Source organism: Xenopus laevis, chromosome 5L (genome assembly GCF_017654675.1).
Source record: "Xenopus laevis strain J_2021 chromosome 5L, Xenopus_laevis_v10.1, whole genome shotgun sequence".
Lineage (NCBI taxonomy): Eukaryota > Metazoa > Chordata > Amphibia > Anura > Pipidae > Xenopus > Xenopus laevis.
The window spans coordinates 104,057,200-104,201,378 of NC_054379.1; the positions used below are offsets into that span (position 1 = coordinate 104,057,200).

At 39.3% G+C, this 144,179-nt stretch overlaps 1 protein-coding gene across 5 annotated transcripts; it reads left to right on the forward strand.

Moving 5' to 3' along the window:
* The first annotated feature begins 15,663 nt into the window (after nucleotides 1–15,663).
* tdrp.L (testis development related protein L homeolog) lies at nucleotides 15,664–85,398 on the forward strand. Of its 5 annotated transcripts, none has more exons than XM_041562283.1 (6): nucleotides 15,664–15,838; nucleotides 31,528–31,631; nucleotides 53,093–53,152; nucleotides 62,979–63,029; nucleotides 80,723–80,817; nucleotides 82,824–83,454. In XM_041562283.1, the coding sequence occupies exons 2-6, from the start codon at nucleotides 31,554–31,556 to the stop codon at nucleotides 83,167–83,169; spliced, it is 630 nt and encodes a 209-aa protein (XP_041418217.1). In that variant the 5' UTR covers nucleotides 15,664–15,838; nucleotides 31,528–31,553; the 3' UTR covers nucleotides 83,170–83,454.
* Nucleotides 85,399–144,179: the final 58,781 nt, after the last annotated feature.

A 144,179-nucleotide genomic window follows, 5' to 3' on the forward strand; every position in this document is an offset into this window, starting at 1 on the left:
AACTGTCCTATTCCGACCTAACAACGGACACTATGGGGTAGATTTATCAAAATGTGAAAAACTCACCCACTTTCAATTCATTCCTATGGGATTTGTAGAAGCTTATTTATAAGGGGTGGACGTTAGAGTTCAACATTTGATAAATACGCTTCTAAAAATCCCATAGGAATGAACAACAAGTTTTTCAGTGGTGATTTCCCACTTTGATAAATAGGCTCATATGTGAGCTGCTTAAAGGATGGTTTGGTAACAGTGGCAATTTAAAGATTTTGAATGAAATGGGGTTGGAACCCAAAGAAGAGTTGAGTTTCAGTACATCAATACCTATAAATATTCATTAAACTTCATCTTGAAATTTTAAAATGATTTGTTTTCTTTTACTGCATTATCAAGTAACCAGATACTTCTATTTGATACAGGGCCTGTAAGGAAAGCAAATACTACTGAATCAATAATATTGTACTTATTATAGTATGAAAAAAAGATCATATTTATTTGGACCTATATAATTCATGGTTTGTTTTTTCCTTTGCTCCAATGGAAGACTATATATATATATATATACAGTAATGTATACAAATGTCTACTGCTAGTGGTAAAATGTTTTCGGTAAAGAATTAACATTTTTAAGTGCAATATATACAACTATTTAAACCGCTAACATTCTATCAATAAGAGCAGAAAAAAGCCATGTTTATCTATGTATTGTATATATTAATAGCTAAAAAAACAATAAAATGATGTTTCTAAGACTTGCATGTTCATTCTGTCCAACTATGAGATGGATGTCGGTGCCTTCTGAGTCGGCTTGGCAAAAAGCAACAAGAATAGCAAATAGGTGCAGCAGATGTATCAGGGGTGTCCTGACCTACGTGTAATTGTATCCCCAAGCTTTGGGTCCATAAAAAGATTCTGGCTAAACTACTTCAAAAACATGACATTCCACTAACTGCCACAGCAGCCACAAAATAAAGCTGAATGATCCCAGTCTTGTGTTGTTCAGCATAAAGTTGCCACTGATAAAGTTGTTCTTTAATGCATTTACATAAAGAAACATTTCAGGCATGTAACATTTTTGCTGAAGCAAGACTTTCCCATACTTTTCAATTCATACCAATATTTACAAGTAATTCTTTTTCTAATTGGCCTCAGCGAAGTAAAACCAGAGAAACCAATTAGATAATGGATTAATTAATATTCACTGTTAGACATAAAAAACCTTTTGGTAACAAGCCTTGATCTTTGAAATCTGCCTTGAAACCTATGGGAGGAAAGAAAATTCCATGAAGCTACCAGACTGGAATAGAGTTGCAGACTGCATTGGATTGTATTGGGGAATGGAAAGAGTAGTTTGAAGAGCTGGGAACTGGTGCAGGGACAGGGAACATACTGGACAGACAAATCTGGCTTGTGAAGGCTGAGTCAGGTAAATGAGCAGGGAGCTGGAACTAATGGGTTTAAATGAACCACACTGGGTCAGGTGCATGGATGAACAGACCTACAGATGGGAAACATATATTGGTGTGTATGGTAACCATAGTGGAATTTTCATCCTGGGGGGGGGGAAGGGTGTGGCTGTAAGTGGCAAAGGTTTTAATGAAATCAACTTCATTGTTAAGGCTCATGGCATACATGGAGATAATGCCAATTCCCTAACTTCTGCCCCATGTTCAGTGTGCAGTGAGAGGCACATCATCCACATGTGAGTCTGATTTTACCTGTCCCAGAGTCAAGGTTCCTGCTCTCCTCCTAATAAAAGGCCATGTCATTAGTCTGGCAACATCTATTATGAATCCACCCATGCTGGCACTAGGGATGCACTGAATCAACTATTTTGGATTCGGCAGAACCCCCGAACCCTTCGTGAAAGATTCAGCCGGATACCAAACCAAATCTGAGCCCTAATTTGCATATGCAAATGAGGGAGGGGGAGGAAAAAAGAAAGGAGTATGCTCAGTGCATGGCTAAAAAAATGTACTTCCTTGTTTTGTGACAAAAAAATCACATGATTTTAAGGATTCAGATTGGGCCAGGCACGAGGATTCGGCCAAATCTGAATCCTGCGGAAAAAGGACAAATCCTGGCCGAATACCGGACCGAATCCTGGATTCAGTACATCCTTAGCTGACATGATTCCTTATTACCCCTTCCTAAAACTTTCCTACCACTATAGTTTTCAGGAACATATGATCCCTGATCCCCACATTTCTACTGGCTAATTATAAGGGCTTATAATAATAAATAGCATTTAATGATGGATTGTCGGGTTTATAAGTACCACAAGCTGCTTTCTCATTTTTATAAAACTATAACAAGGCATCTTCATGGCTTAGGGCTTGATAATGTGTTTTGTTTGGATAACAAAGCTGCTTCATAAATGTGCTTAATCAAAATGCTAATACTAAAGAAGCCTCAAATGTAGCATAAGTGGAGGTTTTAACTGTCCCATATATTGAAGTATATCATCCCTTATCATCCCTTCCTAAAACTTTCCTACCACTGATGCCAAACTAACTATAGTTTTCAAGAACACATGATCCCTGCTTTGTTCTGAATCTGGTACCTATGAACCCCTAGTTTCTAATATGCTTCAATAAGGAAGCAATTATGCTCTTACACAACAATGGTATAAACAGTCCTAATGTGTGTAAAGCTCCAATCACCATACAGATTGTTCTGATAAATATTAAGTGCCACTAAAGCAATTATGCACCCCCAATGTCTCTACTGTTGGTATATTAGTGAAAATGTTTCCCCACTCAAGCCATGTATCAAAAGTTTCAAACAAAATAAAGTTTCTTAAGATTTATTTTACATTAAGCAAGATTTCATGGTGGTGCATCACACAAACTCAGTATCTCAGAGCCGATAGTAGGTGTATTCTAGAAGCCAATCAGTAAGGCATATCCCAAGGTACAACCAATGATGAAATCTTTTAGACATTAAAAAGGATATTCCATGGACACTTTGTGAGATACTGTGTTTTACCTAGAGTGATCTTCATTGTTCCAGGTATGAAGGTATATTGCACCTTACACCAGCCATTGATACCTTGGGGCATTCCTAACTAATTGGAGACAAGTTGCTAACAGTTATTTGATGGAATGTTTCCTGGTGTAATTGTACCTTTAAATTGTTAGATTAATCTTCTATTCCACCACTCAGTTTTTTAAACAAGTACATTTTGATACATTGAGCTGTTTATAACTGAGTGTTAACATATGTCTGATTCGGGAAATGTAGCGACTTCTGCCTATTCAAGTTATTGCACAGACCGAAAATGTTTGACTGCGGTTCCTGCCCCTGCTAAAGAACAGTCTATAATCATATGTGTGTCAAATGCATTCCACTGAGTGACCAGAGCCCTGCTGTGTGAGGAAAGGGGTTTGTTGGAGGAACTAAACAGACCAAATGGATTTAACAGTTCCACATTAATAAGTCCTGTTTCCAGACACTTTACATCTAGGGAAAAACAATGTATAAGGACAATTTGCATTAAAGAAAAGAAAATTTGCATCCAGACATTTTGTTCTATTTTTATTTTATTATTTACTTATGCCCCTGGTTCAAGTGCAAAAGCACTAAGGGGTCGAAATTGCACCCTTTAGTTCTCATTCAGTCATCATTTGCATCCGGGGCATCTGCTTGTACTTTAACCATTTGGTGTTAGGTGCAGAACACAGTACTGTTGGGCAATCCAGGGGGACCCCCGCACCAGTCGTCTAGTCCAGCTCCTACAAATGGCATCCCTCCCCTTATAACTCTTACCTTGCTTCCCTCTTACAGCCGTGATTGGGGGCAAGGGGGCAGCGTGTCCACAGTTCCCAGTGGGGGGAGCAGGCCTGGGTTGACATGGGGCTGTGGGGCCCAAGAGGTACAGGGACCACCGACATTTTTCTCGGTGTCTCGTCGACCTCAACCTACCCTGTAGATAGGGGACAAGTAGGGGAAGGAGAGGAAACACCGTTGTGCCTCACCTGCCCCCACCCCCACATGAATAAAGCACAAAAACCTGAATCCAGGGTGCAGGGCAAGTAAAACACAGGAAAAGTGTTTTTGCATTTTGAACCCTGTGCTGCACTTCCTAGGCGACCATTTGTAACCTGCTACCCCAGTTTATATCCTTATATTTCACAATAGGAGATGCACTAAACCTTATACAGGCATGGGACCAGTTATCCAGAATGCTCAGGACCTGGGGGTTTCCGGATAGCGGAACTTTCCGTAATTTGGGTCTTCATGCCTTAAGTCTACTAGAAATTAATTTAAACATTAAATAAACCCAATAGACTGGTTTTCCCTCCAATAAGGATTAATTATATCTTAGTTGGGATCAAGTACAAGCTACTGTTTTCTTATTACAGAGAAAAAGGAAATCATTTTTAAAAATTTGGATTATCTGAATAAAATGGTGTCTATGGGAGACTGCAATAAATCACATAGCAAGGCCGAGCCTGCTTGCATTATCCTGTGTGCCGGTGAAATTTTTTGTACGTCTATGGGAGACAGCCATTCCATAATTCGGAGATTTCTGGATATCGGGTTTCCGGATAAGGGATCCTATACCTGTATATTAAATATAAGAATGACGGATTCATAGGTTAGCCAGGTGTCAGACTAACTACAGCCCACATTAACTTTCTGCTAGGTCTCTGAGTGTCTCTGTAGCACAACTGTGTTCCTTGAACACAAGGCTGAATGGGAATCGTTAAAACATTTGAATTGCATAATCATGCAAAAAATCCTCTGCATTTCCACATGATTACCCATAGTGATTCCAGGTCTGCCCATTGAGGCATTTTTTGAGCACTTTTCTGCCCATGGAAAGCACAATTTTCCGTGAAAATGCGCCCTGCCTGCTACAGGCCTTCTGCATATTCTTACATGTGTGATAGAAGGAGACAGAAGCTTCTTTGCACCTTATATTATCAATCGTGGACTAGAAAAAGAAAGAGCAATGGAGAGCTGCATGATTCAGACTCTATCACCAAAATTCACTAAAGGACGAAGCGCCTAACGCTAGCGTGAATTCGCCAGCGTGGCGCAATTTCGTTAATTCGCCGATTCACTAACGGACACTGGCGTAAATTCGCAAGTGTTACTTCGCACCCTTACGCCTGGCGAATTTGTGCAACGGACGTAACTACGCAAATTCACTGACGTGCGCATTTTTCTGAACGCTACCTTTTACGCCAGACTTCCTTCGCCACCTCAGACCAGGCAAAGTGCAATAGAGTAGATAGGGATTGCTTCCAAAAAAAGCTGGCGTTTTTTCTTTTTTTATGGGTGATAGGCTGAAAAAGATCGAAAATGTATTCCCTCCTTCCCCCCTACATTTCCTAACTCATGGCACCTTAACTATACAGTGGGCACATGTGTAGGGCAAAATAAAAATTTTATTTGCTGTTTTGAAGGTTTCCCAGGCTTGTGTAGTGATGCTTCATATACCTCCATTGTAACTTCAATTTGGCGCCATATGCAAATTAAGCATCGCTAGCGTAACTTCGTTGTGCTTGGCGAATTAACGCTAGCGCAACTTCGCAACCTTACACTTCCCCTGAGCGCAACTTCGGATTTTAGTGAATGTGCGTATCGCTGGCGAAATTACGCCTGGCGAAGAGCGGTGAAGCGGACGCTGGCGAATTAGCGCAGGTTAGTGAATTTGGGCCTATGTCCGAAGCACCTTTTATTCAACTTCTTAGTAATTAAACAGTCATTCTGCGTCCTGTTTACCGTTCACATGCCCAAACTAGGAACCTGGACAATGGGTTTGCTTGTTTTGTTTTTACAGCAGCTTGTCACAATCTTCTATGTGGCCTCTCTCATCTTGCAAAACAGCCATCCCTCATACTAGATGGGACATGTGTCATAGAAGACTAAACATAGCCATCAACCTAAGTCTTCTTAATATCCAAACACCAGCTAGGAGCGGAAATTCTTGAAATGCACAGAGTAGGAAATCTATGTGGTATAACGCGTGATATTAATGAGCTCATTGTTAGTATATGGGAAATAAGGAAAAACTGGTTCAATTTATGTCATGTGAAAAACATTATCTGAAATAGCTGCATTTAAAACAAATATGAATTCCATTGATTAAACACGGCTATGTAAAATGTTAAGCAATGAAAGTGCTCTATATTCTATCTGTAGGTTTGGAAAAAAAACATTCATGAGAGATGATTCCCATTATCTGATTTGAAATGCTTCTATTCCTCTAGAATTCTGATTTGAAATAAAAAGTGGAATTATTCAGCTGTTTTCCCTTTCTGCATTCACTGAGTTTTTTGCTTCTGCAAGGAATCTTTGTGAATACTGATTAAATAAGATCAGCTACAATGGCTTCTCTATGGAACTGCAAACAGTTATATGTGGGTACATGGGATGTGAGCAATTATAGGACCTATTTATGAACATTTCGGCACAAGCACAGGGGAGCTAAAAGTGGTAAAACTACTGCACTAAGAGTCCCATCACTTGGGTCTAGCCTTTCCAGCACCCAAATGAATATCTGGCACTAATTACTGAGCACTGTACTGTTCGGTATTTTGCTCCCCTGGTGCTCCTGATATGTGTATTCTTAATGGCAGGCAAGCTGTGGGTACAACAGAAGATACCCTGGACCCACCTATATTCGACCAATATAGGATGCAGAACTGAATACAGAGAAAGGTGCCACTCTTTCTTCTTCATTCTGTAATTCCAAAGACTTGCGGGGCTAAGTGAAAATTTAATTGGTGCAAGGTACAAAAAAAGAGAGAGAGAGAGAGAGAGAGAGAGAGAATGGGGGCATACATGGGGAGAGAAATAGAGAGGGAGGAAATAGGGGCAAATGGGAAGAGAAAGAGGGAGGAAACAGGGGCACACAGAGGAAGAGAGAGAGGCAGGAGCATATAGGGACAAACATGGGGAGAGAGAGATAGAGAGGGAAGAAATAGGGGCACACTGGAAGAGAGAGAGGGAGGAAATAGGGGCACACAGAAAGAGAGAGCAGGGGGGATATAGGGGCACACGAGGAGAGAGAGGGAGGAAATAGGGGTCCACAGGTCAAGAGAGGGGTAGGAAGTAGGGGTCTAATTGAATGGACATTCTTCTTGGTTAAATGTCTCTTTACCCCTTTGTAAAATAATTAAGAGACATTGATTATAAGATTTCTATTAGGGTTGTGCATATAGAGACACTGAGGTTTAGAGATGTTTTACTCGGGCAGTTCTCCAGTAATTTAGATGCCTAAGTGGGTCTTGACCTAAACCTGGAAATTATTTCCCCTTTCCTTGTTTTGATAGGAATTTGCAAAAAGGTTTATATCAAAAAAGATATATGTCCCAAGGCCTCTTAGAGTAGAAACAAAAATAATTTATTGATATTCACATCTAAAAAGTATTCAGTACATACCACCCCACATATCCCACCTTACGCGTTTCACACCCTCCGGCGCTTAGTCATAGGCGTGTGATAGGAATTTGATCAGTTAAGAAATGCCCAGTAGGTGGCAGTATTGTTGGATATAAAAGAATAGAGCACATGTGTTCAGGGTCTATCCTGAGACCTCATCTAATTCAGAGGTAAATACAAGCCCAGGGGTTCCAATCTGTATTGAACTTTAGCTTAGGCTAGTTATTGAAAGTTAGTTAAAGGGGACCAGTCACACAAAAAAACATACCGTATTCAAAATCCTATTTTATCACATTAGTCAAGTAAAATGAACTTTATTTTCACTATATAAACTATTTGAATTGTGTTTACTTCAGTCTGGGAGTTCATAATTATAGCAAGCAGGCAGGAGCAATTTTGTGGACATTGTTATTAAGACAAGCCTTGCATCATCTTCGAATCTTGTTTGTGCACCAAAATGGGGGACCCGATGTCCATCCCCATGCCCTGGCAACACAGTGTGGAGAGCAGTGACATCTAGGAAGTGCTGAATGGAAAGTGAAAGTAATTGTCCCAAGGCATAGAGGAGGGGAAGACAATATTCGATTGACAGCTGAGATTTTTAGCTTACAACAGCTATGAACGCTTTAATGAAAAATAGAAACTGGATTTCATGTTTAATTTGAAAAGGATTTTTATTATACAGCTTTTTGTGTCTGGGTAAAGTCAGAGTCACTATAGGAGTGAAACGAAGGCTTAGGGAAGTCAGTGAGCAACCCTAATAAAGGGGTTTGGATCCCATGGTGTGTAAGGGATTTTCAGTGGGTTTGAGTTGAGGATCAGGTAGGGTGCCAAAATACATGACCCCAGACTGAGCATCACAAAGAACACTGCACTACTCCCAGGGAGGAATTTATACACAGGAGTGAGGTAACCTATGTTCATTTGTGTATCTTGCCTCTGGAAAGGATTGTCATAACTGAATTTAAACTGCCTCAAATAAGCGTCTGCCAATTTCATTTATTTAATTGTTCACTGCTAATAAACCAGTTATTTGCTGCAAAAAACCTGGGATTTGGATCTTTACCTAAAAAGAGAAACATACAATTTACCGGGAGTTGCTGGGAGTGCTTGGGTACAAGTGGGTCAGTGGTATAAGTTAAGCAGCCTAGTCCTGTTCAAACACTATAATCCACACTTTTAAAAGTACACCCGACCCAACGGTGGGCTACATGTGGATCATTATGGCAGACAATGTGGCCATATCTAAGCGGAAGGCAGTATTATGTAGTAGTGTATATTGCATTCTGTCACTGGAGGTGTAGCCAAAGTGCAGAGATAACTTATGCACAGCAATACAGACCAAACCTTCAGCATTCCCAGTGACAAGCAAGTTAACACGAGCTGTGCAGATGGATCCCAGGTACTGCTTTATAGTCAGGCCCAGACTGGCAATCTGTGGGTTCTGGCAAATGCCAGAGGGGCTGCTGTAAGATGCCATAGAAAGTGACTATTAAGTGGGCTGATGGGGGCTGTTTGGGCCTCTGTGTACTAGGAATGCCGGGGCCTATTTTGAATCCCAGTCTAGTCCTGTGCATGGTGATCTACCAATCATGTTCAGCAACCTTCTTGCAGTGGTAGCTAGCAATTTTGGCTATGACATACCAGATTTACCAGTCTATTCAATTATAAACACTTGTGCCATGATCTTAAAGCATTTCTTTTCTGATGGAACATTGTGGAACTCCCAGATCACAATTGTGTTATAATGTGTTCTTTTATATAGAAACTGCTAAAACCATATGGGACTAAGTGTGCAAAACACATGGTGAAATGTGTGTAAAACATTTGTTTTTTTGAATTTTGCATCTTGCTTCGTGGTGAGAGCCCACACTTCACAATGGAGTGCAGCAACCTATGCCTCCATGATGAATACATCAGTGCCAGTATTCAGCAGCACTGTATTCATGAGGGACGAGCTTGAGGAAGTGTGTAGAATTCCTCTTTCCTGCCCCCTAACTTGAATGTCAATCAGTCACACAAGTGAAAGAGGAAAAGGCTTTGCTCAAATCCCTTGGTATAACCACTTTGGCAAAAAAAATTGTTAAATGGCCCATATTTGTTTTGTGCTATTTGCAATGCAACATGTAACAATGATTATGACTTAGGTTGTTTGGCTTTGTGCCTATTTCTTGTACTTTATGTCTTGCTCCAATTTCTTTAATTCTGTTACTAACCGGTTTGATAGTAACATCTAATCAGTTGCAGACATATGTGAAGTTAGGCAGGTGTTACTCCAAGAATATAAGTCAGGGGCAGAACATAGGCTGATCTGTTCTTTTGTACTTTATTTGATCGGCATGGTTAGTGGCAGGTCGGGAGATGGGGAAGTCCGATCGTACGTAAGTACGTACGTACATACGTACCATAAGAAATAAGGGATTTTAAAAACTTGACTAACTTTGATCACAATTTTTTTCCGATAACCAAGATATAGCTATAAGCATCATAGATAAGTTCATTTATTTAGGCCCTGTACAAAATTCAAGAGTACTTGACACCAAAGCACCAGAGCATGCCCCTGTCTCTTTAAAAACCTTTCTGCCTACCAATACAATGCTTTCTAGAACATCCTTTGACTCCTTCCTCTCTGTCCCTGAAGGTGAAGTGTGAAAGCTGCTCTCCTCCTTCTCAGCCACCACTTGCTCTCTTGATCCCATTCCATCACACTTCCTAAACATCTGTCATGCACTGTTGTTCCTGGTCTAACACACATATTGAACTCTTCCCTCTCAACTGGTATATTTCTATCCAAAATGCTCTTGTCACACCTATACTTAAAGGAATTCTGTTACAGGATATCATTTTTTTTTTTTTAAAACATAGCAGTTAATAGTGCTGCTCCAGCAGAATTCTGCACTGAAATCCATTTTTTTAAAAAAGCAAACAAATGTTTTCAAATGTTTTGAAATCTGACATGGGGCTAGACATGTTGTTAGTTTTCCAGGTGCCCAAAGTCATGTGACTTGTGCTCTGATAAACTTCAGTCACTATTTACTGCTGCACTGCAAGTTGAAGTGATGCATACACACCAATACTAGAACTAAAAAAAGCACTTGTTGGCTCAGGAATAAACTTTTATATGGTAAAGTGAATTATTTGTAATGCAAACAGTATAATTTAGAAATAAAATAGACACCATAACAATCATGACAGAATACCCTTAAGAAGCCTTTCCCTGATAACTACAGGCATATGTCACTATTGCCCTTCCCCTCCAAGCTCCTAGAACTAATTGTCTCCAACTGTTTGCTGAACTTACTACATACCAACCATCTTCTTGACCCCTTTCAGTCGGTTTTCTGCACTGGTCACTCCTTTAAAACATCTCTAAATACTTGGTATCAACAGTTCTACTGTATTATGAATGTCATTCTATATTTTTATGTGCACTTTCACTTTAACAGTTTCTGACAATACCTCTTCACCTGTTGATCTCTCTGTTGGGGTGCCTGTCTTAGGGCCTGTTCTGTTCTCTCTTTTAATTCTCTCTCCTGGTGACATCATCACATCCTCTGGCTTCTCCTATCACATTTATACAGATGACACAAAGACCTTCCTTTCCTGCCCTCATCTCCACCCTGACATTCAGGTAAAAATCAAGCCATGTCTTACTGCTGTAGAGTCTTGAATGGCTGCTCACCACCTTAAACTTAAAGAGATACTGACGCCAGAAAATAACCTTTTTTATATCTATCATAACATTGTCTTTGAATGCTAGTTATAATTTTGCTATAAAAGTATTTGCCTGATGCTTTTACATTACCTTTCTTATCCTCATGTTCCTCTATGAGGGGGCTGCTATATTTGTGCAGCAGTAGTCTATTAGCATTAGAAACTCTGACAGATTGAGACAGGACAGTCAGGTTTAGGAACTTCAAGTAACAATTACTTACAAAAGCATAAATATCGGTGAATGATCAACATGACATATAGGTAACTTTAAATATAGATTACATTTTTAGTGTCAGTATCACTTTGACATGTCCAGGACCAAAATACTTATATTCCCACCTAAGCCGGCCCCTCCCTCTATTTAACATTACAGTTGACCCATTACATCCAGTTTCCCAAGGCAGATGTCTGGGTGTCACCTTAGAGCCATCCCTCAGTTTCTCAACCCACCTTACATTCCACACCAGAACATACCACTTCTTTCTAAGAAACAATGTCCCTTCATCTGTCCCTCCACTGCAAAACACTGGTCCGGGCCCTCTTACTCTCCTGGATAGATTACTGCAATATATTACTAGCTGGTCCCCCAGAAACATGTCTCCACTCACTACATTCAACCCTCATGGCTGCTGCCCACATCTAAATCTCTCCCCACCACTTCACTACTGAAATTGTTCCAACTGTGTATTGAAACACCTAAGCACTTAAGCATATATTTATATACTTATATTGTATAACTAATAATTAAATATACCCCTGTTCATGTTTATGCCATGTTAGGCACTACATACATTGGCGGTGTTATACTGTATGTATATAAATAAATAAATACATACATACATACATTGTACCCTGCCCTGCACATAGTAAATCAGCCCTCATGACACACACACAAGTGGTGTACAAAAGATATTTATAAACATAACTTAGCTTACTTGTTCCCATGTATTAGTACCCAAGAGAAAATATGTATGAAGAAAATATATGTGTACGGATGATCTTTCCTTTAAGAACATAAACCTTTACTTTTAGAGAACTGATGCTTAACTCTTTTTGTCCAGGACCAAGATAAAATCTAAAAATCAGCACCATAAGCCATGATTTTTTTTTTAAATAAAAGACACAAAAAAGAGGTCCATCTTGAATTTAACTTGGAATATATTAGAGACAGAGGTGAGTCAATTTGTAACTGGTGTTTTATTCTGTTTTTTTAATGAATTTTTTTGCAGCTCTCCAGTTTGCAATTTAGACTTAGGGGCAGATGTATCAATTTTCGAATTAAAATACTTCGAATTTCAAAGATATTTTTGTGTACTTCTGCCTTCGAATAGGCCAAATTCAACTTTGACTTTGATTCGAATTGAAAATACTTTGAATATTCGACAATTCGAAAATCTAAGTACTGTCTCTTTAAAAGACTTTGATTCGAATTGAAAATACTTTGAATATTCGACCAGTCGAAAATCAAAGTACTGTCTCTTTAAAAAACTTCGACTTCGGCACTTCGCCACCTTAAACCTGCAGAATTGCTATGTTAGGGGACCTCCTAGAACCACTAGCCAACATTTTTGAAAATCGTTCGATTGATCTATTAAATCGTTAGAATCAACAATTGACCGAACTATTTTAATTCGATCGAAAACAGCTAAATTTAAACAAAAAAAAAACTTTGACTACCGAATCGAAGATTCGAACGATTTAATCAATCGATCAAACAATTTTCAAAAAAAAAACTTTGACTTCTAAAAAAGAATTCTGGATAACAGGTCCCATACCTGTACTAAAATGATATAAGCACAGGAGTCTGAAATACATTTTTACTCTGTTAATAAAAAGGGTTAATCAGTGCAGCATTAAAGGGGTCCTTCACCTTTACATTAACTTTAATATGGTGCAGACAGGGATTTTCTGAGAAACTTTGCAGTTGGGTTTTTTCATTTTTTTTTGCAGTTTGTGTTATTTAGATTTTAATTCAGCAGCTCTCCAGTTTGCAATTTCAGCAAACTGGTTGCTAGTGGATTTTTGAAATCCAAACAGATTTTTTTATATTCAATTTTGAAATCTGACATTGGGCTAGACATATTGTCAGTTTCCCAGCTGCCCCCAGTCACTTTAGGATGGAACTACTTTCTGGCAGGTTGTTATCGCTCTTACTTAATGTAACTGAATCAGTCTCAGTGGGACTTGAGTGCTGTTCTTAGATTTACCAAGGAACTGTTATCTGGTTACCTTCCCATTGTTCTTTGGTTAGGCTGCTGGGGGGAAGGGAGGGGGTGATATCACTCCAACTTGCAGTAAAGCAGTAAAGAGTGACTGAAGTTTATCAGAGCACAAATCACATGACTGGGGGAAGCTGGGAAACTGACAATATGTCTAGCCCCATGTCAGATTTCAAAATTGAATATAAAGAAATCTCTTTGCTCTTTTGAAAAATGAATTCAGTGCAGAATTCTGCTAGAGCAGCACTTTTAACTGATGCGTTTTGAAAAAAACATGTTTTCCCATGACAGTATTTCTTTACTTTAGTACTGAAAGGATATAAGCACAGCAGTACATTATACTTAGAGATACATTATTTACTGTATTAATAACAAGGGTTAAACATTGCAGAATTAATGTTACACTATGGGGGGTGTGCAAGGCCTCTCTGTCAGTCACTTAAACAACCTAAAGCAATAAGTGATTGGTGCTACACTGTATAAGGGACAGACTACTTGGAATTGACCATTTACAGGCAGAATCATGGCAAAATATACATCTGGATAGTATTTTAAACCTCTTTATTTCACAAATAATAACATTCATAAAGAAAAAAGCCAGTTTTTGGGTACATCAGGACAAAATTTTGGTGTAAAAACTGGGAAAACATTACTTAAAATCAGGGAAATGCACTATTGTAATGTAACTAGTGCTTTATTCAGTTTTTTATGATTTTCTCTGCAGCTCTCAATTTCACAATTTCAGTTTAGTGTCCTACTTAACTCTAGTAGAAAAGCAATGGTCTGAATTAGTAAGAGGGTGTATGAATAAGTAGATAAGTAAAACGAAATGATAATGGTAAACATCAAGCATTTTGTAGTCCTTAGTGCTGCCCACTTGCAGCCTCTTGCCATAGTAAATGAGTCTTATTTTCTTCTCCGTGGTGTATTTAAATTGCCAGCAAAATTACAGTTAACATAGTTGTATCTTATGGGATACTGCAATGGGCCGTTTTGCTTATTGTTGGTAAAACTGCTACAATGTAAATAAAATTACAATGAGGGAGTTTTAACTACTTAACTGTCATTGTTTTTCTTATATCCGGTATTTCAGTTGCCTGTCAAAAATGAAGAATTGTTCATTTAAATTAGACACAATGGATCTGGTTAGAGGGATAAAAGATTGCAAACATGTATAGCAATCATAAAGTGAAAATAATACTGTCTTGGCTTCAGTCTGCAATGTTAAAACAATACCAGGGTGTTTTCTCAAATGTTACTAGAAGTTATAAAATGCTTGCTGGCATTGTTTTCCTTTATAGCTGTTATTTCAATTGCTTGGCTGAGGATTCTGGGAGTTTTAGTTTGCAAGTGGAAGACCAGAAATCATTGAAACATATGTGCCGTTTCCCAGGGTAGAGCAGACTACAGTTAAGTGTTCTGTTTTTCATGTCAAGCCATGATTTTGTTTTAAATGTAAGACACAAAAAAGAGGTCCATCTTGAATTTAACTCTGAATATATTAGAGAGTTAAGCCAATTTGTAACGAATGCTTTATTCTGTTTTTTTAAGATTTTTTCTGCAGCTCTCCAGTTCGCAATTTCAATTTAGTGTCCCACTTACTCTAGCTACTAGGCAGTGGTCTAAATTAGTAAGAGAGTGTCTGAAGAGATAGATAAGTAATACAAAAAGCATATAAGTAACATAAAGCATTTTGTAGCATTAGTGCTCCCCACTTGCACTTACCATAGTAAATGAGCCCTATGTTCTTCTCCTTGGTATATTTAAATTGACAAACAAAATTACAGTTTACAAAATTGTATTTTATGGATTACTGCAATGGACCGTTTTGCTTATTGTTAGTAAAACAGCTACAGTTTAAAAAAAAAAAATACAATGAGTTTTAACTATTTAACTGGAATAGTTTTCTCTTTTAGCCGGTATTTCAGTTGCCTGGCTGAGGATTCTGGGCGTTTTAGTTTACAAGAGGAAGACCAGAAGCCAGGCTTTCTATAGTGTTTACAAAGTCATTAAAACATCTGTGCCGTTTCCCAGGGTAGAGCAGACTATATTCAGTGTTCTGTTTGTCTTTGTAAGTGGGTTGAGAGGAAGTGCTTATCAGATTGTATGTAACCTCCTTTCTAGGACTTATATTAGGGCTGCTCGGTGGAACAGGCCTCTGCAGATCCTCACTTGCAAAGAACTGTAAAGCATGATATTGCAGTCTGCCTTGTAGCTGAAGGAGGAGCTGAGCTGTAGCACATCTGATACAGCCAATTGTCTCCATACATACAGTACAGTGCTTTTCATGGTATGAATTAATTATTATCACTATTGCGGTCTATCTCTGAAACATGCCGCCCTCCTGAATCTGGGGAAGGGGGTGGAATACTGTGGGAACCAGCATGTGTTTCCTTCCTTGTACTGTACATGCCTGAGACTGGAAGGGCTGCACCGAGGATTTTGCATTCTTATCTAGGATAAAGGTGCAGTATTTGCTAGGAAGAAAAAAAGGCTGCATCTGAATTAAAGTAAGTCATTATTCTTCATTTTTGCAAGGTTTATTGTTCTGCTGTGGATGCTGAAAATCCCTGCCATTTAACTTCAAAAGCTTAATTCAAATTATCCTCTTCCTATGTTGCTATATTAATATTCTTGTATAACCTTCTTAATGACTAAAAACTCAAGTACAATGCAAATGTCACAAAAGCCATAATGATCTTCCACTTCCTTCACAAGAAACCAACTTCTCTATCCTTGTTAATCAACTCCCATATGTATAAGTATTCAGTGGACATCAGGCTGTAGCAGAAAAGGGAGACATGCCCTCTCCAGGTAGGCCATTAAAAAGGTTCCATCCCACAAGGCACCTGTACCCCTACTGACTGCTATATAGAAACTGCAGCACTAACATACTCCTGAACAACCAATAGACACAGTGAAACTGCTATAACCAACCATGTGATTCTCTATCAATGTTATAGAAAATATGGCAAATTTGTCAAAGGGTAATAAGGTGAGTCTCTGAAAAGGATTTCTTTGAGAAGCCATTTGTTGATTATTTTGCACACTCCCTTTGTAAATTTCCATTAAACAAACCAGACAAGCAACCCAGTCAGCAGACAGTATTCAAGTATAGCCTGCGGGCTTTTAAAACAATAAACCTGCGCACACCTGGACTTCAGATGCTTCTTAATGCCTTGTGCAGGCAATGCTGGCTGGTCAAGGCTTCTCAACAGATATGTGAAGAACATGTGAAAATGAGATTATATATACTGCACATTGTACTGCGTGCATAAAAGGGGGATTATCCTATTACTTATTGTTGCAGTGAGGCTTGACATTTCAGAGGGGCTAAGTCACCCTTTGTTATTTGAGTGATATGAATTTAGGGATTTCTTAGTCATCAAATGAGTTCCATTTTAGCATGAGGTGATTGCCCACACACTAATGTACTAACATAAAGACTATACTCTATAAACTACTTAGGGTGCCAAACATGTTAAGGCCCCCATACATGGGCCGATAAAAGCTGCCGACAAACAGAGGCGGGGGCCCCGATCGATATCTGGCCGAAAGTCAGGCAGATGTCGATCAGGCAGGGTAAAAAAATCCCGCTGGATTGTGGCCGCATCTGTTCATGGATGCGGTCCTGCGATCCGACCTCTATATTACCTGCATTCTGATATCAGCCCAATATGGCCGAATGTGGGCATATTGGGGAGAGATCCGCTCATTTGGCGACATCACCAAATGAGCGGATCTCCCTGTGTATGGCCAACTAACACTAATTCTCCCCAAAAAAAAATAATTTTGTCTTTTAATAAATGAAAACTGTAATAAGGATGAGCCCTCATATTTGTGCTTTTTAAGGAAAAAATTAAATTTTGCATAATGACTGTGAGAAACTTTTGCAAGGATGTACTGTAGTACTGTACTAATTACCTGTATATTGTGACCAGGTTGGGATACAGCAGGATGAAATGTAACACTAAATTAAGAGAACTGACCCATTTGACTTCTGGCAAGCAAATATGTGAAGGTTATGTCTTGCTAATAGATACATTAAAGGAGTTACTTATGCCCTTGCCCCAAGCACTAAGAGGTACAGAGTTGCTCATTATCAAAAAACTTGCGACCAAATGCACACACATGAACATATTTTTGCACTTTGAACTCTGCCCTGTACTTTGTAAATTAGCCCTTTAGTCATGTTATTGCATGCATTACTACACAGGAATTCCACTGGCTCATTCCTTTATATGGTCATGAAACCATTTGGGGACCTCTTTCATTATACTATCAATGTTGATCTAAAAACATTTATCATTGACCATAGCCTTCTAGGGGATTCAGCAACCAATACCATTCATTCTTGGTCAATAATAAATATTGAGTCTGATCAACACTTTTCATAGTGTTTGAACTGTATAATAAGCTTGACTGGCAAGTAGGATTTGTATTATCCTGTAAAATTCCTGTAATTAACTTTTATAAAACAGCCCCTTCAATATTTGATAATTTTCTAGGTGACCCTGTCCTTGTAGTTATAATTTATGGGGGAAAAGCATTCATTAAAATTAAAATCAACTGCACAATCACTATGTAAACAGCATATCACATAAAATTCTAACCAAGAATGGTACAGGTATGGGACCTGTTATCCAGAATGCTGGGGACCTGGGTGTCAAGCTTACCAGTATAATCCAGTCGTAGAAGGAGCTTGAGCCGTAGATAGTGAACCCACAAGCGCCTCACACAACCGCTACCCACCTGGAGTGGAACAGGGAGCAGGGTTGTGGAGAGTAGACAATGAGATGATAGCAAAGGTACAAGAGGATTAGGCAGAGTCGTGGTCAGGAGGTCCGAGGTCAAAAGGCAGGCAGCAAGGTTCGTAAACGGAGAGACAGGCCGAAGGGTCGAGACAGGCAGCAGAAATCGTAATCCGGGAACAGGCGAAGGTCAACAACAGGAAATCACAAGAGAAGAGATGCTAGGGTTTCAGTTAGATAACCTAATAACCAGGCAATGCATCTCAATCAGAACCAGGTTTAAATAATGTAAATTTGGCGCCAACTGGCGTCATTCCGCCGGCGTCGCCGTGCTGACGTCACATCCGTCTCAGGCGCTCTCGTCCGCGTCTTTGCGTCGGCGACCGTCGCCGGCGCCTCCGCGCCCGCGACCTTCGCCAGCGTCATGTGCCGATGCGCACTAACGCGCCCGCGCCGGCAAGAACGCAGACCCGAATCCTCACATTGCCCCCCATCAAGGAGCGGCCTCAGGACGCGACCACCAGAAGGTTTACCAGGATAGGTTCCATGGAATTTTTCCAACAAATCAGAAGCGTGAATGTTAGACACTGGTTCCCACAAATTCTCTTCCGGACCAAAGCCTTTCCACTTAACTAGGTACTGAAGACGTTTACCTCTCAACCTGGAATCCAAGATCTCTTCAACCTCGAATTCTTCCTGACCATCCACCACGACAGGAAGCGGAGGAGGAGCCGTACGTCCAGGAAATCAAAACGTTGAGGCCGGTTTCAAAAGTGCTGTATGAAACACTGGATGAATGTGCCAGGATGCTGGAAGTTTAAGCTGGAACGCCACAGCATTGATTTGACGAATGATGGGAAAAGGGCCCAAGAAACGTTGACCCAACTTCCTACTGGGACAGGAAAGCTTGAGGTTAACAGTTGACAGCCACACCAGGTCACCCACCTTGAATTTTGGATCCCCTCTTCGTCCTCGATCAGCATATGCTTTGAAACCTTGTTGAGCCCACTTCATGTTCTCTTGAAGTTTCTGAAAATTATTAGATAAGAAAGTTAATCGGTCCTTAACTGCAGGAACCAAAATATCAGAAACAATGGCAGAGGGAAAGGTGACTGGATGAAGACCATAGTTTGCGAAGAAAGGGGACTGTCGGATGGAGGAATGATGAGCATTGTTGTAAGCGAACTCCGCAAGAGGAAGCAGATTAACCCAGTCATCTTGGAGGTACGAGGAATAACATCTTAAATACTGCTCCAGGGTCTGGTTGGTTCCCTCGGTCTGGCCATTGGATTGGGGATGAAAAGCGGAAGACAGGGACACCGAAATCTTGAGTGCTCCACACAAAGATTTCCAAAACTGCGATGTGAACTGTGGACCTCGATCGGACACCACCTCATCTGGAAGACCAAGGCCAATAGGTCTAGAATGAGAGTCCTTGGATCTGGTGCAAACCTCACATGATGAGACAAACTGAAAACAGTCTTTAGCCATCCCAGGCCACCAAAACAATCTCTTGGCCAGAATGATAGTCTTTTTGACACCTGGATGACCCGCCAGCTTGGAGTCATGAATGTTCTTAAGGACCTCTAGACGCATTTGTTCAGGAACAAAAATCTTGCCTAGATGAAGAAGAAACCCATCCTTGGGAACAAGTGACGATTCAGAAACATTTAAAGATGCATCTTTAATTCCATCTACCAAAGTAGACTGCAACAAGAGGAAATTATCAGAGCTTAAAATCGTCTCAGGAACCAGAGGAACCTCATCTTCAGGAGAGAACATTCGAGATAAGGCATCTGCCTTAACATTCTTTGACCCAGGTCGATAAGTAAGATGAAAATTAAATCGCATGAAGAACAAAGCCCACCTTGCTTGTCTAGGTCTCAACCTTTTAGCAGAGCGTAGATACTCCAGATTTCTATGATCTGTAAAGATAAGAATCGGATGTTTAGATCCTTCAAGATGATACCTCCACTCTTCCAGCGCCAGCTTAATAGCAAGTAATTCACGGTCAGCTACATCATAGTTACACTCGCTTTTGGCCAATTTACGGGAAAAAAAAGCAACAGGATGAAGATCGTCTTGAACCCCAGTTCTCTGTGACAGGACAGCACCCACTGCGAGTTCCGAGGCATCAACTTCCAAGGTGAAAGGAAGAGAAACATCTGGATGGTGAAGAATTGGACCAGAAGTGAAAAGTTTCTTCAGTTTCTCAAAAGCCCCTGAGCCTGAGATGACCAACAAAACTTTTGATTACTACGAGTCAGCTCAGTGATTGGAAGAATGACTTGAGAAAAGTTCTTAATAAATTTCCTGTAAAAATTTGCAAAACCGATGAAACGTTGGACAGCTTTTTTAGATGATGGAATCGGCCAATCAAGAATTGCAGAAATCTTCCTGGAGTCCATCTGAATTCCCTAAGGAGAAATGAAGAAACCCAAAAAATCTACAGAAGTTTGTTCAAACACACATTTTTCGATCTTGGCATAAAGCTGATGAGTGCGTAGGCGAGTCAGGACCTTCTTCAAATGTAACCTGTGCTCTTCCAAAGAATTAGAAAAAATGAGAATGTCATCTAAATAAATAATGACGAAAATATCAAGAAAGTCCCTGAAGACATCATTAACGAAGTGCTGAAATGTTGCAGGGGCGTTACAAAGACCAAAGGGCATGACCAAATATTCAAAATGTCCGTAACGAGTGCGAAAGGCCGTCTTCCATTCATCCCCTTCCCTTATTCTGACTAGGTTATATGCACCCCGAAGATCCAATTTGGAAAGAATTTTAGCCTCAGCCAGGCGTTGGAAAAGTTCTGGAATGAGAGGAAGTGGGTACCGATTCTTGACTGTAATTTTGTTCAGATCCCGGTAGTCAATACACGGCCTTAAAGAATGATCCTTCTTTTCAACGAAGAAAATTCCAGCTCCTGCCGGAGAAGACTGCCTAATGAATCCTTTAGCCAAATTTTCATCCAAATAAGAACGAAGCTCCGAAAGTTCAGACTCAGATAATGGATACACTCGTCCAAAAGGAATTTGAGCCCCTGGAAGAAGGTTAATAGGACAATCATAAATACGATGAGGAGGTAACCTGTCGGCCCCTTTTTTATTGAAGACGTCCAAAAATTCCCAATATGCCTGAGGAAGAAGATTTTGGGTCTCGGAGACAGGAGATAAGGAGCACACACCATTAGAAGGGAGGATGCATTGGGAACGACAAAAGTTAGAAAGAAAAGTTACTTCACCAGTAGCCCAGTTGATAGACGGATTGTGTTTCTGCAACCACGGTAATCCCAGGATGATAGGGAACAAAGGAGAAGAAACCACATCGAAATTCATGAATTCAGCATGCCCTTTATTTAACAAAACGAAAAGTGAGATAGTCTCTTGCACCACAGGGCCAGAAGTAATCAGAGAACCATCTGCCACACGAAGGGCTATAGAGTTCTTCTTAGACTGGAGCGGGATCTGGAATTGTAATGCCACTCTATTGTCCAAGAAACAACCGCTTGCCCCAGAGTCAAGGATTGCTTGGAGTTCGACCCTCTTGTCTCCCCACTGTAAGGACAAAGAGATAGTCAGGAGAGGCACAGGAACATGACACCCAGAAAAGTGTTTTTCAAAAATCCTCTTACCCGTTGGACGGGTCGGGCAACCACGAAGCAGATGACCAGCTTGTCCGCAATAGAGGCAGAGGTTAAGTCTGCGACGTCTAATGCGCTCCTCAGGTGTTAATGCAGACCTGATAGCACCAATCTGCATGGGCTCTGGAGCCACGTTGAAGGTGGACGAAGAAGCAACCGGAGAACTTATGGAGGGCATTCGGACAGGAGGAGGAGCGGACGGTAACAACCAAGTCTGAGGAAGAAGACCTGCTTTCTCAGCCTTTTCTTCTTCCCGGCGTTCCCTGAGCCTTCGATCTAGTCGTATGGAGATGAGGATGAGATCTTCCAAGCTATCAGGGATGCCCGTACGAGCTAACTCATTCTTTAGCTCAGAAGAAAGTCCAAAACGGAACTGATTTTTTAAAGCAGCTGGGTTCCACTCCGTATCATCCGCCCATTGCCGGAATTCCAGCGTATAATCTTCCGCAGGACGGTCCCCTTGCTTCAGAGCGCACAGGGCAGCCTCAGCAGTGGTGGCTCTGTGAGGATCGTCGAAGATAACCGCCATTGCGTCAAAAAAGGAATCCACCGTGGTTAGTACAGGACTTTGGCGATCCATGAGGCGGAACGCCCAGGTCTGTGGTTCGCCCGTGAGAAAAGAAATGATGACCCCAACCCGGATTTGCTCAGTGGGATACGTGTGGGGTTTAAGAGAAAATAATAGCTTACAATTGCTCCTGAAGTTCCGGAACACCTTCCGATCCCCAGCGAACTTTTCCGGAAAGGCAACTTTAGGTTCGGAGATTTCCGAGGTGATCACCTGAACCTCCGTAGGAGCTGGAGGAGGAGCAGCCGTGGAAGGAAGGACAGCTGGCGGATGAGCTCTGATATGCTCCTGCAACTGTGAATAGCCACTTTGCAACTTCCGAACTGCTTGCGTAAGGGAGGACAGCTGCTGGGTCAAAACGGCAAATGGAGACGCTCCCTCAGCTGGATCCATCTGGCCCGGTTATACTTTCAAACTTACCAGTATAATCCAGTCGTAGAAGGAGCTTGAGCCGTAGATAGTGAACCCACAAGCGCCTCACACAACCGCTACCCACCTGGAGTGGAACAGGGAGCAGGGTTGTGGAGAGTAGCCAATGAGACGATAGCAAAGGTACAAGAGGATTAGGCAGAGTCGTGGTCAGGAGGTCCGAGGTCAAAAGGCAGGCAGCAAGGTTCGTAAACGGAGAGACAGGCCGAAGGGTCGAGACAGGCAGCAGAAATCGTAATCCGGGAACAGGCGAAGGTCAACAACAAGAAATCACAAGAGAAGAGATGCTAGGGTTTCAGTTAGATAACCTAATAACCAGGCAATGCATCTCAATCAGAACCAGGTTTAAATAATGTCAATTTGGCGCCAACTGGCGTCATTCCGCCGGCGTCGCCGTGCTGATGTCACGTCCGTCTCAGGCGCTCGCGTCCGTGTCTTTGCGTCGGCGACCGTCGCCAATAATGGAAGCCAGTGTTGGCCACTCCCTTTTTTAAACCACACCCATGTTATCACAAGAAATAGAAACAGCAAAAAAGTGTTTTAAAGTAATTCAAATATAATGTACTGTTGCCCTACTCTTTTAAAAGTTATGTGTTTGCTTCAGAAACTCATCTATAGTTTATATAAACAAGTTGCTGTGTAGCATGGGGGCAGCCATTCAAGCTGAAAGGGGAGAAAGGCACAGGCTACTTTGCAGATGACAGACTCTGTAATGTAATACAATGGTATCCTCCAGAGTTCATCTGTTATCTGCTGTGTAACCTGTGCCTTGAATGGCTGCCCCCATGGCTACACAGCAGCTTGTTTTTATAAACTGTAGTAGTCTTTCTGAAGCAGATACATAACTTTTAGCAGAGTAGGGGAACAGTACATTATATTTGAATTACATTAAAACACTTAAATTTGTTGGTGTTACTGTTCCTTTAAGACAATAACATTTATGGAGGTAACACACAAAAAAACAAAATGGCTGGTGCTCACTGCAGGAATATCACTCATCGTTACTCATATGTGAAAAAGTTTATGTCATATTAAAGAAGTTGTTCACCTTTAAGTTAAAATTTAGTATGATGAGGGCCACCATTAGAAATTACAGGGCCCCATACAAAAAAAAAAAAAAGAAAACATTGCGCCAGGGCCCCCCATTAAAATATGGAACTGTTGCTTCAGCTACTCTAGAGTTATAGTCAGTTAATGTGTCTGTAATGTTAAAAGAATGTCTGGCACCTCTTACTTGGGTGTGGATATCTTTTATAATTATTTTTATGATCTGCATGGATAGGGTCTAGAGCCAGCCTGTAGCCAATCACAGCATAAAAGCCATCAAAATTTGTTGCATGATGGTTTGTTATGTTATCCAAGTGAGAAACTATTAAATTGGACATTGGACATTGGAGCTCATCCATAAACACTAGGCAAATTTGCCCATGGACATAGCAACCAATCAGTAATTGGCTTTTTTCAGCTAATGAACACCATTGAGTCATTTATAAAAAACATAATCTGTTTAAGGGTCCTGAAAGATTTAACAACTGCAGGAAGTCTCTTCTCCTGCGGGTGATAAGGCACCTGAAAATACCTGCTCCATTGGATCCACTGCATGCAAAACTTTACACGCACGATAATGCTTTTTTCTGCAACTTTACACAAGTAGAGATTCCAATGGATGCGGGCGAGCAGGTATTTAAGGTGCTTTGTACAATAGCCCATGGGAGAGGAGATTTTCTCCATGAGTTTTTACTAAACAGATTATGCTAATTGGAGTAAGATTCTAGGGTATATAACCAGAAATATACCTGAATTGAGAAAGCCCATCAGATGACTAGCAAAAGATATTCAAGAAAAAAGAAAAATACAGCAAGTCCAGTTGATTTGACTTATTATTATAGCTATAAGCGGGCTACACTTCCCAGATAATTCCCAAGCTATGTCTATGACCCGGGGGCACTGCATCCTTTCTCCAGGATTTGCGACTAAATAAATTCACACATTTTAGGAGACAACTGTTAGAAGTTGTACCTTTACACTAAAAAAAACATGCGGTACAGGATATGGAAGAGACAGTACACAGTTTTACTGTCCCACAAACATCCTTTGTTTTGGTTCTTTCCCTTATTTAAATCCCAGCATTCACATATACACAAGCTTTCTAGCTTCCAACAGCTAAAATCTGGAAATTATTGTGTTTACTGACCTCTTCCTTATCCACAGCCTTTAAAACATTTACATCAGTCAAACACTTTGTGACCACATCATTCTCTTTTAGTAGGAAGTGGAGGCAGACTGTGGATCAATTGAATCTCAAGGCTTCCATTGTCCTGCAATCCTGTTCATGACAAGTTTTCTTAAGCAAACTGCCAATTGGTTATTTTAGGCTACAAGTTTTAAACACACACTGTTTCCTGAGAGCTATAGGCAATAAGCGTAGAGATTTATTCAGCTCGCTGTGCCTCTCTCCTCCCAGAGAAGGGAAGTTATCCTGTGCTTTAGATAAAACAGATGGGGCTGGGAGATAAAAGCCAGGAAGGAAATTAGGAATTGATTCTTTTGTCTGTTGGTACTGTATACTTTACGCATGAAAGGAGGTACAATTGCAACAAAGACAGTAGGGCAGACTTTTGGTTTCAGGCCATGATACATTTTTGAACAAAATTTGTTTATTTGTGTGTGTGTGTGTATAGACCCCTTAGTCACAATAATTCAGAGGGAGTGTATTTTACTCACAGTGTGGTACAATTATCACTATACACCTGGAATTACTATAGCTTCACGCCACAGTGGGTTATGAACATATGACAAATACTTCAAGCAAATAGTACAGTATTAATATACATTTATAGATTATATCTGGCTGACCAGCAATTGCAAATGGACATGGACAGTCCTATCTTCTGTAAGCAAAGTTATCATTCTATTTGACCTCTGAATGGCTTTTGACCTCTGTTTATCATCATTATTGATTTATATAGAACCAACAAGTGCTTTCAATTAACATACTGTATAAGAAACAAGGTTCACAGAATAAAAATAGGATCAGAGGGCCCTGTTCACAAGGGCTTACAATAAAGGGGTTAGGTGTTATCTTCATTCAGTGCCAGACTGGCAATCTGTGAATTCTGGCAAATGCCAGAGCGGCTGCAGTATGATGCCATAGCCAGTAACTACACCATGTAGGAACTGTTTTGTGCTACTCCTTTATTTTAATGAATAGTTTTACCTCAGGTACCAGCTACAGGTATTTCTAAGAACTGTTTTATTGATCTTTGCATTTCCTGTTTGCATGGACTGTTTTAGCTTTTTCATAAATGAGTTGCTTGTGTAAACTGTCTTATGCTACACAAGTTATTTTGCATGCATGTACTGTCCTAACGGGGGTGAGTGCTCTATTAGCCCAACAGATGCCCTTTAAATTTAAGGAACATTATACAACCATGATTAGCACATTTCTGCTACCCTGTGAGAGAGATCCCTTGTTCAAAACAATTGATTTTGTATTTCCAAGCTGCATGTTTTGGGCTTCTCTACCAGCCCAAAGTAACCACAGTATCCATTCGTGTGACGTCACTTCCTCAAACTGGGGAGCAGTTAGTTCTGGTGCCTAGGGTGGCACTGGATCTAAATACAACACTGATCATAAACCTTGTTTAAAATTTAATCTTCTCAACAATAGAGTAATCAGGGTCAGTAAATTCAGTCAAGCTCTCATTGAACAGATGTTTCCAAGCTGTAAATCACTGTGGCCTCAATCCCACTGTACTTCTGCAAAATACTGTATATGTACATGCATAGGTTATTTAATCTGCACTGTGTATTTTGTTGTCCCTCCATATAACAGTCTCACTTTTTCTGGCCCACAACTTATCTTTTTCTCGAATATCTTTGTAACAAGGGGGCAGACTTGTCCTGCTCTCTGTTCATAGTGGCCTCCTTGTCATGCTCCTCAGATAGATACAGACTGTCCTAGTCTTTGTCATTACAGACTTTACTAGTCTATATCATTATTTTGTGCATAATCTGTAACCATCAAAAACAATGGCTCCCACACGGATCAGTGCTGCTGTTATATACACATTACACACAAAATGGCAGGTTGGTCAATACGTATGAGAATTCTGAGTGTGTGTATTGTGATGCAGGTTCCTTCTTAATTGCCCTCAGATTTTTAGTGTTAGCACTAATAGCAGTTACTATTCATGAACTGGTCCTCATCATTTCTCCTATTATCCCAGACATTTCAAGCAGACTGTTTAGACAAGGGGTCTTCCACTGAAGGCTGTTGCTGGACTAGTAGTATTGCTTTCGGATGCTGCAAGTGCTAGTTCATAAACAGCAATAGTTTAGAAGGCATCTCATTTCCTGAAAAAGTTATTTATTAAAAGTTTGATTTTGTACATAATTCACACAATATTGCATTGATAAAATAGGGAAAAAAAATTACCTCCCATTTTAGGTGATAATGTGTGTATTTTTTGTTTTTTATAAATTACCTGATTCTTTCTTTTCTTAATTTTAAAGTTGATTTATTGTTATTTAATGTGATTTGGCCGCTGTAATTGACTAATACTGTTCTAACACATAATAGTTTCTTCTAGTGAGCAGGTTTACATAGCTGGAGATGGACTTGAAAGGGTTAGCGAAAACTCAGGTAAATCCTCCATCTCAAGCCTGTTGAGGTCATGCATAAGTCAATGAGAGATGTCCCTATCTCAATTTGAAGATACTGTGGTTTGCGCTGGTTTGATAATAAAAAAATCAGGGTTTTCCGGCAATAACCCAAAAAAATCAAATGATTCCGCAGAAAAGTCCAAAAAATTCATACGATTTCGCTTTTCTCTCAATTTTATCGAGTTTTTCCCCGATCTGATTTATTATTATTTTAATGATAAATAAGGCAAAATCATGTATGGCAGTTTGGTCAAGCTTTCTTTATTAAGAAAATGAGAAAGAAATCGGATTTTAGTAAATAACCCCCTTTAGGTTAAAGATTACTACTAAGTAGGACTGATTTAGTATACGTCTTTGAAATGCAAGATGGTTATTTGCTGCCTTGATTAATAGTTACCATTAAGAAAAAGGGGAATATTTATGAAGGGTCGAATTTCAAATTGAAAAAAATTCAAAATTCGAATTCAAAAAGACCAACCGAAATGGTTGGTTATTTTTTTTGGCCGAATAGGTCCATTTCGTTCAAATTTGAATCGTATTAATCTAAGGAATAGCACATTCGATGGTATTCGATTCAAAGTTTTTCCCAAAAAACACTTTGATTTTTCAAAGTCCACCAATTGACTCCAAATAGGTTCTAGGAGGTCCCCCATAGGCTAAAACAGCAATTAGGCAGGTTTTAGATGGTCGAATTTTTAAAGAGACAATACATGATAAATTTTGATATTCAACTTTTTTTAAATTTTGATTCAAATTTGGACTATTCCCTAGTAAAAGTACACAAAAATAGCTTGAAATCCGAATTGTTTTGCAGATTTTCAATTCGACCCTTGATAAATCTTTTAAGACCTGTTTGTAGGTGGCATATACACTGTGCGCTGGAACAAACTAAAAAATTAACAATCTTTGTTCTGCTGACAGGCTTTCAGAACTTATATTTAAATACATTCAAAGGTAAATTCCTATGGCAAAGAAATAATTGTTCAAAATGCGCATATTTTTACTGTTAAAGGTCCAGTTCACCTTAAACGAAACATAATGAGCCAGACTCAATTCAGTGAGAAAAGGGTTTATCATATAAAAAGTCATGGATGAGATTCAATTTGAGATGCAATTCAATTCAGAAAAACTTCTCACAGTTAATCATGTGAAAACTCTAATGAAGTGTATGGGAAAAACTGGAACCGTGAATTAAATCTCATCCATGACTTTTCATGTGATAAACCATGAGCTAACTTTTTCTCTGAAATGAAACTGGCCCATTGTGTGAAAAACAAGAATGTGCCAGTGAATTACACTATTTTAAATATAGAAGGAAAGTTTTGAGAAAAGTAGTGTTTCGGGCCAATTTATTGAAAATTGCTGTAAAAACCCCTCTAGTCTCACCCATCTTTTCTTCTTGCTGCCTCCTTTCCCAGGCTGTGCAGGGCATGTGGCAGCACACACCACAATGACAGATAGGAACCAATCAGCAGCTAGGATGACCTGATAGGTAACTGAAACCTGTCTTTGCTTGTCTGAATGCAGGGTTGCGATTGGCTACTTCCCTCCTACTATGATTTTGGCAGGGACTGTTAGGACACACCCACCTCTCATTTGAACAGCGACTGTAGATGCGGAGCTCCAATTAAGGCACCATTTTTAAAGATATTTCTTTTTAGCTGAAAGTACACAGAGCTTAAGGTTGCCACCTCCCCCTTTAAAACCAAGCCCATATGGAATTCACAGCCTTTCTAATTAACAATTCATTTAGGGTCAGGGCACACACTCAGATTCGGGGAGATTAGTCGCCCGGCGACAAATCTCCTCTTCTTCAGGGTGACTAATCTCCCCACAATTTATCGCCGGGCGACTAAACTCCCTGAATCTGAGTGTGTGCCCTGACCCAAAGTGAGCCATAGACGCAAAGATCCGATCATATGAATCCTTAATTCGTATGATTTTCGGCCATGCATGGAGAGTCCCGACATTTTTCGTCCCTTGGAGATCGGTCATTTGGACGATCGGCCAGGTTAAAAGATTTCTGTCGGCTGACGATAATATCTCTGCATGTATTGCCGATCTGACGATATAGCGGTGAGCTTCCCAGTAGAATTTGTCGGGCTTACTTTCACATGATTGCTGTGACGGGCAGGACATCGGCTGGTTTGTTTTCTTTGCTGCTCTATTTTATCTGAATGGTTAGTGGCAGGTCAGGAAAGGGCACCAATCATTTGCCCGTTATTGCAGGTAATCTGCACGTCTATGGCCACCTTTAGAAGCATGATGCATGGCTGCATGTAAATGAGTTCAGTCTGCTGCATGTATCTAAATAAATTGCTAATTAGCCATGCAGGTTGTGGATTCCATGTGTGTTTGGTTTTAATGGGGTGATGTGGCAACCCTAACCCAGCTCCATATTCATTATCGCCTACAATATTAGGCGGGTTTCACTTATCCTATAGGTCTCCTTCAAGATAAACTTTTAGTATAACGAAGACAGTAATATTCTAAGATAGAAGCTCTCCAATTTGGGAGCTTCAAGTGTTGTCAACACAACAGGTTTTGGGGGATCAGTGACCCTCATCCATATACAATTTTAAAGGCAAATAATTCTAAAACTAAAAAGAGCAATTAAAAGGTTGCTAAAAGGCCATTCTGGTAACGTACAAAAAACTAACATAAAGGTGAACTCTCTCTTTAACGACTTTTAATAAATTTCCCCCTAAAAGATCATTTTAGGGAGAATATCCCCTGATCCTTTTGTTATTTTTTTTGTAAAGTGAATCTAATGCTCCATAGCCAAATGATTGTTGAGGCTTACAGGCCACATTTACCCCATTTTATGAGGCCTAAACCCACTGAGCTCTGCTGATAATCTATTGCCCCATGTGTGTAACGGTGGCCATACACGGAGAGCTCCGCTCGTTTGGCGGTCTCAAAACGAGCGGATCTCTCTCCGATATGCCCACCTTGAGGTGGGCAATATCGGGCTGATCCGATTGTGGGCCCTAGGGCTGAACGATCGGATCCTAAGGAACGGGCGGTCGGATCGCGGCCGCATCAACCGAACAGATGTGGCCGCGATCCGGCGGGATTTTTAGTCCCATCCGATCCAGATCTCGATTGGGGAAGCCCGTTGGGAGCCCCCATACACGGGCCAATAAGCTGCCGAGTCGGTCTGTCTGCAGCTTTTATCGGCCCGTGTATGGCTACCTTAAGAGTGAGCAGGTGACAACACATCATGGTGGCGCTTGCCTCCTTCAAGTAATCCCACAGTAACCAAGCTGGAATGCCTGTGACGCATATTAGTTGTTTGGACGCACATACAAAAGAGCCAAATCACTAATCGCACTCAGTTGTTAGCTATGTGACTGTCCCACATACTACACACATGCAGGACTGGATGCTCTAGTTCTACTCTGTGTATAGCATAGGGGCTTCTCTTCGCTTCACAACACCCACATTATCACGATCTATCTTATCTCCTGCTGCCTCCCGTCGCAAGGATCCCAAAAATTCCCAATAAGCAAGTAAACTAAAGCAGCTCCCACACTTCTCTCTCGTCGCCTTCAGCCCCGCCCCTTGCTCTTCTCACGGCCTCATTCCCAATTGATGCACGCGCGACGTCATTCTCTGAACAGCCAATCGCTGCTCTTCGCTTGCACGCTCAATTTATTGCTTCCATTCTGTTCTCTGTTCACCGCGTAATCCCCCGACTGTTATTAATGTGAGGCCCTTAACCCTCACGGGGATGGGATTTGTAGTTCACAACAGCCTGAGCACGTAGTGTGGGGACTGGGGACTTATTTCTTTCCCAAGGCTTCTCTAGTCATTCCTCATTTAACATCCCATTACCTGTTTCTCTCCTGTTTTTCTTTGCAGCTCTGTCCCTCCCTCCCCTGTATTTTCACCTCCCCTTAGATCCCCCCATCTCCCTCCTTTGCCTGGAGCTCCCCCTCCTCCTCCTCCTCTCGTTGCTCCCTCCCCACAATGATCAGTTGTAGCAGGAGTTGAGTAGGAGCTGGGAGATCTCTTGTATCCAGGATGGAGTCACTGAGCAGTCTCTTGTGCCTGTGTGATAAAGTTTAACTACAAGCAGAAAGCAGTCATTTGTGTCCCTGCAGCTCTAATTCCATTAATCAGCCTCTCATCATCTCACAGGGAGTGGGACTTGTGCCTCTGCTGAAATGTGGAAACTGAACAAGAGCAAAGTTCTTATAGAAGATTCACCTGATGAAGAAATTCAGGCTCAGCAAGATGCCCAGGTAAGTGAGCCTTCTATGGATTTTACTATGTACTTTACTATGTACTATACCCTGTAGCAACAGCGTTAAATGGCACAGCTCATTAAAATTACGTTATTACATTATATGTGGTTGATTTTACTTTATATGATTTCAAAATGAGAAAATAAGGCATAAGAGAGAAAAAAATAATTTTTTTTTAATGAAATTGGATTTTAACAAGTTTGTAATTGCTTGGGTTAGTGCCCTTAGCAACCGCATAGCAATGTGTAACCCAGGGCAAAATAAAGAGAGAAATAAAAGAAAAAAAAAAACAACATAGACTAAATACAAAGTTGTTTTGTTTTCATCTCTAATTGTGGATAAACGTATTTGTCGTCATGGCCTGATTGCTGAACTGTAACTCTCGCTATCTGTCGATGCTTGAGGGCAGTTGTGGAGGTCACTCTAGATCAGGGGTCCCCAACCTTTTTTACGTGTGAGCCACATTCAAATGTAAAAAGAGTTGGGGAGCAACACAAGCATAAAAAAGTCCCTTGGGGTGCAAAATAAGGGCTGTGATTGGCTATTTGGTAGCCCCTATGTGGACTGGTAGCCTACAGGAGTCTCTACTTTGCACTATACTCCGTTTTTATGCAATTAAAACTTGCTTCCAAGCCTGGAATTCAAAAATAAGCACCTGCTTTAAGGACCCTGAGAGCAACATCCAAGGGGTTGGAGAGCAACATGTTGCTCGCGAGCTACTGGTTGGGGACCACTGCTCTAGATCAAATTTTAAATTGCAGGACAGGACAACCCGATGCCAAATAAGTGTAAGTGGTATCCAAAAAATATAATCACCCAGAAACCTGTCTACTGAGCCCATTTTCCTTTTGAAACTGATTAAGCTGCTCACTATGTAAGATGTGAAGATTTCACTCAGCCTTTTACACGTGTGTCATTTTGATGCCTGAGGTGCAGCGATATGATTTGTGGTTTTCATGTGTCACTTATCTGTTTCTGGCAGCTAAAGTGTTATCTACTATGCAGTCTTGATGCACACATGGGAACTATTCCACTTGGCTCTGTTGTTTTGCTACAGTTTACTTTGCAGAATAAATAAACCTACTTTTTCTTTTCTTTGTTTTTTTTTCTTTACTTCAATTCCTGCTGTAAAAACCCTTTAAATCCAGATAAAAGGCACTTTGTATTTAATCAGATCACAAGCTTCATCCTTAGGATTATTCTGTCTGGATGTTAAATAACTAGGTGACAGGTTAAGAATCCAGTATTCTCCCCCACTCCGCAATGGTGCAGACTATAGTCATAGGCAAGTGCTATTATTAATGAACCTGACATGGAACAGCAAATCATCGCGTTTTCCTCAACTGTTTGTTTCGAGACCAATGTTTGGGAACAGTGACACTTTGTGTTTCCAAGGATAGTGGGTACTGCAAGTAAGCATAACAAATGACAACTGAGCTAGTACCCGTAATTGATAGCTATTAGCTGTATCAGGATTAAAGTTTGTTAACTTTGTATGTATGTACGTGTTAAATTTTTTTATAAAGTGCTATTAGTATACGCAGGGTGCGATTTTACATTTTCAAAAAGTATATGCAGGGAAGACAACTTTATGATAAGCTATAAAAAATCAATATACAGTGATTATGTGGTAAAATGCACTTTGGGAAGGATACCATGACTCGTAGGGCTTCCAATCTAAGTGGGTGCATAACAAACCGGCACCAAAAGGAGGGCAATCACAAATGATTGGGAGCTGGCATTTAAGTTCCTGGACTGGGCAGTTAGTGTTCTAGTGCTCCAGAAGGTAGAATCTGAATTTGTTTTTGAGGGGTTCAGAAAGTTCCTTACGCATAAATTCAGGTGTAGAATTCCAGAGGTAAGAGACGGCAAGACAGAAAGATGAGAAATAGCAGTGGGTGTTCGTGGTGTGAAATGTTGCTGACTTTGAGAGGAGATGGCCAGAGGCTATGGGGAGTCAAAAAAAATTAGTGAGGAGCAGAGGCGTGAAGGGCTTTGAATGCTACCAGAAGGATTTTGTATGCTATCCTTTGCTTAACGGGCAGCCATGATAGGGATTTTACCCGTGGAGAGAGCAGCAGGATTCTACAGCAGAGTTTAAAGGACCAGTAACATCAAAAATATTTTTAAAAAATTTGTTAGTATAGAACAAAATAAAAACACCAAGACAAATTAAACTTTGAAATAGCAAAGCCTTTATTAAGAAATAACTTACAGAAAGCTCCGCTTCCAGTCCTCTACAGAAAGGGCGATGACGATCCATTGTGCGGCGCTCGATTTCTTCTTAGCTTCAAGATGTCCAACAGCAGGAGTAGCGCCGGCAGCAAAGAAGGAGGTAGCGAATCTACAAAGTGACTGTGGCCTGTACAGTCGCAAGAGGCTCCCACAAACACTACACATGCCTTTCGTGCGCCTACAACGCTAACGGGAGCTGCACCGGTTCGGCTTCAGCTCCCCCCCCAGTAGTAACTTCAGGCAGTGCCGGCAGAGTCTTTCCGTGTAGCGGCCCGGGGTACTCAATCAGATAACCGGGGTCGGCAGCTCGGGGGATTATATCTGTGGCAACGTTGCCATTCTTGGGCAGGGGGAACACAATCACAGGGGCATTGTCCTGGGCAGGGCAGCCCGCACAAGGGGACAAGCCTGAACTACTGGGCTGAACTACTTACTAGCGCTACCCAGGGGCACCCGAACACTGCAGCAGCCCCCCCTCTAGAAAGGAAGGAGCTCCCCGTCCCCTCTCTGAAGGATGTCAAGTGGAGCTCGGCCTCCTTCCCTCTGGACCTGCTGGTGAACTCCTATCGACACTTATGCCACTGAGAGTGATACACAAGATCTGGACAGAGGCTTGCCCGGATGGACAGCGGTAAGTTACTGGGGTCGCAGCACTCTTCTGGACAGAGGCCATTGCAAAAGGTACAGAGGTCAGGAGGGCACTGGCAGTGAGTGAGGGCATAGCAGGAATGGCAGTGAGGGCAAAGGAAGATTGGCATTGATTATCTGTTACACTGTGTGTGAGAAGTAACTGGGGGGGGGGGGGGAGCTGAGGCCGAACCGGTGCAACTCCAGTTAGCGTTGTAGGCGCACGAAAGGCATGTGTAGTGTTTGTGGGAGCTTCTTGCGACTGTATAGGCCACAGGCACATTGTAGATTCGCTACCTCCACCTCTGCAGTGGGCGCTATTCCTGCTGTTGGACATCTTGAAGCTAAGAAGAAATCAAGCGCCGCACAATGGATCATTGTCTGCCTTTCGCCTTTTCTGTAGAGGACAGGAAGCAGAGTTTCTGTAAGTTATTTCTTAATAAAGGCTTTGCTATTTCAAAGTTTCATTTGTCTTGGTGTTTTTATTTCATTCTATACTAACACATTTTTTAAATTTTTTTTTGATGTTACTGGTCCTTTAAAACTGGTTTCAGGGGGAGAGGTGGGAGTCTGGGAGACCAGTTAGTAAGAGGTTGTAGTAGTCTAAAATGGAAAGGATAAGGGCATGGCAGCAAGTGTTGTCAGTGGCATTAATATTGTTAGAGAAGGATATGTTTTGTCAGTGCATGTACACTGCTGTCCAGATAACAGCCTGTCCAATATCTCATTTTTAAACCAATGGAATTAATATGTAGTCAGTGCTCCCTTTGCTGCTGTGCATCTAGGGGGAACCTTTCAAGTCCATTTGGGTTGGTCAGGGCTCTGTGCCAGGCCAGTCAAATTCTTACTCTCTAATCTCTGCAAACATATTCTGTATAGATTTACTGTATGAAACACTCACTAGTCAGTGAGTGTTTCAACCAAAGACGTGATCTTTCTGTAGTACATTCTTCGGCTTTCAGTGGTCAGTTCAGGAAGGCACTGCACTAAAAATATAATTGTCTACCTTGCAAGGACCAAACACGAAGTGAAGTAGCTTTTTTTGCCCTGTTTAACTCATGATATAACAAAACCTGTAGATTTTTTTGGTGATTTAAATAATAGGCAAAAAAATTGTTAATTTAAACACTGATTAATTGAATAATAGTTAAAAATGTAAGGAGTCACCTGTGTGACCTGTATAAATCACACAATTTTCAGCTTTGTACTTTTATATGTTATTTTCTAACAGTAAGAGTGCTCATTATGTCATGTTGAAACATTTATTATGATTAGTATGTTATCATTAGTGCATGCTGAGATCAGTGTGTTAAAGCCCTGACATTTTCCCAACCTGAGCATGGAGATGATCTTGGAAAGCCTACCCAGTTTACCAGCTGGTATCAGCTTTCCTTGGTTGCAGCAGCTGTTGCATCACAACACTCTGACCTGCTTTCTTCTCACAAGGCTTTTAGCTTAATGAAATATATAAACTGCACCCTTGGCTTTATTATTATATTTTTGGTCCGTGCAACCTATATTCTCTGAATGTATACACCATAAGTAAATAGCATCAGTATTAAAGGGAAATAGATGACCAATGCTTTGTTTCTAAAATCTTTTTAGTTTATTTTAAGTTTACCTGATAATTTAGTGCCCTTTAGGTTAATGCATATCATAGTAATCTGAATGCCTCCAAAAACCATACAGAAAGTTAATATATAGCCACACAGCTAAAGATGCTCATAAATATTGTGCCTGCAAGGCAAAATTCCAGTGTCCAACTTCTTAATTCTGATGGCCAAATAGGTTCACCTACAATGCCTTTAACCATGTAATTACTGCAAGTTGGAGCCTGCACATGGTCAGGACTATTAATGAACTCCCTGCATTGATTGTCGTGTTGTTCTGCTTTGTGAAAATAAAATAGGGTTTGTTTCTGTAATCTGGATCACCCTACCTTAATTTTACACGGAGGGTGGGTTAGGTGGGTTAGCCCTCCCAAACTTTCAGATGTACTATCTAGCATCCTACCTTCAATGGTGTTTCACACAAGATCCATATAATCCCAACACGTAACTCCAGGCCCTAATACTATCCTCTCTTGAAAGACTCTCTAATTTCCCATACAGGCACCTGCGAGACACAGCACCCCTACCAACCACACTCACTACCCCCCATAAGGCATGGACAACTTTCCTAAAAATGCTAGGCCACCCCTCTCCAATATTGTCCCCCCACCTGCCACTCTGGGGGAATTCATACCTTTATCACTTTACAGACGTCATATTCTGGCACAAGATCAAATACTTAGGGGACCTGATAGAAGGAGATACCTTTACAACATACCCTCCACTGCAACAAAAATGTCACCCGCCAAACCTGACCTTCTATAAATTCCTCCAAATGAGACATGCTTTTCAGGCACAATTTTCCACACTATCACCCCAATTGGTCTCACCTTCAATAGAGGTTACACTATGCAATCCCTCCTCGGCCAAACTAGTGTCTTGTGTATCTCAGAACCTGATACTCCAGGGTCCCAAACCATTTAGCATATCAATGGTGGGATACAAAGATCCCTGAACTGACACAGGATGAATGGGAGGAGGATAAAGAATATGCCTACTCCAGCTTAATAAGATCGCCTACTACCTGTCTCCTTGGGGTCCTAGCCGAAGTAATTCCAAGAACACGTGCGAGGCAACGTTACAGTATACTATTATTCTATGCAAAAAAAAAAATAGACACCCACGGGATGGGAGCACATTCCCCTTCCATCAAGGCCTGGCTGAATATGGTAAATGCCACGATTCCAGAAAAAGGAACGCAGGGGAGCGCATCTACAACCGCTCATCAGTAAGAGCCCTTACAGTGATCCTCAACCAGTGGCATATCAAAAATATGCAGGCTGACAGCAGCGGAGCTTACGCTCCATGTGCCCTTGGCCTTAACACTATGGGGCACATTTACTAAGCTCGAGTGAAGAATTCGAAGTAAAAAAAACTTCAAATTTCGAAGTTTTTTTTTTGTGTACTTCGACCATTGAATAGGCTACCTCCAATCGAACGATTCAAACTAAAAATCGTTCGGCTATTCGACCATTCGATAGTCAAAGTACTGTCTCTTTAAAAAAAAGCTTTGACTACATATTTCGCCACTTAAAACCTACCGAGCTCCAATGTTAGCCTATGGGGACCTTCCCCATTGTAAGCTTTTTCTGATTGAAGAAAAATCGTTCGATCAATGGATTAAAATCCTTAGATAACCCTAGATATTCGACCCTTAGTAAATGTGCCCCTATGCAATTGAGCAAGATTTTGCACAAGGTGTAAAGGAAACCTTTCACATGGCATACTGTGAGCCTGCATATAGCTGAGATAACATAGTTTAGGCAAGCATATAAAGCTCATGTTTTCTGTACAAATGCAAATAGTAACTAAGAATAGCTCTGAGTGCTTACTAAGCTATGGAATTTTGCTCTGTAAGAGAATAATCATAACCACACATTTACATGTTGGAGTCAATATAGCCCTATACAGGCTTGGTTGCTAGTTTAGTTTGCAATACAGTAAGTCACCGCAAAGAATATCTCCCTGAGTTGGCAAAGCACAACTACTCAACTACTACTTTTCATTATAATTCCTTACTGGTCTCCTTTTATGACAGTCAAGCACTATAGCAGCTACTGGTTGTATGTTTTAACGCCAGCATGCGAGGAAGGAATGTACTATTTGTACACCATAAGATATGCCAACATGCTTTATTAAAAAACACAAAACAAATAAACAAAATATTACATATGGCAAACATATACACCAGAGCATTTTGGTATTGGTAAAGATATCTTTATGTTAAAGCATTGGCATTTATATACACAATACCTCTGCCATATATAGGAGTGCACTGAAAATCTGTGTTAGGAGCTAAAAAAAAAAACACTACAGTGCTCTCCCTTGCAGTTAAACCTCTGCAAAAAGCAATTTAAGGAAGCCGTATAAGTCCATGCAAAAGTCATATTTGACTTTCGTGTATGATGGGATCACATAATGGGTTGAAAAATGTCACCTGCGGGGCTCATACACGTTGAGATGTTTTGAGCATTTCATTTTAGCCAGCTTTATGATCTGTAAAAACAGAAAGAGTGTAACACAAGACCCACTTTACAGTGCAAGGGCAAACCCCAGCACAATCTAAGAGGAAAAGGCAAATGTTCCAGACCGTGCGGAAGGCATGTGTTCCAGACAGCATGGAAGTGATGAAAACATGTCTTAAATGCCCTTGTTGGTCAGTGTGATCTTAGATAACATGTGCTTTTGAGCAGGATCTGCTTCCTACGTGGTGACAACAAGATGTGTCCGTGTCACTCTTCTGCATACCTGGAGGACTCATTTCAAGCAGACAACAATGCTCTAATCTATACATGTGTTTCTAGGGTCATTGTTAGACAGGAAATCTTTTGGTGATAAGTGATAATAAAGGTCCCATATTGATAGGTTAGTATTCCCTTAGGCCAGGGCCAGAAGATGGCAGATCTCAGCCTGTGTTTCTCCACAGGCCAAGAATCCGCTGTTCTTTCACTTCTGGTCTGCCTGCACACGAAAGCATTCTCTGCCTCCGGAGAATCCACATTGCTAAACATTGTCTAGCAGATCTGCTCCGTGCCCCTGCTCCATTCATCTAAGCTGCCTCTGCTTTCATGTGGTCACACACAGTGAAGTGGAGGTTAGCCCGAAAATGCCTCCTTTTGCATACACGCAGGTGGATCTAATTCAAATCAATTGAGATGGGGCATAGAGTTTTTCAGCAGTATTCGGACCCAATAAAAGTGTGTGAGTGAACCGATTCTGAACTCTTAAAAAACAACTTACTTTAGGTCACTCCGTTAAGGAAATTGCAACATTTTTTCCGCACATTACACCTGCAGTCCCCCCCTTGTGCTAATTTGCATATGCAAATCGGGATTCTGATTTGGTTCAGAATTCAGGAAAATCCTTTGTCTTTGATTTGCTATTCAGCCATATCCCAAAAAATGTTTCATAAAGATGGTAGAATGCTTCCTTGGCTTAATTGAGCTGTTTATTGAACAGCTCTCAGGAAGGAAGCATCTCTCAACATGAAAATCCATATCCTCGTTGCTTTGTAAACCTGTGAAGTATAAGAAAGCCTGTCCTCTAATAAGGATGATGTAAATCATAAGCAGGATAATATTGGAGTAAGTCAGATTATCACAGCTACTTCTACTTATTCTGAGACAGGCTTATGTTATATAGAAACACAGGTGAAGAGAAGCTCCCTTCTGCACTGACTGGTGCAGAGTCTGCTTGTGTATCGGTGTAAAAATGCGAAACTATGCATTTTATCATCCATATCCCCTCCACGTGTCTGCACATAGGCCGACACCATCCCTGTCAGTGCAGAGACATGGCAGAGTGAAGGGGAGCACAATAGCTTCTCTCCATCTTTTGTAAGCCAAGGCTGCAAGACTAGTGATAAGTAGGGTGACCAAAACCTGCTGGTTGAACGAGTGCTAACCTTTCACCTTTGTGTCTGATCCCATCCATACATGAGTCATCAGAGGGGAGTCAGGTTGGGTGTGGGTCATAAAGCAGCAGAGGAATTCAGGATGTGTTGGCTGTCATTTGGGAAGTAGTGATTTAGGATCGGGTTTAGGTTGGAAATTGTGTGACCTACTCATCACTAAAAGTCACAGAGTCCCAGGTCTGGACTGGAAGTCAAAATAGGCCCTGGAATTTTAGTAACACAGAGGCCCAATCAGCTCCCCACCAGCCCATTAAATAGTGACTTTCTGTGGCATCTTATGGCAGCCCCTCTGGCATTTGCCAGAACTCACAGATGGCCAGTCCGGGCCTGCAGAGTCCTATCAGCTTCCCACTGTAATATATGGAAAAACTGCCACTGAGAAATGGTCAATCTGTCAGCAGCATGTCTGCTTTGCCCTCTGTGTTTTTCATATATCTCTATGGGAAGATGGGACCAGGAAAATCAAGGCCTTTGGCTGCACTCTAAATATAGTCAAGTCATCATGTGTGTCCTTACCCTTCATGTAAGTAAAAAGATTATTTTTGCTCCCCAATTGCTTTGAACTTATCATGTTGAACTTTAATTGCCTTATGTTTTGCTTAATCCTTATAGAACAGAAACGTATGCTTTGAGTTTACTTTATTTTGGGACATTGTAATAATTATGTGCAAATTGAAACACTACTTGCAATGTAAAACTCAAAGTCAGGGGTTAATTCATTAAGGGGGTTGTTCACCTTAATATTTTTTTGTTCAGTTGTTTTCAGTTTGTTCACCAGAAATAAAAACTGTGCTTTCCATGTTTTTTTTTACATTTTTTTATGGTTTTCCAAAATTGAAGTTCAAAGTTTAATGCTCCTATCCTAATGTGTTACTGCCTCCTTTCATGCAACGCTTGTGCAGGCTTACAATACTAGTGACAATTTGACTGGTCAGAGTTGGCAAGTGGTTGTTTTACTGCCCTGGCTATTAAACAATGAGAGAGCTCTTCTGGTGAAATTAGCATGACTGAAAAGTGATTTGTCCATTTTGTGTAATATTTGACACCGGTAGTAAAAGAGCTCATTAAAGAGGCCTCCCTTTAAAAAAAAAGTTTTTCATCTCACTGATCTAGGTTTGCTCAAAAAGGGCAGTTCAGGGGTGAATTCCCTATACAGGAGACCTCTCCAAACAGAAGTCTACTGCATTGGGTGCCCTCCTTTCCACAGTTGCTGGTTGTTGCACTGGACTCTAGAGATATGGTGTATCTAGTCCTGGGGTATGTCTTCTGTTGTGGACTGGGAACCCCCTTCTCCCACCTTCTCCCTTTTATGGTGAATTACCCATTCAATGTTAATTTCAGAAAGTGTACATTCTGCACAAAGGGGTACTATATATTCCCCCCCTAAACATGAGTTAATATAGGGTTTGTGTTGATCATACTTTTTTGCCTACTGTTTAATTGCAAAAAATCACATGCTCAGGGAAAAAGGAAATTCAAGCTACGAAGGTTGGACACGTTTACACAAGCTATTTACGCAAGTTCAGTAAACAAAGGGCAATTTTGAGATCAATAACCATGTTTTTTTCCCAGAATTCCATTGTTATTGTGGTGTCAAGGGGGCGATGTGCCTGAATTAATGCAACAGCATGCAAACTTCATCACAGATTGTATGCAATTGTGTGGAATTCTGCCTGGCGTCATTTCCGGTGGCATGTTGGGACTACTTCACCCTATTCTGTAGGTCAGGAGGTGGGAGTCGCTCCACTGTTCCCCTGTGTCAATAGACGTAGCAGTGCTCAATTCAAAATAAAAGGCAGAATTGACAGCGCTGAGCGCTAAATTCGAAATAATTTGAATTATGAATAATGGACTCCACCCATGGTTCTCACCATCTAAGGAGATTTTGAAAGAATGAATTTAAGTTTGTGCTGCTGACCTTCAGCTGCCCTTAAGACAAACATTTACAAAGAAAATCTACCCAACTTATTTGGTTTATTTGCTGCTTTTGGAAAATAAGAGGGTATGTATTCCGTATTCATAGTTTTAAAATGTCACAGTTCAAGAGATCATGTAGTTCATATAAACTTCCTTGCTATTTACCAAGCAAGTGGCTTAGTTACATACAGCATTTTAGGACAATTCAGAATGTATTGTTCCTAATGAAGGAACTATTGAAAGGTTAAAAGTGTTCACAATGTTCTTCATTTATTTACTGGATGATTGCAAATGATTGAAAATTATAAGGAAAATATAGCTTGGAAGCAGGTGTTGCTTATTGGTATGTATGCATGTGTGCATTCAAAACATTTGCTCTATAAATGCTGTTCCATTTTGAATAACTAGACATCCCTAATTACTGCAGAAGCAAGATATAGAACAATAGAATTCATTAATTAAACGTATTGGGGAGTTTTTGCGTATATATATATATATATATATATATATATATATATATATATATATATATATATATATATATATATATATATATATATATATATATGGGTCACTTATCCCTAAAATTATCTCTTATAATCTTTGTAACATATATAGTCAATATGACCTCAGTATCCATATGGAAAACAGACAAATGTAAACAGGCTTGAGGGGACTTACTCATGAAAAGAACATTTTTAGATTGCAGAATTATAAATGCCCATTTTCTACATTGTGACAGACCAGCAGCAATCTTTCTGTCACCCAGTAGAGGTATAGGATCCGTTATCCAGAAAGCTCCAAATTATGCGAAGGCCATATCCCATAGACTCAATCTTAATCAAATAATTCACATTTGTCTAAATTATTCCCTTTCTCTCTGTAATAATAAAAGAGTACATGTACTTGATTCTAATGTAGATATACTTAATCCTTATTTGCGGCAAAACAATCCTATTGGATTTATTTATTGTTTAGCTGTTTTTTTAGTAGCCTTAAAGCATGGGGATCCAAATTAAGGGAAGATACCTTATCCGGAAAAAAACCCAGGTCCCAAACATTCTGGATAACAGGTCCCATATCTGTATAGAGAGCCTTATCTGATGCATATGAAAATGTTTAGGAATATCCATGTTAACATTGGGCTTGGAAGCTTGCAGTGGATGGAGAATGTGTACCACCCAAATGTGTATTTTGCTGCATTGCTACAACTGGTGTGTTTGCTTCAGAAACTCTACTATAGTTTATGTAAACAAGCTGCCATGGGGGCAACCATTCAAAGCTTATAAGGGAGAAAAGGCACGGGATGCACAGTAGATGACAGATAAGCTCTTTGCCACACAATTGGATTCTTCAGAACGTATCTGTTATCTGCTGTGTATCCTGTGCTTGAATGGCTGCCCCCATGACTACAATGTAATTATCCTACCGCACACCTGTAGTTCACCAATCCTGCAAGCTGGTGGTGCGTTCCTTCCGTTGACCCGGCCGGGTCCCTTAGCAACCAATGTGTAAAAGAAACGGATCCGCACACACCGATTAGTGCAGTTGGGGATTATCCCCTTTTATTCAGCCACCAAACATCAACGTTTCGGGGGGGAAACACCCACCCTTCATCAGGATCCTGATGAAGGGTGGGTGTTTCCCCCCCGAAACGTTGATGTTTGGTGGCTGAATAAAAGGGGATAATCCCCAACTGCACTAATCGGTGTGTGTGCGGATCCGTTTCTTTTACACATTGGTTGCCCCCATGACTACACAGCAGCTTCTTTATATAAACTATAGTTGTTTTTCTAAGCAAACATTCCAGTTTTGCCAGTGCAGGGGAACAGTAGATTATATTGTTTCATTTAAAAACATACATTTTTTGGTTTTACTGTTCCTTTATAATGTCACATGACATTGCCTAACAGAGCTTACATTTATATCCAGGGTTGTCTGAATTATCTCATTTTTAATGTGTATAATCTCTGATGTTCCTCCAGTTATTTATTCTTTCTTTATTTGCAAATGTAAATGTACACAAGTCTATCTTACTTAAAGAATGCCTCCTTTATTTCGCTATAGGGTTATAAGATTGTATGCCGCTTGTGTTGTGGGTGTACATTTTCTTTTCAATAAATAGACCACCGCTGTTGCAAACCTTCTTCTGTTGCTCCTGTGAAGGGCAAATAATAGAGATCAAGGAAATTATGTCTTTAAGGCAAATTTAATGTTTGTTTACTTTAGGTGTTATGTTACTAATCCCTTATGAGCTGACATCACCCTTAATGTTACACTAACTCCCTTAATTCATTATTTACCTAGAGGGTATAGCTGAGTAATTTTACTATTGACACATAAAGTTGGATAAAATGGGGGGGGACGTTTATTATTGTAATTTTTATTCTCAAGGCAGAGATACAGGTTAAGTTCATCATTACTGATGGAAGAGCTTTGGTTGCCTGATAGAAGGTTCCAGTGAGTTCCAGAACTTAATGCCATGTCATGTGAGGAGATTTGTTCCCATCAGAGACAGATATTTAGGGCTGCATGATACAGTTGCCTTTATCTGTTCATTTAACAATAGAGATGCACCGAATCCACAATTTGGGATTCAACCTAATCCATTACAAAAGATTTGGTCGAATACTGAACCAAATTCCAATCCTAATTTGCATATTCAAATTAAGAATATTAAGGGAAAAAGTGGAAAACGATTGTTAAGAAAAAGTTACATGATTTCCCTTCACACCCCTAATTTGCACATGCAAATTAAGATTCCGATTTGGTTCGACCAGGAATGAGGATTCGGCCTAATTCTGCTGAAAAAGGCAGAATCCTGGAATCCCTATTCAGAGAGGGTTAAACGTGTGCCATTTTCTTTGCTTCTAATTTCACACAGCAGTGTAGTTGCGAGTGATTCATTCACGTGGATCTCTAAACTGGTCTGATCCAGTTTGTTGATTTAAGTGACATGATTGGATAATCCAGGAGGGGGTGGGTGGTCGAGCCCCTCTTTGATCATATTACCAGTCATCTGAAAACAGCATGTTTTTTGCCTAAAGCACCTAAATGCAATGTGATTGGATCAAACGACTGTCACACAAAATGGTAGGTTAGAGGCCTCACACTCTGAGAGCACCTTCAAGTTTAAAACAGCCAAATTGTCTGATCCTCCCACCTTCAGGTATGGCCAATATTAGGTAGTCACTTATAGGTGCTGGTATGTTGGTTAGTTCACACATTTATTTCTTCCTCTCTTCTATGCTTGAAACCTAGTTTGTAAGTTGGACTTACTTTCACATCATAAATCTTTTAGTAAATAGTAACTGTTATTCTGCACACAGAGATTTAATTATCATATTTATCCATTATTGTGAGAGGTTAGCTACCATATAGCTTTTCTGCCCATTTAAAATATTCCATAAAACAGTACCCTATTGTTTGGAACAGCAGAATCCTTGCTTGAATTGTAATAACTTAAAAATGATCTCTCAGGGGTGGAACTACACAAAATAGGAGGAAGAAGTCCCATCCCTTTCCTTTTTGACTGTTATCTACTATTATGTAACATGGGTTCTGGATTTTTAGCAATGCTTTCAGACAAAGCAAGTTTTTCAAAATGTTTTCTACTAGGAAACCAACAGCAAGGTGCTAATATTTATGCTTTGTCATGGTCATACTTTCCTTTTCTTGTCCAAAAAAGGGAATATAATTTCACCTTTGGGGATGCATTATGGGGTTATAGATGATGATGATGCATATGGAAGTAAACTATTTATTTATTTTTAAGTGATGACATCAACCCTAATTACTTACAGTAGACCAGGAAGATCACCAATTATCTTCCTTTTCACACTGTAAGCTTTACCCAGGGAAACATTAACTGCAAGATGCTGTGCTAAGATTTATTTACAGGGCTGTGTTGTTATTGTCATGTTTGCCTTTCCTTACCCAAAGGGGATCTCATTTTACTTTAATAGTATCTCTAAAGTTAGTAATACCCACAATAGTATCTCTAAAAAGTTAGTAATACCCACATGAACTTAGAATCTACTAACAGGTAAGGTTCTAAATTGAAAAAAGTTTATTGGTCATAAAAAGTTTCCAAAGTTTCCTGATTCCTGTTGAAAGCAGGCCATATATATCATATAGGTAGGTGTCCCTCGGGTGCCTAAACGCTAAATAAAATTTGTGTTTGCAAAAAATTTTAACTTTAGAAATGCTGACTCCTAAGGGCAGATTTATCAAGGGTGGAATTGAAAAATGTAATTTTTAAATTCGAATTTGAAGCTAACTTTAGTGTACTTCGATAAGGGAATAGTCCAAACTCGATTTGAATTTGAAAAAAAATTGTACTGTCTCTTTAAAAATTCGACTATTCGCCATCTAAAACCTGCCAAACTGCTGTCTTAGTGGGGGACTTCCTAGAACCTGTTTGGAGTCATTTGGTGGACTTTGAAAAACTAAGTTTCTTTTTGAAAATACTTTGAATCGAATTCGATCAAATACGATCTGATACAGCCTATTCACTCGAAGTTAAATTCGATTTTTTTTTTAATGGATTTTGGTTGGTCTTTTTTTATTCAAATTTAGAGCTTAAAAAAACTCCCATCACCTGGAAATTTGACCCTTGATAAATCTGCCCTCTAGAGTTAACCCTAGAGTGCCAAAAGCCTGGTATTAGCAGTCTGTAAATGCTAAAATCTCAGAAAACCATTAAAATTAGGAAATGTATGTAAATTTCAAAAGTGCTATGTACATCTATTCATTTTTTTGGGGTTTAGATCCCCTTTAAGCACAGTTTACCTGCCTCAGCATGTGCCACTCACTGGCAGAGAGTGCCCTTTGTTTTGGATGACTCCATCCCATCAGCCAGTAAATGCAGTGAACCAGGCAATCAGTGAGGTTATGTTTTCACATAACAATTCACTTGCTGTCTGTAAATATTGCACACTTACAGGAAGAATAATGAAAGTTAAAATATGACTGGTTGCCTTGGGTTACTAGAACTAATTTTCTCACTGCAAATTAGCATGTGCTTCTTCATTCTCTCCACATTGATCAAGTGTGTGTGTGTGTGTGAACATAGATGTATAATATTTATATAGATATCTGTAGCTATGGAACACTTGACACTTAGGGGCAGATTTACATAGGGTCGAATATCGAGGGTTAATTAACCCTCGATATTCGACTGCCAAAGGTAAATCCTTCGAACATCGAAGTCGAAGGATTTACCGCAATTAGTTCGATTGAACGAAAAATCGTTTAAAAAACGATTAAAATCCTTAGAATCGAACGATTCAAAGGATTTTAATCCATCAATCGAACGATTTTTCTACGACCAAAAAAAGCTTAGAAAGCCTATGGGGACCTTCCCCATAGGCTAACATTGAGGTTCGGTAGGTTTTAGGTGGAGAAGTAGGGGGTCGGAGTTTTTATTAAAGAGACAGTACTTAGACTATCGAATGGTCGAATAGTCGAGTGATTTTTAGTTCGATTCGAAGTAGCCAAATTATCATTCGAAATTCTACGTTTTTTTTATTCTATTCCTTCACTCGACTAAGTAAATGTGCCCCGTAGAGGCACATTTATCAAGGATTGAATTTCAAATTCATGTGTGTTTTTTTAAACTCCCTGAATTTGAAATTCCACTTGGCGAAATTTATTAATAAAATCAAATTATTAAAACTCATTTATCCGACCCAAAAACGCGAATAGAATTTGATTAGAATAAGATCAAACTGGATTCGAGATTTTTCTCCGAAAAAAGACTTGAATGTCAGGAAGGCTGCAAACATCTTCAAATTGATCCCTGGACCTCTCCCATTGACCTAAACAGTAATTCGGCAGGTTTTAGGTGGCGAATAGTCAAATTTAAATTCTTAAAAGAGAACCCTAACTTAAAAAAACCCTATCCTACATAGACCCCTCTTCCTCCCCCCAGCCTAAGTGTTACCCTGGGCAAATGCCTCTTAACGCTTTACTTACCCCTCGGTCCAGATTCAGGCATCTTGAGTTCACGGGCAAAATCTTCAGCCGCCTTCGGAATGAGACTGGCATGTCGGCGCATGCTCAGTTGGAGCAATTTTCTGTTGTGAGACAACTGCGCATGCACTGAAGTTCACGAAAATTGCCGAAGCACTGGTCTCCCAAAAATAATAAATAATAGAAAGTAATTGAAAAAAGTCGGGGCAACAATCTGAAAACAACTGAACTGAAAAAAGTGTTTGGAAGGTGAACAATCCTTTTAAGCCGTATGTAAAATGGTAAAAATTACCTGTTTGGTTTAATTTATTGACTAGAATATAATCTTTGTATTTCCCCTGTGAAAATACAGGTTTAGAGAAATTTAAGGACTGCAGGATTACCATGAATTCTGGCATTCTATAAGGTGCAGTAAGGTCTGGATTAACTAATGAGCTATTGACAGTAAATATCACTCTGGCAACATGTGGATCCCCACACATCAGCCCATTCAGGTAGCTTCCAACTGTGGGTCACCCAGGGCCCCAACAAGTTTTGCATCCCAAATAATAGGTTAATTTATTCTACAGTACTGCTACCCTGCACTGAAAAGTATTGTTATATGTTTGCATTAGAACTAGTTCCTCTGCAGCATTTTGTGACAGCCATTTAAGTTCCAATAGGGCTGTAGGGCCCATATTTGCATAACAGATAAGATGTTACGGATGTAGTGGTATGGGTACTTATGGAGATAAGCAGAGCTCAGATGTAATTCATGACGTGAAAACACTACTCAAAAAAATAGGATTGCACCAGAAAGAAATCTTTTATTTTCAGGTGCTGGATGAACAGATCGGGCTGTAACTTGTCTACGACCAACCAGCAGGTAACATTTCCCAGTTACTGGTTTGAAAACATACATCTGATTGGTTGCACTAGGCTTAAGATGGCCATAGACGCAACGATCCGATTGTACGAATTGTGGATTCGTACAATTTTCGGACCCTGTGTAGACCGTCCCGGCATTTTTTGGTGTGGCGGAGATCGGTCGTTTGGTCGATCGGACAGGTTAGAAAATTTCTGTCGCCTGCCGATATCTCTGCGTGTATTGCCGATCGTACGATTTTCAGAGGGAGACTGTCACTAGCTTTATCACACATAACTATCGTACGATTGCTGTCAGGGGCAGAACATCGGCTGATCTGTTCTTTTACTACTTTATTTGATCGGAATGGTAAAACTTTGTTCTGAATGATTATTGGAGGGTCGGGAGATGGGAAAATCCGATTGTACGTTGATTTGTACGATCGGATCTTTGCGTCTATGGCCAGCTTTAGGCAAATTTGAACATTTTAATAATGTAGCCCTCATGACCTTTAAAGGATAAGGAAAGTGTAAATGATTGGAAGGTGGCAATATGTTAGGCACCACCAAGTGATTGCAATAGCTAACCTTAGCTCCAGGGTGGTGCCCTCTTTGCTCAATGTCAAGCCAGTGCCATGCAACCATGTTTCCAAAATGTTCCTATGCCTTGAGTGATCCTGGACTGTACACATGCACTGTATAATAGAAACTGATGACTGTACTGGAAATACTTATGTGCAGACTCAAGGAACCACTGGGACATTTCAGAACATAGCAGTGATTTAACTTTATATGTAATTTTAAATGTAAGTAAAATGGGCCAAGGCCATACGTTCTATGTTTATGGAGTTCTGTTGATCTTGAAGTGCACTTTACACTTAATTGGTTAATGGAAGGTCTGACATCAGTGGAGCTGAGGAAGCAAAACAAAGCTCCAACCTCTAGGGTGTTTATTAGTATAAACAATATTTCCATCAAAGTGCTATAGCGTGTAGAAAAAAGGAAAAGCATCTTCAGTTCAGAGGCTATGTACACATGATGTGCATTCAGTAGAAGTATGAAGAATAACTAAATGCGTTCCCTTGGGGACACCTTCACTATTATTGATGTAACCCATAACGTGCCAGGGTCCTTTCACAGAGCAAAGTGTTACTTGGATCCATAGAATGTATGGGTGAATACTGCTTTGTATCTGAGTGACACTGTCAGTTCCACAGCTACTTGCACTACTTTTAGGGGTTATTTTTCAAAGGTAAAGTATTTTTTCCTAAAATTGTGAGTTTTTCAAGAGTAGTTTTAGTAAAAATTCTTTGGGTTAAAAAAAAAATAATTTATCAAGATCTATTATGCCCTAAGAAAAAAGCTCAAAGTACTCGATTTTCTGGGTTTTTTCGGTGGTTAGCGCCAGAAAACTCAATTAATTCGAGCTATTGGAGTTTTTTGGGGTTTTTTGCCGATAACTCCCATCAATTTTGAGTATTCAAGTTCCCCCCCTCCCCCCACCGGTTTGCATTCAATCGAGCTTTAACATTGGAGTTTTTTTATTTGAGGTAGAAAAAAAACTCACAAGCCTCACAAACTCACCCTTTGATAAATGAACTCCCTTCATTTTAATGTTATTTGCTAATGTAATTGCTGTTGAAAGCAGTAGATATACTGACCTGAGTTTCTCTTGACCGATTGCACAGTTCTGCTGTGTTGCAAAATTCTCCTGAATTATTTTTTCTATTGCAGAAATATATGTTCTGTTAAAGTGGTCGGTCGGTCACCTTCCAAACACCTTTTTAAATTCAGTTGTTTTCAGACTATTCACCAAAATACAGACTTTTTTTCAATTACTTTTCCATTTTTTTTTTTTTACCATATTCACGAAATTGAAGTTTAATGTTCCTGTCTCTGGTGTTCAGTCTGGCAGCTCAGTGATCCAGGTGCAGACTCTGAACTGTTACAATTTGCTACATTAGTTGATACATTGCTCAGCAGCAACTGTGGAATATTAGCAACTATTGTATCAATTCTAACAGCTGCCTGTAATGAAATTCTGGGATTCGGCTCAGCAGGGGCAAAGATAAAAAAATGTATCGCAACTAAATGTATCAATTTAGAACAGTTTACAGAGTTGGTGACCCCCCCGGAGCCACTTCAATATTAGAAAAACATTTACAAATAGAAAATCGAAATGGAAAAAGTCTTTATTTCTAAGATACTATCTGAAAACAACTGAACTGAAAAAAAGTGTTGAAAGGTGAACAACCCCTTTAACATCTGTAAATATGCATACATTTTGAGTGTCGTTTGGCAGCAAAATATATGCACCTGGATAAATCATTTATTGCTGTTAAAGAGAAATGAAGCGCTTCCCTATTCATCCAGTAAGACACGTCGTCTGCTCACTTGCTTTGATCTGCCCTTCCTACAGACCGCTTTTGCAGAGAGGAAATGCTTTGACTTGCTGAAGGTGTAGTGGAAGCAGCCGAGACATGTTAGTTCCTGCAGTGTTAGGCTGGGTCCATTTAAACTTCATTTTAATCAGTGTGTATACAGTATTTAGCTACTGTCTTCACTGGTGCTTTCCCCAAAGGGCGGGCTGTCCTTTTTTTTTTCTCTTTCTTTTTGGAATCTCAAGAAAGTGTGTTAATTAATTTGCAGTAGATCCGATTTAACGTACCCTTAGATACAATGGTGCAGTCCTGTTTAGACCTGTCATTTGCTTTCTTTTCAGCGTATCTGTTAAATCATCTTACTTTGTTGTTCAGAGTGAACAGAGTTTTAGATGGAACAGTCTTTGACTGCTATACAGAATTCAGGGTTAACTAGCCCTCGTTCAAGGGCCACAAGTGCAAGACTCATTGGCATTGGTGATGCCTAAACCACTGAGGTGACATCTATTTGTTTTCATTGAGGAATCCATTGCTCTGGGTTGTTACCTACTTGTAAAAGCCACTAGAAAATCAATGAACATAAGAATGTGCTTCTGGCTCTGTAACCACACAGCAAGTGTTATCTGACTTTCGAACAGTTCTAGAGACTACTAAGCTGTTTAGTGGTTCTAAGATGTTTCATTTTACAGCACTTATGCCAAGTGAGACTTTTACAGACCTAAATTCATGCTATGACCTACAAATCACCCAGTTATGGTTTCCAGGTGGTTGGCGTCTCTGCAATACTGATCAGCAGACTTCTGGCAAGGAATGGTTGACCCTAAATATACACTGATGTGCAACTGAAAATTACTTATGTCACAGCTAAATGCTAAACACTAACAGAAAAATTGTAAAATTGTCAGTAACCTTGTTTCATATTAATTTAGGGGGGGGGACTATGCTGTACAGGTATAGGACATGTTATGCAGAATGCTGTTGACCTGGGGTTTTCTGGATAACGGATGTTGCCGTAATTTGGATCTTTTGTGCCGTTAAGTCTACTAGAAAATCATGTAAACCTTAAGTGAAACCAACAGGATGATTTTGCTTCCAATTAGGATTAATTATATCTTAGTTGGGATCTTGTACTAGGTACTGTTTTATTATCACTAAGAAAAAAGTTAATCATTTTTTAAAAATTTCTATTATATGGATAAAAAGGGAGATGGCCGTTCTGTAATTCAGAGCTTTCTGGATAATGAGTTAAAAAAAAATATATTTAATTTTTTTTATCTTGCCATGCAGTGTCCACCGAAAATAATTAATGGCGTTTATTCTAAAATCTATTTTTTTGAGGGCCATTGTGCTTTCCTCCTCAGCTCATGTTCTTAGAAGTCTTATTAATCTTTCTTCATGCCCAGTAAGCCAGCAACATTTCTAAAACATTTAGCATTCCTTTGGTGTTAACCATGCCTGATCAGCTATGCACTATTGCAGTAAGCTGCTGTAGGTATGGACAAAAATGTTTTTTTGTAATTATCCTTTCACTGAAATATGTGTTTGCAGCTAGAGCCTGAACAATAATGTTCCATGATGGATCAGTAGTTTGTTTGTAGTACTCTGCAAGCCTAATTGGAAAAAAATAAATTGTAAACTTTAGCTCATTAACTAGAAGGCTTGTTTTTTTGTCTGTGGCTTATTCCAGTTGTTCACCGCTGGACACAAAAGGGACCAAGTTTCACAGCTGTAATAAGGATCGGTTGTGAACTTCACAGGCACTTCTGCCCATTGTTTTAAGTACTCTGCCTATGGGCCACTCCATTGTAGTGAAGTTTGGCTATTTGTGTATGTAGTACATGGCTGTCTGTGGTTGTGATATCAGTAATCTGGAAAAATAACTTTGTCAAACAGTGTTTGGCAATGTATGATTTGATAACTGTTTTGTCTAACTCAGTTGTTCATTTTCTTCCCTCCCAGATCAAAGACCAACTGCTTCAAGAAGAAGTGCAGTCCCCAGTGTCTCAGCTTGCTACAAAGGTATGTTTGTTGCCCCTTTTTGTTCTGTGGCATGGTTATAGTACTTCCTGTGTGCTAAATGATCATTTCTAAGCAACGGCTCTCAGATTCAATTGCAGTTACAAAAAGAGCAGCTGTTTGCTTTACAGACTAAGCAGATAAGGAGACGATTATGTTACTGTGTATAGCTTTATTGATTAATTTTGTGTTTTTCAGTCTTTAAATAGCGCTGACATGTTTACCCGAAGATTATTCATCACCACACCATTCCCTACCTCAGTGGAGCTTATAATATTCGGTTCTTATCACATTTACTCACTAGGGCCAAACATAGGTAACTGTTACACATGTACCTGGAATTCTGTGGAAAAGGGACATTCTCGGTGTCTAAAAAAAATACACACAAGGCATTGCATTTAATACCTTCGTAAGCCTTTAGTATTGAGAGTAGACAAAGTAGAAATACATTACCATCATCTTTGTGAGATCAGATCTCTGGTTGCTATCTATTATTTAGTTTGGAAGGTACTGTGAGGTAAAGCCTTCTCAGTATACACAAGGAGGCCTTGTCTCGGCAGGATTGGTTACCTGAAAGTAATTGAATCTCTCTGCACCTTTTTTACCCTGTAGTGTTATCAAAAGCTTTTTTTTTTTAATTTTCTTTCTCCTTTAACTCTTGCATCGCTTTCAATATGCTATTTTGGCCCGAACATTTGTGCCATAATTTAGCTTGGATTTTAAGTACAATCCTCTAAGATTTGACATGAAAATGCTGTATTTTTATTAATTTACTGTTCCCTCTGTATGCTAAGCTTAGGGTCATGGCACACACTGTTACTTGCCCTATATCAATTCCTATTCAGATGAATGAAAGTGCACATCCATTGCTAGTGCATAAAAACATGCACAGGTTAAAAACCAAATACAACACTTAGGGGGTTATTTATCAAAGGTTGAACTTTACAGTTTTCTCAAATGAACTTTGAGTACAAACTCAAATTGAAAAAACGTGAATCAGCGAGTTCAAGGTTAACAACCCAAAAACTCAAATTGATTGAGTTTTTGCCGAAAAAAAGCTTGAATTGCTCAAATTGATCAAGTTTTAGGGCAAACCTCTACAAAAAAATCTCGTAACATCCTCACGACAGCTATTAACATCTTCAAATGGTTCAAGGGACCTTAGCCAAGTTTTAGCAGGAGTATAAACGCGAATCAGCGAGTTCGAGGTTAACAACCCAAAAACTCAAATTGATTGAATTTTTGCCGAAAAAAAGCTTGAATTGCTCAAATTGATCAAGTTTTAGGGCAAACCTCTACAAAAAAAAACTCATAACATCATTACGAAAGCTATTAACATCTTCAAATGGTTCAAGGGACCTCAGCCAAGTTTTCAGGAGTATTTTCAGATTCAAGCTATTTCCAGGGTCGGGTATAATAAATGTCAAAAAAAATTTGACTCCAAAATAACCTTGAAAAGTTTTCTTGGAAAAACACAACTCGAACCTAATAAATCTGCCTCTAAATATTTAACAAATTGGCAAACGGTGTAAGGCAAGTAGTGTCACAGGCACAATTAGCACATAAGGGTGCCAGTACAGGCTAACCTACTATGAGATTAAACTGACTATCCACAGCTGTAGTAAAAATGTGCTTTGTAAGGAAACAAAGGTACTCCCATCTCTGGGGGATGCTTATTTCTAAAGTTCTCCCTTGGTTAAGCCAAACAAGCATTCTGCCATGTTTTGTTTGTTTGTTTGTTTGGTCACAGCATTCAGGATGTCTGGGCAGAACTATGCACAGTGATGCTATTTAAGGAACATATAAGGAAAACTATTCATTTTAGGAACAGTTCAGTCAACTGGGTCAGCCAAAAATGTAATGTATAAAGGCTGGAGTGACTGTATGTCTACTGCCTGGTAGCCACAGTAACCAGTCAGCGTTAACCAAGAGAGCTGAAAAGCAGAAATAGTGTTCTGACTTACATGTTATACATCAAATCACTCCAGCCTTTGTACATTACATTTTTGGCTAACTAACTATATTAGAAACATTTTTTATTTTGCACAGCCTATCCATTTACACAGTTTTTATTTTTACACTGAACAATTCCGTTAAAGTCACTGACTAACTTAGAGTTTCAGAAATGTAAAGCTATTATTTCTCTAACTCTAAGTTAGTCATCTATTGTGTTAGATATCCAGTCACTCCAGCCTTTACATTTTTGGCCGACTAACTATATTACAAACATTTTTTTATTTTGCACAGCCTTTAATGCTCAACCAGCAATCCTAATAAGTGACCTATTAATGCAGGCTATAATTGTAACAGGAGTTAAAAAATACACAACTCTGTCCATCCATTGACTGATATAACCTAACTTCTGTGTTCCCAGGGTTTGTGTATGAGCACTGAGAAGTGTATGAGACAAACGTTGCCCTGAGGGGTTTTGTAATAAAAGCCACTACGTTTCCCCAAGAACATAGCAACCAATCCGCAGGTAGCATTTACTGGTCATCTGTTTAAAAGGAAACATCTTATTGGTTGCTATGGGTTACTGTTCCTGAGCAAACTTAGTGCCCTTTATTACATAACCCCCTCAGTATTTAAAATGGCAGTTTTTCTATTTAGGATTATCCGATGGTACTACTAGAAAAGTATATATATATTTTTATGAAAATGATTTATTTAGACGAAGAAGTGTTCTACATATGGGCTGCTTGATGCAGTGCATTTATATAGAGACCTGCAATGTTCAGGGATAGGATTTTCCTTTTATTAAAAAAATCTACTTGTGAATTGGGCTTATGTCTCCAGACTTCTTGAATTTAAACTCAATTTTAAAGTCTAAAAACCTACCTGCAACTTGAGCGATATGAGCCTTTGTGTGCCTTTCCTGCCATTGCTCTGAGCTGAACATTCCATGCACACCAAGGGTTAAACTACACAAATGATTTTGCAGGATGGTGTTGGATTGACAGAACAGATGCTACAAGTCAGATGTAGTCACATGGGTCAAACTATAATGGAACTGATGGAAAAATCTGATGTGTGAGCTACATGGAATATTTGCCATCCGACGCAACACGCCTGTCGGATGCGAACGCTGCATGTTGTGTCTTCTTCTGACAAGAGCGAGAAACTGACTTTTTTCCCCCTCATTGGAATACATTGACATCTGACTTTATCTGATCCGATGGGGATCAGATTTGTAGGATCCAACAAAATCTCATGCTGCTGCGTGGCAAGATCAGATAAAGTCTGACCCACAGCGTACACACACAAAAAAATTAGATCTTGTTGATCTTTATACATGCACACACATAAGCACAGGTTTTCTTTACTTTTTTTTCCTTCAATAATGAAAACAATTCCCAAAGGGAGCCTTATTGTTTTGGTCAGATACACAAGCCAGCCCCTTGTTACTGTAGCAAACAGAAAAGACTCCGTCTGATCAGGGCTACAGACACTGTATTTATAACCTAAGATAAAGAGCACTCATTACCAATGTTCTGAAATATTAAAGTTAAAAGCCATATATGCACGGGATATACCTACAATTTCTTTTTCTTCCTGTAATTTGTAGGCATTGATGTTTTAGAGCAAAACGTGGGTGGTTTTGTTTTGTCTATCTAACAAATTCTAAAATAGAATCTAAGAATGGTCATTGATCTGGTCAGACTCAGAGCACACACAGTCATTCCAAACACTTAATGTTATACTAATGCATTTTTTTTTCTAAAATCACAAGTTTGGTTCAAACATTGACTCAGCGGCGGAACAGAGCATGTGTAAATGTGAGTGACAATTTTTTCTGTTTAAACAGAAGGTTTAGCCAATATGGGATCCGAGAGCCTATATTCATTCCCCAGATGAAGTCCTATTACTTGTCCTTGGATGGGCCAGAGCCTGGAGGATAACCGGCATTACAAAATCAGTAATTTAGGGAGTCATAGGTATGTTTGAATCTGTTGGGAAACTTTTTTTGCCTGACATTTTGTGAGGTTTAGATATTTGCCCATGCAAATGATATCTTGATTCCCCTTATCTATGCTGAATGTGTTTGTATGGGTTCTACTAGCAACTGGATTTTCTACTTTTCACCAGCTATTGATCTAGTGGGAATATCTAACCCTGTATTGATGCAGACTAAAGGAACACTATCCCCCTTTTGTTCAACATGAACTCAATGAATAGGGCTTGTGCCGAGAATACTTTCTATGGTTTTTGCTATTTCTTGAACTAAGCCTTGAAATCCAGGAAACCGAGGCTACATCATGTTTGGTTCTTTGTTTAGCTCAAGAAATCACAAAAATCCTAGCTTTTCCTTGATTAAAACAATAAGTATGTTCAATACAAACCCTATTCGTTGCACTCTTGTTGAACAATGGGGTGTAGTACCCCTTTAAGCAGACTTTACTGAAGTATCCATGGAAAGAATTTTAGCTGTGTATCCCTAATGTCTCCTGCGTGAGTGGAAGTTTATGCATGCGTACGTTTGTGTATACTGTGCATGTCAAGCACCCAGCAGTCCATGCCCTTTTAACTACTGCTACTCACAACATCTTGTATCTTATTGTCCTTGGTGTGAGGGCATGTCCCTGACACTACTTAGCTGCATGTTAGTAAAACTCCTTTGATTCCAGCCGATGTCAGTACAAACTTTATGCAATCTTGTTTCATGGATGGTAAAGGGTGCCAGTAATAACATGAAAAATATAGTTTTCTGGTTCTCTGAAGTATCAAAGATTTCTTTCTAATTCTCATATTGTCATCTTTATTGTGTTCATTAAAGGAGAATTAAACCCTAACGTTAAAAAAAAACCCTACCCTACATAGGCCCCCCCAGCCTAAGCGTTACCCCGAGCAAATGCCCCTAACGTTTTACTTACCCCTCACGGGTTCACAGGTGCCATCTTCAGCTGCTTCAATAATCTTCGTAAAGAGACCAGTCCTTTGACAATTTTCGTGAGTTTTGGCTCATGTGCGGTTGCCATGAAGCAGATTGCTCCAACTGCACATGCGCCGCCACGCCGGTCTCATTCTGAAGATTTGTGAAGAGAAGAAGATGGCGCCCGTGAACTCTGATACCTGAATCTGCACCGAGGGGTAAGTAAAACCTTATTGGCATTTGCCCTGGATAACACTGGGGGGGAGGGGGGGGGTCTATGTAGAACGTTCGGGTTGAATTCTCCTTTAAGCTTCAGGTTGTTTTTAAAGTCAATGTCTGGGACATGGACACCTCAGACTTCCGGTAAACTGATAGCACAAACTGTAGTTATACCCAGAGAGAGAAACTAGATAGGCTATGAGGGGTTACCAGATGTCTGGTCATGCCACAATATAGTAACAACAAAGGTGTTTCCTGGCAACCTCCTTTCACAGCTCTGTCTAGGGATGTCAAAAAGGTGTCATCCATCAGGACTCCATTGAAGCCTGTCTTCATCAAAATAATTGAATTAACCCTGTAAATGCAAGGATGCTAAGCAGAGGAGGTAGAAAAAGCTCTTGGCACTTAGGGGCATATTTGCTAAAGGGCAAACGTGTTAATTGTTCACCAAAACGAAAATTTGACATAGCATCGCCAAGGAGTTTACTACAAGTTTTGGCAAATTCAGTTAGCACTGGTGATCATTCTCTGGTCATCAGCAAACATTCTTTTCACCAGGTGACATTTTTTCAAGAGCAGAACTGTGAGCCATGTACTTTATACTATTACTGACCAGGCATCGCACCCTCAAACTTTTACTGCACCCTTAAAGGAGAACCAAACCCTTAATTATAAAAACCCCTACCTTACATAGACCCCCCCCCTTGCTCCCCCCCAGCCTAGCTGTTACCTTTGGTAAATGCCATATTGGCGCATGCACAGTTGGAGCAGTCTTTGGGGTTTTGACCATTGAGCATGTGCGAAATTGATGAAAATTGCTGAAGCACCGGAAGAAGACGCAAAGATTCTGGAATGCTGGAAGATGGCACCCGTGAGCTCCGCTGAATCTGCAAAGAGAGGTTACTAAAGAGTTAGGGGCATTTACCGAAGGTAACAACTAGGCTGGGGGCGCAGGGAGGGGGGTCTATGTAGGGTTGGGGGGTAGGGGTTTTTATAATTAAGGGTTTGGTTCTCCTTTAAAGGTGGCTGAATGAATGTGACCTGCCTGCATGGTTCTCAGATGCAACTTGCTCTCTATTTTGTGGTCCCACCAATAGATAATGCATTTCCTTGATTTTACATTTTCCTGGAATTTACACCATTGTCTCATAGCTCCTGTCTCAGCTGTATAGCTGCACGGGGGAGGAGGGACTCCCAAAGGCAGCAGAAAGTTCACCAATTCATTGTGGCCAGATTAGCTCCCAGCTGTTCACTCAAGGTTAAATTAGTGCAGTCCAATCAGCACATAGTAATTTATCACACCGCAGGCTGCTTGTGTGGGAGAATGATTTATTAAAGAGAGTCATGTTGACCCCTTTAAAGGTCCAAACCCTCCGTAAAAGAAGCATTGTCATGTGTATGGAAAGGTGATGTATGTTCTCCCCAGCGGCTTGGTAGAAAGATGTTCATTAAAATATTGCATGCAAGAGGAAGGTTTCATTTTGTTTTTGCTCTGTGAAATAATTGATGAGATGCTTACTACCGTATTTATTATTTTGTATTATTATTTATTTATTTAGTGCCAGCTTATTCCACAGTCGTTTACAGAAACGATGCATCATTAATGGACTGGATAATAGAAGTTAATGAGATCAGTGCTAAGCTGGTGGTTGCTTTGGTTTAAAATATAAGACACAATGATATATTGACCTTGTCATTTTATAATGTACACTGTATAATACATGTGCAGACTGACACCCTATATATTCATTTCAAGGGATTTTAATTTTGCTGCTGGTTAAAAATATCTATTTGACTTTAACTGATGAGAAGCCACTGCAATTCGATAGCTTTTGTGGGGGGGAAAAAAATCAAGAGAAATGGAAGTGTGCAATTCCCCTAGCCAAAAAGAGAAAAATTAGCCACAGTGCTGTCATGCCACTGCATGTAACTATTATTTTGTCTCTATAACCTATATTTCCTCATGATTCTCCGGCTGCACTTACTGGATGATAATAAAAGGTGCAAAGTTGTCCTAGGTCTAGTAACCCATAGCAACCATTTGAATGTTGTGTTACAAGCATCTGTCCAGTAAACGTTTCTTGCTAATGGGTTGGTATGGGTTGCTAGACCAGCAATTATTACATTATCCTATTAGTCATTTGATGTGTCTTGGTAAATGGTAGTTAAGGAGTAGAAAAATTCCTTATCAGGAAAAATAAGGGTTATCTGCTGTGATGTCCTTCAGCTTTTTCTGAACTATTACTGACAAAGGCTTTCTGTAATTAAATTGGCAGGACAGCAACTGTTGGAAGTCTGGAATTTGGCCATTCCAGGACTTCTACTCCACGTGAGGCTAGAAGGATTATATGGTGACTTCATACATACTTTTATCCCATATCAGACTTCAGCTGTAGTTTTAAAGATTTGCAGTTAGAGCTAGCAATTTAGTCAGATCCACTTGCCTAAGAATACAAGATTAAAGGATTGGGTGATTATGCTTACCTGACTGCAGCAGATGTCTTGCTATTTACTGTGAATAAGAATGGCAAATCTGGACTCCGTCCAACTAATTAAAGAGCAAATTAATTCTGATTAGCATTACCGATTCTGTGATAAATACCTAGGTTTAGCAACAAGAATGGGCTCACTTTCTCACATATGTTATAAAATAAGTAATATGGTCACTTGTGTGACAAGAAAGATTCCAATTGTTTGTTATCATGGGGTGCCACCTCAACTCACCTAGGTAATGACCGAGCCTTCCCATTATCGATGCACTAGATCATAAAATATATTAACTCTGTGTTAAGCTGGCCATAGATGTTGAGATTTTTAAAAGATCCGATCCTCATAGTGAGACCACGATTTTCTCGGAACGATCGTACGAACGTACGAATTGACCATCAACTAAAAAGACCAATTTGCCAGGAAAACAAGCTGCCTGCTTCTCCCTGCAAACATAGATAGATTGCACTGGGACCGACAAAGATTTTTTGACCTGGCCGATTAATTTCCTGACAGATGTCGGACGAAAAATCTTAAGATGTACGATCGTTCTTATCCCACTAACCGCACGATAATTTCGAAGGATTGGTCGGACTTCCCTAAAATCGGTCGTTCGGCAAGAAGAATCGTCGCGTCTATGGGGAGCTTAAGTCCCTGTATTGTGACACATTAGAAAATATTGGAGGTTATAGAATAGTGATCCCTAACCAGTGGCTCGTGAGCAACATGTTTTACCTTTTTGAATTCTGGGCTCGAAGTCATGCTTAAGTTGCATAAAAACCATGTGTACTGCCAAACAGCCTCCTGTAGACTGCCAGTCCATATATGGGCTACCAATAGCCAACCACAGACCACATTTTGCACCCACAGAAATGTTTTGCATACTTGTGTTGCTCTCCAACTGTTTTTTACATTTGAATGTGGCTCACAGGTAAAAAGGGTTGGGGAACCTGTTCTAGAAAATACAGTCCCAAGCACAATATTGGTTTGAACTGTAGAATATCTTTAGCGAGAAGGGGGATTACTACTGAAAATGAGTGGGAGTCACTTTTTCTGATGAGTGAATTGTTTTGGGGCAGGATGGACTAGCCTGAAGTTGAACCCCGAAAGGAATATTTCTTAATAGCAAATCCAAAATGTAGATCTTGTGATTAATTAGGGACCCCAGCTGTGTTCATACATTCCAAGATGCCCCTTTCTGGACTGATGGTTGCAGTACTGCAGAGTAAGGTAATTCAGAGTGATTTCTAATGACTTGACCAAGTTGTATAAGCTAGCTGCTCACAAGATGTTTCTGCTTTTGATCCAAATCATTGCATGGCAATAGAAGTTGAGTCACTTGAACCTCTCGATGATCCCATGCATATGCCAGTGGTAATGGTTGTCTGTTAAAAAAAGTTTTTTCTATATTTAGATTTTCATTGTTCAAAATAGTTCATGGAGGGATGCCAAACAAGGGGAAGCTCCCAGCATACCAGATCACAAGGGGCTGAACTGCTTAGTTTGTGAACACGCACAACCTGTATAATGTACTGTGGCATCTTACTGCCTGTTGTAGTAGTTTAAAGCTTAGTGGAAGAGTATATCATAATTAGGTTGTGTGATAATATACTTTGACCACATTTAAACAGACCGTTTCCATTTTAAAATACACACTTCCTCTGGCTAGCCAGAAATATAAGACAACAAAATAAAAAGTTACTTACTACCAAGTTAAAAAAAAAAATAGATTGAATCTAATACTATCAAAATATATATTCATATTAAAAATCTTTTACCATTTGACCCTTTAAGCTATGTAAATGTATTACATTAGAGCATTATTTTGTTTTCTAAAACTGTACATTTTTGTTCTGAACCTTGTCTCTAAAAAGTCAATGGAAAGCAGAAAAGACAGTTATCCAAAAGTGCCAGGAGAGTTGTTCTCAGGAATCTAAGCCGAGGGCAACATTTCTGTGTAAGGAAAATCCATTTTGTCTTTAATTCTCTAATAATGCATACAAGAGCTTACACAGTAATGTCTTGGCTGTGTATGTCACTTCCCCACACACTCCAATAGAGATCTGAGATGAAGTGCAGTGATAACCTTCTGCTGAGTAATAGGATCCAGCCCAGAGAATGCTGGGTACTGTACTTTGTTGCCAGCTGTAACGGGGCCTCATCTTTCACTAGAGGTAGCAGGTGACTATTAATCAGCTGAACTGGGATAAAGTTTGCTCTACTCATTTTTCTTTTTGTTCTTATTTTTTTAAGGAACTACAGAGTTTAAAGACAAGTTTCTCTAGCATGAAAGGGCAAGTTACAGTAAGTCATTTATGAATCATCTTCATGCATGTTGTATATAATGTGTGGAATAATGTATCCGTATCCCCAACTGTAAAAAATAAGAAAATATATGGCAGAGGGCCACAGGCCTTTTTTTAGGATACCCAAGTTTCATCAAGTCATATACAGGCCCGGATTTGTGGAAAGGCCACCTAGGCCCAGGCCTAGGGTGGCAGGATTTTAGGGGGGCGGCATGCTGCCCAACCACACCCACATTGGTTCAAAAACACAGGTGATGCACAGTAGATACAATCTCCATGAAAATTTGCACGAATAAAGGGGAGGGGACAGGGGCGACGAACGGCAGTGGGCCTAGGGGCGCCTGCAATGTAAATCCGGCCCTGGTCATATAAGATGCAAGTGACATCACTAAACAGAAATTAGAACTGATGACATCACTAAGCATTGTTTAGAAACATATACAGTATTTCATTGGATATTCATGGCTTCTGTGTGTGTGTGTGTGTGTATATATGCACACACATAAATACAGTATAATTTCTTTATTTGTGTGTGTATTAAAGCAAATATCCTAACATTTAAACTGATAAGAACAAAATATAACAAATAGAAAACATGTATGTTGGTTTTCATTTAGTGACATGGCCACACAGGAAAATCTGCCTCCCATCCACTTGGATTGGCCCTTATAGATTTTAAACCTTTTAGTGTCTTCTGCTAACAACAGTGTGTGGCATCTGCAGAGCACATCTCCCTGTTGCCTGTGAGAAAACATGTTTGCTGGTACATAACAAAAATGCTCAGATTATTTAAAATTAAACTGTATTTGCCACCCTAAAATGAAACTACAGTTCTGCTAAATCAAGAATTTAAAAAATGTCTGAATGTTCTTTATATTGAGCGTGTGTCCATGCTGCTAAACTGTTTCTTTTCATTTCGAGCTCTTGCAGAAGAATGTTACCTTTATGAAATACCATCATAGAGGCCACTGCTAAAACAGAGTACGATTGAAGCATTTATGTGCAGCTATGCTGGACTTCGTTCATCTAGTGAGATATAGCTTGTGTTAAATGGTAGAGCAAGTATGTTTCAAAAGGTAAAATTCACATTGAAAAAGCATCTGCTCTGGATAAGAAATTTTTCATGTTGTTTTTTTTTAAAAGTTTCTTAACATTCCATAGCAAACAGAGCAAGCCATGCTTTTTGTGTACTGTAAGCAACTCTAGTAATTCAAATACTGGTTCATTCAACAAATGCCACAATAACTTCAGTGCACAATAACACCACTGTAATATGTTTGAGAATAAAGAAGACTGTAGAATAATTAAGAATGGGGTGTACAAACTTTACCTACAGTATTTACTGGCAGATTTATTAAGGTTCGAGTTGTGTTCTCCATAAAGTTATTTTAGAGTCAAAAATCAATTTTTTTTTTCTTTCAAAAGATTTTTTTTTATCTATTATACCCCAAAGCTGGAAATCGCTTGAATCCGAAAATACTCTAGCTAAAACCTGGTGAAGTCACATAGAAGTCAATGGCAGAGGTCCCTTAAACAATTTGAAGATGGCCTTCATGATGATCATGTTTTTTTCAGAGGGTTTCGTCCAAAAACTTCTGCCCAAAACTCGGTCAATTCGAGTTTATAGGGTTGTTAACCCCCAAAATTGCTGATTTAGTTTTTTTCCATTCAAGTTTTTCTTAAATTAGAAACCATTCAAGTTGTGAGTTCACTTGAGGCATAAAAAAGCTCTCATATCTCTAAAATTCAACCTTTGAGAAATAACCCCCTTATAGTTTACTTAATAGAAGTTATTGCATTTGGGTGTGCCATCTCCAGTATTATCCAACAATGTAACCTTCCTGCAGTGCACCAGCAGCATTGTATTTCAATTAATAATAACCATTGTTTTAAAAAATCTGTAGAAGTGTCCAGAAATGGGATATGGAGATGTATGTGAACAGTGCTGACCAACTCGTCACCAGCTGGAGTAGATTGTGATCTACTTTTTGGGCATCCCTCTTCTAGGTTACAGATTAAATTTGCATTAAAAAATCAAAAGGACTACCGATTACATCTGTTGAAAATTAAAAACACGTATTAAGGATAACTTGCCCTTCAAACATAGCATCTTAAATGAACAATCGTAGGCAACCTGTCTCTTCGCAATGATTCTCCAAGGACTGCCGAGCATGCAACACAGCTGAGTGAGAGGCTACTAGTATTTTCTTCCTTTGTATCTTGTCATATTCTGAAGAGCCTTAGGACACATATACACAAGTGGGTCTACATTCATAGGATCTTAAAATGTGTTACTAGAGAGTAGGGATGCACCGAATCCAGGATTCGGTTCGGGATTCGGCCTTTTCCAGCAGGATTCGGATTCGGCCGATATCCTTCTGCCCAGACGAACCGAATCCAAACCCTAATTTGCATATGCAAATTAGGGGTGGGGTTGGAAATTGTGTGACTTTTCATCACAAAACAAGGAATTAAAAATGTTTTCCCCTTCCCACCCCTAATTTTGTACATGCAAATTAGGGTTCGGTATTCGGCCGAATCTTTCACAAAGGATTCGGGGGTTGGCCCGAATCCAAAATAGTGGATTCGGTGCATCCCTACTAGAGAGGCATGTGGTGCATGGTATACAGTCAATAAAACTACTTTAGCTGCAACTAATGCGCTTGGGTGTTGTTGGATATGTGAAGGCATGGTTAATGCACTGTGTGTATATTCCCTTCCAGACGTTTAGCTCCTGCCTTGTAGGGCTTAAAATCCTATGTCGCTTTTTATGTACACTAATGCAACACACATACCCACGCAATTAGGTCAATTTAATCAGTAGCCAGTTGACTTGCTAGTAAGTTTTCGGAATGTTGTTTTTGGGGCCTGAGGCAAGGTTCTTGTCTTGCGTCAACATAGAAGTGCCACTGCCTAAACAGGCGTTATGCAGTGGATCGGTGCTTTGCGAGGCATTAGTTAAAATTGCAGTGCAAAAGCCCCAAGCACTGTGCTCAATGACACGACAAAAGCTTACATGTAATTAAATGAATCTTCATAATGATGAAAGCCCTAGGTCCCATCTTCCAATATCAGTTGAGTAACATTAATCAAAAAAGGCCTGGATCTGGGTGCACAAACCTGCAGAGTAACAGCTTGACAGTTGACACCAGATCCTTGACATATGCACACTTATTCTCAGTTATATTTGCAGCCATAAATTACAGCCTTATACAGCAGATTGGGAATTATTAATCCAAGTCTGATTATCAATAGTTTGACTAGCAGAGGACAAATGCCAAGCTGTATCTGCGCTAATAAATAATGTGAGTTTCTGGCTGATGTGAAGGCTGGGTGTTGTTAAATAAAACGTAGCTTAAAGATATTTTTTCCAAGAAAATTCCATTCTCTGACAAATATTAGAATTAAGCGTAATCTGAAAATAAATAGAAGATAAACTTGAGAAGCACAGCAGTGCAGTGGTTAGCTCTGTTGCCTTGCACAACTCAAGTTCTTCTTTGATTCCTGGTACTGTCTGCAAGGAGTTTGTATATTCTTCCTATACTTGCAAAGCTTCCCTTACGTTATTTCTGACACACACACAGAATATGTTGTTGCTATACATAAAGAATAAGTATAAGAATAATAAAATAAAAATGCTTTTATAGATAACATAAAACCATTCATTAATCTGTTTTTTATGTATGCATTACATACAAACAATTGCTGTTTGCCACAATTTTCGTTTTGGTATTACAGTGTAAAATAAAACCTATTTGTTTAAATTCAATTCATTTTTCTTATAATTTTATATATTATATATACATTTTAGTGGTGTTATAGGTTTTTGAAACCACAAGTTTTAGAGAATTTTTTTTTAAAAAAAAAACATCTAATTGTAAGCGAAAAAATGTGATTTGTGAAAAAAATAGAAATCTGAATGTTAGTAAACAGGCCCCTTCGAGAAGTTTATTTTAAAAAAAACTCAAATTTTTAGAGAAAAATACAATTCCTGTAAAAGAAAAAAAAAAAAAAGGAAACCCGAATATTAGTAAATAGGCCCCATAATGTTCTTTTTTGATGGAGGATAAATCCAACTGAAGTGGAAAATTGTTATATTCCTTCATCATAAGGACTGGTTTATGTAAAGTTATACGCTGCACCTTTCTAAAGAAGCATCTAATCTGAAGTATGTTTATATTTCCAAGAATATCTTCCAGCTGAACATTTTTCCTACTAAATTAAATATTCTAGTTTTTAAAGGGGAATTGCCATAGCTAATTTAAATCACCCACATGGTATGATGTAAAATGGTTTATTAGCCTAACATTTTCCCTGCTGGAAACTGCTCAGTCATGCTGTTTGGCAGGTGGAATTAGTTTATTAATCCCAAGGGTCTAATTTACTAATATCAGTGCAGTAACCAATGACACCAAGACCTTTGCTTTTATTTTTTAACTTATACAGGTATGGGACCTGGGGGTTTCTGGATAACAGATCTTTCTGTAATTTGGATCTTCATACCTCTACGTCTACTAGAATATCATGTAAACTTTAAATAAATAAGGATGCGTCAAATAAGGATTAATAATATCTTGGTAGGGATCAAGTACAAGGTACAGTTTTATTATTACAGAAAAAAAGGGAAATTGTTTTTAAATCTTTTGATTATTTGGATAAAATAAAGTCTTCTGGGAGATAGCTTTTCTGTAATTCAGAGTTCTCTGGAAAATGGGTTTCCGGATAATGGATCCCTTACCTGTGCTGGTTGATTTGACACCCATATTAGTATTTAAATCTGGCTGAGCAATACTAATCAGGCCAACAACTGTACTGTGTACTATGTTAACTAATCCTGTAGTTAGTTTGCAGCAGAAGAAAAGTATTCAGTTGAGAGAGCACACAACTGCTGCAATTTTAACATCTGATTTATGAATGATTGTGCCTCTGCTGTGTGCAGTAGTAGCGATTAAGCTTGCACTCGTGTTTTCTTACTTCATATAACCTGAACCCAAGGTACAGTTGTTCATAAAGCAACCCTTTAGTCGAAGTGAACTTCCCTGCTAATATTTATCAACATTTATACTGTTTATATATTTCTGCAGTTTTTTCCCCATATACCTATTGAAATACTGCACTCAGCAGTAATAAAATGATATGAACCTAATGCTCCACAATAGTAAAATGGAAACTGTTTTAAAATGAAAAAAATGTGAGATATCTATTGTTTTTATACTTTCACAAATCAGATTCTTTTGAGAAAAGTGCATTCTGTGGTAATGTATTCCTTGTGGGGGCTGCATCTGGTCATTAGGCCCAAAATGCTGTTCCATTGTACTTGCACTTATGAAAATTGTACACTATTAATAATATTTAGATAGTTTAACGTTTATTTTTGTGGCATGTTGAAGGGAACTTGGAGTCACATTCCTTATACAATAATCAGTGTGTTCCACATCTGCATCCGGTGCTTCCTTGCCCGTCTGAAGGAAGCGGTGTACATTGTCTTTGCCTTTTGCAACTGTTCCAAGTTATAAGTGGCCATTAATGACTGTGTCTGTATAAACACATGGGGTGTTGGGCTGTATAATAAGTGCTTTAAGTTGTCAAGTTGCCCATTCCAAGAACTGTATTTTATGCTATTTATTTATATAAATGTTTCTACACATTTGGAATGCTCAAGAACAATGCTGGCAGGAAGAACGTCAACTCACTATATCTGGACCAACTGTAGTAAAAATATGCTGATATTTATGAAGACCTGTTCTAGTGAAGTCTGTCATTGGAACAGTGTGTGCAGTGTGTACACAGGACTCTGTACGCCATACCCGATCATGTTCATCATAGCACCATTATTCTGAGGGATGTGCAGAAGTAATGATTTAGTTAAGATTAGGGATGCACCGAATCCACTATTTTGGATTCGGCAGAACCCTGAATCCTTAGCGAAAGATTCGTCCGAATATCGAATCCTAATTTGCATATGCAAACTAGGGGTTGGAAGGGGAAAAGATTTTTTACTTTCCTGTTTTGTGACAAAAAGTCACGCCATTTCCCTTCTCACCCCTAATTTGCATATTCAAATTAGGATTCGGTTCGGCCGGGCAGAAGGGTTCAGCTGAATCCTGATGAAAAAGGCCGAATCTTGGCTGAATCCCGAACCGAATCCTGGATTTGGTGCATCCCTAGTTAAGATGCCTTGTTGGTTTCAGAACCTGGACTAACATTTCTGCCATTTATTTTTTCTACACAGCGGTAATGGTTTTGCTGGCACCATGATGGAATTCTCCTTGCCACTTGCTCAACTGCAATTCTTTTCAAACTGAACTGCAGCTTGTTTCCCTTTTGGGTCTGCTGTTTGATTAAACTGGGGCCACTTAAAGGAACAGTAGCACCAAAAGAAATGGCAGTATAATGTACTGTTGTACATTGGTACAACTCATGTGTATGCTTCAGAAAGACTACTATAGTTTATATAAAGAAGCTGCTGTGTAGCCATGGGGACAGCCATTCAAGCACAGGATACACAATAGATAACAGATATGTTCTGAAGAATCCTATTGTATACAACAGAGCTTATCTGTTATCTGCTGTGTATCCTGTGCCTTTTCTCCTTTTTCAGCTTGAATGGCTGCCCCAATGGCTACACAGCAGCTTGTTTATATAAACTATAGTTGTCTTTCTGAAGCAAACACACAGCTGTTACCAGTGCATTATAATTTCATTACTTAAAGACACATACTTTTGGTGTTACTATTCCTTTAAAGGGGTGGTTCACCATTAAGGTAACTTTTATTATGTAATAGAACAGCCACTTCTAAGCAACTTTTCAATTGGTTTTGATTATTTCTTTTTTTATAGGTTTATAGTTTTTTGCCTTTTTCTTCTTCTGACTCTTTGCACCTTTCCAATGGGCGTTGCTGACTCCCTTCTAAAAAAAACAAATGCTCTGTAAGGCTACAAATTTATTGTTATTGTTACTTTTTAATACTGATCCTTCTATTCAGGCCCTCTCCTATTCACATTCCGGTCTCTTGTTCAAATCAATGCATGGTTGCTAGCGTAATGTGGACCATAGTTACCAGATTGCTTAAGATGTAAATTGAAGAGCTGCTGAATAAAAAACATAACTCAAAAACCTTCAATAATAAAAAATGAAAACAAATTGCAAATTGTCTCGGAATATCTCTACATTAAACTAAAAGTTATCTCAAAGGTGAGCAGCTTGAGTCTTTTAAGGAAAGTGACATCCATCAGCATGTAAGGTAGTGGCACATTATATACAAACAATTTGGGTAGTTACCTGGTTCCCAAGTCTCAGGGGTTGCCCAAAGCCTAAATCTCTGCATTCTAATACAACCCAGTATTGCACTGTTTAGTCAGACAGGAACAAGACCTGTTCTTTGATAGTTGAATTTCCTTCTCTTCTGTGCATCAGCTGGTCTTAGTTTTCCTCCCATTTAAAATGTGCTTAGGATGCCACTATCCACTACCTCTTACTGTGTAATGTGCATGGAGTGCCAGGACCTTCTGAAAGTAATATATCATTTCGTTTGGTTGCAAATGTCTACTGCCACTCATATAAAATGAACTTGGGGTACGTGATTGGTTGCCAAAGTTTACTAAACAGATGCAAATGCACCCGATTTGTGAACATGTGCAATTTTGCCCATTTTGACACAACGGGTGTGATTTTGGCAGGTGCAACTCCAGTCTGGCTGCAATTATGCTGTTTTGTGAGTAATGAACATATTTAAAAAATTGTAGGGATGCACCGATCCAGGATTCGGTTGGGGATTCGCCAGGATTCGGATTAATTTGCATATGTAAATTAGGGGGCGGGTAGGGAAATCGCGTGACTTCATCACAAAATAACTTTTTTTTTCCACGTTTTCCTTTCCTGCCCCTAATTTGCATATGCAAATTCGGATTCAGTTCAGCATTCAGTTGAATCTTTCACCAAGGATTCGGCCGAATCCCAAATAGTGGATTCGGTGCATCCCTAGAAAATTGCCCTCTGCTTACTGCCCTGCGTTTATATATTTATATATGCCCCTTCTGTTATAGTGAAATTTAAACCGTATTACACCAGAAAATACAGCTGGAAAATGTTTTTTAAAACCTATATTCATAGTATTATCAAAGAGGACCTAACAAAATGATAGAACACAAACGACCGCCTGCTCCCAAGCCTTACACACAAACGATTGGATCAGCCATATATCTGTGAAAGATCCGCTCATGTGGGGACCTCGCCAAACGAGTGGTTCTTTTCATGTATGGCCAGCTTTAGTCCTGCAAGCATCAAGGGGGCAAGAAATTATCCGCTGCATATACACAGGAGCACTGCCAGATATTTTCCCATGGCAGTTAAAAAGTGTATTATCAGGCCAAACTTTTATAACCATATCATGAAATTTTTGATATGTTGGCAAAATAAAATTAGGGTCATCTATTTCTGAAAGTTCATTAAAATATTAGTTTTAAATTTCAATAATTATGTTTATAGACTACAGCAGTATTTGCAGCACCATTTATTGCCTTTTTATCCATGGAATTGCAATGTAACAGGGCACAACTCTGATTTGAAATTCTTTTCTTTTTAGTTTAGTTATGTGTGACTTTATTACAAATGTATGACTAATCCCGTCATTCTGCCACAACCCTACCTCCCACTTTATAACCTATACCCCTGTCCTACTCACTGAGTGGCTCCCCCCAGATCTGCCCCATTTGCATCATGGTTCTGCGCAGGCCCGGACTGGCAATCTGTGGGTTCTGGCAAATGCCAGAGGGGCTGCTATAAGGTCCCATAGTAAGTCAGTATATAGTGGGCTGGTGGGGGCTGCTTGGGCCTCTATGTGGGCTGATTGGGCCTCTGTGTACCTGAAATGCCAGGGCCTATTTTAATTCTCAGTCCGGACCTGCGACTTTTACATCACTACTTCAACTACTTATGGCCCTGCACCCACTCCTTAAAGGAAAACAATACCCCCAAAATGAATACTTACGCAACAGATAGTGTATCAGATTAAGTGGCATATTAAAGAATCCTACCAAACTGGTATATATATTTAAGTAAATAAATATTGCCCTTTTACATTTCTTACCTTGAATCACTATTTCATGTTGGTCTCTGTGCTGCCTCAGAGATCACTTGACCAGAAATTTTATAACTGTAACAGGAAGAAGTGTGGAAGCAAAAGACAGAACTCTGTCTGTTAATTGGCTCGTGTGACCTAACATGTATAGTTTGTTTGTGTGCACTGTAAATCAAAGGATCCCAGGGGGCAGCCCTTTTTTATTTTTATTTTTTTAAATGGCTATTTTCTATTTTCGATTACCCAATGGCACATACTACTAAATAGTATATTATTATGAAAATGGTTTATTTACATGAAGCAGCGTTTAAGCAGAGTTGTTTATGCAATGTATTTTTATAGAGACCTACATTGTTTGAGGGGTATCGTTTTCATTTGTCAGATTATTCACCAGCCACTATAGCAGGGGTTGGCAACCCGTGGCTCTGGAGCCTCATGTGGCTCTTCATCCTGCTTGCTGCGACTCGGTCTTGCGACTTTGCCCTTCACGTCATCTATACAGCCATCGCACCTGCTGGCGGCTTTGTGAGTGTGCGACCGTGTTAGCTAACGGTTAGCCGCCAGCAGACGTCCCAGGAGTGACAGGCAAGACCGAGCCTCAGCAAGATGATTTATCATTGTCCTAACCTCGGTCACACACTCAAGACAAGAGAAGGAAGATCAGCATGGAGCTTCAGAAACGGAAGTAACATTAAACAGATGAGAACACTAGCATTAATAGGGCTATTCAGTGTTTAATTTATTTCAAAGTAGGCCTACACATGCTCACTGCACTTCTGTTTGTTGTATTCTGTTGTTGTAACAGTTAAAATTAAAAAAAGGTTAAACTTTTAAAAAGTTAATAAGCTGTGTGTTATGTTTTGCAGCTCCAGACTATTTTTCTTTAGTGGAAGAGTGGGCAAAATGGCTCTTTTGATAGTAAAGGTTGCTGACCCCTGCACTATAGTGTCTGAGAAGCGATGGAAACCCTATAGTCAGCATGTGCACTAGTGCCTTTAATTTTTTTATTCTTATTTTCAAGTGTCAAACACTGCTGTAGCCTACAATTTACAGAGTGAACCCCATAATTAAAACCTTAAAGATTGGGTTTATGCTCCCTGGAACACTTGCTCAGAACTGCCACATTGGCAGTATGGGAAATTTACATTCTCATTATGACAAGAGACCTGAAAGGCAACCCAAAAATGCACATTGTGATTTCTGATCAGAACATGCCCCATGAGGCAGGACAGGGGGTGCCATACACCTCTCTTACAACCTACTGCAAGGGGTAGAATGGAGAGGTTTTGACAGTATCAACGCTTTTTCCACCGCACGAGAGACAGAAATCATTGAAGTTGCCCAGAAACATTAGCAATTCATTGAATGCTTCAGAGAGATCACAAGAGTATCTGAACACAAGTTAAGCTTTATCGAGCACGCCAAGCTGTTTATTTAAATGACTAGATTCAAATGATTCATATATGAATTATGCAGCAGTTTGTTGCAGCAATGAACCACTGTGTTATTTCTGTTTATTCTTGTCTTGCCGTGTGCATGTCTTTACTGTTACATAAGTGTCTGTCAACTACAAAATACAGGACAATAAAATACAGGCTATAAAATTCAAGACTGTTTATGTTGGATAAAAAAGTTATTTGAGGGGATATAAATTATATAAAGCCGAGTAACATCAGAACAGCTCTCTGTTTTCTTTCTGAACTTTTCTCTCCAACTGTACAGTTACAGAAAATGACCTGTAGGAGGTGCTGTTGATACAAATTTAGTTATATTAGAAGTTAAAAAGTTAAATATCTCTGAAACTAAAAATAAAATACTGTAGATAGCTATGGTTTACATATCATTAAAGAAAGAGTTGCGTGTCTTTTGAGCAAGTAAGAAAATACAAGGCTACAAGAAGGATTTTTTTTTTACCTTGGGAGGCAAATTAGAGACATCTTTGGATGGAACCCTTTTGCCTTCCTCTGGTTGAGCTTGTTTGGTGGCATATGTTATATTTGTGTGTCATAAGTACTCATGTATACACCATATTTCATTAAAGCAGAGCCCCATTTACCTCCTACATCTCTCAGTATCTGTATGTTAATTGTATGTGTGATGTTCTTTTGTACAGCCCTGTAAATGCTTTATAAGTACAGGCAGTCCCAGGGCTACGTACGAGATGGGTCTGTAGGTTTGTTCTTAAGTTGAATGTGTATATAAGTTAAAACAAATACATTTACTTTTTAAATGCAACTGAGACAGATGTTTGTCTTAACATAGTATTTATTTTTACCTTTCTGTGCTCTGCAGTTGACAGCACATTCCAGAAGGGATTGGGGCAGGTGGTTTATTAAAGCTCAATGCTAATAAAGTCCAAGTAAACCACAATATGTTACTGTAGTAGCCTCTGCTTGTAAGTGTATTACCTGAATCCTGGGGTTTTAAGTTGCAGTACTAAAATGTCATGTTTGCCATGCGTAACTCACATATAATTTGAGACATTGTTTTAGTATAGCTAGGGTTTCTTTCTTTGTTTCCTCAAATAGTCCAGAAGGGAGATGGAACAAGGACGTTGAGGGGTAGCTGGTGATGCGGCTATGATGTGGCAGCCAGTGATTGGCTGAATTCTGCGTCACTCAGGGCAGAGTCCTGTCGGGGATTCAATATAGACAGGCAGTTTTGAACCAGACGGCCTGTTCAAAAATTGGGACCGTTTTGGTTCAAAACGGGGCAGGTGGCAACCCTAAGGATGACTAAAGGAAGGGAAATAATGTCAGGCAGTTCACAGCACATTTCACAATGACTTCTATTTCACAATAAATCAGGCATGTCCAAAGTCAGTCCCGAGGGCCAAATGCGGCCCGTTTTCAAATTTACACCGGCCCTCAGCCTCCATCACAAAATTGATAATGCGGCCCGCCAGCATAGTGCAATCAGGAATCACGTAGTAGTAATATTTGGGCACATTAGTGAAATGATCTGCCACTATACTGCTGCCTGTGTGCTGAAGGTGTTAGCAATAGACAAGTACAGGCACATAGTGATGCGCCGATCTCGCAGTACGTCTGTTGCTGACTATTGATGCAATAGACGTACTGATGTGCCAGCTACAGCTATGCGATTCCTTGTTAAATGAGTTAAATGATGTTAATAGTTCAAAGAATGTCAGGCTGAATGGTCAGCCCCCACACTTTCACCTCACCAAATCTAGCCCTCGTGGCAAAAAGTTTGGACACCCCTTCAATAGATGAATTTGTTTTGTAAAATAAGTGACCCGCTGAGGTTGGTGTCATTTAGCTATCTTCTTGCCTAATGTACAGGGATGTATTTACTCTTCTTTGGGCCCTGAGCTGTGCCTTCTCCTTTCCCACCCCAACTCCAGTCATGCTACCATTTCGCCTCCATCCATGACTCTGTTTTCCCCAGGAATCATGGGCACTGGTAGGCCTTATGGTGAAGGACGTGCGGTGCATTCACAATGTCACTGACTTTGTATAAAGTTAATCACAAGCCTCAAAGTTACATGGAGCTGATAGGTATGGTCATCTAGTGAAAGAGTAGCTCAGCATGCTGCAGGCAATTTCTTCAGCCAATGTCTTTCAAAGCCCTTTATCAGGAGGCAAACACATACAGAGACACATCTAGACTGTTTTGATCATTGGGGATTTTACAAACCGTTTTATTGCAACTGACTGAGCCCTTTTAATATTGAAATGAGATGACATTCCTGTGATTAATTCACTATTCAAATAGCATTTAGCAGCCGTCATTTATTTTTGCCAGGAGACCAATCTACTGGGGAACGCAGAGCAAATAAGAAACCGTGCATATTTCTCGCTAATTTTGCCATTAAATACACATTTGGTGATAGGTACTGATGATGTTCATATGAAACGGCCACAGGGATATGCGCTCCAGCAACTGCTAAACGTTTCCTGCCCCAGGGAGTAAGAGAAATACATTTAGCTTGGTTGTGTCGCTATTGAGGCTTGGCAGGAATGTGCGTGCAGTTCGCAGGCATGAAAACACACACACTGCTTTTTCAGTATATGCTCACATCCCCTAATTTGAGTGTATAGAGGTTCAGTACCTTCTGTAAACAAACACTGATCAAGGTCTGTGCATTCTGTAGCTTGCTGTTACACAAAGTATTATTCAGTTTAAAGAGCTCTTTGTAAATATGTCTACAGGTATGAGACAAGTTACTTTCACATCTAAAGCTAATACTAAAGCTTCTAATCTATAGAATTCTCTAATTGTAGTAGACTCCAGCTCACAAACAAATTGCCAATTACATATTTGGCACAGGACATGTAATGTGACTACTCAAAATTAAAGGGCCACTATATCTTCTTTTTTATTGTGCCTATGGAATTGTTATTGGCTAAATGTGTCTTTTCCGTTTCTTTATGTCACCAAGCTTCTATCTGCACATTATTGCCTTAGCCTTGCATAAGCAACCATTGTCTGACTAACAGGCTTACCATGATCTTCTTTATCACCTTCAACAAGTGTACAATGATTGGGGTTGACACATGGCCAGTATTTCACAGGCCTAGCCAGTAAAATAACAGCCAAGGCCAGGGCTGCTAATGCAAATTGACCATCAATGTATTTGTCTGTAAATTTCTTACCTGTCTTTCTGCCCCCCGCCCACAATTAATCTCATCTCTGCCTCCTCTCCCCTGCCATTGTGTCTCCGCACCAGGCTGCCATCTGACTAATGCTTTACTAGCCTAACCAGTAAATCACCAACTATAGCTGGGGCCGGTATTAAAAATTTTTGTTTCAGCCGTGTAATTGCCAGTAAAGCCTCCCTGTATTTGCCCATTCCCTACACACTGATGTCACCAATCAGCCTAATCCCTGCCCACATAACTTTGGCGATCAGTTCATCTGAAAGGTTGCAATCCTGCTCCCTGATCATCTCACCAAATTTCCACAGATGAGCCCACATTCCTTTACTATACTGTCCTGCCACCCTAAGGTCCCATCCCCTGCCCTATCAATGTGGTGGGAATTATTCTTCAAGAAAGGTGGCAACACTAGCTATGATGTAGGAGGGGAGTGGTAGTGTGGTATGTTATGTCCAGCCAAACAGAACAGTAAATGGCAATCTCAATAACAGGCAACACTTATCATATTTGATACTTGATGTTTAGGCACGTACTCATTCTAGATGAAGAGCCCCTGTTAGTAGAGTGCAGGCCTTATCAATACCATTGCCCACTGCTTTTAGGAAGAAAGGGAAAACACAGATTTTAATACTGGTTAATATATATACCATTAATGAATAACCAATATTCTGTGTGATTTAAGGAATTATGGATGCAGTTTTCAAATGTATTAAAAGGTTCTTCTTCTTCTTCAATTCTCCTGCAGCTCCCTCTCTTCCCTGGATGTTTGGCTTAACATCACCATACAGTATAAACATGAAAGATAGGAATTCACTACATAAATCAAACTGTGGCTTGAATTAAAGTGAAAGGAGCCTTAACAATACATGCGAGTGTCGTTCCTATTCTTTTATATTTATCATGGGTATAGTTTACATGCTTACTTATCTCTGTATTTGATTAAACGTGTCATATACCGGATATATTCTATACTGTCACTTTTAACATGAGAGGTTAAAATAGGTCTATTAACATGTTATTAACTGATACTAAGATAAAATACAATGTTGGCATCTGCCCTTTACTTTACAAAGGGACACGAAAACTAGACATAACGCAACCAATACAATAAAAAGAACAAGATGCATTTCTTGTGTATAGTGCTCTCCAAACAGTTTTTTTAAACTAAAGAAATTTTTTTGGAATGTGAGATTTTCTCTTTGTAATATGTTATAACTTTTGATTGTGTAATCATATATGATTTTTGCATTTCAGCATAATAAACAAGTACATTTTTTACTTAATTTTCTTAATTAGTTTGCTAACAAATGAAGCTGTACATTTAGCTCTGCACTCTGAACTGCTTTGCATGTTTATCTCAGGGGGCAAATATACCATTTGAATATTCTGCACCACAACAGACATACAAGTAGCCCATTCACTCCAATATACTTGGATTTATTTTATTGTGTGAAAAAGGTCTTTCACTGAAAGATCAGCGCAATAAGAGGCCAATTCTCCACTTCTGCCATTCTTGTTAGGTATCAGAAAAATAACTGGGAACAATCACATGATTTGCAGCTGTGACTGCTCTTGAGAAGTCTGTGGGAAAACTGGTATCATTTTTTTTTTTCTTGGGAAGGATATTCGAATTATCGGCCATCAAAACATTTCATTTCTGAGAATTGTTTCAGGGTACATTTGCCTAAGACAGTTACTTATGATTTGTTTCAAAAATTACATCCACAGAAATGTAACTTATAGCAGCCTTTAAGCAGTGGTTTCAAATGACCTTCCCCATACGCTGTAGGGGGTTTTCCCTATCACAATCATCTAAAAATATATGTTCAGAGGGCCATTCGCTTGGATTGATGGTCAACTTATTTATCTGTAATTGGTTATACCGAATAGCTTGGTTACTGTGTGTGATTGATAAAAAAAAATGTAAATGCATATTAATATAATATATAATAGCAATATTAGTGATAATCTGACTAATGAGCCCCAGTTATCTACTACAGCCTGTAGATGATATTTCAGTTTTGCTTGGCAGTGGAAAAATAACTTTCACACAGTTTACTACAAGCATATAGATCAGGAGTACCCATTCTTTAATAATGCGAGGTCAACTTTAATTATGTTGGCCCATTATGATTAGGGCTGCACTGAATCCACTATTTTGGATCTGACTGAACCCCCGAATCCTTTGTGAAAGATTCTGCCGAATACCAAACCGAAACCGAACGGTGGAAAGGGGGTAAAAATTTACTTACTTGTTTTGTGGCGAAAAGTCATGTAATTTCCCTCCCCACTCCTAATTTGCATATGCGGATTCGGTTCGACTGTGCAGAAGGATTAGGCCGAATACTGCTGAAAAAGGCCAAATCCCGAACCGAATCCTGGATTCGGTGTATCCCTAATTATGATCTACATCCATAAAAGCATTCTTTTCCATGGAGAATATTACTTAAATATTATATGATAGAGTTTATATTGCTTATGTAACAGAATAAATATCTGAATGAAAAGAATGAAACAGAACATTAATTTAGTCAACCTGTTTGTTGGCAGTGTATTGACTTATCACCAACTAAAGGTCTACTGGTAGATCCTGATCTACCTTTTGGACACCCCTGATCTAGATCATCAGCCCATATGTCAACTGTTATAACCAAAAATGTGGCATATTTAACACACTGTAAAGAGGAGAGCCATCCAAGAGGAAGTTAAAAATTGATAATCCGCTAAAAGGACAACAGAAAGGAGTTGTCAAGGAGAAGAAAGAATGGAAAGTGAGACTAAAAAGGAGGGATGATATGAAAGGGAACAGAAGGAGAAGGAATGAAAGCTGGGAAGATTTTTCTACTAATAAATGTTTTCTTTGATATAATGAAAACAGGGGTATAGGCCTTCCAATGTCCTTAGCCACCTCTCCCCCCTTTGCACGCAGGTTAATAATGACAAAACACCAGCGCCAATGCATTCGCGGTGCTTCGATTTCCGAAGTTGCCTCACGAGGAAACCTCTGGCGACTTCAGAAATCGAATCGCCGCAAGTGCATTGGCGCTGGCGTTTTGTCATTATAGCAGGTGGAAGGCAGTTCGGGGAGATTGTCGCCCCGCAGAAGAGGCGATTAATCTCCAGGCGACTTAATCTCCCCAAATCTGCCCATGTACTTTTGAACCCTTAACAGACAGAAAACTGAAAATAGTGGGATTGTAAAGGGTGAGCTTAGAGTATCAGACCAGCTAGTCCCAGCACTGACTGAAACCTGGCCAGAGTGTCTCTATCATAGGGTTCCTTGGTCACTTTCTATATCTGTCTTTCTTAAATCAGCTTTACAACCCAAAATGTGGTTTAGAATATGTTCCTTATATTAATGACAATTTTCTATTATATGAAGACACTTTATATTGATAAAAGCAACTGTAACATGAGGAACCATTTATGAGTCACCCTCATACTTACAGTTAAATAGAGTTGGCTTTGCATGCCTGTGCATTGACATCACAATCTAAGAATATTTGCCTTCATTCTCTAAGTCATTATATCTTTCCCTCTGACTTCCATGCTAACATTGATCTAACGCTAACAAGATGAATTCCCTGGATTTTAATATATGGCCTTAACTCTTTTTAAAACTTTAAGTGCCATAAAACAAATCTAAATCCTGGCAAAAAAACTTTTTTTTGTACCTCACGGAAATGGATATTGATTAGAAAAAGAAATATTGCTCATGGTGCACATTCACATGTTTTGATCACTACTGCACAGTACCAACATTTAAAACTCTTTGGGTACCAGAGGTATTAAGATGGCCTGTTCCATTTTAAGCGATTAGCTTTTTCTTTTTTTGTGTTGTAATCTCGCGCATTATACAGGAGGCATGAAAAGTAATATATTCACAACCAAGACCTGCTTTTATTCTGTAGCTATGTATGTTTTTGGATATTGTTGTGACAATACTGTGGTCAATATGAATTCATAAAAGGCTCTTTATGTATCTTCTCAAGGTCCAGGGTGCCAGTTTTAGAGGATGGAAGGAAGTGACCTCTATATTCAACAAGGATGACGAACAGCAGCTGCTAAAAGGAGCTAAATCTAAAGTGTAGGTTGAATGTGCTATTTACTTTTAACCCTCCAGATGGATCTCTCTTCCTTCATAATTAGTACAAACACTAAATCAGTCAACATATTCTGACTAGATTCCACTGAATTTAGTCAAACTAACTTGACTCGTTTCTTGCTAATTTCAGCAATAATGTGCTTTTGAACACCCCCCCCCCCCCATTTGTTTTGCATCTGTTTTTCCATAATCATTGCAACCACAGGGGGACGTTGCATCTGACGCAGTTACATCAAAACGCTCATGACATCCATTATTTCTGCAATTCATTTTATTCTATATTGTTTTTGACCCTTTTGCCTGATCTTCATAATTATCACTGTCGTCTAGTTTTAATCTTAAAATTACTTGCTGTCGCCTAAATTGCTTTTATCTCACTGGCCATACACAGGCCGATAAAAGCTGCCGACAGACCGAGTCGGCACCTTATTGGCCCGTGCGTGGGGCCATCCAGGCGCTTCCCCGTTCGATATCTGGCCGAAAGTCGGGCAGATCTCGATGAGGCAAGTAAAAAAAATCCCGTTGGATTGCGGCCGCATCTATGTGTGTATGTGGTCCTGCGATCCAACCGCACGTTTCGGATCTATTATGGTCTGATCGTTGGGCCCTAGGGATCAGCCTGATATCACCCACTTCAATGTGGGCATATCGGGGAGAGATCCTCTCGTTTGGCCAACTTAAGTCTCTCTTTTTTTTCTCATCTCTCTCCTCTTTTCCTCTCATCATTGCTGTTTCTTTCAAGTAAATCCCTAAATCACTTCTTTACTCCCTTTAATATTTTTGTCCATTTCCTGGTGTTTAAAGGAATACTGTCATGTCAATTTTTTTCAAAATGAATCAGTTAATAGTGCTGCTCCAGCAGAATTCTGCACTGAAATCCATTTCTCAAAAGAGCAAACAGATTTTTTTATATTCAATTTTAAAAATCTGACATGGAGCTAGACATTTTGTCAATTTCCCAGCTGCCCCAAGTCATGTGACTTGTGCTCTGATAAACTTCAATCACTCTTTACTGCTGTACTGCAAGTTGGAGTGATATCATCCCCCTCCCTTCCCCCCCCCCCAGAAGCCAAACAAAAGAACAATGGGAAGGTAACCAGATAGCAGCTCCCTAACACAAGATAACAGCTGCCTGGTAGATCTAAGAACAACACTCAATAGTAAAAACCCATGTCTCACTGAGTTACATTGAGAAGGAAAAACAGCAGCCTGCCAGAAAGCATTTCTCTCCTAAAGTACAGGCACAAGTCACATGACCAGGGGCAGCTGGGAAATTGACAAAATGTCTAGCCCCATGTCAGATTTCAAAACTGAATATAAAAAAATCTGTTTGCTCTTTTGAGAAATGGATTTCAGTGCAGAATTCTGCTGGAGTAGCACTATTAACTCATGTGTTTTGAAAAAAACATGTTTTCTGATGACAGGATCCCTTTAAGCCTTGCAATGTGTATTATGCATTTATGTATGTATATTATGTATGTTCTAGTAGAGCTGTAAGACATTCAGCCATTTGATGGGCTGTTTTTAAAGGAGTTATTCACCTTTAAATTAACTTTTAGTATGATGTAGAAAGTGTTATTCTGATTTCCAACTCGTTTTCAATTTTTATTATTTGGTTGTCAAGTGATTTAGCATTTTATTCAAAAGCTCTCCAGTTTGCAGTTTCAGCAGTCTGGTTTCTAGGGCCCATGAATAGGGAATATGAATAGGAGAGGGCCTGAATAGAAAGATGAGTAATAAAAAGAAGCAATAACAGTAAATTTGCAGGCTTACATAGCATTTGTTTTTTAGATGGGATCAGTGACCCCCACTTGAAAGCTGGGAAGAGCCAGAAGAAGGCTGCAAATAATTCAAAAACGATATAAAAAAAAAATAAAGCACGAAGGCCGATTGAAAAGTTGCTTAGAATTAGCCATTCTATAACATACTAAAAGTTGACTTAAAGGTGAACCACCCCTTAAATGATATCTTTTATGTGTTTGTTACAGAATATCTGCGAAACCAAAAGAAGATCTAAAGACGGAAAAGAAAGCTGGCTTTTGGGACAGTTTAGCAATAAAACAGAACATTCAGCCAAAGAAAGCTGATGAGATTGAGGGCTGGGAACCTCCACATATAACAGTAGAGGAGTCTCCAACTTTTCCTGATGATGGATTAGATGATCCCAATTCCTGGCCGGGCTGGGAGGATGAAACCAAAGGATCCACAAAATATACAAACCTGACCAGTTCAGGAAACAGCTCCAGGTGGAGCATAAAATCAGCTGGGAAACTGGTTAGTATTCGAAGGCGGAGCAAAGGAAACCTGACAGAGAACTGGAAGGAGTTAGAATGAAAACCATGGCAAGCGAGCAATATGCAATGTCTTTCCACTGTGAGGCTGCAGGTTTCATGATTTTCATGTCATTTTATACCAAATTCTATTAAGTATTGTATACCTACTTTTATATTTATCTAGATCCTACAGAAATAAATTTGCACTTCTACTGTCTTCAAGTTATTTAACAGAGCCGTTCTGAGAAACAGCTGTGAAAGGAGTAGGTGCTTCGCCTATGCCTACACTTTGTAAAAGAAAATTTGGCTGTACCAAAAAAAATAAATAAATAAAGGAGATTTCCTCTGTGAATGTATACACTGGGTATAAAATAGACTTGCTTAGACTGTTACCATTTAAGGCAGGGATGTCAGACAGGCAGCTCGCAACTGTTGCTGAATTACATATCCCTTTTCAGCCAGCTTCAGCGTATTCATAGGAGTTGTAGTTCAGCAACAGCTTTAGGGCAAGAGGATTATGGGAGATGTAGGTGTGCAACAGCCTCAAGCCTGGCATCCCTGAGATAAGGTTATTTGCCTTGAACATTAAACTGTCAAGTGCCTGTATTTCACCTTGCTAACGTATTTGTGATGCACAGCTTAATTTATTCGTAAATTAATTTAGTCATTTTTTTTTTTAAGCAACTGGCTTCTTTATAATGACGTGTTATAGAATTAAAGCCACGTATATTATGTGTAACCTATTAAAACAAAAATATTGGGCAATGTTCGTTTCCAGTATACTGTATGTCTGGTGTTAGAAGTGAGGCAGCAGTGTTCAACCTATAACTCTCCAGCTGTTGCTGAACTACAGCTTTCAGCATCCCAGTCACCAACACCTGGAGATGCACAGGTTCAATGTTTCAGAAGAATTTTGAAAACTACAACTTCCTCTTCAGAGGAATGCTGGGAGATGCAGCTAACAAAAGTTGGAGGAGCAAGACTCTAACAGACTTAAAATATCAATTAAAGTTGGGGTGTTGCTGGGCTTTTCTGTATTCCTATGAAATGTTTCTCTCATATCGTTTTGACACACTAGTAGGCAGATTTATCAAGGGTCGAAGTGAAAATTGTAAATGGAAATGTTAAAATTCGATTTGAGGGTTTTTTTTTTTTTAAGATTTTTGAGATTTATCATACACGGGCCCTTTAAGAACTCGAATTAGGCTATTCGCCACCTAAAAGCTGCCGAATTGCTGTTTTAGACAATGGCAGACGTCCTGGGATCAATTTGGAGTTGTTTGCAGCCTTCCTGACGTTCGAGTTTTTTTCGGAGATAAAACTCGAATAAAGTTTTTAAAACTCAAATCAAATTTGATTTGAATTTGATTTGAGTTTTCCGGTCGATCGTATACACCCAAGTTTTGAAAAATATATATTTTTTTTTTAAATACATTTTGAAAAAAACTCCCATGAATTCGAAATTCGACCCTTGATAAATCTGCCCCTAGTTGTGTAGAACAAACTCCAGCATTCCCTGCATTTACCTGCTTCACTGGTGACAGCATTATGGGAATTGTAGTTGTACAACAGTTGGAGCTCATAGGCCTCTTCTGATTCAAATCCCACTGCGTGCATTTTATTCCAAGATCACCTGAGGATAAAGAACTTTTGCAGAAAAGATGGAGAGAGAGTGTTACAGTATCAGTGCATGGAGATTAGTTGCCTGGGGGTAAATCTGCTCTACAATGGGCAATTAATCTCCAAAAAAACACTTTCCCCCTGACAATAATGTAAATTGCAGCTGGGGAAACATATGCATGGCTTTGGGTGTCTCAAGTGACCCTATGTTTTCCTTTCGAAGCAACTGCAGACTGATGTTTCCCCACCAGTTATTTACATTATTGCCGGTAAAAAGCAAACTAGGGATGTTCCGCCACCCGCAGTAGCGCAGATATATTGCAGGTGGCAAAATGTCCCTTGTGTCGGGCCCTAAGGGTTGTGGTCAAACAGTCAGACTGCTAAGAAGTGAGTTTAATGGCTGAAGCCTTACCAAGAAGAATTCAGATGGACTATAGCTATAGAGCAAGAGAGCTATGCAATGTAGTGTTCATTATTTATATTGTTTTTATTGTTGTTTTTTTGTTAGGGTCACTGTTAGACTTCACCTTCCAAAATATATGCTTTGTATTTTTTTGCATCTTGAATAAAGAACTAAGCTCAACCAAGAAACCTTGTTACAATATTGTTGTCTGGAAATATTTGTATAATGGCACTTTATATTCTCCAAATAAAACAACATTCTACACTACATTACATAATGCATTTGCCCATCACAAAATGCTCATGTGCTGAGATGGTAACTGTATGTAATACACCTGGATGCCTGCAAAATAGAGGCAAATTACACTAAAGAACACTACCTGGTGGTGCACATGTTTTTTAAGAAGCAGCTCAGAGCTGGAGGATCCAAAATACTAAAGACACCAGACGGCCTCAAAATTGGGCTTTGATTGTCCTTTTTTGTTTTACAGTAGAGTGCTTTTGTCTCCTTGTAGACATTGACCACCAGGTAAACTAAAGGTTTGGTTCAGGATTCGGCCTGATGTACATACATCCCTACTTATTTATGAATATGTGATCATTTATACTTATCGTCAGTTGCTGTCTTAAAAAAAGTATGCAGTCATGAGTATTAAAGGGGTAGTTTGCCTTTAAACGTAACTTTTATTATGATGTAGATTGTAGACAGTTACATTCTGAGACAATTTGCTATTGGAATTCATTTTATTTTTTGTGGTTTTCAGTTATTAAAATCTTTGTTCAGGAGCTCTTCAGTTTGATATTTCATCTGCTATCTGGTTGCTAGGGTCTTATTTACCCTAGCAACAAGGCAGTAGTTTGGATGAGAGACTGGAATATGGATAGGCAGGGGGTACAAGTGTACAGGCCCGGGGCTGAAGGGGGCACTGCCGTGTTGAACTTTTCGAAAGAGCCGGCCCCCTTGACAGCGCTGAAGCCGTCCCGCCCTTCCGGAACAGCCGAAATGCGTAAGTGCCGAAAGGCCGAACAGCTGAAGTGGTGAAAAAAGACCCAAAGTCACGAAAACAGCAGAAATTGAAGTCCTGAAGCGGCAAAAAGCCCCAAAGTCATGATAGGAGGCGAAGTCCTAAAGCCATGAGTTCATTATTTCATATTTATTCATATTTTTTTTAGTCCCCTGGCCACCAATGAATTATTTTAATACTCTATAGGTCCCTGCCATGAATGTTCTTTTAAAAAATATTCTCTGGGGCCCCAATTTTTTTTAACTTTTAAGGGGTGCCCTGGTGCCAAAGTTTAGGGTAGGGGGGCCCTGACCATTTTTTTTAAAAAAAATAAAAAACTTTTTTGGTGGGCCCTAGCACCACAGTTTTTTTTTAACTTATAAGGGGGCCCTGACCATCAATAGCTTTTTATAACTCGTGTGTGTGGCGGGATTACTTTTTTTAGCGCTGATGTCGGTTTGCTCTTTTAACTGTGCTCTGGAGTGGGCAGGATCTGGGGTGGGGCTTGGAGATTTCTAATGGTGGCCCTGTGAATAGGAGAGGGACTGAATAGAAAGCAAATCAACAAAGAGCACAGGGCAATAGTCTGTTTGGGTGCTCGAATCAGTGACCCACCATTTGAAAGCTGGAAAGAGGCAGAAATGGAAGGCAAATATTAGCAAAAATAATTACATTTTTGGTATGTTTATTTTTGTAAAAGTGTTTCTTTTGCACAGTACTAACACTTTGGTGGGATACAAAAGGTGAACGTCCCCTTTAAGCCAAGACCTGATTAAATTTATAAATATCTTGTTCTTGAACGAATCCTGATCTTCATACAATTTCCCTTATGTTAACATTCTTTTCCACTTAAATAAACATGGATTCCCATCTTTGCCAATTTTTGGTTATTCCCATTATAATCTTGCTGCGTAGATTAATTAGCTTGTGACCAACTAGTAGCTCGTTGTTATAATATCCTCTGGCCGGAGATTGTACCTTGTGTGCTACCATGAATCATCTGATACCTTTCAGTTCACTGGTATATTAATTTCCATCATTGAGTTATGCCATAAAAAGAATCCTTTGTCCTGTGATTCAAAGCAAGGTTTTCTGGCTGCAGGAAGCAAGACTGGAACGCTATTGTACAACACAATACTTCTCATTTGCCATTGAAGCACATGCTTATCCTTGACAGGGGCTAAAACAAATAAAGGAAAAGGCAGGTTTGAAAATATCTGTTTCAGAAAGCAAATGGAATAAAGATGGCCACACATAATTAGCTTGTGCAATATCCCTTTAATTTGAAGCCTACTGAAATACAGATACCAGCACTGAGCAGCGATAATAGCAGGACTGAGGAGTCGGTACATATACAGTATACTCCAACTCCTGACTTTTCTGTTTTTAATAGAATAGAATTCAGTAGGTTAAAAAACTTGATGTCCATAGACTTCAATGCAATTTCGCAAATTTTTGCAGAAACAGGTCATATTAATATCATTAATCATCACTAACATTGTGGTTTATGCACTAGAAATCTCCAGAAAGACAGTTCCTTGGTGCTGGTGTGATGACGGGTGATTGTATCATCCGAGGGTGTCCTCCAGTTTTCCCCTCTTGCTCTGGGGTGGAAAATCTGAGAATCAGGAGAATCTGAGATTCTAATGTGGCAGATAATACTGTTTGTGGGGGGGGGGGAATCATTCGGCAGTCAAATATATTGTAATAATAGTGTTCCTTCTGTGGGTTGACCAATATGGATTTATGTATTTTAGTAGAATCAAATGAAAATTTTTATTCTATTACTGCTTATTATTATTATAAATTATTATTTTAAAAAATAAGAATGGTTTACCAACAGAGAGGTGCCTTTCCTGCAATTCTAAGCTTTCTGTATGTTGGGTTTCCTTGTATGGGATCCCATACCTGTTTTATACATTTTTAATTTTAAGTACCTATCCATTTGTTTACAATTAAAGGAAAACAAGGCAACATTTTTTGTAAAATATAGACATAAGAAAACCCCTTAAAGGGATACTGTCATGGGGAAAAACATTTTTCAAAATGAATCAGTTATTAGTGCTGTTCCAGCAAAATTCTGCCCTGAAATCCATTTCTCAAAAGAACAAACAGATTTTTTTATATTCAATTTTGAAATGGGGCTAGACATATTGTCAATTTCCCAGCTGCCCCAAGTCATGTGACTTGTGCTCTGATAAACTTCAATCACTCTTTACTGCTGTACTGCAAGTTGGAGTGATATCACTCCCCCCCCCCAGCAGCCTAACAACAGAACAATGGGAAGGTAACCAGATAGCAGCTCCCTAACACAAGATAACAGCTGCCTGGTAGATCTAAGAACAGCACTGAATAGTAAAAACCCATGTCTCACTGAGACACATTCAGTTACATTGAGAAGGAAAAACAGCAGCCTGCCAGAAAGCATTTCTCTCCTAAAGTGCAGGCACAAGTCACATGACCAGGGGCAGCTGGGAAATTGACAAAATGTCTAGCCCCATGTCAGATTTCAAAATTGAATATAAAAAAATCTGTTTGGTCTTTTGAGAAATAGATTTCAGTGCAGAATTCTGCTGGAGTAGCACTATTAACTGATGTGTTTTGGAAAAAACATGTTTTCCAATGACAGGATCCCTTTAAACATGAAAGTTCCCACAGAGTCAATTTTCACCAAATGATTTTAATCTTTAAAAATAATTTCCCTTTTCTTCTTGTAGTAATAAAATAGTACCTTGTACTTGATGTCAACTAAGCTATATGAATTCATACTGGTGGCAAAACAAACCTTTGGTGATCCAAATTACAGAAAGATCCATTATCCAGCAAACCCAAGGTCCCAAGCATTCTGGACAATAGATCCCAAACCTAAAATAATTTTTTCGTTGTGCTATGTTATCCCACTCGAAGGTTTTGCAGTTTGTAGATTTAAGGAGTGCCCAGAACCCTTTCAACTGCTAGAAACTGGCAAGCTAGGTAATGGCAGCTTTCCCGTGCAGTTCCAGGTGTCACACAACTGATGTATTGCAGCACAGCTGTAAACAAGAAGTGCACATTGGCTAAAGTTTGCACATTCCAGAGTTGTGCCAAGCCTGAGCCTGGTTACAAGCAATGTCCAGCAAGGTAACCAAGTACTTATAAGGGGAGGTTTTTGAGTTTTGTTATATTCTTACTACAGTATCTCAAGAGAAAATGTTAGCTGCCTTGAAAGAGGACCTACAAGTTATATATATATAAGGGACAGTATATGCACTTGCATATATACTCGATTACTTATGAAACGGGACCAGGAAATGTGCATTCATCAATCCCCCCCTTTTGTTTGCTTGTAGGGAATTTGGCCAGATCAGTCACACTTCAATTGTATTTATATATTTATTTATATTTTTTTACTTAGCATTCAAGTGCTCCCACACCCCCTTTTGTATTGGAACCTACATAGGGAAGTGCAGGAGCTGTGCACTTTCTCTTTGGCGTAGGAACATCAAGGAGGCTGGACTGAAGACCGTTGTGGCCAGACCAGAAGGGAGGCTGTTTCCTTCAGAACTAGTAAGTGGCTAGTAGTGGGGTGTGGGTGTGAGCTCACTCTAGGAGCTAAAGATAGAGAGGCTAATCCACAAGGACAGTTTGAGAAGTGAGTAGATTTGGGTAGAGCCCCTGAGGCAATGTTCACCAGTTAGAAAATTCAGATCGTTCAGGTGTAGATCAGAGGGAACTTATAGGAGCTGTAGCGAGACAGCCAGGAGAAATGGGGAAGCCTAGAGAGAGGAAAGGAGAAGGGTCCCCGGAATGGCTAGCAGCACTCTGTTAGTATTTATCACATGACAGTAACACTGGAGGCTACGTGAAAGAGATTTGTATAGAGCTTTTGAAGAAGTGTTCATTGTGTTACTAAGATCCTTGAGTCAGGAAGCAGTGCCTCTGTCTGTAACCTGCCTCTTTGCAAGAAGCTGCCAATAAAGTGCAATGTAGTGAATATGCCTACTTCTTACAGTATAGGTCGTGCACACACACACGTCTGACTGTAACAAATGCCCACCAGCCACGGGTGGCCCCTCTATTGTAGAGACACATTCAGTTACATTGAGAAGGAAAAACAGCAGCCTGCCAGAAAGCATTTCTCTCCTAAAGTGCAGGCACAAGTCACATGACCAGGGGCAGCTGGGAAATTGACAAAATGTCTAGCCCCATGTCAGATTTCAAAATTGAATATAAAAAAAAATCTGTTTGCTCTTTTGAGAAATGGATTTCAGTGCAGAATTCTGCTGGAGCAGCACTATTAACTGATTCATTTTGAAAATGTTTTTCCCATGACAGTATCCCTTTAAGATAACCTTATGATCCCAACCTCCCCTAGTCCTGGACTCAAGTAATTCATCAGCTTCCCAAACAGTAGGACTTCAGACATAGGCAACTGAGTGGGCTCTTTTGCTTCTAACTATTTGGCCTAGTTCATGGTCATTCTATATTTCTTTATGGGAACAAATAGGCTTAATAATGGAAGAAAAGAGTATAGTAAGTAGATATAAAAGACTAGGAGAATAAAGAGGTTAAGTGAGGGGAGGAGAAATAATATTTTGGAAAGTGGGCCCACCGTCTAAGGTTTTCTGGTGGGCCCCTGACATCCCAGTCCAACACTGACTTTATTTAATCTGAATGGTTAGTGGTAGGTCGGGAGACTGCAATGAATGATCATGAGTCGGATATTAGGATCAAATTTGCACGTCTATGGCTTCAGCTTAAGTTGATTATAGCAAAAAAGACAGAATGTTTAAAGAGATTTTGTAACAAGAAACCATGCCCCCCCAAAAATGTATCAGTTGATAGCGTTCCTCCTGTAGAATCCTGCACTGCAATCTATTTTTCAAAACACCAAACAGATTTGCAAACAGACATGACTTCACTTGAAGAATGTATCAGTAAAAGTACTTAGGTAAGGACCAGTAACATCAAAAACTGAAACTGTTTTAAAGTAATAAAAGTATAATGCAGTGTTGCCCTGCACTAGTAAAACTTCTGTGTTTGCTTCAGAAACATTACTATTGTTTATATAAATAAGCTGCTGTGTAGCTATGGGGGCAGGTGTTCAAAGAAGAAAAGGCTCAGGTTACACAGCAGATAAGCTCTGGAGAATATAATGGTGTTATCTGTTATCCACTATTTAACCTGTGCCATATAGCCTTTTTTCAATTTCCACCATTGCTACACAGCAGCTTGTTTATATGAACTATAGTAGTGTTTCTGAAGCAAACAGATCAGATTAACCAGCACAGGGCAACACTACATAATATTTTCATTGCTTTAAAACACCTTTTATTTTTTTGGTGTTACTGGAAAACCATTATTCAGAAAGCTCCAAATTACAATAAAAGGCAATGTCCCATAGACTCCATTTTAATCAAATAATTCATTTTTTTTAAATTGATTTTCTTTTTCCCTGTAATAATAAAACAACTTAGACATAATCCATCCTTACTGGAGGCAAAACAATCCTATTAAGGTCATATCTACCACATCGGGACTTGAAAGCCTAATGTTGATATGATTTGCTTAGTGGATTTAGGGTTTGGAGATCCAAATTACGAAAGGACACAGGTTAAACACACGTGTCATACCCAATGCATAAAACAGTTTATGGTGCACAAAAACTTTTGTATGTACATTTGCAGCATAAAATGTAGACATTGTAAGAATTACAGTTCATGAGATTAAAGTACAAAATTCTGACAAAAGTATTCTGCATGATTTATTACCTTTTAGAGACAACTACCTTACTGTCCATTGTTCCAGGACCTAAAAAAAGCACTTAAAGGCCAAAAGTCAGAATTCTTTTGAAACATTAAGTGCAAACCCTTGACCTTGCAATTTCCATTCTTTCTGATTAACCTTTCAATCCTAATAAACTTGAAAGCACTAAACTAAACCATTTTCAAATTCTCCTCGGATTTAGTCCAATTGTAAAAAACAATAGAGTTAAAGGTATTAAAAAAAATATATGAAAAATGTTAAACGACATTACAGAAATGTAATTTTATATGTAAATGTAATTGCTACTGAAAGTCTCTCTCACATAAGTGCTGCAGAATTCAGCTCTTTTCCAGTCATGGTGCCCGTTCTGAGAAGCATTCAAGGCATTGTGGGTCGTGATAAGCCAACCTGTCTTGTTTTGCTTTGCTGCATCGTGGGTGTTTTTTGCAGCGTTTTTTGTTTTCATGCATAATGCATTAAAGTTTTTCTTTCACCGAATGCTGCACCTTTCTTGTGCTTTTTGTAGCAAAAAAAGGTGACTTGGTTTCATGAAAAAATAGGGAAATCTGGAATTTCGCTACGGATCCATGCCTTGAAAAAAAATTGCTCATCGTTAATTGCGAGAACTGGAGAAGTAACCTTTGCTATATTAGGGATTATATTTACATCCCAGACAGAAACAATTTCGGCTCAAGGGCAGGTGGTAATTGTAAGGCCCTGGTGCAGCCTGCCCTGGCCAAGCCTGGACTGGCAATCTGTGGGTTCTGGCAAATGCCAGAGGGGCTGCTGTAATCTGCCATAGACAGTCACTATTTAATGGGCCTGTGGGGGCTGGTGGGGGCTGTTTGGGCCTCTGTGGACTTGAAATACCAGACTGTCAGTCTTGACCTACAACAGGCAGTGGAGCTGCACCAATGAGGTGAGTTGAGAAACATGCTTCAGGCAGTAGAGCAGAGGAAGTTACCAGGAGTAGCAAAAAGAGCTGAATTTCCGGTTTTAAACCCCCTCTGGCGCAAGAAAGGTAAGCACTGGGGAACAAGGGGGGATGGTGTCATTTCAGGAGCTCCCTAACTTGTACATTTGAATGACACAGTGTGAATATATCACTGCTGGACACAGGAAGTGCTGTATTCCTGTTATATATTTTTACAATAGCGTTCCCAAATCCTTAGATTGAACTTGGTTGCATTAAGTATATTGATAGTGGGTTTTATAAACTTTTGGTTCTGCCATAGGAGAGAATTTGGTTGAATAGTTGATAGATTAAGCATTTCTATGTGTGCCCATTTAGAGGTGGGATTGAGAGTGATCCAGGCTAGTACCTGGCATAAGTACTGTTTCATAGTATCTCTGAATGTTCGGTGATGCTAATCCACCTTGTGGCTTAGTAGATGTCATTACTATTGTGGGTACTTTATGTCTAGATTTAACCCAAATTAATTTGAAAAATATTTTTTGTATATCATGTAGGACAGAATTTGGTACCAGTAAGAGGAGGGTTTTGAATAAATAAAGCAGTTTTGGGAGAATCACCATTTTTAAAGTAGTGATTCTACCTAGTCAGGATATCATATAAGCACTCCATTTATCTAATAGTTTTTTAATTGTTTGTATAAGTGTGGGGGGGAAGTTGTATTTGTAGAGGTGAAAATACAATTTACTAAGATGTATGCCTAGATACTTCAATGAACAGTCCTTCCATTTGTAGCTAAATCTGGATTTTCAATAGAAAATTCAAAGAAAGAACCTCTGTCTTTTGGATATTCAGCTTGTATCCTGATATTTTGCTATATTGGTTGAGTAGATTATGTAAATTTGGTAGTAATATCCATGTTCCCTGATAGCTGTAGCCATTGGCTCTATGCTTAGGGTATATTTAAGGGGGATAGTGGGCACCCTTGTCTGCTGCCATTAGTGATTTGGATAGGCAAGCTGGTGGCACCAGGCAATTTGATCATCGCAATCGGAGTGGAGTATAGGGTTTTGATGGTGGTTAAATAGGGGCCTTTGAATCCCATCTGTTCCAATATGTCTAGCATGTATTGCCAGTTCAGGTGGTAAAACACCTTTTGTACATCGAGGCTAAGAATGACTGCTGGGGTTTGGGTTTTATTTATAATATCTATCAAGTCTGTTGCCCTGCTGGTATTGTCTCCAGCTTGCCTACCATGGTTGAACCCAACCTGGCCGAGATTGATAGTAAATAGTTTTAAATCTGAGTTTAAAAGGGCTATGGTTTGGTAGCTTTCACATCTGATCTTTACCTTCTTTATATATCTATGTTATATAGGATTCTAGCATGGTAGGTGGGATTGAAGTCCATGTCAGGAAGGCATTAAAAAGTGGTGTTAAATGTGGAATCAGGGCAACAGAGGACATCTTATAATAAGAATAGAGAAAGCCATCTGGCCCTGGTGATTTCATTTAGGGGAAGGATTTTTTGTTGCCTCTGTTTAGTTTAAATGTTTTTATTGCTTTTCATATTAAACAAGCAGGATTTTAAACAAAAGATCAAAGAACAAAGCTATATAATGAGGCACAGATTGCCTCCATTTTTGTACTTTCACTGTGCCCATCAGGCAGTACACAACCCCTTTTGCTTTGCAACAGTCAGGACAAGCAGTGCTGCTAAAAAAATTAGCTGGGCAGATACTGCTTTCAATAGCAATACCACCATTCACTTTAAAATGACATTTTCAGTTAATGGATATTGTAGGCCTGCTAAGATTTACATTTTGTGGCATAATGCAAATATTTTTTTCAGTGTGTGAGGGTAGTTGCCCTTTAATCCTAGAGCACCAATTTAACTCTCCCTTCTTTTCCCGAGTAAAGACCTTGCTGCAGTGGATTATTCTAATGGAGGAATGAGGCTGGAATGCTTAACCCAGAGCAGTGTGCTTGGAATGTCTAATCTTGAGCCGCCTGATGGAAAGCATATTAATGTGTAGTGTGTTTGGAATCCTAAACAGAACTGAGTATATGCAGAGCTTAAACTGAAGCAGTATGTATATTAGGTAATATGACATATTAGGACCATTATACCTTTATTTTTTATGTTCCCTTTAGATTTGTCTGATGGAAAGACCTGAATGTATATGTACCCCCCTATATTACCTTTCCATGAAGGTTTTACATTAAAATATGTAAGGCATTTTAGCCTATAGACCAGCTAAGCTCCTTACCACCTCCCATGGGCCTCCTATTGTTCAATAATCTTATTTCAAGAACATAGGAGGGGGTCTGGCTCAGCATTCCAGGGTATATACCATAATGCCATTGTGGCTTAGCAAAGTTTATTTTTCATAGACTGGATACCATGGTATTTCTCTGCACTGAGCACAATTCTGCAGAAACGCCAGCGTCCTTTAAAAGGACCAGTAACATAAATTTTTTAAAAAATATTCAGCTGGAATACAATAACAGACATCTACAGTCACATTAAAATGTTTTGCTTTAAACAAAAGTGGGATATTTTGAAATCTCTCTATTGGAATTGTCTATAACCCAGATCTGTTGTGAGCCTTACATATTTGTAACCATACAAATCAAATTGATACAGAACATATGCAGTTTAGGAAAGATACTGCAAACAAAATTAGCCTGTTAATATTGACATATTTAACAGAAATGAATATCAATACAGAGATTAGGTATTAGCACAATCTACATTCTTTCAAAATAGAAAATGGATACAATGTAGTTGTGTAGGATCTCTCTTAGGCTAAGGCCACACTAGGCGATAGCGCGGCGATTTGACTCGCGGCGACTTTTCGCCGCGACTTTTAAGCCGCAATCACTGTGGAAACTTTTGCGCTGGCGTCTATGGGGAATCGCGAGCGTAAAAACACACGCAGCGATCTTTTTTCTATTGTCGCTCGAAATCCCCTAGCGAGGCAATTTCGAGCGACAGTAGAGAAAAGATCGCCGCGTGTGTTTTTACGCTGGCGATTTTTCGCGATTCCCCATAGACGCCAGCGCAAAAGTTTCCACAGCGATTGCGGCTTAAAAGTCGCGGCGAAAAGTCGCCGCGAGTCAAATCGCCGCGCTATCGCCTAGTGTGGCCTTAGCCTTATGGTAGCAGCTGAGTCCCTTAAACTTTGTTTGTGCTGTTTTATTGAAAATAACTAACACGAGGAGTCCATAATTCAATAAAGGTAAGTGTTTTGTTATTCAGTCTGACTAGCACTGCTAAGAGATTTACTAGAATTGACCCTTTGTTTACCCTGTGGCATAATGGGGAGTTGTGAGGTTTTTAGTCTAGTGCAGTGCTGTCCAACAGTCTCCAGTTATTCACTATACTACATGAGATTATCATAGAATATGATAATGTCATCCAAATAGGTCAGTGATCCTTTAGAGCAGTCTAGAAGGCATATCAATGCTTTTAAAGGTCACATATAGAACATGGGCCTTCAGTTGGACAGCCCTAGTGAGGGGTGGCCCACCAGAGATGTTTTTGGCCCCAACCATGGCCAAAATCTCCACAGACATATTTGCATCAAATCATTTCAACCTAAACAGGTGAAATAGCAAGTCATTTGTCTGCAGCATGGAAAGCAATGGAAATTCAGAGGCAAACTGAAGACACTTCAGTTGACTTTTGTGCAGTGTCGGACTGAGATATCTGGGCCCACTGCAGACATTACTAGACAGGCTCCCCCACCTCTGCTGCTGAGTCCCACATCCCTGTTGTAAAAACCCCATCCCACCAAGTACCTTTTACCCCCATCCCCTACTCAAGGTACTGGCTGGAGTTTACCTGCCCATGGACAAACCACTATGCCACCAGGGGTGTAACTACAGAGGAAGCAGACCCTGCAGCTGCAGGGGGGCAGGAGGTATAGGACAACCTTTGAATATGATGGGGGCCCTTAAATTAATTTGCTGTGGGACCCAGAAACATCTAGTTACGCCACTGTACCCCACCCTGCAGATCATGGGCGGCAGAATTTTTCCGCAGGTCCCAGCTTACCAGTCTGACCCTGCATTTGTTTAACATCACCATTTTAATATACTCCAGTAATTAATAGCCAATCCTGTAATGTATTTGAGAAGCAGTCTTACCCAGAAATAGGAACGCTATGCATTTGTTCCAATTCTGGATGGGGGGTGCTTCCGTAGGTATAATTTTGAAAATTTGCAAAAAGAATTCCATTCCAAGAAAAACGAAAATACATCCAAATTAATAGGGATCACCAATTCCCATATAAAGTGTTTGTATACAAGTGTGCCTTGAGATTTCAGTAGCAGTATGTTATACTACAGATATTTTCAACATTGTTGTTTCAGTTACTTTTGCTAGTAATATAATCCAGCCCAATGTGGTATGTCAAATACTTTCTAATTATAATTTTCCTTGTCCTTTAAACCAGGAAAATTATTTTTGTCAACAGTAAAATAAAAAACTTAAAAGAAATAAAACTGAATTCTTTACAGGAAACATTGTGACCATTGTATATTCTCAAATTTGACCACTAGGTGGCACTATTACCCTTTGTATAAAAACCTGACATGAAAAAGCCATGTATGTCTTGGAAATGTATATACTGTTTAATAATAAAGGGATTTTTAGTTAAATATTAGTCAAAATGTTGTCTCACATTTGCATTTGTTAGGGAGGGTCTGAGCATAGCAGGGGATATTATATGTAAATAAAGGTTCTGAGCCTAGAAAATTGACTAAAAACATACTTTACGAGTCTGTAATCCATGATAGCATTGCTTTTTTAGATGGCCAGTAGAAGGAGCTATGGTAGATAAATGTTTCTGTTGTTGACTACATACATATTTTACACAGTAAGCAAACCATGTTCTCTTATTTTTTGCCAAAAGAATAGTCCTGCCAGGCCATTCATTTTCTCTATATTGTTATAATCCTTAGTTTATATACAGAAGTACTTCTGACGCATAGGCACAGTGCCGGACTGGGAGGAAAAAGCAGCCCATGTATTCACACTCATGATAAATTTTTTCCACCCCAAGATTAACTAGAACTACTGTTTATTAATAAATAGAGCTCAATTTCCTGGACCAAGCAGGGTCCATTAGCATAGAATTCCCAGCATTATTCTATACCCTATGTGATGAAACTGTCTCTTGCAACAAGTATCTCACCCCAGTTTCTATCATGGCTATTCTTTTCATTGGATTAGTAGCTCTATCCTTACAGTATATTCCCTCGGTCACTCTTATAAAAAAGCGGCATTTTTTTTCAACCACATAAACTAGCCTGTCTCAAAAATTTGGTCCCAGTTTCATGCCTGTGTGATCGTGAAGCCAGTTCAGCAAAATGCAACTGCATCAATCCAGCACCTAGCAGGAACTCACCCATACAGCATGGCCCCCAAAAATAATGTGTACAGTCTGCTCTTTTCTTAATTGAGTACTAAGGCTAAGGGAAGACAGTGAGGGAAGATAGAAAGTGCAGCTTTGTGCTCCATCAAGGAGGTGTAGCAGGGAGTAGCTTTCCAGGCTGTGAGATTTGCCTACAGTGAAGGGACACAGTGGATAGGGTGTCAGGCTCTAGCTTCTCCTCCCTGCCTTAAGTGATAGTCTCATGCTCTAGTATACTAGCTGGATGTTAACCCCGTTGGCCTGGATAGTCCAAAAACATGTTACAGTTACTTTTTGCAGTAATCTTTTTCTGGGGATGAAATCCATTGTGTGCACCTGTAACCAATTCCAGGTAATTGTGTAAGAATCATAACTTCGCCTGACAAAGTGCCCTTTGCCTCATGCAATGTGTTGATCGTTAGCTGCTACTTTGTACTCCTCTTACCTTTCATGTTTCTAATGAAGCGACAATGAAGATTTGCTTTAAAACCACCTCTGTGTTTGCTCTGAGAACTCCTCATGTGAAACTGTGTGTGACTGTATTGTGCAGCCGCAGAGCCGCTGTCCTGTTCAATTCAATGGAGAAAGTAACAATGTTTTCAGTCAGGAGTGTGGTAAACTTTTACCAATGTATGTAAGTATGTATCTAGGTATTTTCTTAATGTATTGTTCTTTTTCTTTTTTTTTTTGGTTACACGTAAACCAGTATTGCAAGCTTAGCATAAAGGTAAAAGGTCGACAACAAAGATAAACACACATTTAAAAGGAGGCTGTCATCCCTCTGACAACAATCATTGCTCTGCTTCAAAGTGCTGCAGAGAAAGCAGTTAGTGTGACGCTGACCAAACAGCTGCTTTTGGGGCACAAAGTTTCCTCTTCTGCTGTCAAACTCACTGTCCATCCAAGTGATCCAAGGTGCAATACAACAGCACTGCCTACATCTGTGTTTCTCACATCACTTCATCATCTCCCTGCCCTCCTTGTCAGCCAGAATTCTAGTCACACTTTGTGTACACTTACACGCATCTCACACATCTCAGGGGTCATCGCTTAACAATACAACAACAGAACAATAGAAAACATACTACTTCTCTCCTATATGGTTAATATCAAGTTTTTACATGGATTGTATCTTCTGGAGAAGTATTCTTTGTCTTCATGGAATTCAGGAAAACTGTTCTTAAATGACATTAGTCATGTTTGTCATTACAACCTTCTTCATATGATTGATTCAAATGCTATAACAATTTAGTGGTTGAGAAATTGATTTCTAGATGATTGCATCCATCAGCATACAATATTTGGCCTGCAGTGGCCTTCTGACAGTACTCCTGGCCCATTACATTCAGTACAGAGCTTATGATGCGTTTCATGTCCAGCAGCAGTAAGCAAAAAAAGAAATTGAGGGGCAAGGTAAAATGTAGGCAAAAACACTTTGCTCCTACTATTTATACTTTGATGAACAGGTAAGTTATTTAAAGGGGACCTGCCACCTTAAGAAATAATTCCAAATTATTTTCTATCATGTTAATTCAGCAAAATAAACTTTACTTACACTACATTTATTATTTAAATGTTGTTTCCTTCAGTCTTTGAATTACACAATCACAGCAAGCTGGCAGGAGCCATTTTGTAGACACTGTTATTATGACAAATTGTGAATCACCCCAAAATCTTGTGTATGCACCGGAATGGGGTACCTAATGCCCTACATAATTATAGAGCCTGAGGAGGAAAGGGGCAATGTGAAAAGTGCAGTGACATGTAGAAAGTTCTGAATGGAAAGTAAAAGACTGCCGCGCCTCTATGCCTCAGATGATATTTGATTGACAGCTCAAATATTTAAACAGCTTTAAGGATGTTTTAATGAAAAAAAAGAATTTGTGATTTATGTTTAATTTAGAAAGGACTTTCATTTTTCAGCTTTTTATGTGTAGTTGACAGATCTGCTTTAAATGGGACACTTGGACTCAAGTTGCTCCCACCATATAAAGGACACACCACCCATGTGCTCACCCTTATATGGTGGGAGCAACTTATGTCCTACAGTGAACCATACACCTTTAGTCACAAATCTTGGCACCTCATACTGGAGGCACACAGATTTGCACCTAAAGTGATAGGAAAGATGTATTATGGGAAAAAAGCATGGCACTTTTGCCCCTGTTTTTTCCCTTTGCACACTGGTCCACTTTAGTAAATTAGGAGAAAACTTGACTTTATTCTGTCATGGAGACAGAATGGGGTACCAATTTTGTTTCCCAAGCCAAGGGTTTAGAATCCTGGTTCTAGCAGGATAGAACTTTGATTTCAGTGAAATTACTTTCTCCCTTCTTGTCATTGCATAGCCCATAAATCTGCAAGCAAATGCTATATTAAAGAGAGCAGGGGCAGATTTGTAAGCACAGATATAACTTTACAGAGCATATCTCTTTTTAATGCTTATGTTACATATCTGCTTCTGCTGCATCTTTAATGGCCTCTAAGGGACACTCCTGCAGCTGGCTGTAGAATCTGTATCCTTGTCATGCTTACCAGCATCCTGATCATAATGTTTACTTCTATAGCTTCCTTTGCATATCATTTATTGAGTATATTTACCTTCTCTAATCAAAAGTGTTATCACTAAAACAAAGGATTGGGTCAGAGGTGAAAGAGGATGATCAGTTTTGTTCTGTACTGCTGTTTTCCTTTGGTGCTCCAAACAGAAAATTGCCATGGCTGTTCAGCATACCTCCCAACATTTTGGAAATAAAAACAGGGACATAACGGCAATCCTTTTCTGGCTGTTTAGTGCAGAGAAAGTCGGGACTTTTCAGTACAAATGCAGGACTGCAGGTTTAGCTGTCAAAAGCAGGACTGTCCCACTGAAAACAGGACAGTTGGAAGGTATGGTGTTCAGGTCTGCTGTTAGGATACTCCTTGTTATGTACTTAATGTGACAAAACTTTGTCGCATGGAGGGAGAAATTGAACCCAAAAAAGACTGAAGACTTCTAAATATTGCAGTGATTAGAGTACCTACATAGGGGCAAATTCACTAACCTCCGTAAATTCGCCAGCGACGGCTTTGCTCACATGACAATAATTCGCTAGGTGTAGATTCGCCAGGACAACGATAATTCACTAAAATCCGAAGTTGTATCCAGGGTGCCGAACACTGGCGAAGTTGCGCTATCGTTACTGCGGCAAGCGAATCGAAGTTGCGCTAGCGTTGCCTAATTAGCCTACGGCGGGAAGTTAAAGTTGAATGGATGTATATGCAGCCAATACATTACATTACACAAGCCAAGGAAACCTTAATAAAATAAAATAAAGTTGTTATATTGCCCTACACATGAGCCCAGTGTATAGTTTAGGTGCCATATGTTAAGAAATGTAGGGGGAAGCTGGGTACCCCAGAAAAAAATTCATGATCTTTTGCAGCCTATCACCCTGAAAAATGAAAAGTCGCCAGCGTTTTTTGGGAAATTTTCAACTATTTTTGAGGAACTCCTATCTACTCTATTGCACTTCGCCTGGTCTGAGGTGGCGAAGGCAAGTCTGCCATCTTAGTGAATTTGCGTAGTTACATCCCTTCACCAGAGCGCAACTTCGCCAGGCGTAAGGGAGCGAATTACCGCTAGAGTCTATCTCCTTCGCTAGTGAAGTTACGCCTGTGCCTGTTAGTAAATCGGCGATGTAACAAAATGACATCACGCTGGCGAATCTTCGCTAACTTTAGTCACTTCGCTCTTTAGTAAATCTGACCCATAGACTGATAAAATCTCACGGTAAAAGAAAAAGGACGGATCACAGTTCTATATGATCTCTAGATATTACAAACTTGAAATATTAGAATCTTACAAACAACAAAAACACAATTAGCCCATGTTTACCAGTAGAGGGTAGTACAGTATTAGATGCATCCCTAATAAGTATCAGTTTTATCCTTTCTTTCTTTGCTCTTTTAGATATTTCAATGATAATACATGGAGAACTAAACTTGTATAAGTCCAAATGGCACTAAAAGGCAACACGCTCATTCATGGGTTCTAGATACCAAAGTAAAACAGATACCTTGTGCCACAATCTAAATAGGAAGCTCAGAGGAAATTCTGCTAAATACTCAACCCACTTTTTACACCATTTTAGACTACTAATAGTCTGGGTATAGGGTTCCATAAAATGGTTCATCTAGAAAAAACATTCATAATCATATCGTAAATAAATTCTAACATTTGACCTTTCTTTGCATTTTTTGTTTGGCAGTTCTTTAAATACTGTGAGTGCTGCCCTTGTCCCTGTATGTGTATTTGCATAGATATTTATGTATATGGATCCAGAAGACTCTCACCTTCTTCCACAAAACAGATTCCTCTAAGGCTTTTCCTCTTCACTGGAACCTTAGATATTGGCTTTCTACAGAATTAGCACCTGCACACATGGTAACGCTCATTACTACCTCAGACACAGCAGCCCTGGGGCAGAACAGAGTATTTATAGCTAGGTTATGAGCATCTGGATGTCTATACTTGTGTTGTTTAGTGTACAGCAAGAGAGTCATCCTTAGGCACCTAATGATTGTAACTCATTTATAGAAGGCATATAGCACTACTTACTGACACTCCCTCTAATAAGCATCCTCTCTTCATTTCTATGCTTCCGCTCTCCTCCTCAATTAAGCCTGCTTTGCACTTAAAATATGACCTTGATTCTGGGACAATAATCTTCTTCTTCTTGGTCAACCCACTTTCTAAGTGCAAGCTTTTAAACATAACCAGGGACAAAATATACCAAAGACATGTTGGAGCAGGGAGCTCAGACGCACTAGGGGAAAGATAAAGAACAGAAATTAGTTTATTGTTTCACTACACACATTTCATTAAAATAAGGATACGCAACACTATATTGTCCTTTTTATAAAACATAGTTCACAGTACCAGATTAAGTCAACAAAGTGGTTTACATGTGAGATATACCAAACACATTGTCCCCAAATCCCAGGCTTTTTGGCACTATGGCCAATATAGTACTCTGAAATACAGGTATGGGACCTGTTATCCGGAAACCCATTATCCAGAAAGCTCTGCATTATGGGGAGGCCATCTCCCATAGATTACATTTTAATCAAATAATTCTCATTTTTAAAAATGATTTCCTTTTTCTCCATGTTAATAAAACAGTACCGTGTACCGTATATACACGAGTATAAGCCGAGTTTTTCAGCCCCCAAAATATGCTGAAAAACTCTACCTCAGCTTATACTCGGGTCAAGCACAAAAACGGTCGCCTAAGAATAGTAGCCGGCGCCTAAGAATATTCGCCGGCGCCTTAGAATAGTAGCTGGTGCCTACGAATATTCGCCGGCGCCTAAGATTGAAACTTACCAGAAGCTACTGCATTTCTCACCCTCGGCTTATACTCGAGTCAATAAGCTTTCCCAGTTTTTGGAGGTAAAATTAGGTACCCCGGCTTATACTCGGGACGGCTTATACTCGAGTATATACGGTAATTGATCCTAGCTAAGATATCATCAATTCTGATTAGAGGCAAAACAATCTTATTGGGTTTCTGCCCTAACATGCCCTCTTCAACACCTTTACTGAGCTAGGGCTATTGACTCAGCAGTTTCTTTTAACAAATACAGGTATGGGACCTGTTATCCAGAATGCTCAGGATCTCAGGGTTTTTGGATAACAGATTTCTGTAATTTGGATTTTCATACCTTATGTCTACTAGAAAATCATGTAAACATTAAATAAACCCAACAGGCTAGTTTTGCTTCCAACAAGGATTCATACCCCCATTTGTAATAAAAGGCACTAATTTGCCCGTGAGCAGTAACCCATAGCAATAAGATGTTTGCTTTTAAACAGTAAATTCTACCTGCTGATTGGTTGATATGAGCTACTGCTCCTGGGCAAACTTAATGTTTTTTATTACATAAACCCATCTTAGTTTGGATCAGGTACAAGGTATTATGTTGTAATAACAGAGAAATGGAAAGTAATTTTTTAAAACCTAGAATATTTTGGATAAAATGGAGCCTACGGGAGATGGCCATCCCCTAATTCTAAGCTTTCTGTATAATGGGCTTCCAGATAACGGATCCTATACCTGTATAACGTAAGTGAGAAAATGCAACAGGAGCATTGTAAAATATCATAAGGGACAAAGGTAGAGAAAGTAACAAGCAAATGGAAAATCAGGGCAGACAGAACTGCACGGTATGGTCAGACATAAAATAGGGGTAAAACCTATCTAGCCAACAAACTAGAAGTCACAATGTTGACATCAATGTGGTGAACAACAAGCTACTGACATCTGGGTGCCACAAAACTAAAGTTGTGATGTCACAATGGCAAAAGCATTAAGGTGCTGTCAGAGCAAAATGAGCGATGCAGTAACACACCAACACTAACATTACAAAAGCACAAAAGAACACTGTGACAATAAGAACACAGAATTAAACTGCTGCCCAGGAGAGGCCACTGTTGCACAACCACATTCAGGTTCACCAAACACTTTTAACTGCTTTCCATTTCATATATTCCTACAAACTATATTTTTACACTTTAAATGAAAATACATTTTTTTTTTGAAAATACATAGTAATGTTATTACTAAATTTATCAAGAATGCTTCGATCTTCCATTATCCTAGGATGGCAACAGTTTGGCATAAAAAAAAACAGTACATAAATGACCTTTTCAATTGGGCTAATAAATGTGACCTCTACTAATTGGGTGTATGTCCTAGATGCTAATGGCGATTACCCATGGGAAAGGCTATTTAACGGAAATGCATCTTATAGTTTACTTTGCGCAGTATAAGCAGGAATGGTAAATCTAGGAAGAGTGAGACAGATTTCCATGTTTTCCGAATTACTGCTTCATTAACCATACTGCATGGCCAAAATAACAGGAGCATGTGTCCAGCTTAAATGGATACTGTCATGGGATTTATTTTTTTTCAAAATGCATCAGTTCCAGCAGAATTCTGCACTGAAATCAGTTTCTCAAAAGCGCAAGCAGATTTTTCTATATTTCATTTTGAAATCTGACACGGGGCTAGGCATATTGTCAGTTTCCAAGCTGCCCTTAGTCATGTGACTTGTGCTCTGATAAACTTCAGTCACTCTTTACTGCTGTACTGCAAGTTGGAGTGATATCACCCCCTCCCTTTCCCAACCAGTAGACTAACAACAGAAAAATGGGAAGGTAACCATAAACCATACAGCTGCCTGGTAGATCTAAGAACAGCACTCAACAGTAAAATCCAGGTCGCACTGCGACACATTCAGTTACATTGAGTAGGAGAAACAACAGCCTGCCAGAAAGCAGTTGCATCCTGGCAGAAAGTGGTGGCTCTTTCTGAAAGCACATGACCAGGCAAAAATACCTGAGATGGCTGCCTACACACTTATAATATAGATACAAAAAATACACTTGCTGGTTCAGGAATGAGAGTGAGTTATTTGCAGTATAATAAGTGTAATTTAGAAATTTAAAAAAATCATAAAAATCATGATAAAATCCCTTTATATGGAAAAAATAACCCACTTTTGACACAAGCACATTCAGTTGAAATTGGTCCCAGCAGCACAGGCAGGTTATCATGCTTTCCTTTCAATTTGTGGGATCAGGTATTTTTGTGTCTGTTTTTTTAAATACATATATAATTCTGGCTTTTCAGTGTCTATGCACCTTTTCTACAGAAGTCCAACTGATCAAACTAATGTCAGAAAGGGGTATATTTTCCCTTTAAGTGCCCTGAGTAGCCAGGTCTGCCGAGGTTCCTTTGGTTCCCCATTTTTCAAACTCATTGTGTATGTTCATTTAATTTCTCCTAGAAGGCCTGTTCATCATTTAGGGGAAAAACAGCTTTTGGTGATCTTCCCAGTCTCCTGCTGTGGAAGAATCCAAATGTTCATGTTTTTCTGACTATAGTTTATGGCTTGGATTTTAAAACTCTACATCAGCTATCCCACATAAAGTATTTGGTGATACATACGGCTGGAAACTTTAAAAGCAAATAAATTATTGGTTGCTATGGGCTACTAGACCTGGTGTGACTTATAATGCATGAAGCAAGAATAAATCAAAATTGTGCAGTATGCCTAAACAAAAATGCACTATCCTAATGTATCAAGTAAAGGAAAAAGTAAAGATATGGCAAAGGTCTCACAGTTCACCCAGTCTACGATGCAGATATGTAATTGAAAAATAAATAATGTCAGTTTTCTCAAGAGAATCAAACAAAAACTAGTCAAAAATATAAAAACATCTCTTAGGACATGAGAGACAAAAAGCCTAACGCGTTTCATGCCTGTTGGGGACACTACTGTACATACTTTTTCTAGGGGATGTGACAAATCAGAACAGAACATTTGTGAACCAGTCACATGAATTAGTGCACATATCCTCCATGGTGAGATACAAAATAGGGTGAAACACAAAAACAGTGTGAAACTATACAAATCATGAGTGAAAGATAGGATCCATGTCGAAGGGAAATAAAATAATTTAAGATCAAATAGGCAAAATAATGGGGGGCACCCTATAACCCTGCGCGTTATGCTTTTTGTCTCTCGTGTCCTAATGAATGTTTTATTATTTTTAACTACTTTTTGTTTGATTGTCTTGGGAAAACTCACACTATTTCTCTTTTGATTACTTCTAGTGCATGATCCATATTTGACAGGACTCATACCCCCCCCCCCCTACCCAGGTCGTTTCCAAAGCTGAATTCCTAAAATGGCACAGAATACTGCAGAACTTGCAAAGTGCAGGTTTCTGTTGGGGAGACAATCATTTTTTATTTGCTTAAGGCAGAATGTCAAAACAGGCCGGGGCAAACACTGACATTCTTTGTTTCTTTTGGCACCTATTAATTTTCCATATAAAAAATAGCAGTAAAATACAGGGGGGAATGGAAAAGCTTTCCTTGGTTTTTTGTCCATACAGAATCATGAAGTGAAATGTTCCCTGCCCCATTCCATGAGAACTGCTGACTTGGATTTATTTGTCACTGACTGTTATCCAGATTGACACATGAGGTAAAAAGACCTGTTCAGCCATCAGAATGAGTAACCACAGATGTACGTGCCCACACCAGGGGTCAGGGTCATTTTCTACATACATAATAAGGTGAGAAAGGCTGATTGCAGATTAAAGGGAAGGCCCTTAGGTTTACTCACACTGTCATGTCATTTTCCAGCATAAATCATACTCCAACCTTAGTATCTCATTTGTTGGCAGTCTGTAGATAAATGTTGGATAAATAGTTGAATATTAAATATTTTCCTTTATATAATAACTTATATAATTATGTTATTGATGTTTTGTTGCTTTTAAATACAATTCTGTGAATTTTGAATGAAAACAACCAGCCAATCCCACAGCAGTGTGTGGGACTTACTGTATGTCTAAAACAAATGAGTGTTGTATACTTCTATACACTGATGGGGTGTAATCTACTTTTAATACATATTGCATAAGGCAGTCAGCACCTATTGTATTTGTTTTTTAGCTCTAGTGTCCATGTATAACCAGCTTTCAAGCTGGTTAAAGGGATCCTGTCATGCTTTTTATGATGTTGTTTTTATTTCTAAATTACACTGGAAATAATTATGCCATATACAATTACATTCCTTACCCAACAAGTGTATTTTTGTATTGTGTGTAGGCTGCCATCTCAGGTCATTTTGCCTGGTCATGTGCTTTCAGAAAGAGCCAGTACTTTAGGATGGAACTGCTTTCTGGCAGGTTGTTGTGTCTCCTGTTTTTCCCAGTGGGACCTGGATTTTACTATTGAGTGCTGTTCTTAGATCTACCAGGGAGCTGTTATCTTGTGTTAGGGAGCTGCTATCTGGTTACCTTCCCATTGTTGATGATATCACTCCAACTTGCAGTACAGCAGTAAATAGTGACTGAAGTTTATCAGAGCACAAGTCACATGACTGGGGGCAGCTGGGAAACTGACAATATTACTGGAAAACTGACAATATGTCTAGCCCCATGTCAGATTTCAAAATTAAATTTAAAAAATCAGTTTGCTCTTTGAGAAACAAATTTCAGTGCAGAATTCTGCTGGAGCAGCTCTATTAACTGATAAGTTTTGAAAAAAAACATTTTTCCATGACAGTATCTCAAGTACAAGCCCACACTGTGGACTATTTTCCTATTGGTGTCATTTATTAATTGCCCTTATTATAGTGACCAAGGCCACAGTCACATGACTCGTTTAACCACTCGTTCTTGCTTTAAGAAAGCACATACAGTGCAGCTTTGTGTCCTATAAGGAGTTTAAGATGACTCAAGGTAGCCCCTTCTAGGAATTATACAGCGGAAACCCCTAACTCAGTTATAGCTGTAAGTCAGTATTGTTGAGTAGGGCTCCACTCAATTGCCTAATTACTTTAATGATTTCTAATCAGTCAGCTGGGACACAGTACCAACAGAATTAAATGGGTTAGTGCTGCCATACCTGTTTGAAGAATCTGAAGGGTAAGTTTAGTCAATGACATGGAACTCCTTCTCTGTGCAGGAGGGAGATGTCATAAGCATTGTGATGGAGCTGCGTGTCCCGCTTTTGGTTGGAGAAATATCTGCAGCTACTTATAGCAATTTAGTTTTGTGACAAAAAGAAATAGGGAAAATACCAGTGTGCAGAATTATGCCAAGCTGTTAGGTTTTATATTTCATTATATTGCATTACATACAAGCTCTGCTAACTGGGTGTACAGTCATACACCTGTAATACATAGAGATCTGTGCTTTCATATTCAGCTCTCACTAAATGTGAACACTTAAGCTGTTTTGTTTACTTATGCTGTCTGACTGTATTATTGCACTTCACGCACAGATGCACAGTCTCATCCTTGCACCGAGAGAAAGGGCCCTATTTAGTCATGCTCCACCTGTCTGCTAATGGCCCGTTTTAGCTTCTACATAAACCCGAACACCATTTAATTCTAAGAAAAGACCCAAAACATAATTAGTCAACAGAAGATAAGAGGTTCCTCCCTGTAAGCTTGCAATCTATACAGAGGTAAATAAACCTGTCAGCAGGAGAAGTTACAAGAGAAGTGTAATCGTATATCGAGTGCTGATATGATAGTATCAATGCATTTGTAAATATAAAATGGTATGAGTTCTATAGAGAAAAGGAATCTGAGGCGGGTCTTTAAGCTAGCGACAGAAGCTGATTGGAGAATACAAAGTGCTTGTGCATTCCATAGATGCTGAGCAATTAGTGAGAAGACCTGTAAACAAAAGAGGATTCGTATAGTGAATAGCAGATAGAGACATTCTTAAGCAGATCACAAATGACAGGCGAGAATTTTGAGGGTGATAATTGGACTTAATTGGGGGTCAGCCGAGGGGTTTAAGAATGATAGAAGAATGTGTAAGGATTTCATGGGTAACGTGATAAAAGTTGCAAATTTGTCGCTTGTTTTATCAACCAATTAGTTATTTACTTATGCTGCCTGTTAATTGTTGCTATGGTTTACTAGACCGGCCACAAACGTTGCAATTACTCTAATTTGAAAATGGTATTGCTTTAAAGAGCAAGTGAACTAAAGAACAGTAAGGGTTTGTTTATGAGCACAAGTGCAGTGTCATAAAAGTCAAGATCCATGAACCAACTGATATTCAAAGCAAGATATTTAAAATATGGATATCAGTTGGGACTGGGACATATACATACCAATGTTTTGTACTATATTATGTATTACCAGCAGTAGAGGGACCAGAGATGATGACATAGACAACAAAAGAAAGACAGAAGGCTTCACTATAGTCCTAATAACAACTAATAGTAAAACAGTAAGTCTAATGTACTCACAGAAAGCATAGGTACAATATAGGATCTATTATCCAGAATGCTTCTGACCTGGGATCTTCCTGTAATTTGGATCACCAACACTTAATAATAATAATTTGGTTAAGAATAATGTAGACGTTATCTGTGACAATGATAACTGTGCCCCGGGGTGTTCCCGGTTAGCACACTCAAATGATGTCAACTTTCACATTGAAAATAAAAATATATAAAAAAATAAATAAATAATGTAGACATTAAATAAACCCAATAGGATTGTTTTGCCACCAGTATAGATTTATGCAACTTAGTTGCCATCAAGTACAAGGTACTGTTTTATTATTACAAAAAAATAATTTTTATTGTTACAAGCAATGATTTTATAAAAAATATTAGCATTAAAATGAATGAAATGGCCTTCCCAAAATTCTGGGGCTTTCTGAATAAAAGATGTTTGGGTTAATGGATCCCATACCTGTATATTTTTCTTTTTTTGGTACAAATATCAGTGTTACAGTACGTGTGATCATATTCACTTTTGCCGATGACTTGTGGCCATACTCATATGGGAAATAAGACTCCAGGAATCAAGCAATTATGAAAAACACTTTATTATAGTCTAGGAAAGTACCAAACCCTTTCATTCAGAATTTGTCCAAATTGCGAATCCTTCTCACTTTATCTGGGTGAATAGGGAACTGAATCTGAACGAATGCGGAACTGAGCAGACCCGTGGGCAGAAAATTGCTGATGTACGTGTGATGCACAGGCTTCATGTACGCCGTATGGTGTACATGGCAAATTTTTCAAATTTTGTAGGCTTCGGATTCAGTTTGACCAGGCTGAATCTTGCTGAAAAAGGCTCAGATTTGCATGAATCCCAAATGCTGGATTTGGTGCATTTTATTCTCTAGATTTCTTGTGTCTTTATTTCCATGGCTGTGATGTTGCACTGTTACAGCTCAAAGTACATTGGATTACAATATGAAACCTGTAAATCTATCCTGTAATTCAATGTTTCCATTCTATAGGGCAATGCATTATTGTGCAGGTTTTCAGAAAAGATGATTATCACTGATGTTATACACACAGCAATGCACCTGTATCTAATTGGTCTGCTTAAATACACAGAAATCACTACCATCCACCCATACTTTATTTTTGTAGCTCAAGAAAGTTATTTTCTTCTTTAGTACAACAGGAGTGTTCATTGTACATAAACTTTTCTTCTTTACCAGCACTTCTGTCATTTTGTGCCACTATTGTGTGACTGCTTGATTTTACAACCTTTTCCCCTGACGGTTCTGCTTCTTTCTAACCCCTGAATATTTTTTATGTCTGGCAACAGACAGCTCGGAGGGTGTGCTTATTCATCCTGAATGATTGTGCCATAAACTTCCTTTCAGTTGGACTACATTACGATCGGTCTATAAAAGCTTTTGAATGTCTGACATACAGTTATATGTTTTCATGTTTCCTATATAAAAGTTACAGCAACTCTTTTTTATCTGCTGATGCTGATCATACACATTTAAAGGCAAACTGATGGGTGGCAACCACAACCAGGCAGTCACCACAGATATGTAACCTTTATATAGCTGCTGGTACAGTATTTATTTAATGGCTCAGTAATTAGCAATGCTGCCTCGCAGTGCTGGGGTCCTAGATTTCAACCTTGACACTGTCTGTAAGACGTTTGTATGTTCTCAACCCCTTGTGGAGCACTTCTCACACTCCAAAAACATACAGGCAGCTTAATTACCTCCTGATGAATGTGTATGTGTATGAAATAACTTAGACTGCAAGCTCCTCTGGGCAAGTCTGATGCAAATAATGTAAGAAATATCTGTAAGGTGCTGTGTGAACATAAATAAATAGTAAATAAAAAGTAAATAAATAGTAAATAAATAATAACCATGGGACAAAATGTGTCTTTTCACTTTAATCTCTGCATATGTAAAGGGTGAACTGCATATATGGCTGTATTGTCATACAGATAATTATTCTGTTCTATACATTAAAGTTAAAATCCATATTTAAGTAAACTATATATAATGTAGGCTTTGTATATTCTGGGTTCTAGAATATGAGAGTACGCACTGTATATATATATATATATATAATAATACTCTTTTATCTATTTTCAAGACACTGGAAATAGCCTTTGTTCAAGATGTTAATTTCAGGATTCACTTGCATTCATGTACTCTGTACTTTGTACCTTACTTAGAATGCATACTCACACGTTTCTGCACTGAAATCCACCCCATCTGTACACGGGCAATACAGACACTTAAGTGGGCTGTGTGCAGAGAAGCTCTTTCTCGACCTGCACTTTTACACAGGGTGAGAAAAAGCACTATGGGGCAAATTCACTAAAGCGCGAAGTGCCTAACTCTAGTGCAAATTCGCCAGCGTGACGTCATTTCGTTACTTCGCTGATTTACTAACGGCCCTGGCGTAAATTCGCTAGCGAAGTGGACCTACTCTAGCGCTACTTTGCACCCTTACGCCAGGTGAAGTTGCACTATGGCGAAGGGACAACGTAACTACGCTAATTCACTAACTTGCGCATTTTACTGAATGTTACCTCATGCGCCAACTTGCCTTTGCCACCTCAGACCAGGCGAAGTGCAATAGAGTACATAGGGATTGCTTCAAAAAAATGTTTCTAAGTCCCAAAAAACGCTGGCGTAGTTTCCTTTTTTAAGGGTGATAGGCTGAAAAAGATCTTAATTTTTTTGGGGGCACCCTCCTTCCCCCCTACATTTTCTAACACATGGCACCTAAACTATACAGTGGGCACTTGTATAGGGCAAAATAACAACTCTATTTTATTTTATGAAGCTTTCCCAGGCTTGTGTAGTGTAATGTATTTGATGCTAAATATATGTCCATTGTACTTTAACTTGGCGCCGTATGCAAATTAGGTATCTCTAGCGTAACTTCGCTTTGCTTGACGAATTAATGTTAGCGCAACTTCGCTACCGTTCGCCTCCCTAAGCGCAACTTGGGATTTTAGTAAATTAGCAGTGCCCTGGCGAGGTGCGGCGTGAATTTACCCCATGTGTCTTTACCTTTACTATTTGTAAATAAGCCCTATAATCTCATTTCAAACACTCAACAAAAGCAATATTCCTGCTCTATTTCAAATCTCATACATAAACCATCATCCTTTTCTGTCTCAAAAAAATAGTGAAAACTTAAATACAGTAGATTGCACTGGTTTTTATGCAGCCTAATGTAATGAATTCAACAGTATGTAAGTTTTATAAGTGTTAATTTGAAAGAAATCAGGTTGCCAGACACCTATCATAAATTCAGCAACGTACTAGAAAGTGGTTGCATAGAAACTAATGCAGTGTGAGGCATGTGGCTGAATTTATCAGTAATCCATTCACATGAAGTATTCCATTACTGAATAACGCATTTGAGCAGAGAGACAAAATACAGGTATGAGATCTATTGTCCTAGGGTTTTCCAGATAAGGGGTCTTTCTGGATCCTCATAAGTTAAGGCTGCCAACAATCATTTAAATATGAAATAAAAACCAATAGGATTATTTTGCCACAAATATGGGTTCATACAGCATAGTTACCATCAAGTACAAGGTAATGTTGTTTTAGTATAGAGTAAATGGGAATCATTTGATTAAAATGGACTTCATAGGAAATGGCAATGCTCACTAAGCACCTACAGCAATCACAGTCCATAGTGCATATGCAGCACCCTAAATACCAGGTTGAAGACTAAACAAGATCATAAGAGGATGGAGAGATGCTATGGTCTGACTCTTCATCATTTTTCACCATAGGGCTTATGTACTCTGGGCTGGAACAATAATCCCTGTGCATATGCTACATCATGTCCAATTGAATCTACCCATTAAATGCCCTTTAAAGACATTATGGAGCTTTCAGAGCAATAGAACATTCCCAGGGTCATATTTACCATTTAGGCACGTGAAAGCCGGTGCTAAGGGTGGGTGGTCCTCAAGTGCCTATATAGTAAATACATTTTTTTCTTAAATGAAAAAAAAATCTTCCACACCATCGATACTTCCCGACTAAATCAAGAAGCAGAGCTGGGAGGGTGAGGGGTAGGGGGTACCTTGCTGGCCCATGATAAGCGGAAGTGATGTTATACTCATGCAAATGATATCACTTCTGCGCATGTGCATTATGCCATTTCCATATATGTGCCGATGGAGCTCACCAAAGTACTACACAGCACATTCCTACTGAGAAGTGTTACTTAAAGGGCATCCAAACTAAAAAATGCATTGATGAAAACTTACATTAATGACATCCTTAAATTTTTAACAATTTACATTAATTTTAGTGGTTTCTGAAATGTCAATCAATTTCTTTGGATTTAGACCCCCTTTATTGAGATGTGAGTGTTGCACTTCCTGTCACGTGATTTCTTACCCTACAGGCATCAGTGCTGTCAAACAAAATTTAAACATACAGTATTTGATTAGAAACATTTTGAGGCCAAAAACATTTTTAAATATAACTTTCGGAAAGGGCCATACAATACACTTTTTTAAAGGAACAGAAACATCAAAGAATGAAAATGTTTCAAAGGAATGAAAATATAATGTTCTGTTGCCCTGCACTGGTTAATCTGGTGTGTTTGCTTTAGAAACACAACTAAAATTTATATAAAACAAGTTGTTGTGTAGCCATGGGAGCAGCCATTCAAGCACAGGATACACAGTAGATAACGGATAAGTTATGAAGAATCCTTCTGTATACTAGAGAGCTTATCTGTTTTCTACTATGTAAACTGGGCATTTTCTCCTTTTTTTTAGCTTGAATGGCTGCTCCCATGGCTACACAGAAGCTTATTTATATAAACTATAGTAGTATTTCAGAAGCAAAGACGTCATTTGTACCAGTGCAGAGCAACACTACATTATATTTTCATTACTTTAAAACATGATTTTTTGGTGTTACTGTGCCTTTATGCTAATGTTCCTCAGGCTTCTATAGACATTTGTGTGAATATGTGTAAAATGGCCTCTATTTATATATACACAAAATAAATACATTCCCATTTTGATGAGACTGAAAATAACATCTTAGTGATCTTTCCAGACCTGCATAACAGTTTGTGTACACATTATTGCAGAGGGTTAGTTACCTTTCAACTCATTCATCCCAGAACACAAAGTAATGAATATAGCCCGAGGGATGTGCCAGTTACTGTTTACAGAAGAAACCACCTTGAGCCGGTGATATTGTATTTATGGGAAAGCCACTGTTATTTGTATTTTATACTTGCATTGTTCTAACAATTGTTCTTCTGGCACCATCTAGGCTAAGGGCTCTAGGGAGCAATTGGCAAGGTAAAATAGATGACCAGTTTGTGTAGAAGTAATGCAGATTTAGTTGCAGAGCTATGGTTTGCTCCTAGACCAGAGCTAGCAGAGCCTTGTACTGACTCACAAAATAAACCGTCATTCTGGTATTCTGTGATGTGCCAGTGAAAGCACACATATACGATTATCAACACATGTTCAGTAATAAACAGTACATATAGTACATATAATACATACAAATTTATGCAGAACGCCTTGCTTGTTGTCTTGTTCTAAGTTCAAGCATTAGCTACTCATCCACTCTATAGCTGGAGGGCCACTGGTCAGACTTTTCTATCTAATGCACTTTCTTAAAAGTATTTGCTCAACCCTTAAAATTTACCAGTATACTGTTGTTGATGTTATTTAATATCATTTGATGGGGCATAATTGATAGGCTATAGCCCCACTGTATTTTATTTGTGCCTGGGCTTCTCTCCTTACAACACAAACACCCATGCCCCTAGTCTTAACCAGTATTTTAATTCAATTCTCTCCAGTTACAGGGCCCATTTATTAAACTTTGATTTTTTTCTAGTTGAGGATTTTAGGGGGGAAAAAACTTTTTAGAGATTTATCATACCCCAAAGCTGCTAAAAATCCTATTCCGAAATACGCCATCTCAAACCTGCCAAGATCAGGTTGAAGTCAATGGCAGATGTCCTTCAAGTTTTTTCTTGACACAGTGATCTGCGCTGGATAATCAGAAAAAGTCAGGGTTTTCGTCCAATAAAATCTGGAAAAGTCAAATTTATTCAGTAGAAATTCAATAAAGCCACATTTCTGGAGCACCAATCGTACGCTATGAATTGACTCTCGAATTTTGTTTTGCGATATTTTGTCACTCCGAGTTTTTCGAGAAACATTATTCATAAATTAGTTCAATTACTGGAAGGGAGTTTGGTAGGCTTTGTTTTCATAAAAAAATGAGATTAATTTGAGTTTTAGTATATAAGCCCCTATGTGTGTACAGTAGGCTGAGGGTATTATTCTCAAGGAGCTATTGCCACTGACAATGCTCTGATTCAGTGATCTGATATATATCTCCCTGACTGGCTGTCTTCACTTTTCCATTTCCATTACATTTCATGGGATCTGTTCTCCAAATTATGGGAAGGCCATCTCCTATAGATTCCATTTTAATCAAGTCATTAAAAATATTTTCTTTTTCTCTGTAATAATAAAACAGTACATTTTAATTGATCCTAACTGACATATAATTTATCTTCAATGGATGCAAAACAATCCTAGTGGGTTTGATTAATGTTTAAATACATTTTTAGCAGAGGTATAGAGATCCAAATTACAGAAAGACCCCTTATACAGAAAACCCCAGATCCCAAGCATTCTGGATAATAGATCCCATACCTGTTGCAGTTCCTAAATCAACCTCTAGCACCCAGGTAGACGCATTACCTTATACTTCTAAAATCTATACCTATTGGTGTTACGGGTTTATGAATTGACAAATGCAGTATAAGTATGGGACCTGTTATCCAGAATGCTCAGGACCTGAGGTTTTCCAGATAATGGATCTTTCTGTAATTCTGTAATACCTTAAGGCTACTAGGAGACTATGAAAACATTAAATAAACCCAATAGGCTGATTTTGCTTCCGAAAATTTTACCCTTATTATATTTTAGCTTGGATCAAGTACAATGTACTGTTTTATTATTACAGAAAAAAAGGAAATAATTTTTAAAAATGCGGATTATTTGGATATAATAGAGTGTAGGGGAGACAGTCTTTACATAATTCGGAGCATTGAGGATAACAGGTTTCCGGATCCCATACCAGTAGTAACCTTAGAGCTTCAATTAGTCTTACTCATTTAAGGGTTCTGATCCATTCCCAACAAAATCAAAATCAGCAAAAATCTTAATTTCTATAAAATGCACAAATATACAGCCCATCATGAATTCATCTCAGGTATTTGCTTATTTCTGCACTTCTGTCTTGTATTTATATATATATACCCTGCTTGAGCTACGCCTCCCCTCTGCATTCTGTTCAGAGCTATAGAGATTGCTTCTGTGAACAATGAAATCATTTGGGGATGGTGTTACTTGACAGTAGGTGGGTGGGCAGCCTGGATCTGCAAAATGAAACAACAGCCTTCCAAACATACAGCATACACGTGTATGCTATTTACAGTCAGTGTTTCATGTCTGAGGAATATTAACATCCAGTTAATCCCTATACGTATATTGATAATTGTCAAAGATTTTTAGGCCTCATTTAGTAGAGGAAACATTATGTATAAACAGTTCCATCCTGGAGCTGAAACGTGTGATTATTTTTGGGAGAGTGGTGTGCTACAAACAATAAACTGTTGCCCAGGGATGATCAATTTTAGCTTTCAAACAGAGAAAAGCTTTGTTCCAATAAAGCAGACATGGCTAGTATGCGTGGGTGCTAGCGGGCGGAAATCATGCCAATGAAACTGGTTAGGTGAGGTGTGTGATGCCAGGGTATAAACTTATTACTTATAAGGAAGCTTGGGATGAGCATGCTGAAATTAAGCCAATGGCATTTATTACAGTGTCTGTAAAAACTGGTGTACACCCTGGGGGATTTAACTGACATTAGGTACAAAAAGTTTTTTCGGAAAGGATACTAACAAAGCTTTCCCATTAGTGTCTATATAAATGCAAATGTCATTTGTAGACACATCATTATGCTAGCAGCCACATGCAAAGGCCTTTACAAAGAAACACAGACACTAGATATTACTTTGCTGATAATCCTGGCACCAGATAATCACAGGGGCCCCCAGTCTGCCAGTCATCCGCTAATTCTAATACAGTGCATTCAGATCTTCAACCTATTCCCTCATTTTGTCGAATAACAGACCCAACTCTGAAACGTTCTTATTTCATTTTAAGTAATGAAACTTGCCATTAATCATTTCGGAGAAAAGAAAATCGGAAAAATGCTATTTGTGTTCAGCATTCAGCCCGTTTTGTGAAAAACGCTAATATAACATTGGTTAAAAAAAAGAAATCATTCCCTAACAAAGACCCAATAACCTTCCACTTGCTCTCCTCCAGTAAATCATTACAGTAACTGCATAAATTGGGAAAAGAATTCAAAACAATTTGCAAGTGTTTGTGTGCCCCAGTTCAGTTACAATATCAGGACATATAGAATCTACATTAGTGTAACCAGATGCTGCCTAGATAAGGTCTTCCCTCAAAACTGCAGATAGGCCACCAATCACATCAGTCAGACGCACCACTTGACTATATCAAGAGCTCTGTGTGACACAGAGAGTGGCACAAACTCAAAAAAGACCATGAAAATGCATATCTGTTAGCCAAAAAAACTGGCCAGGTTACAATGTAGGAAAGAGAAGTATAAGGGTAAGGGCACATGGGGAGATTCGGAGAGATTTAGTCGCCTGCCGACTAATCGCCTCTTCTTCTGGGCACAATCTCCCTGATCTGCCTTCCCCTACCTTCCTGCCGGCTATAATGAGAAATTGCCAGTGGGATGGCACTTGCGGCACTTTGTTTCAGAAGTCGCCCGAAGTTGCCTCACAAGGAAACTTTGGGCGACTTCTGAAAACAAAGCGCCGCTCGTGCCATGCTGCCGCCGATTTCTCATTACAGCCGGCGGGAAGGTAGGGGAAGGCAGATCGGGGAGATTGTCGCCCAGAAGAAGAGGTGATTAGTCGCCAGGCGACTAAATCTCCCCGAATCTCCCCATGTGCCCTTACCCTAAAGGTGGTGGCACCATGGTGCAGGGCTGCTTTCATCAGAAGAAGATGGGCATCTCATAGAACAAAGAATAGATGTTGCAAATACTGAAGCATGTATGAAAGTTCATCTTCCGGTAGTACAATGATCCCAAACCCAAGTCCAACCTAATGCTGCAATGACTGATACAAAAACGTGTGGTGGCCTAATGTAGGGCTGCCAAACTGAAGCTTAATTCATAAATGGACGGAAGCAATTACACATTGCATCTTTGAGTCATGTCACAATTGGTGCCATGAATACTTCAAATTGGCTTCTGCTGCAGAGATCAGTTAGATTTCTGCAGCATTGGCAGTACAGCTGCCTGAGAACCAGAGGATGTATGTTTTTTTCACGTACAAAGAATCCCATATATCATTATATATTTATATTGCAAAACAGCTTACTTAGTGGAATGACTTTGCATCCTTATTAAAGCATAGGATTACATACTTATGAAAACAGCATATGGCATTTTTTTTCTTTTTCTTGACAATTTTATACCGGAGTGTGTCACACAATAGAGGCATCCTGTCCTCATTAAACTCCCTTGCAGGACATTGGCAGACACTGCACATTTTTGGCTAGTGGAATTTTTGTCTCAGTGGATTCAGATTTCTTGTCAACGCGACTATATACAGAGGTACACAGGGAGATGAAATGATGAATGTTCAAGACCAGAATAAAACCTCTGTATTCATAAAAGAAAAAAATAGAAAGCATTATTCATTATATAAATGATCTAAATAACACCATGATCTAAATAATATTACTATACTATGCATTATGTTATGCGTTTTATGCTCATACTGACGTACAATACAAACTTTTTTCTATTCCATGCAGTAATGGAATCAAGTAGTACACTTTCTATGGTAAGAACTGAAACAGACCAATTTTGCACATGAATAATTGGACCTTGTACAAGTTGTACAATCTACCATCTGTGTTAGAATTCACAAAAAACTGTTTATGCCAATTTGTTTCTGCCATTGCAATATAACATGGGACACCTTACATATAAATTTGGTTGGAAATAAAATTAAATCATTTTAGCTGATTTAGCAGAATTTTCAGTAGGAACTTTGAATAGGGTATTTGATATTTCCAGCAAATTTGCTTCTGTCCCAATGTAGTTTGCATTGATTGGGAAAGGATTTGCATATGTGTTACAAGCTTACTATTGAAAGTATAATTCCAATTAGTACTGGATTTTCTATTATAGCTCTACCTCAGTCTTATCTTACTTGCATTTGCATCCACAAATCTGATTATACTTTTCAACCAATCTATTTTAATTGAGATTTATATAGATTGCAACCAACATGCACGTGTAACTAACTCTATAGGGCTGGATTACAGAAAAGGGGTAAAGTGCAAAGTGCACAAAGCATCATTTTTTGTGCACTGCGATGCAATTGTCTCCTTGCACTAATAGTTGCTACTTCCAGGAGCACAGTGAGAAACACCTCTCACTTAATGCAGCATTTCCTGAATTAGCTAGCACTGCATACAGTAGGGGCAGGAGTGGAAGAATATAACCATCTCCTGTTACTCCTATAGTGTATGCTTCATTCAGAAAGCACAAGGTGGGAATACCATGGAATACATGGTGCTAGGGGGCCCTGCACATACTGACTGCTCAGAGTATTTTGTACTTTGCAAGAATTTGACATTAGTACTACACTAGTGTGTATGGAGCTCTAAGAGATGCCTTTAGGGTAGTGCCAGAAGTACTGGATCTCGGACTGCAGAAAAACACAGGACAAGTATCTGTTCCTCCACTGCTCCACGGTTATTCTATGTGCCTGCACCGAATACATTGCATTGGTTCAAGTGCAGACAGACATGGAGGATGTTGGCATAAAATGCAAAACCTTTTTTCTGTGCCAAAATCCACCTGCGTCTGTCTGCACCCGAGCTGACGTAATGTATCCGGGTGCAGTCGCATCTCATAGTGGAAGCAGGCTACATTTATGGCAAGGCCTAAGGCAACAGAATTTCAGGTGCGGCAGAATTTCAGAAGCAGCAGAATTTCAGGGGCTCATCCACATCCAAATTGATTATGAGCAGAGGAGACAATTTGCAAATGCAAGTGCTCTGGACCCCACAGTTAAGACGTGCACATGCACACTCATACAGGAAGGGGAAGTGGATGGGCAAGAGCAGTGTCTGTTGTGACCGCGATAAGGGCTGGGGGATGTAATCAGGGGACGACCCTGGCCCGTAGGAGAATACGGGTTTGGGTCGGCAGGGTCCACGAAGCACAATGGCCGATAGGGTTTTTACCTGGTGTCCTGCCGGCCCAGTCCGACCCTGAGTTAGAGGACAGGGAAAAAGGACAAGGAAGGGAGGTGCAACGTGAGATGCCAGCCTAGGGGTGCCCGGGCACCTTGGCACCTGAGAGGAGGTGCAGATTCTCAGCCTGAGTTTCTCTGCAGGCCAAGATATACTACATGTGGTTCTTGCTTTTGTGCTTCTGCACTTGTACTGAGCCCTTAGCAAATGAGGACTTATGACCTTAAATAGTAGCAGAACGATAACCCTTTAAGGCTCTCCATAAATATTAGCAGTTGCTAAATTTTCACAATCTCACACTCTCAAAGTAGCACTGAATTAGCAAGAATATCACTATATCCTGAGCATAGTTTTACTATCCCTGGAAACGTGAGGCCTAAGCCCAAATCATAATAAGGACCCCTAGTAATGCTGGAATGTTGGTACCCCATGTAAGAAGAGAAAAATATATAAATCAAGAATGTCCAACCTATTGCCCTTAAGCTGTTGTTAAATTATGCCCCCCATCCGCACACAGACTCAAAGGGCTCATTTATACTGGGGGCCTTTGCTAAGACCTTCTTTGTTCCATTCGGTAACTATGAATAGCTATGACTATTATGCCTATAAGGAATTCTTTATATAAAAGTACAGTGTCCAATTTGATTGTATCCCTAATTACTGGCTGTAGGCTGTGCACCGTTGCTTTAAAATCATTCCTTTGGCAATATGACATTGATAAATCAATCCTTGATGTTTGCAGTATATTGATGAAATTATTGTGTAGTGCACACTTGGGCATTTTAAACAGAACATTTTCAATGTTGACACAGATAAATAATTATCTTACAAACACAGTCTTTATAAATCTAAAAATCGATAGAAGTTCGATCTCTGCTAATTGTGACTCAGCATGAAGGTCTTAATCTTACAGACCGGCTGTTAAAGGGCCAATGCACTACATCCTGTTTGTGAGTAGAACTTTATCATTATTATAGTTTGCATTTATGAATAAGCAGAAATGGAGCTGGTAACTGAGTTTATAACACGTGCATGGGTTGCATGCAGGCCCGGACTGGCAATCTGTGGGTTCTGGCAAATGCCAGAGGGGCTGCTATAAGTTGCCATAGAAAGTCAGTATTCATTGGGCAGGTGGGGGCTGTTTGGGCCTCTGTGTACCTGATATGCCCGGGCCTATTTTAATTCTCAGTCCGGACCTAGTTGCATGGTGGGCGATGAAACTGACCCTACTACTATGGTAGGGATCTTAGACTGTAGGATCTGCTGGGGCAGGGACTGATATGAATAATAAACCACCTCTGTTAAGGCCTGCACAACATTTTGTCTCTTTAAATAAAGCATATTAAAGCAAGAAATAATTATGACTATGTACACAGTGATGTTGTGTATTCATGCTTTACTGTCCACATTTGGTTGAGAGGGGATGGCATGAATTAAGCAGCATTACTTCTTCACCTCTCTTTTTGTCAAAATAGCTCTGTTCCTTCTCTACAGGTGTGTTTGCTCTGCCTGAATACACATTTTAATCATCTGATATAGCCTTTCTACATTTACCTATTGCTTTGAGCCAATAACATCCTCCAGTGCCCTGATGCTGATCAGGTGCATAATGCTGCATTGCATAGATAGTTTAGCATGACTGTGCTATCTCATCCAATCTGCCATGACTTTTATTGCAGTGCAGGTTGAATGTGTTAGCAATATGGCAAACCGCTGAGCTAAAGAGAGAGATAATGAAAATACAAAGGGCAAACGGTTCTTGCATACAAAGTGCTTAGGTTTGTCAGCATGTGAAATGTTGACTGGACCAAAATCTGGATCCTCATTGGTTGCTAAGGATCATGTTTTCTAAAAGACTTATTTTATGTTGGTTCCCTCTTGATCAGACAGGAGGTTTAATCTCCTAGCCAACCCAGGGCTGGAAATGTAAAATGTAACTTGCTGGCGCTATATAAACAAATGATGATGATAATGATCTTAAGGAAACATAGTTAATATAAAGAAGGTATTTACATACAAGAAAAAATCATATTCCAACATCTGAAGAGGGACTTCCTATATGTAGTAGCAGCAGGTTAAAATAGAGCTATATAAGTTATACTGCAAAAGATCATTTATTGTCATAATAACATTTATAAGTCTTAAAAACATGGATGAGTCTTGCCCCTAATACCGTTGCCATCATTATGCCTTCCCTACCTCCAAACGGTGGGCAAAACCATAGTTTTGGGATCCTGTGCTTTATGTGAGCAGGACAAACAAATAATCCTGTCTCTTTTAGGGGAAATGTCTCTGGAGGAACTTGTTTCTGGGTAGGTCTACCTAAGCCTATCATTTTCTCTTCCATTGTAAGTATAATGGGCCCCACCCTTATAATATTCTTAGCTTTAGTTACTTCCAATCATTCTTATCTTTTAAACAGTATAGTATAGGAACAAAAAAGAAACTGTGCATCAAATTAGGGGAGCGCATTGCTATGCCCATATCCATGTCCCTCAGCAATCTACATGTTTATGAAAAGAAATTACCATAGTGGTTAAAGCACAATTTCAAGCAGTGGAAGATTAAGACTACTTTGCGGCTTTTAGGAAATGAGAGCTTGCCTTACTAAATTTATACAATATACATATGCTTTGAGATTAATCACACTGCAGTTGGGCTTCATCAAGGGATATTAACCCTTTATCTGCTGAATGTCTTTGATCTTGCCATGGTGTGTGCTGCCTAACAACATGTGCTAAAGCAGATAAACTTAAAATCTACGGTGCCAAAAGTCGGGTCCTTGTTAGCCAGCTCCACAGATTTTACAATCCTTGAAAGTGTTTGATGCATTAGAGACATATTTTAAACTCCCTGTGGTAGTTGCCTTGTTATTTATTCTCCCTGGGGTACTACACTTATATCTCAGTATAATCTATTACTGATTTTGAATAAATCTCAGAGTTAGCCTACCCTTCATTGTTTTAATTTCCTACCCCAGCAAACGGATAACCTCCACTGACTATATATATATTGATTTCTATACAATATATGTTGTATGCAAGGAGATTTCATCCTTTACCTTAGTTATGCTCAGGGAAACTGCAGCATGCAGAGCTGTGTATGGCTTAGTTTTGCTTTTGATGTTTAGGATTCGGATATGTAGATGTGATTTATCTGGATTTTGCCCAAGCTTTTGACATAGTGCCACATAAATGGCTGTTTTCTAAGATAAGATCTGTTGGTCTGGTAAGGAAACTGGAGAAAGGAATGTGTGCTGAGGGTGGTTGTCTATGGTACATTCCATAGAGTTGAGTTCCTAGTGGGGTAGACCCACTTTTATTTCATTTAATGTGGGCATTGTAAATAAGTATCAGTGTTTGTCTGTCTCTCAGACTGTGTGTCAGTCATCTGCAATTACACTCAACGCACATACTAACCTTCTCAGGGGGGCAACTTTGGGGACACAGTCTAAGAGACAGACAATTAAACTCACCCCACATACTAACCTTCTCAAGGGGGCAACTTTGGGGACCCCCCTGCAGAAAAATTCCCAGCACAAACATTTAAACTGCCCACGATTTCATGTGCGTTGCAGGTCACTCCCAACTTACCATCTTCCAACACTTTTTCAGTTCAACTGTTTTCAGATAGTTCACTAGAAATAAAGACTTTTTTTCAACTACTCTCTATTGTCTTTTTGTGACCGTTTTTTCTAATATTGATGTTTAAAATTTCATTTTTCATTTGCTTATGTCTTTCTTAAACATCTCGGTGAGGGTCACAGATCCTAAATTGATACATTTGGTTGATACATTTCTTATCTTTGTCCCTGCAGACAAAGCAGAATCACTCCGTTTCATTAAAAGCAGCAGTTAGAATGGATACAATAGTTGCTAATATTCCAGAGATGCTGTTCAGAAATGTATCAAGTAATATATCAAATTATAACGGTTCTAAATCTGCACCTGGATCACTGAGCAGCCAGAGTTAACACCAGAGGGAAGAACATTAAACTATGAACTTAAATTTTCAAAAATATGGTCAAAAAAAAAAAAAATGGAAAGCAACTGAAAAAAATTATTTAATACTGGTGAACAAATTGAAAAGAACTGAACTGAAAAAGTGTTTGGAAGTTTAACAATCCCTTTAATTTAACAGATACTGACATTTTCGTTTAAAATAAGAAATAGTGCTATAACTCAGCATACTGCTGCCATCTCACCTCCCAATGTATGAAAAAGCAGATGTGCCTTGATCCAACCAAAGCCCGCCCATATTCAGGAAAACCACTTTTGGAGACTTTGGGGGTCATTTACTAAAATCGGAATTTACCTCATTGACCAAACCCCCATGCCAGATTTTGCCTTATTTATTAATAAAATAATTAAACTTTTATCAGACTTTTTTCCAGAATCTCGTCCGAAAACCCCAAATTTATCAAATTATCGGGCTAAACCCAGCAATATCTTCAAATTGGTATAGGGACATCTCCCACTGACTTATACATGACCTTTAGGGCTGGGACTGGGCGATTTGGGGAGATTTAGTCGCCGGGTGACTAATCGTCGTGACTTTCCGCGACCAATCTTCCCCGAATGCCTTCCCTCTCTCTGCGCCTGGCTAAAATGAAAAATCTGAAGTTGCCCAAAGTTTCCTCGTGAGGAAACTTCGGAAAAAAAATCGCCATGTGTGATTAGCACCACCGACTTTTCATTTTACTCAGGCGCAGAGCGAGGGAAGGCATTCGGGCAGAAAAGTTGCAGCAATTAGTCGCCAGTCGACTAAATCTCCCCAAATCTCCCAGTGTGTCTCAGCCCTAACAGGTCTTAGATGGCGGATTTTCGGATTCAGGGTTTTTGCAGCATCATGGTATAATAAATCTCGAAAAATGTGTGGTTTGTTTTCCACAAAAAATGTGAGTTTTTGCCCAAAAAAGCCTGACTAGATGAATCAGAGGTTTAGTAAATAACCCTCTTTGTGTCCTATGCTGCTGTACTTGCTCCTAAGGATCAGTAAATGTCTCCCTCATTTTCCTCCCCTCTGCTTGCTGTTTTATAATCTGCCAACACTCTGATTATTTGATATAATTTAGTAAATTGTGATTAAACTCTTTGACAGTTTTATGCAATTAAGTCATTTCTGACTGAAATGGCTGATTGTTGGTATACAGTATGTGCTGGTTTCCACAACAAATGTTTAGCGCCGGCATTGACTGGAATAATGGAAAACAAAGCTGACAGCTTGCCTCCATTAGCATGTGTATGTGCTATCATCCATCCCAGAAGAGCATTGGTATACATGTGCCCTTTGCAGTCCTATTATACCATATGGCCTTCGGCAGATCTTAACATTTAGTAAATCAATGTGTGGCCATATTATACAACATTCAACCAACTGGCCTAAAAAAGTCTGTGCATATGTAGCCAGCTTTATATTTGTACAGTATATAGTAATGCCTGCCAGCAATTTTAGCTGATAATGATTATGATTTTTGTGTCATTATCAGCAATAGTCGCATTGTATGAATTTCTTTCAGAGGAACAGTTGCTCATTCTGCAGCACTGACTTATGAGCATTGCCCAGACAGCGCATTACAATGTTGGGTCCCACAGCTGTGAAGCATTTAATTCCTCCCTAGGGTATTGCAGATCTATGCGTATTTTGTTTACAGTCAATATTATTTGGTTAATTAGCTTTTTTCTTGCAGCGCTGATCAGTGTCAGACTCTGGCTGGTTTCCAAGGCAACTGAAGCAGGCCTATAGGGGGACTCCTAGAATTCTGGTCTTTTTAACATTTATAAAGCGAGACACTGTGAATAGTGTGAATAGTGAAAGGATGTGCATTGATGTGTGGGATATATGAGATGCAAGGCCGTGCATGTGAAAGAAATCCTGGGTGCATATCTTGTGGGGTGAATTATATGTATACTTTACATTTATTGCAACACGCAGTGCTTAATACAACTACTTATAAAGCTATAGTAATAATCTAGCTGCTGCTATTAGTGATCTAAGGGTCAGGGCACACAGGCAGATTTGGGGAGATTAAGGTGGCCATAGACGCAAAGATCCAAAGATTTTCAGACCGTGTGTGGAGAGTCCCAACATTTTTCGTCCGGCCGAGATCGGTTGTTTGGCCGATCGGACAGGTTTGATTTTGTCCCGACCGTCCCGCCGGAGTCCATTGCGCTCTCATCGTAATCTTTTCAGATTACCCCCGATATAGCCATGACTGTTAGTGGCATATCGGGGAAAGATTGGCTCGTTTGGGGATGCCGCCAAACGAGCGGATCTTTTCGTCTATAGCCACCTTAAATTGCCTGGCGACAAATCTCTTCTTCAGGGCGACTAATCTCCCCGAACTGCTAAATCGTTGGCGGGTTGGCACTTGGCATGATTCATTTTCCGAAGCCGCCCTTTACTTCAGGCGACTTCGGAACACGAATCAAGCCGAGTGCCATCCTGCCGGTGATTTACATTTTAACTGGCAGGAAGGCAGTCGGGGAGATTAATCGCCCCGAAGAAGAGGATATTGGTCGCCGGACGACTAATCTCCCTAAATCTGTCTGTGTACCCTGACCCTAAAAGTAAGACAGCTCCTCTATCTGCACTCTGACTGTGAAAAAAAACTGGATCAAGGCTTTGTACAGGTATGGAATCCGTTAACCTGGAAACCCGGTATCCAGAAATCTCCGAATTACAGAAAGGCTTTCTCCTATACACTCAATTTTATCCAAATAATACAAATTTTTTAAATTAACTTTTTCTCTCTAATAATAAAACAGTGCCTTGTACTAGATCCAAACTACAATATTATTAATCCTTCTTGGAATAAAAAAAAGCCTATTGGGTTTGTTTAATGTTTAAATTATTTTATAGCAGATGAAGATCCTAATTACGTATCCATTACCTGTAAACTCCCAGGTCCTGAGCATTCTGGATAACAGGTCCCATACCTATATTGGCCAACTTAGTCCACCATGGTTATTCCCATATTAGTTTATGATCTGCTCATTCAGCCAGTGGAGTAAAGAGGCAGATTTACTTGTATATACCCAGCTATAAAAGCACATGTGCAGAGAAGTCCACTAAGCTCATGTAATAAGGGTGATTCTGATCCAGTTTTTTTTTTTTTAAAGCCTAATGACTATGGCACATGGTGTGTTTTGTCTGCCACGGCCATCTGCCCCTGCTTCATGTGTGTTCAGTACAGTGCTTTACATTCATTTCTATCAGGAGGACAGGAGTGTATTGACCACCACAGTTCTCCGTTGGGGGGGCAGCAGGTGTTTTTAAAACACCCATGTACTATTGCCTTTATTCACTTTAAATGATAAAATTAAATAATGTCTCAGAAATACCTAAAGCATCATTATCGCCCTAATGACTGCATTTGAGTATAGCCACTCAACATCTCCCAGGTGGAGGTCAACGTGTTTTATTCTTTGGTTTGGGAGTTGTTTAACGGCTGTTTAGTAATTTATTTCTCCTTCATCTGAATATATATGTGCCTTGTAATTCTGAACTTTATTCATGTGCTTCCTTTCAACCTTTCAACCTGATCTCCTATGTTCCCCAAAGAAAGTCGCCTGTCCTCATTTCAATCTTAAAAGCCTGGTTCTCCTAATCTGTCACTTTTTATAGTTTTTTTTTTTTTTCTATTCATTTTTAAACAAAAGAACAAGTAATTGGCTTTAGCACATGTTTTCCTCTAATTAGTCCTAAATACCATTTGTTTGATCCAAATTACAGGCCAGAAAATATTAGCCACATTAAGCCAGTTTACTCTACCCCATTAGAAACCTGAGCTATAAATCCCATTAGCAGCTTGATAAATAGCCACACTGTAATTATCGTAATCAATAGCAACATTTGTCTGTATAACCTTATCATTTATAAAAGTTTACCTATAAACCCTAATGACCGCGCACAGTTGTAAATATTGGAAAATAGCAACATATAAAACCAACAAAACAATATTTACAATTAAGGAAGCAGTGTAATTGGAATATTAGGATTGCAGCACTTGCTTATGTATAAGGAAAGGATTATTGATTCTATTCTTAGTAATCTGATTAAAACTGTTGACTTTACATCACGTAAGTATAAAAATAGAACAGGTATTAAATATGCATCCATACATACCATTTTTAAGTAATAACCATGAAATCTACTAGGAGGAAGGTCTTCATCGTCACCCTCAATTACGATACAGTCAATACACAACACATCTTTATTCATAAGGGACTAAAAATAAGACCAAAAGTCTATACAAATATTATTACATACTCATAAAGTAGCTGAAACTGAAAACGCCTTTAAGTTGAATCAAAAAAATCCTGTTTCTTTTTAAAATCAGACAAGGTCATAGAAGAACTTATCTGTATGTGTGTGTGTATATATATATATATATATATCTATATATATATATATATATATATATATATATATATATATAAACGTAGTAACGGACAGCACTCGCTTGTAATGCTCAAAGGTATCTTTATATCAAATATTAAAAAATGACATCACCATATGTATGCACATATAAAAAGCGACGTTTCGAGGTTACATAGGTTTTTTATCAAGCCATGTGTAGCAATGGTATCAAGAACAAACATAATCCATATGAGTATTTAAGGATCATCAAAGGAAGTGACATCGCAACATATTCATTATCCTCTATACAGGGTTGATACATTGTATACTGAACACTGGTTGAATTAGATACATAACACTTGTAGAAACAGATATAGCTACAAAAATAAATACAAATTGTAATCCTTATTAAGGCCTGCTGGATGAAGTGAATGTAACCTTTTAATCCACCATACTTCCCATTGTTTAAGTCTAAGTTCACAATCTCCTCCCCTAACTAAGGGGGGCACATGTTCTAATACCATGAACCGTAATTGATCCACAGTGTGTCCCTTTTCACAGATATCACAACATAAGTCCACCATCAAATTGGGAAATACTGCTTTACCATTGTCACGTCATTTTAAAGAAAAGGGACACACTGTGGATCAATTACGGTTCATGGTATTAGAACATGTGCCCCCCTTAGTTAGGGGAGGAGATCGTGAACTTAGACTTAAACAACGGGAAGTATGGTGGATTAAAAGGTTACATTCACTTCATCCAGCAGGCCTTAATAAGGATTACAATTTGTATTTATTTTTGTAGCTATATCTGTTTCTACAAGTGTTATGTATCTAATTCAACCAGTGTTCAGTATACAATGTATCAACCCTGTATAGAGGATAATGAATATGTTGCGATGTCACTTCCTTTGATGATCCTTAAATACTCATATGGATTATGTTTGTTCTTGATACCATAGCTACACATGGCTTGATAAAAAACCTATGTAACCTCGAAACGTCGCTTTTTATATGTGCATACATATGGTGATGTCATTTTTTAATATTTGATATAAAGATACCTTTGTGCATTACAAGCGAGTGCTGTCCGTTACTACGTTTCTAGATTGTGGAGGACTGACCGGAACCCCCAAGGGACGTGCACCGCTGAACTTGCTGTAAAGCGTGAGTGCTGTTGCTACTTCTTTTTATATATATATATATATATATATATATATATATATATATATATATATATATATATATATATATATAAAATATACCAACAATAAACCAACATTTTCATTTTTAAGAAGTATACAACTCTCTCTTGAACACTGTCTATTGTATCTGTGAGTAGAGCCAATTCCAGGAAAGAATTCACTGCTCTAATTGTAAATAAATCCTTGTGGAAGAAGGCGTTTTCCCACAATTAAGACAAATTGGTGCATGGAAAGTATTTAAGCAAGTATGCAGCAATCCCTGTTATTTTGGATTAAAACATATTTTTGGTCACTTTTTTGCCCAGGGGCAACGTGATTGTGTGTCATTGCCTTTAGGGCTCAATTACTAATGGCAAGTGCAAGCTCTATGCATGCTAATAGGCACAGAATTGTACATCCACTATACCTTGCTTTCACTTATAGTAGCTCTAGTGCACATTACTAACCATTATTAGCTCACCTAGAGCAAGGTGCAGAGAACAGTGCTATGTAAGACCTGTAAATAATAGATTAAACAAATTTGGCTAAATGAACACCTTATATAAGCACAGTATGGGACCAGGGAGTACAATTACTCTCTTTATATAGGTATGGGATCTGTTATCCAGAATGCTTGGGAGCTAATCATAAAACATCTGTCTTTTGAGTGTTACTTTTGTTTCTTGAAAATGAATGGAATAATTGTGTATCAAACACTAGACTATATTGGTAGGGAACCTGTTATCTAGAATACTTGGGACCTGGGCTAATCTGGATAATGGATCTTTCTGTAGTTTGGATCTTCATACCTTAAGTCTACTAGAAAATCATGAAAACGTTAAATAAACCCAATAGGCTGGTTTTGCTTCCAATAAGGATTAATTATATCTCAGTTTGCATTAAGTAGGTTATTGTAAGGTATTGTTTTTTTATTATAGAGTAAAAGGAAATAATGTTTAAAAAATTGGAAATGGAGTCTATGGCTTTCCTTTATTCTGAGATTTCTGGATATTGGGTTTCCGAATAAATAATCTCATACCTATAAGTGCAATGTACAACGACAGCAACTGGTACAATATAAATACATTGCAATTAGTGATGTGTGGGCCGACCCGATACCCGCGGGCAGGTTCGGGTTGACCTCGAACTGCTCCCCGCGGGTGGTGGGCGGGTGCGAGTTGAGCTCTTCTTCTGCTCTCCCCACCTGCCACTTTCAAATGCCAGCTTCCGACTTCCGGTTTTATAGTCTCGCGTCTGCTCGTCAGCCCCTTTTGTGATGCCATTGTGACATCATCTGCGGGGTGGGGCAGTGCGGAAGCGCGGGTGTGGGCTGGAGCAGGGCGGGTTAGGGTCGGTTGCTGGTCAGGAAAACCCTGACCCGCACATCACTAATTGCAATATACTTTCTCTCAGTGTACAAATCTTACAAACAGCAAAGCAGAAACAATTCTGAAACTTATTTTGGTCTGAGAGAAGCTCTGGAATGTTTATTGCAATGTATTGATATTGAACCAACTGTTGTTACTGTACATTGCACTTAAACTACAGATAGTATTGCAATATATTACTTGGTTCCATATTGTGCTTATATAAGGTGTGCAGAATTTAGCCATATTTATTCTTGCTATATTAATTACAGGCCTTACATAGCATTACTTATAAGGTGTGCATTTAGCTGTATTTATTTTTTCTATATTGTTAGTCCATTTAGTGCCATTGCGGCCTCACAAAAAGAGTTGTGCTAGCTGTACCTGGTTACATGTAAGAAACGTGTGCATCATTTTTGCTTTTAAAGTAAAAGTCATAAGTGCCCTTGCATGTATTTTAAAGCCTGTAATGAATGCCTGCCACAGCCAGTAATTATGTACAGGGTTCTGGAGAACCTTGCAACCACTGGTGGTGCTGCTTCCATGCATGGTGCCAGGGCTGGAACTAGGGGTAGGCATAAGAGGCACATGCCTAGGGCGCAAAGCTTGGGGGCGCCAGGCAAGTACCTCACATGCAGCCTACCCCTAGTCCTTCAATTGTTACCAAAGTGAAAAGTGGGTGCGCTCTCTGAAGGCAAAATGCTTTGCGCACATGCGTCCTCGGTTGCGCACGGATACGCACGTGCATCCTCGGTTGCGCGCGGTTACGCACGTGCGTCCTCGGTTGCGCGCGGTTACGCACATGCGTCCTCGGTTACGCGCGGTTGCGCACGTGCGTCCTCGGTTGCGCGCGGTTACGCACGCGCGTCCTCGGTTGCGCACTGCTGCAGTGGGGCCTGATGTGGCCGGCCGGGTTGTCTACAGCGCCCTGCTGGCCTGGTCCGGCACTGCCTTGCATTGCCAGGAGATGCTTATGTGCTGCCTTTCTTGTATGGAATGTTTCTTTGAATAGTAAGTAAAACTCAGGGTGGCTAGGTGCATTGTGGCCAATTAAGTTTGTACTTTATGCCTGCTTTTTTACTTTATGCCATACTATACCATTACAAATAAACACTTTTTCTTTTAAGCTTAAGGTAAGCCCCTGCATGTTCTTGAAACCTCTCCTGTTAAGTCCTGTTGAGAATCCACAGGCTTTATTATATGTGATTTGTCCCATAAGCTCCTGTTATGCAGTGTGATCAATCCCAATTTTACCAGCCTGTTATCATAAATGAGACCTCCCCTTACCCATCATTAATTTATTGTCCTTTTCTGGACTGAATGCTGTTCCAGAATGTCTGTTTTGTGTACTGGAGTCTACAACTGTATTGCATAAAGTAGCAGGAATGCATCAAATGCAGTATTCAGTTTGGAATTTGGCCTTTTTCAGAATCAGCCAAATTAAAGTCCCTGGCTGAACCGAATTGGAATCCTTAAAATCACATGACTTTTCATGAACAGGGAAATATTGATTTTTTTTATTTTTAACTCTTCCATGCCCTAATTTGAGTATGCAAACTCGGGTTTGGATTTGGTTTGGGATTTGGTCCAAAGAAAGATTCATGATTTGCCATAATCCCAAAATAGTGGATTCAGTTCATCGTTAGTCTTTATGATAACAATACTAAGCATTAGAAATAGAGCTCTGTGACATGGTGCAGTCATGTGTTTATTGCAGCAGCTGTGCTCTTCCCAATATTTAACAGCCATTACAGTGTTTGAGGGGATCTCTAGTGCCTGTAATACACAGGTCATCTGTAAATGTGCATTCATACTAGGGATGCACCGAATCCAGCATTTTGGATTCACCCAAATCCCTGAATCCTTCATGAAAAATTCGGCGGAATACCGAACTGAATACAAACCCTAATTTGCATATGCGAATCAGTGAGGGGAAGGGAAAAAGAGAAAATTAGCGAGTTGCCCTCACAAACCCAGGCCTTCAATTGAGGATAATCCCTGGTGCACAGCAATGGTGGAATCGGCGTCCCACCTTGTAATGATGAATCAAAAGAAAATTCACTGGCACACAGGTACTGCTAGCAGGGTAAACCCTTGCTAATTTATTAAATGGTTTGCAGCATGCAAAAGGTCACATGATTTTAAGGATTCAGATTCGTTGGGCAAGGCACAAGGATTTAGCCAAATCCTGCTGAAAGGGGCTGAATTATGGCCGAATATTGGAATCCTGGATTTGGTGAATCCCTAATTTATACACACATACCTGAGCTACTAGGTGAACATCTGTGGCAAGTAAACTAGATTGGAATCCTAAAAAATGGAACATCAAAATAACTGCTAAGCGGATTATCCCTTGTGAAGAGCCTGACAGGTCTTGCAAAGAGTGACTGACAAATCAGAAAAAAAGGACAGAATACATTTTAAGGCGGTTAATGCTCTATATCACATGGTCACCCATCAGCCATTTTCAGACAATGAAAGCAATCTACTGGCTGGTTAATAAGGATAAGACTAAAACAAACATTACACATTTGTGCATTTCCTTTTTCCTTGCTGTGAGGAAAGAAAGAGGTGAATCATTACACAAGTAAAGCAAACATGTACACAATACAGAACAACAAAACAGCACATAGGGTAAAACAAAGAGTAAACAACACAGTATGTGGGAGAATACACCCATTCATCATTTATAAAGGTGTTAATAATGCTCCCATGGTAAAAAAAAAAAAGCAATGATATTAAGGTGCTTCCCTCTTTTTGCTTCTTATGCTCGATATACATCAGAGAGGTTGACCTTTACATGTCTGAGTCAACAAGATGGCAGCTTTGGCTATGATTATGATTAACACCTGTATGCCTTGAAATAGAACGGGACATGGCTGCCAATGATATACGGTAAGGCATTTTGATTTCTAGTGTTCACAGAGAGAGAGAGAGAGAGCGAATTGCAAAGATCAAAACATCATGTGGGCATTGCCCTTAAGTCATATCTAACCCAGAGATCTCTGTAATAAAATTTTGATATTTGCTCAAGATTAACTAAAGCCAGCCATATACAGTACATTAGGATCCACTCAGGGTTGGACTAGGCCGGCGGCACACTGAGAAAAAACCCAATTGCCCCCCCTGCTCTTGTAGGCCCCGCTGGAGCAGATTTGCTTCCTGCCTCGACTTCCCTTTTGCGGGCGGTCGTGGCAAAACATAGTGCGTCTGATTTGGCCGCCTACATGCAGATCATAACAGAGGCCAATGGGATTTTCAGACACACCCAATTGATATCTGGTTGATTTTTGGCCAGATATGTTTTGGGAAGGCTGTCTGAAGGGGCCCATACATGGTCTGAAGGGGCTCAGTCGGAAGCTTAAATCTGCCAATGTCTGGCCAGCTTAACTCCTAAAAATCATTTCTTTAGAGGTAAGTTGTCTTACAGATCTTCACAGAAGTTACTTGAGTGTAAGGTATCTTGGAAGTAACCCAAGTGCACTTTGACCAGCTGAAGTGTAAACAAGGTCACTAAACAAGATCTTTACCCAAATATGCAGACATAAGGTGGTCAATATCAGGGTTAGTATGACTGTTGGCCCTATGGCCAAACCATCAAATTACAACAAGGGAATAGAAGCCATTGGAGTAAGGACCACATCAACAAGGCAATGCCACAGGAAAATCAAACGTGTCCAATTGACATCTGGATGAATTCTGGCCAAAAATCAGTCGGGTGGACCCAATGGAGGGCTCTATACATGGGCAAATATGATGCCAAATCAGTCTAAAGGACTTGAATCAGCAGCTGAAATCTGTCTTTATACAAGGGCACATAGTTTTTTTCATACCAAAGTAGTACAGTTAATGGGTTTTAAAATAACTCATTTACAAATCCCAAGCCACAAATGCTGGAGACCTATGGGTGTGTATACTGCACCACTTAGAGCCTATTCACATAATACTTGTGCCTGAGGGATTTGAGGTACCAACTGTGTTCTGCATCTTGCACCAGATTAAAAATACGGTGTATGGTGCAGATCACATGACTGTTGGGTAGGGTTGCCATCTGGCCGGTATTTTACCGGCCTGGTGAGTAAAAATGATGGGTGATCCCAATGTTATTAATAGGGAAAAAAGATAAATTTATAGGAAGGCCGGTATTTTTTTCCAGAAAAGGTGGCAACACTAGTGTTGGGTGCAAGGAGGCCCTGCCAAGTAAATTGAGTTTTCCATTCCAGGAACAGACACCTCATGCCCACCTCAACTCTCCTGGGTGTAGCAATGTGGGATGCAACCAGCACTGCATTTAGAGTAAATTTCAGCACATTGCACTACCTGCTGGTAAAACTAAGAGTGGAGCAACAGGGCAACACGCAAATGCAAAAAAGGGCACAATGTGTTGATAAATGTTGCAGTATTGCCACTTTATAGCAAAGATTTAGGCTTTCCTGGGGAGCACTACTCATAGACACATGGAAAAGTCATTACAAATGTTATCATTATCACCATCAAAACCAACTTGTCACTCTGTGGTCCTGCCTATGTCAAAGGTATTTCATAGCCCTGTATCTCTTTGTTAGGTTCCCTGAAAGTCTGTTCTGCTTCAGCACTTTGTACCACGCTGCCAACACACCACTGAGGATCTACACAACAGGATGCGTGTTGAAAAGGAGGGGGCGCACATTCACTGTACTGAACAACTGACAGCAATAATTGTGAATCCAGAATTGGATATGCTTTCTCTCTTGGATCCTTTCATGGGATTATATCTCACAAATCTATGCAATCAGTCTCCAATGTTTCTCAGTTTCCGCATAAAATACACACAGCTATCAAATAACTCTTTGTTTTCTGCTATAGCCTGCCAGTCTCCTCTGTTTATCTGTTTCATCTTAAAACACACACACAGCTATTAGTCACCTCTATTCTTTTCCATACACGCTAACTGGCACACTTTGGCATCAACTGATGTTCGTGAAGGAAAACTAGGCATTAAACCTGCCTCAATAGAAGTGCCAAAGTGAAGAGGCATCTTGTGCAGATGACGAAATAACCTGCAGGTACATTCAGACTGTTTTTCTGCTTTTCTTCTCATGCTGTCCACTCTTTGAGAAGCAGTTACATATTTTAATGTGTGGGTGGAAATAATTTTTTTACTGAATTTATTTTTCACTTGCACTGTAACTGTTTTGCAAAAGTCAGCTAAAACCAAAATAAAGTCTACAGCAAGAGTGCCCATACGTTACTAATGCTAGGTCTACTTTTAGTCATGTTGTCCCATTATGATCTACTTCCATAAAATGTTGTGAGTATTCTGTTCCATGAAAGATATTAAATATAGATTTACGAGAAAATGTATATTGCTATATTTAACAAACAACTATTTCTTATGTGATCTTAAAGTAATAACTGAATGAAAAACATGAAATAGGAGGGTTTTAGACAAGCTGTTTGTTGACAGTGACTTGAGATCCACTGATCATCAGCTAAGTGCAAAGATTCGGAGAGATTTAGTCGCCCGACGATAAATCGCCTCTTCTTCGTTGCGACTAATCTCCCCGAGCTGCCTCCCACCAGCTAGAATGTAAATTGGGATGGGGCTTCGCTTAGTTTTTCGAAGTTGCCTGAAGTTTCCTCGTGAGGCAACTGCAGGCGACTTCGAAAAATGAAGTGCACCGATTGCCATCCTGACACCGATTTATATTTTTAGCCGGAGGGAGGCAGTTTGGGGAAATTAGTCGCCGCAAAGATGAGGAGATTTGTCGCTGGGCAACTAATCTCCCACGAATCTGAGTGTGTGTCTCTGCCTTAAGGGTAAGGGCACACGGGCAGATTCAGGGAGATTAGTCGCCCTGGCGACAAATCTCCTCTTCTTCAGCGGGAAGGCAGTTCGGGTGATTGTCGCCCTGAAGAGGAGGCGATTTTTCGCGGGGCGACTAATCTGCCCAAATCTGCCCGTGTACCCTTACCCTCAAGGTTTACTGGCAGATCCCAATCTACTTTTTGGACACCCCAAAGTCTACAAAATGGCCATAATAAAAAGAGCACACAATATATAACAACTGAACCCACTGGCAGTACATTCTGTGAGGTCAGCATTAGTTACAAAGGTGCTTATTCATTAATCATTAATGAAAATAAGAATATTTCTCCTGTGCTGATCCAGCTGTCACACACCATTTGTGTACTGAGAATAATGGGACCTTATAGTAGTTATAAGTCCTTAATCTTAGTAAATTATTCAGGTAAACAATTCAGTCAGTGCAGTTCTGAAGCACAACAATTGACCATACCCCCTTGTTCATGAAACATAAAATACATTTGTTTTAATGTGTAGTTTACCTTCACATCTGATGCTTTAAAACGTGTGTGGACTTTGACACTAATCAAACACAATTGCTCTGAAAGACAGTTGGTATTTTTTCTGGAGTTCAGCATCAAAATAATTCTTAAAGGAAAACTATACCCCTAAAATGAACCATTTAATGATGGTCTCTGTGCTGCCAAAAATCACCTGACGAGAAATAAAACTCTAACTGTAACAGGAAGAAGTGTGGAAGGAAAAGACACAACTCTGTCTGTTAATTGGCTCATGTGACCTAACATGTATGGTTTGTTGGTATGTTTGTGAGTACAGTGAATCCTATGATCCCAGGGGGCGGCCCTTATTTTTTAAAATGCCAATTTTCTATTTATGATTACCCAATGGCACATACTACTAAAAAAGTATATTATTATGAAAATGGTTTATTTACACGAAGCAGGATTTTACATATGAGCTGTTTTATACAATATATTGCACCTACATTGTTTGAGGGGTATAGTTTTCCTTTGAAGGCACAAGTGTGCTGTGGCAATAGACACAGGGGGATGTGGAAACCCTTTGTCAATAGGTGCATTGTGTTTAATTCGGAGGCAGGACAGACAAAGCATTGCAGATCACAACTATATGGAAGTGCAAGTTATGCCTTTTGATGCAAGTACCTTTAGCGAAAGGGATTTTTTAACTGCGCTGGAAATCTGTACAACCACACATGACCCAAAGCATGTTTACACACTGTGGCCATGGCTACTTAATGGCACAGATGGGCCCAAAGTAACAATCACATCGGAGAGAACCACATTCCTTGTCTTGAGCCCCACATTCTCTTTCCCCAGACAAATAGGGTGCCCACCTTCTTTTGCTCATAAAATTCACCTTCTGGTTGGTGGCGGGCTATGATGGCACTTTGGGACAGGAAAAAGACAAAATGGGCAGCCTGGGCTACAAATAGGGTGGATGGGTGGGGAATTACATTGCCAGTAAATTGGTAATAATTGCCTGGCCCTAGCTGGTTATTTATAGTCTACAAAAAGGGGGGTTGTGGGAGCACTCAAAAGTGTATTTAAGTATAATGGAAGTGCTTCAGATTTGGTCAATTAATCAATGCACATTCCTTGGTCCCCTGTCTCATAAGTAATTCATTATATATGCAAGTGCATGTGTTTATAAAAACAGGGGTTTTTAGTTACAAAGTTATGATCATAAAGTTGATAAGCCACCATTACACGTCAAGGTAAACCCCATACGGTGGTCCCTAACTTGTTTACCTCTGGTCATATTATAAAAAGCCTTTTACTTCTCTGCATAGTCGCGTTACTTGAAGTCAGTGTCTCTTGAGCCTTGGTTTCAGTCTGAGGGCTAGATCCTCCCCTGCCAGTATGCGGCTTTTAAGAGATAGAGATTGCCCAAACCAACACCCATTTTTTAAAAGCATAGGACCACCATTAGTTTAAAGGGGTGGGTATGGGGTGCTACAAACCACATGACGCTTAGCCTGCAGCTTCTGGCTACAATACAATATACAAAAAGGGGGGTTGTGGGAGCACTCAAAAGGCTAAGTTAAAGTGTATTTAAGTATAATGGAAGTGCTACTGATTTGGCCAATTAATCAATGCACATTCCCTGATTTATTGTCTAGACTGGTCAAATACTGTCCAGGTGGCAACTCTATTTAAGACAAAACTTTGACACTACTGACCCCACTGAACATAACAAACATACAGATGGTCTGCTGGAAAATCCAGGTAAAGAAAGATGCTACTTATTACAGCCCAGCAAAACAGGTCTTTTAAAGATCATATAAGAACCAGTAGAGTATTTTTTCCTAATCGGTTGTTCTCTTTCCTGAAGTCACCATACTCCTGTCACATGATGTAGGACTTTTATTGCTGATTAAAATGAGGAGCCTGTCATGTACATACTGTGATGATGTGTTGATAGACTAATCGTGGACCCCCAGTCTTGGTGAGTCCTGGGAAAATGCCCCTTTTGTACATTTATAAAGCAGCCCTAAGTGGGAGGAAAAGATAGATATAAGTGCAATGAAAATTTTATGCTGTGCAAAAATTGGTACACATTTTTGTTATATATCAGAGATATCCAGCCTGTGACCTCCAGCTGTTATTGAGTTATAACTCCCATTCAAAAGTATAGGCTGCATGCAACTTTTTGCAATACTGTAGTTGTAAATGGGTTTCCATCCCCCAATGTCCTTGCAGCTGATTGGCTTGCAAACATGGACATCAGGCAGGGATCCATTCAAATTAAAAGACTTTATTTTACATCAAGGGCAGCAACAATATGATAAAGAGCCAATACAGGCTTAAAACATTCCTTCTGCGCTTGATGTAAAATAAAGGCTTTTAACTTGAATGGGCTGCTGCCCAAAATCCATGCTTGTCAGCTATATCTTCTCATCCCACTGATTGTTTAAGGCTGTGTAATAAATCCCTTAGGGTTCGGGCAGACAGGGAGATTCGGGGAGATTTAGTCGGCTGGCAACTAATCACCTCTTCTGCGTGGCGACAATCTCCCCGAACTGCCTTCTGTCTGCTTGAATGAAGAATCGCCTGCGCTAATGCACTTGTGGCGCTTCGATTTCCGAAGTCGCCTGAAGATTCCAACTTTGGGGCGACTTCGGAAATCGAAGCGCCGCGAGTGCATTAGTGCAGGCGATTCTTTATTCGAGCAGACGGAAGGCAGTTCGGGGAGATTGTTGCCACACAGAAGAGGCGATTAGTCGCCAGGCGACTAAATCTCCCCGAATCTGCCCGTTTGCCTCAACCCTTAGATGGGGTTTCACCGCCTGCATTGGCAATGTCCCCCAAAAATCCAGCCCTGTAAAAACAAACAGTAATGCATGTAGGCAGTTTCTATCCATTTTAATTGACGTGCTATTAATAGCATTTACCTCATAATTCCCCATGTGGAGAGAGAGATTTGGTATAAAATAGAAAACTCTTCAATTGCTCTCTATAGTAATGGCGCTTATTAATAGATGTTCCCCTTATCATGGGACTCAAGGTTCTCTGTTCCCCCTGTTGCTGATCTCAGTAGACCCATCACTGCAAATATAGCTGGGAAATCTCACAGTGTGTGCAAACAGAATCCAATTCTTTGCTCTGATGAAATAAAAAGAAAAGTAAATAAATAGGCGCCAAAAGGTTGTCTGGCTGTTAGATTAGTTATGTAAGCTTGGTATTGGCATACTCCATGTCTAAATGGCTTATGATGAATAAAAACAATAGCAATTCCAAATGGGTCTTAAATTCTAAAACCTTCTGCCATCTGGAAAGCCTGATCCACAAAGGGTTCCATTAAATAAAAAAAAATACAAAACATTTTGTGGACATTTGAATTTGAAATCTAAGAATAAGCTACTTTTAAGGCAATTATTCCCCCAACTTTGCAGGTCTTTTATATTGCATAAAAACAGCCGATTTGTAAAACACTGCTTCATCTAAATAAACTATTTTCTTTAAAATATACTTTTCCAGTAGTATGCGTCACTGGGTAGAAAACTGCAATTTTTAAATACTAAGGGTCGCCCCCTGCATTAAACAGTATAATCTCCTGCACTCACACACAAACAAAGGGCACACATACATCAGCTAATGAATGGACAGAGCTCTGTCTTTATTCCCACACGTCTTCCTGTTACAGTTAGAGCTTTAATAAGTAAAAAAAATATATATATATTTACTGTTATGTATTTAAAAAATTGTTAAGAGTTTTTTATTTTTATTATAATATAAATTATCTGTTGGTTAAGTTTTAATTCTGAAGGTATAGTTTTCCTTTATATACCGTAGGTTTAAACAAGATCAGAACTTTCAGACACTCATATACTGTATTCCGATAGAGCCAACTGGAGGCCCGCAAGCCAGATGTGGCCCTCCAAAGGTTTTTTATGCCCCCCCCAGTATGCTTAAAGGCTCAAAATACTTCACTCTATAGCATCACCATTTTAATTTAATCCAGCCCTAGAAAATAATATAGGAGAAACACTGCCATAGAGCGTTTACTGAGCATTATACCTTAATATATGTACACATCTTTTTTGCAGAAAATGCTTATGTAGCATAGTACTGCATTTGTGCTCAACAGCATGTGTGCTGTGTAAATTAGTAGGTCCAAAATGCTTAAACCTCCAGTTACGGTACTTACCCACATGTATTCTCAGTACTGCTTTTAAATGTCTATGTATGTTTTATAATATTTGTGCTGCTTGTTTTAGAATCCATACACATATATCAATATTTGGTGTTCTTCAAATTCCAACATGCTTTACATGTTAATTATATGTTAAAGAATTTTGGTTGTAGTCCAGCAACATCACGAAAGCCAAAAAGGAGAAAATAGTGTAGGAAAAATACTTTCAACAAATATGAACAGAGCCAAGACTAAAACAGGATAAAAACAAGCTCGTCGGTATCGCACAAGTTGAAAGAGATATCTTCTTCCTTATTAGTGGCAGAGCCAAATGCAGGATCTTCTGCAGGGAGTTTTCAAGTGCAAAAGATTAAGTTATAATCCCATGACATCATAGCTCTGCTAATCAAACAGACTCCAAAGATAATGTCTGCAGCACAATAACATTCATGTGTCAGTGAGGCAGGGGCAGATAGGGAAGAAGAAACAGACTTTGCATAGAGCAAGGCCCTTTGTAAATAAATCTAGTAATAAACAGATGTATTTATCTATTAATAACACATTGATTATATGTACCTTAAAAACACACTGGTCATACACTTATAATATTTGATCCTATATCATAACATAAACATATTCTTAATAACGCCCATAGCAATTGGGAAACCTATTATTCATTCATTAATACTCTCAGGTTTCGATATGGATGATGTCACAGCCTTGATCCTTGTCTGTCTTCATCCCCAGCTTGATGCAACAATTTGCTCCAATTGACAGGTTAATTAGGCCAGCAATCTAGAGAAACAAAATGACATCACAGTTGAACTGGTATCTGTGTTCACTTCCTCACGATTTCTACAAAGTAGTTGTTAACTGATCCTGAGCCATGTAGATTTCTGACTAGACTGGAACTTGCTACAGTCATTATAAATATCTGCAGCTGAAGTACTGAAATATGGGTATGATTGCAAGGAATACACCATAAATTGAAGATTGCCTGAATCCCTTGGGCAATTTGCTCCTTGACTATACATCCTAATATACTGACTATCCCCTTACTAGCGATTGTTATCCCCGCTACTATCATGGGCACCATCTCACACTGATATATCTGGTATCCTACAACTACAATCCCTTCCTAGGCACTGTGGGATAAATTTAGTAAGCAGCGAAAATTCGCCAGCGACGGCTTTGCAGCCATCACCAGGCAAAAATTCACTCAGACAACGCTAATTTACTAAAATGCAAAATTGCATTCAGGGCGCCGAATATCCGCTAGCGTTACTTCGGCAATCAAAGCGAAGATGCGCTAGCGTTCAATTATGCTTAGCCCAACTTCGTTAGAGATCTTCGCTCAGGCTAATTTGCATATGGCAGGAAATTATAA

Excerpts from the sequence above, each read along its gene's own strand:
- tdrp.L (XM_041562283.1), top strand. The coding sequence starts at position 31,554 with ATGTGGAAACTGAACAAGAGCAAAGTTCTTATAGAAGATTCACCTGAT. Across the intron at positions 53,153-62,978 it reads TGTCTCAGCTTGCTACAAAG|GAACTACAGAGTTTAAAGAC; the intron begins GTATGTTTGTTG and ends TATTTTTTTAAG. Across the intron at positions 80,818-82,823 it reads AAAGGAGCTAAATCTAAAGT|AATATCTGCGAAACCAAAAG; the intron begins GTAGGTTGAATG and ends TGTTTGTTACAG.